This window comes from Lepidochelys olivacea (assembly GCF_965140295.1).
Source record: "Lepidochelys olivacea isolate rLepOli2 genome assembly, chromosome: 3".
Taxonomy (NCBI): Eukaryota; Metazoa; Chordata; order Testudines; family Cheloniidae; genus Lepidochelys; species Lepidochelys olivacea.
In genome coordinates, this window is record NC_140413.1 from 121,548,278 (window position 1) to 121,692,456 (window position 144,179).

The 144,179-nt window shown below is 43.3% G+C and overlaps 1 long non-coding RNA gene across 1 annotated transcript; it reads left to right on the forward strand.

Moving 5' to 3' along the window:
- Window positions 1-3,106: 3,106 nt before the first annotated feature.
- On the forward strand, window positions 3,107-78,016 carry LOC311518953. Its single transcript, XR_014711153.1, has 3 exons — window positions 3,107-3,808; window positions 75,595-75,679; window positions 77,093-78,016. It is a non-coding gene; the product is annotated as an uncharacterized lncRNA (long non-coding RNA).
- The last annotated feature ends 66,163 nt before the right edge of the window (window positions 78,017-144,179 follow it).

Genomic DNA, 144,179 nt, shown 5'->3' on the forward strand with positions numbered 1-144,179 from the left:
TTTAGGTTTATTAAAAATTTGTCGAAAAATAAGGCCCAAATATTTCTAGCCATGTGTATCCTGAATATCCCTATGTATCCCTATGGAACTTTTGCCTTCAGAGCTTTTACAACCCAAATCCCTAGATCTTTCCGGGGAAAATAAGTCAGTTGAGGTTTCCTTACTTTTGGTGAATGAATAGTAGGTCAGATGGTCCCCCCCACATTAAAAATAAGAGGCTCACTGGGAGGAAATCCCAATGAGTCCCTCTTCACAGAACACCCTCCAGCAACACCACCACCGCCACATGTCTGTCACAACCCAGAGGAGCAGGTTTGACCCTCTACACAAGGGTATGGGGCCCATTTCCATACTTGGTGGCTCCCCTATGGGCTACAGGAAGCATCTGTACACATGCCTTGTGCCTCCATATTGGCTATGGCCTCAGGTAAGGCTTCTCCCGTTATGAGAGCTCCATTTCAAAAGCAGACTGTGTAAGTATGGGGGTGTGTAGCTAGTAAGGACATACAAAGAGCACTGTCTACTGGCGAATAAGAGTCGGGTACATTCAATAAAGTTATTACCCTGCAAATGGCTCCTTAGCTGAACAGTTCTTACCATCCCTCAGCTCCCTAGTGGTGCAGTTCCACTATGCCTCCCCAAGTTCTCTGTTCTGCCTGGGTTATAACAGTAACAGATCAAAGAGATACTTATGTACTGTACAAATGTTGGGTCATTTTCAAGTTTTAATAAGGTGCTTTATGACTGCTACACACTGAAGGACCAAACCTGTTAGTCAAGAGGGCAGGAACTGTGGTGTGCAGGACCAAAATGGAGACTCGCACTGAACGGCATGGCACACCCAAAGAGAAAGGGTATTCCAGGCACAGGGCTGGTGTGGGGAAAGGTGCAAAGTCACTTATGGGACAAGAAGACTGAGCTACAGTACAGTACACCATTTTGGCAGAGTATAGGGTTCAAGATGAGGAGGCAAAAAATCTTGTTTGGAGGCCACTGGACTAGGACTCAGGAAACTTGGGTTCTATTCCTGGCTCTGCCAGACTTGCTGTGGGACTTCAGTCAACTCACTTTGGGTATGTCTATACTGCAATGTAAGGCCAGGGCCTCTCCCCCGCATCTCACCACCTGGAAAACTGGCTGGAAGAAAAAGGCTCTGAACTGGGGAGTTTGGTCCCAGGCTAGAAAGGGGTCCAGTCTGTGTACTGAAGAACCGTAAGCTGTTTGTACCATCTGTTGGAGGTGAGAAAAGCTGTTCAATTTGACTCTTGCTTAGTATAAAAGTTTAGGATTTAGAATGCATGTTTACTTTTTATTTTCTTAAGGTAACTATCTCTGACCTTTACGCCCACCACTTATAATCACTTAAAAATCTATCTTTCCATAGTTAATAAACTTATTTTAATATTTTAATCCTAATGGTGTGCTTTGGTTGAAGTGCTTGGGAAATCTCAGCTCAGCTTACAAAGGCTGGTGCATGTCCACTTTCCTATGAAGCAGGGGCAAACTAAGTAATGAGCTTACACTGGCCAGGCTTCTGACCAGTGCAAGATGGTACAGTTCTGGGGTGCAAGACGGGGGAAATAGGCTGGAGTCTCTCTATTGACAGTTCATGAGTGGCTAGAGACCATTCATATAACACAGTGGGGTGTGTCCCTGCCTGTGGATGTGCAGTGCAGTGTCTGTCAGAGGTCTGTAGCTTGACATCAGCCTCACAGTCTGAGAGGTAGCCCAGGTGATGGGACAGAGGCTCAGCGATCCCACTGTCCAGGTTGTACCCCAGGGACCTTGTCATAGTGATATACCCCTATGCTTTCCATGCCTCAGTTCCAAAAGGGATTCACAAGAGTTCCTAACAGCTTTATCAGCATTTGACTCTTAGGCTGAACCTACAAAAATCTTGTGATATGAGTCCTGTGAGGCTCTGAGTGTCCTCACCACCTATGGACTTCAATGGGAAATGAAAGACACTCAACATTTTAAGGAATTGAGCCCTTCTAAGCTGCAGCATACAGAAATAGGGTAGTATCACTTTAAATAGTTTGTGAGCCCACTAGTGGCGCTCACTGCATTCCATGATTTAGAAGCCTCCCAGAGAAATTGTGTGTATATGTACATAGGAGAAAACACAATAATTTGGACATCATTGTACTTATGTGGTTTCTACATATTACTCTGTTGTGTCAAGTGCAAATGATATCACACAGAAAACTTCAGTGTTATTTCATTTAGCAGACAAGAACTTCTAACCCAATGTGTATGAAGAAAAATATTAGCTTAGGACTCCATCATGGATGGGCAGCAACTTTCAGCCTAGCTTGTAATTCCTTGACATTTGATAATGTGAGTTAGGCAGTACCCTTTTAGATGACTTCACTCAGCTAAAATGAAAATATTTATGGAAGGATGGTTGTTGGTTTTGGTAACATAGTCCGTCTCTTGATAAAAGGAAGCTCCACTTAATGCTCCTGCCTCATTACATTCAAATAATCATGCCCCTAGATAGCCAGCAAAGTGCAAAATGGGTTCAGTATAGTAATCAGCATACAAGTCAGATACTGTGCTACAGTCTATCACTCACTTCATAGTACTGTTGACCTAAAAAGCAGATGGGAAGCCATCTCATTGAAGCAGGTATGTGCATAAAAGAGGTGTGCTGAATGAGAGATTGGAGCTTCTCCCTCGTATAAACTATGATGTTTCACAGATTGTTTGCAGTTTCTTTCATTTTCACATCTTTATGACAAACAACACATGATGAGACTTAAAGACATTCAAAATTAGTCCCACTGGGCAAGACAGATATTTAAGTGCATCATTTGCCAATGATTTGGTGAAGGAACCTTTTTTAGAGCATTGAAGGGCTAAAATCCATATGCTATTTATGTTACAACCTGAACTATAGACTGTGTCAGCTCTTTTTACAGGCCCAAAATCCAGAGTTTGGTCAAGAAGACGGAGGCCTAGCAAATAGTGAACAATATTAGCTAAGAAGCAGAACAAACAAAGGACAACCTTGCTTTTTGCTAAGATAAGCTTGGTCAACAAGAAGCCAAGTGGAAATTATAATTGCAGGCTTTATCTCAAAGTTGCAAACAGACCAAAGGAATGAAAGGGGCCCTGTTTCTTCTGTAGAAGAGGTGCCTTCTTACACACCAGCCTTGAGTTTATGGAAGAGGTCCAAATATATCAGTATGAGATATGATATCCTCCCTCTCACAGATGTGCACCTCTCCTCCAAGCCATTGCCAGTGCCTGCCTTAGAAACACAAATGAACAATTAAAAGACAATCTTTATTGCTATATACTTTTCATTTGTTCTTTTGCTTTAACTCCTAGGTGTGTACCTGTCGGACAATCAGGGAAGCTACTTCATTCCTATGGATCCCAAATCAGAATTCAACATATATATTTTATACTAACACACTCTATATATTGTTTAATGGAAAACACCTGTGTACTAATTAAGTGTCATGTGTTAACCTGAAACCATGGGCGGAGACATTATGTAACCTTTTGACCATTGGCTACTGTGCTTATCTTGTCTTGCTGCTAGACCTACCCAGGGGTGTGGGACTGCCTACCCCGTCATTTCCCTGCGCCCATGGAAAATCCATATAATCCATTGTAATCAATTGTTTGGCAGTGTCTCTGAGCCTAATAAGCGAGGTGACACTCCATCATTGCTGTACGTAATAAACCCACATGCTTGATTCTACACGGTGTCCATATTTGTTCCTTCAGATGGGGGCTCGTCCGGGATACACGCTTGTGAGCTGATTGAGGAACTGAGACTGAAATCCAAAAGGAGGTGAGTATGTTTAATTTAACAACTCATTACGCCAGGGATAGAAGTCTCTCATCCACATTCAGACACATCTTGTTCCCACTTTTTAAATTTAAGTGCAAAGAAACCTAGACATGTGTAGTATAAGCAGAGGGGTTAGTAAGGGTACCAGTTGGGAGGGGAGACATGTGCAAGAGGGTTATGTACTGTTTAAACTAAGGGGTGTGTTATGGAGGATTTGAATAAACCACCAGCAAGCGATTGGCCATGAGTTAAGCCCAGGACTGGCTGGGTATGCGAGTGGTAGGCAGTGCAAACTGGTGGTCCCATTTCCTCATTGCACGTAACATTGCAAGCCCTAGGGGAGCACCCCACCCCCCAGGCATGTGACGTACATGCCTTCAAATAGCACAAGTCTCCAATAAGGCTGGCAATTGTGTGTAACTTAACCGCGGTATTCAAAGCGGGGGAGATGTACATCCCCATCAAAGCTGGCAGTGTGGAGATTTAGACCACAGTATTCAAAAGGGGGGAAACATAAATCCCCATTAAGGCTGACATTTGTGGAGATTGAGACCACAGAAATAAGGGGGAAGATGTACATTCCCAACAAGGTCAGCAGCCAGGGTGAGTAAAATCCCATGGCATCAAAAGGAGAGGCAATAATCAGCCCTTGAGAATATTTGGAGTATAAACATGTCAAAACCCGACAAACAGCATACGGATTTTAGCCCTTCAAGCATGAAGTATGCAGAACAGCATATCAGCTTCCCACATCCTGTCCCCAAACATACTAATGTAGGTCATCCCCCCCAGATGTGGCTCAAGCCTCCTCCTTGGTACTTGCTACTTGAAGTGGCTTCTCCCTTCTCCTCACAAGGATTGGGTCCTGGGTTTCTTTCCTGTGATGCCTGGTGTTTCCACCCTAGACACAGGGGGCGCAGTCCCTTTGAAAAATGACTAATACCACTGCTGACAAGGAGTATGAAACCTAATACACAAGAAATAATAAAATGCATCAACACAAAGAAGTGACAACCAAATTATAACTATATAACAAAGGGGGACTTTACTGGGAGCAGGAAAATAGGATTTGGGGAAGGAAAGGGTTAGGGTTAACTAATAACTAATAAGTATTAATGCATCAACACATTTTCCACGTCCCAACACTTACAATTTATACCAACTGCCAGCTCCCTCCCGTGTACCTTCCCAGGCAGGTGGTACACTACACATGAATCCAGAGACAGGTGCTGTGAATGTTGGCCAGCTTAAACAAAATGGAGTCCTCTTAAAGTGTCTTCACAGATCCCGTCCTGTGGGGGGTCTTGTTTGTCTCTCAGTAGCCAGCCCCAGATTGGGTCTCTGTCTCCCTGGGCACTGGCCTCTACAAGGCTGGAGCTTCCTCTGACCCATGCACTGGATTCCCCCAGCAGTTCAAAGCCTCCCTTGGCAGGGGGAGAGTTAATCAGAGAGTCCCTAAGCTGTTCTGCTTCCCTGTCAGCTCCCTCACTCAAAACTAAACTGAGTCTTTTTGTCTCCGAGTCAGGCTGTCCCCTCCCTCTGAGGGGCTAAGCCCAGCCCAGGCTCATCAGTGGCCCAGCAAACTGCCTGTCCTTATCACCCCATGCAGAAGCCTCTCTACTGGCCTCAGCAGGGGTTTCTAGTCCATTCATCCCCACCACTGACTCCAAGCATACTGGGAAGCGGTGTGAAAGTGGGCTCTGGTAGCCATTATTGTTATAGTCCCGCTGTGACAGAGTGCTGGATATCAACAGCTCAGCTAGCCCTCTGGTCACTGCAGAACAGACCTTGTTAAGAAGAGCTGTGCCTAACTGAGGGCTGGAGGAGAGCTGGGAGGCTAATTAAGGCATTAGGCGGAGGATACAAAAGGCACAGGAAGGAAGTGAGGAAGTGGATAGAGCGAGGTTGTGATTGCTCTTCCCTCAGGAGCCGGGGGCTCCCTAAAACAATAGGAGTAAGGCTGTATAGTGTGCAAGGGTAGTGAGAACCAACACTGTAAATAAACTACACCAGGTGTTTTACCAGCATGAAGGTATCTGAGCTGTCTGTGAACTTGAGCAGAAGCAGGAGCGAGTGGGCCCTGCCACACCCCCCTCTAGGCTCAGTCCAGAGCATAGGCGCTGACTCCGTGGGTGCTCCAGCCCTAGAGCACCCAGGGAAAAAAATTAACAGGTGTTTAGCACCCACTGGCAGCCAAGCTCCCCTACTCCCACTCTCGCTACCCCCAGCGCCTCCTGCCCACCAGCAGCCCTGCCGATCAGTTCCTCCCCCTCCTTCCCAGCGCCTCCTGCCTGCCATGGATCAGCTGTGCCATGGCATGCCGGAGGTGCTGGGAGGGAGGGTAGGAGTGGGGATGGGGCACTCTCAGGTGAGGGGGTGGGAAGAGGTGGGGTGGGGCCTTGGAGGAAGGGTGGAGTGGGGGAGGGGCCAGGGGCAGAGTGTGGTGGGAAGAGGTGGGGGGTGAGGGCTTGGGGGAAGGGGTGGAATGTGGGGCGAGGCCTGAGGCTGAGCAGGGATTGAACACCCCCAGGGAAAATTGGAAGCCGGCACTTGTGGTCCAGAGTTCCAGGAGCTGGCAAACTCCAAACGGGAATCTTTCACACATTATGAAGTATGTTTTATTTAAGGTGTTATGTGTATAATGAAGGATCCTGTCGCCTGGTGCAATTACAGAAGTACAACAAATGAGAACAGTCCATGTCAGTGAAAAAGTATTTGCTACTCTACTACTCTAGTAGAAGTCAGTGGAACTATTTACAGTGTGTAAGTGGGGCCCAAGTCCATATTTAAGCATCTAAATAAGGAACTCCACCCACGTGGTGGTGTAAATCCTAGCAGAAAACCAGCTTGCTTTGATTTAGCTTATCTCTATGCTCAGAGAAAAAAGTCAAAAACTTAATTGCGTTTCTTATCAGCTAGACTAGCTGGAGTATAATGTTGGCTCCCAAGAGGGATGAACAAAAACACATTTTATTTTTTTTTCTACATGGACATACTGTCCTTTTAATTAGGAAACAAATGGTTTGCATCCTGTCAGTTATCCAATGGCAGTGCTATGCTTGTGTATTTGAAGGCAATGGAAAGCAGCCAGGAAGAATACTACAGTGAAATTAATAAATACATATATGAAATCAACTGCCATTGTTTTGAATCTGTTTTATGTTAGTTCTCCTTTCAGAGAAGATCAATTATCAGTGCTAATATTTTGAGTTGAGATGGGCCAATTTGTGAGAGACTGTTTTTTAACTCTGGATTGTGTTTAAGGATAAGGTGCAGGGATTGGATCTGAGGTTGAAACAGGCCTACTGCTCTGCATTGAAATCACATCAGATGGGGTTGTGACATCTTTAGCCCAAAATAAAAGAAATTGCACAAGGTAAGAGACAACCATTGACAGCTCATCTTAAAACTGGAGTTCTCTCCAGAGACTTCCTCCATTTGGTTTTGAAATCTCAGAGAGGCTGCTGTTCTGAGATTTCAGCTGCATCGGAGCCAGAACAGAGGCTCAGGCAACTTTTGATTTTAGATCCAACCTGAATCCAAAATTGTAGGGGTAGGGTTGGATCTGAGGATGTTAATATGACCTCCACAGACCATGAAGATGGTTTCAGAATGGAAACCCGTTTTAGTCCATCTTTAGTCTTGTGGTGTTTGCGTCGGACCAGGCATACTCTAATTTTGGCATTGCTGGCTATTCTCTGTAACCTGTATCTGTAGTGCCTGGGCTATGTGAGATGCAAGCCTTGCTCTTTCCATACCAGCTATAGTATTCTAATTCATAACAAATAGCTTGTCTGTAATAAAGTACTGCAGTAGCTCCCTCTGTTTTACCTGAGGATCACAGAAAATCGTGCACCTTTCTCTTATTTTTAATTCAAATGTTTCCAGTTTTGCAAATTGCAACTAAAATTGCTCCACCAGCAAAAGCTTTGACTCTTGAACATGTGGCTGCTTGAACCACACTATCCGTCTTGGTTGCTATACATGGGAAAACAAGGCTACACAAAATAGGTACAAATTGGGAGTTCAATCCTGGTCCTACTGAAGTCAATGGGAATTTTGCCATTGACTTCAGTGGGGCCAGGATTTCACCCAGCTAGTCCATGCAGCCTCCTTGACTTCAGTGGAAGTGCAGGAGATGTAAATTAGAACAGAATATAGCCTTTGTTTTCTGAATAGACATGTAAACTTTGTGCAAGATGCCAGGTTTGCAATATCCCATCACTGTGGGAACTGTTAACATGTTGTTTACATATATTTACAGGTCAGTTGTAAACTCTAACACTACATTTGCAGCTGGAATTACAATTGTTTGGGGTAGTGTTCAGTATCAATATTATACCAGACAACAGTTAAAATCAGGGCTGTGTGAGTTGTGTTGGATTTAGTGGGCATCTGGCCAGTTGCAAATGTAATAGCCTCTACTAACATTACTTATTTAATTTATACATCTATAAACATCTTCCCCCAATATTTACGGCTGTATGTTCCTACAAGATGTGTTTTTTAAATATTAATTAATCCCCAAGTCCATTTCACTCATAGTGCAGTTCATCCAGCCATTTGTTTTCATGAAAAGCACACAGGCAACAGGCACAAATGCTTTGTTCAATCAAACAGGCTTACCACTGTGAGAACCTTTTGTGCGCAATGACCAATGGCTCAAAACCAAGCACTTACAGATGCTCCTGATTGAGATCAAAGAAGGAAGAGAGACCAAGTCATGTGCCAGGGTCTATTAGACCTCTGTTAAACAACTTTATAATTTGGCTGTTGGAAACAAGACACAATCTGAGGAATGTAGTTCACAACACATAATCCTCTTGTTTTCAGGAAACTGCATAGACTTATAGAAAGTAGTAAATACAGCAAGCGTTCCCTCTAGTAAATTAAGGTCCAGCAAGCTTTTAGGTAGAAGTTATAAATCTTGAATTCTTCTGTACGGCATATTTGCAAACTATCTTGTATCTGAAATGATATTGTTTGGTTTTCCATTCTTCTGTGTTTACAAGTTTATAAATCTGAGATTTTAAAGAGACTGTGAATAACACGGGGCAAGGGCTGTGTGTATGTTACAGTTGGACACAGGGCCAGCAGGGGGCATTTGCACACTTAGAGAAACATGTTGGGGTTTGCACTTGTTTAAAATAGTTACAATTTTTTGCAAGTTATGATGAAGGGTCCTGTAACATGCAGCACTTTACGTCTAAAATATGCATCAGGGCCCCTGAGTAATGAAGCAGCGTTGCACTGAATTCTGTGGCAGAATTGAAACTAATGTGGCATTTAAAAATACTTACAAAACCTTCAGCCAAATTTTTCAAAAATGGGTGCTAAAATTTGGGCTCCTAAGGCCCCAGTCCTGCAAAGACATACACATGTGCTTCAGCACTCATGAGTAGTAGAAGTCAATGGAACTATTTACAGTGAGTAAGCGGGACCCAAATCCATATTTAAGTATCTAAATAAAGGACCTCCTTTTCATAAATGCTGAGTATCCCGCAACTCCTGTTGTACTCACTATGGGTCCCTCCATTGACTTCAGTGATGCAGGACTTATAGGAACATAGGACTGAGTCCAGTACCCTGCTATTGCAAGCAACCTCATCACATAATGCTGTTCATGAGCTTATCAAGCTGTATCTTAAAACCAATTAGGTTCTCTGTCCCCACTACTCCTATTGGGAGGCTGTTCCAGAACTTCACTCCTCTGATGGCTGGAAACCTTCTAGTTTCCAGGCTAAATTTATTCATGGCCAGTTTGTTCTAGGGTCAGTGGGAAGAGGGAAGAATGCTGCAGGGGTGGGATTCCCTCCTTATACAGATACAGACATGGAGAGGAGCATAAGGCCATTAATAATGCTATTGGGCAGAGGAAGCAGATAATATAATTAATTTTGTGTGCCAAATTCCATTCAAAACTCATTTCCTTTTCTCAGAACTTTCTCAAACAAATTCCTTTGGGATGAAATTTTCCATCCTTGGACTTGGCCCAGAGAGAGGTAATTTTTCCTGAATAGTTTGAGCAAAATTGCTGGAGCTGATTTTGAGTAATGCATGCATGAAAAGAAACAGTCTTCCTCCAGTGTTGCAATCAAAAGATTTACACATTCATAACTGAAAAACATTTAAGGGAAGGTAAAAGAACCATCATATTTGGCTAGTGTTGTATATTCTCATTGAGATTAAGAAATGAGCCAAGTCTGGAGAAAATAGGCTCAAAAATTTAAAATTATGAATGTTCAGAACAGGTATTTGCTAGCATGCAGGTAAATTTTTGCTCTAGCTTGTCATACAAGTTTATCATACAAGTCTGAATAGCCTCTATTTCTATCTGGTTAAGAATATGAATTCCAGACCCGTGCAACACAAATAAAATATAGTTACTCTGAGCCTTAATGAGGACTAAAGAACTAGATAGGCCAAAACCGGGACAATTGATCTGAAATCGACCCCCCCAAAAAATAACTTAAGTGGTGAGGATACATATTGAACCACAATTAGCTTTGAATTTGCAGAACCAAAATCTGATAAGGCTTGGCAAACCAAAAATCCAAACCACCCTGACTTGATCATTGTAGATATGGGACAAAACCAAAACCTTTTATCCACCCCCCTGAATTTTGGTGCTTCAGATTAATTGGAACCTGCATCCAAATCACCCTCAAGCTGGATTTTGCAAAGCATGACTGAGTTTTTGCAAAAACATGGCTGTTGGGCTATCTTAATGTTTAGGGGTGAGCTTTTGCCTTTTTCTCTATGGGCACCCTTTTCAACAGACAATACCTGCACTTTGTTCAAAGTGGAATCCTGTGATTTATCCCACTTGTAGACTGAATCACCAGCCTACAGCACCCTCTGCTTACCAACAGTGTCATCTCAGCAGGTCCCATTGGGTTTGAGCCCTGCTATAGACTTCTCTCTGGGAGCTTGTGACCAGGGTAAAAAATACAGTGACTCAGGACAGCTTTTTCAAAACAAGCTAGTTATTTAACATGAAGGAACATGAAGAGAGAAAGGGGTTCAAATAACAAAAGCTTACACACATGTTGTCTTACCTAAACTTAGCCTTTCCTTCATAGTTTAAATAGGTTCCGAGGAATCCCTTGCATTGGAGGATTTGGAGAGACAAGGTTGCACCCCCTATAGCTGCTGCTTTTCTGACCACTCCTGTCAATGTGTGTCAGAGTCCCTCATGATGCAGACAATCTTATTTAAAAGTTCCTTTGTTCAAGGATTCCCAACAAAAGACCCCCTGAGGTTTCAAGTGGAGCTTCTACACCTGGGCAAACTGGTTTATGCATCTCTCCAGGTAGAAATGAGGCAAGCTTTCAGCAGAGGATTCATTGTATCATCCATTTGAGAACCAGGCAATCGAATTCAAGTCTATGCTGAGTTTTTGGGGAGAGCTGCAGCTGGAATTAACCCTTCAGGTTCCATTGAACCAACCACACCACAATAACCAAGTCCACAGTTAACATTTATTAACATTAATACAGATCTCTCCAAAGGGTGATGTTATAATTCTCCCAGATTACTGGGTAACGGCTCGAGATAATTCTGTTGTGTTACGTTAAGAGGAATGTCGAGATATTGAACCCGGCCCCTCTTGCTGCTGACTGTACTTGACAGAAGAGTTAAATTTTGGAGAGCTTGTCATAACAATCTTTTATTTATATATGCTACTGTCTGTAGTATTTTAACCAGGGATGACCTACTGCTTGGACAAGCAAGGAAAAGTGATATGTTGCTCCCTAACCTACCCACTTGTTCCACCCAGCAGGCAGTGCTGAGTGTGGGGGTGTGACATTATTGCATTAGGTCCTATCTAGTCAGCACTTAAGTATGTGCTTACTGGTATGCACATGGGAGCCAGTGGGACCATTCCCTTGCTTAAAAGTAAGAATGTGCTTAAGTGCTTTGCTGGACCCAAGCCTTACACCCCTCCCATCCTCTAATTTAAGCACGGGGGTGACTACAGAGAGTTGCAATGATCAACAGCTGTTATACTCTACAGAGAGTATCAGCTTTATAAACAGATAATCACCTTTGGCAGGTGCAGTTGGGTGCAGTCCCTAGAATAAATGCATCTTGCCTGGTTAAGAGGATGTTGCATTGCTACTGTGCATCCAGAACCATTTGGTAGGATGCTCAGTGAAATTTTCTTTGAGAATAACATTCACCGTGGAAAACTCATTATTTCTTTGACTTCCTTTAATCCATACAGTTCTTTTGATGCTCAGAGGCACACCCCACTGTAATATCACTGCATCTCTTTGCAATAAAACTGTACATGTGATCTAACCCACTGCAGCGTTTGCCTTTGTTCACCTTCTTTTAATGAAAAGCCAAACGCGTAGGTTCACTGAGACTGAAAGGCTCTTTCAGTCTTCTATTATTTAGTAATATAATGCTAAAGGCAGAAATGAACTGCTTTTTATTTCACACAAAGCACTTTGCACTGCTACATTGCAGAAAAGCCAAAATTCATCACAGTGATCTCATTGTTGCCGATAGCACCCTTCTGGGGCCTCTCACTTGGATTGATAGCTATTATCCTACATAAATATGCAGTAGTTCAGCAAACTTAATGAATGTCTTAACATGTCTGGAAAGAATTGGGGACATGTAAAAGACACAGAGTTCATTCATTGTAAGACAGACACACAACCTGATCAGTCCGACTAAGCAAATCAAAATGACACCAGATATGTCAAAAATGCAAGGAATAATTAAAATACCTTTTGACTTTTGTTAGTAAAATGTACTGTGGACGCCCATAAAAGAAATGGATGCATTCTTATGTCCGTGCTTATTTACAGAATACCTGTTCCAATGTCCTTCAGCAAAGTGTCAAGCTGTCTGGAGAGGCTCATGACTGTTAGTGCCAACCTCAGGGCCAACTGTTACAAACCAGGGCATAAACCCCACATTGGTTGTGTTCTCTATAATTAGATTTCACCAACCAAGTATCAAGTGTGAACTGCTCTTTAGACTTTAGCAGACCTACACAGATTTGCATTAGCTGAGGATCTGGCCCTCTGTATCTAAGCCAGTGCTCTGCAGGTACAACGGAGATCATTGTATTAAATAACTACAAACATCCTAAAATAAACTTCAGCAGCTAAAAGTTTAAAGGGGAATTCAAATTTTTTTTTCCACGGTAATTCAGAACTATTTTTTGTATATCAAAGTTAAAGAAAGATAATTCCATTCTCCCAATTCACCAGTAACTGTTAGAGGTGATTCACTTGCTTACACACTGGAACAACTCACATGGTTGAGACACATTGTTGAGACACGAAGGGTTTTAATCCCACAAACAGAGGAATAAACTCAGAGAAGTAAATCTGTGTACGTCAGACTGCCATACATGAAGACGCCTTCCCTGGGGCCCATCCATAGTTGAATTACATGATATTTAATTTACATATTTGGTAAGTGGATGTGAGCATAAGTGCTAAACTCAGAAGTAAGATGTAAAGTAGAGTAACTTGGACTCCCTTATGCCTACTCAGACTTGCTTGTATTCAGACTATTGAGTTGTAAGGGAGTCAAGTTGTTATAACCTACATACAGTGAGGATAGAATAAGGTGAATGTTGTATACTGACTTAGCCTCACAGCAGAATTTGGCCCAAAGTATCTTATAGTGTCCATTTAAATTGTTGTACCTGAACTGAGGACCTGCTCCATAATGATTTGCACTTAGACAGCTCTTCTATCAGAGAACTTTAAAGCACATGGCAAACCTGAATGTAATAAGCTGTGAGGTAGATGTTATCCTCTTTTTACTAAAGAGATTGTGACGTACCTGAAGTCATACATGAAGTCTATGTCAGATCCTGGAATAGGAAAAGAAATCTCCCTCTCCACCCTCACCCCCATGGATAGTTGATACTAGTCGATGCCATATTTGGCCCAGCTGTTCATACATTAAAGGCACATCTAGTTTATCTCAATTAGTTTACATTCTCTGTCCTTTGTCTTATATTCTCTCTCCTTTTCTTTCTCCCCCTTCCTACTTTTCTCTCTTTTTTGGGAGGGGTTGGGGATTTTTTTGAAAAAATCTGAAATCTTGAAAACTGTCATGAAAATTAAAAACAAAACATAACATTCACCAAGATCTCTCATTAATAAAACATTTACGTAGCTATGAAGTGTTACTTTTATTTTTTACTTAATAAGGTTCAGTTATAAAGGGAGCCTACCCACATTTGCTCTGTTCTTAGCATGTGGCAAATTACACTAATTGATTGTATTAACAGAGCAGAGTATAAGAACCATAATGTATCATCTGACTTTAATGCTCACTCCATCTGGGTCAGTTCAGCTTTTTTAAATGAGGAGATATATGTATGAAGAAGAGGAGCAAGGGAGCAACCCTGATGGTTTCCTCAGGGTGCAGTTTTTTGACAATGCCCCATTACCTCTCACAAAAGACATTGGCCACACATATAAACTTTGGGTCAGTTTTATAAAATGTGTCCCAAATACTGTTCTGTCCAGGACATACCCCAGGACATCCCATTTAACCCAATCAAAAGCCTTTTTAGCAGCTAGTGTACTTAGTATGCTCTCGAACAGACTGAATGGAGCAAACTATCCCACTGTGTAGGAAAGATAGGAAGTTTGGCAAGAGACCACCCTGTCTTAACCAGGAGATCTGCAATGATCTGAAACTCAAAAAAAGGGTCCTACAAAAAGTGGAAACTAGATCAAATTACAAAAGGATGAATATAAACAAATAACACAAGTATGTTGGGACAAAATTAGAAAGGCCAAGGCATAAAACGAGATCAAACTAGCTGGAGACAAAGGATAACAAGAAAACATTCTACAAATACATTAGAAGCAAGAGGAAAACCAAGGACAGGGTAGGCCAGTTACTAAATGGGTGTCTAAGATTTAGAGTAATTGTTGATCTATGATTATATGAAGGATAGAGCTGACTGCTGTGCAATCAAGCACTAAGTGAGAGCTAACGTCATACTAAATGGTAACTCTCTGAAGATCCCATAAATCACAGAAATGTAGGCCTAGAAGGGATCTCAAGAAGTCATCAAATCCAACCCCCTGCACTGTGAGATGATCAAGTAAACCTACACAATCTCTGACAAGTGTTTGTCCAATCTGTTTTTAAAAACCTTCAATGATGGGGATTCCACAACCTCCCTTGGTAGATTATTCCAGGGCTTAACTACCCTTATGATTGGAAAGTTTTTTCCTAATATTTAACTTAAATTGCCCTTGCTACAGATTGAGCTCATTCCTTCTTGTCCTACCTTTAGTGGACATGGAGAACAATTGATCCCCATCCTCTTTATAACAGCCCTTAATAGATTTGAAGACTTATCTGGTCCCCCTTCACTCTTCTTTTCTGAGGACTAAATATGCCCAGGTTTTTTTTTAACATTTCCTCATAGATCAGGTTTTCTAAAATGTTTATCCTTTTTGTTGCTCCTCTTCCAATTTGTCCATATCTTTCCTAAAGTGTGGCACCCAGAATTGGACCTAGTACTCCAGCTGAGGCCTTCCCAGTGCTGACTAGAGCAGTAGTTACCTACATCTTATATATGACAGTCCTATTAATACATCTCAGAATATTCACCATTTCACAGCTGCATCACATTGTTGACTCTATTCAATTTGTAACACACTAAAACCTCCAGGTTCTTTAATCAGTATTGCCACCTACCCAGTTATTCACCATTTTGTAATTGTGCATTTGATTTTTCCTTCCTAAGTAAAGTACTTTGCACTCCTCTTTACTGAATTTCATCTTGTTTAATTCAGACCAATTCTCTAATTTATCAAGGTTGTTTTTGAATTCTAATCCTCTCCTCCAAAGTGCTTGCAACTGCTCCCAACTTGGTGTCATCTGCATATTTTTAAAGCATACTCTGAACTCCATTATCCAAGTCAGTAATAAAAATAGTGAATAGTACCAGGCCCAGGACTGACCCTGCCTTCCCAATAGGACAGTGAACCACTGATAACTACTTTCCGAGTACAATCTTTCAACCTGTTGTGCACCCAATTTATAGTAATTTAATCTACTAGGTAGCCGTAGTATGATGAACTTTGGACATTCTAGTAATAGACAGGACAGCTTCAATAGGTATTGTTCAAACAGCCCAGGGTGTTTTAAACAGATATATTATCTCAACTCTGTGTCTTAATTTTGATGAATTGCTCTAGGTATTATGGCTTTGAGAATCATTGATCTTCTCTAGGTTTAAAAATGAGTAGCAAATAGACCGCCAAAATGCAGGGATTGCTACTCATTAAATGCAGTTTATACACAATAAAGTTAGCTGACCCTTGAATTAAAAATATTGTTTCACCTTTATCTACACATTTTCATTTACTGATGAAGAATTTATTATGAAAGTGTTCACACATAGGTCTCACCAGTGGAGTCTGCTGCCCAGTGAGGCCCAACTTATACAGTATTGATGGTCACTCAGTTAATTCGTCTGTTGATAATCCTCCAAGTCAACATCCCTTTGGCAGCTTGACACATCTTTTTGTTCCTGTTGCACCCCATGGTCATGTCAACATGGAAGGTGACAAGGGTCAAGGGAAACATTCAAAAAGCATCCAAACCACTTGGCAAGAAGGTTTCACACTTAGTGATTACCATTTGTTTTTGTCTTGAAAAGACAATATGCCCTGTGCACGAACAGTGGCCTATTTTTAAACTGGCTTTTAGAGGGAATAAAAATGACAATGTCAGCAGCAGCTCTGAACTTGAAAGTTACAGTGTAGGAGGTCACTTTTCAATTAGCTTTTACACACATGCTATGGGAGCTCTCAGTAGAGTCACTATAACCTTTGTCACTCTGTTGATTCGCAATAGCATGGATTCACTTGCCATCTAGTTAGAGTTTTGTCTCACTTGGGATGAAACTTTGGCAGGAGAAATTTTGATTATAAAGTAGTTAATGCTGAAATTAACCTTGTCATACCACACAAAATAATAAATGCTCTTCTCCACTGCATATACTTGGAGATTTGGGGGCTGGGAGTGGGAGGTGACCATTTTACAGTAGCAGTGTCTCCTTACGTCAAGGTGACACTTCTATTGAGATCTACTTGGACTGTAATTGTCCAGTCAGCTAATATGATAAATCTCAGGCAGTCCGTTAAGGAGACAATATCATCACAATGTGCTTGAGGTAATGTATGTTATTGTGGGATGTTACACTAGAGAAACTTGACAACATTTTTAAGGAATAGGCCAATGAGGAGAAGCCAAGTACAATATAAATTAAATCTCTGTATAGAGGAACAATGATAACTCTATGGATTTAGTTATTAATGCAGCAGATATAGACTTCTCATAACTGGACCCAACAATACAGGGTGGCCTCTGTTCCCTTTTCCTTTATAAAGCCTTGTTTTCCAGGTGTTCCTATTTGACTGTATCACTTTAAAAAGTCCACCCAGAAGTGAATGTTGATTTGACCATTTATAAATGATGGGAGATAAAAATATTTGCTGGCCTCTTTATTTAGGAAAAACTTTTATTGGCTTCACTGGGAGTCTTGCCTGAGTGAGGGTTGAGTCTACAGGAATTAGCCACTTTGAGAGAGAGAGAGAGTGTGTGTGAGGGTAAGAACTTCAGGGGAAGTGAACCATCTGTTCCCATTGCCTAAACCCAGAGTTTCCCCCATTAGAAGCATGGAATGCTGGTGCCTGTTTTTAAGGAAAGAATGAGGTAGGAGTTTGGGAGTTTCCTTTGCCATGGGAAGATGAAGGCTGTTTGAAAACTATTTTTTAAGGCTCCTGACGGGAGTTCTGAAATGCAAGGAAATATCACATAATCATTCCTTATTTCAGATACCGTCTCTGGAAACAGAGCACACTCTGTGCTCTGAATAAGTGAGCCCAGCATTGTCTCTTTGTGAGTGGCAATATGTCTTGAGCAGCCGTAGTGGCAGAATTTGTGAAGACTAGAAAATCAAATTATAGTTTGAGAAAAGAAATCCCACAGAATCAATGCGTAGTGAGATTTCCCCACCACCACCACCACGGAACGAGGAGACATTGTCTACAGTGCACAGGAGGGGACTGTAGGTCAAAACACTATGGTGCAAGTACCTGCTTTGCCCCTGACTTGTGAGACCTGGAACAAGTCATGTCATCTCTCTAGGTTGGAGTATACGGTACTTGTCAGTAAAATGGAGATGATAATGTGGCGATGTGCACCATATAAACTGGTAATAAATAATATTTACTTCACAGGGGAGTTGTATGGCTTAAATAACTAACCCTTGTAAGACATATTAAGATCCTTAAATGAAACATAAGAACATAATGGCCATACTGGGTCAGACCAAAGGTCCATCCAGCCCAGTATCCTGTCTACCGACAGTGACCAATGCCAGGTACCTCAGAGGGAGTGAACCTAACAGGTAATGATCAAGTGATCTCTCTCCTGCCATCCATCTCCACCCTCTAACAAACAGAGGCTAGGGACACCATTCCTTACCCATCCTGGCTAATAGCCATTAATGGACTTAACCTCCATGAATTTATCCAGTTCTCTTTTAGTCCCTGTTATAGTCCTAGCCTTCATAACCTCCTCAGGCAAGGAGTTCCACAGGTTGACTGTGCGCTGAGTGAAGAAGAACTTCATTTTAAACCTGCTGTCCATTAATTTCATATATTATGGGAACAAGCAAATAAGTTTTCCTTATTCATTTTCCCCACACCACTCATGGTTTTATATACCTCTATCATATCCCCCCTTAGTCTCCTCTTTTCCAAGCTAAAAAGTCCTAGCCTCTTTAATCTCTCCCTATATGGGACCCGTTCCAAACCCCTAATCATTTTACATAGTAGCAGCCGTGTTAGTCTGTCTTCGCAAAAAGAAAAGGAAAACTTATGCTCAGATAAATTTGTTAGTCTCTAAGGTGCCACAAGTACTCCTTTTCTTTTTCCTAATCATTTTAATTGCCCTTTTCTGAACCTTTTCTAATGCCAGTATATCTTTTTTGAGATGAGCGGACCGCATCTGTACGCAGTATTCAAGATGTGGGCATACCATGGATTTATATTAGGGCAATAAGATATTCTCCATCTTACTCTCTATCCCATTTTTAATTATTCCTAACATCCTGTTTGCTTTTTTGACTGCCGCTGCACACTGTGTGGACGTCTTCAGAGAACTATCCACGATGACGCCAAGATCTCTTTCCTGGTTAGTTGTAGTTAAATTAGCCCCCATCATATGGCATGTATAATTGGGGTTATTTTTTCCCATGTGCATTACTTTACATTTAGTCACATTAAATTTCATTTGCTGTTTTGTTGCCCAATCACTTAGTTTTGTGAGATCTTTTTGAAGTTCTTCACAGTCTGCTTTGGTCTTAACTATCTTGAGCAGTTTAGTATCATCTGCAAACTTGGCCACCTCACTGTTTACCCCTTTCTCCAGATAATTTATGAATAAGTTGAATAGGATTGTTCCTAGGACTGACCCTTGGGGAACACTTCTCCATTCTGAAAATTTACCATTTATTCCTACCCTTTGTTCCCTGTCTTTTAACCAGTTTTCAGTCCATGAAAGGATCTTCCCTCTTATCCCATGACAACTTAATTTATATAAGAGCCTTTGGTGAGGGACCTTGTCAAAGGCTTTCTGGAAATCTAAGTACACTATGTCCACTGGATCCCCCTTGTCCACATGTTTGTTAACCCCTTCAAAGAACTCTAATAGATTAGTAAGACATGATTTCCCTTTACAGAAACCATGCTGACTTTTGCCCAACAATTTATGTTCTTCTATGTGTCTGACAATTTTAGTCTTTACTATTCTTTCAACTAATTTGCCCAGTACTGATGTTAGACTTACCGGTCTGTAATTGCCGGGATCACCCCTAGAACCCTTCTTAAATATTGCGTTACATAAACTATCTTCCAGTCATTGGGTACAGTAGCTAATTTAAAGGACAGGTTACAAACCATAGTTAATAGTTCCGCAATTTCACATTTGAGTTCTTTCAGAACTCTTGGGTGAATGCCATCTGGTCCCGCTGACTTGTTACTGTTAAGTTTCTCAATTAATTCCAACTCATCTAGTGACACTTCAGTCTGTGACAATTCCCAGATTTGTCACCTACAAAAGACATCTCAGGTTTGGGAATCTCCCTAACATCCTCAGCCGTGAAGACTGAAGCAAAGAATTCATTTAGTTTCTCTGCAATGACTTTATCGTTTTTAAGTGCTCCTTTTGTATCTCGATCGTCCAGGGGCCCCACTGGTTGTTTAGCAGGCTTCCTGCTTCTGATGTACTTAAAAAACATGTTGTTATTACCTTTTGAGTTTTTGGCTAGCTGTTCTTCAAACTCCTTTTTGGCTTTTCTTATTACATTTTTACATTTAATTTGGCAGTGTTTATGTTCCTTTCTATTTACCTCACTAGGATTTGACTTCCACTTTTCAAAAGATGCCCTTTTATCTCTCACTGCTTCTTTTACATGGTTGTTAAGCCACGGTGGCTCTTTTTTAGTTCTTTTACTGTGTTTTTTAACTTGGGGTATACATTTAAGTTGAGCCTCTATTATGGTGTCTTTGAAAAGTGTTCAGAATTCGGGCTGTCAAATGAAAGATACTATACGTACACTCTACATGAAAAATAATCATAAAGTCACTATAGCTAAGGGCTTGCACTAGCTGGAACTGAAGTCTGCATATTGCAATCAACTGAAAACATTTGAGACTTTTTATTCCATTATAAACAGATCTTCACCATAAGAGGTGATTAGAAGGGGGTTCCACTCTGGATCTATGAATCAGCACATCCAAGAAGCTTTACTCTGTAGAGAAGGCACAAACCCTAACATTCAACTGATTGTAAAAATCTCATGTTCCTTTAATAAAGGCAGTGCCAAAGGTTCTTCTGAATTCGCTGCTCTGTCCTAATAAATAATGTAGCAGTGGTTGTACCAGTAGGTAATAGCACCGGAAAAGGCTACCGTTAAACAGTCAAAGACTTCAGATTCCTCCAAAGGTCAGTACACAGGTGCTTAATCTTACTACACATGGGTACACAAGTTATGCACACCTTAGCAGAACAGACCTGTGTAATGGAGGAGCTATGCTCCTTTATTAATGTCTCCCACCTGCTCTCCTAAGAGGCTGTGCAGCTGTTTGAAAGCTCCGTGCTGACAGGCAGCAAGTGACGACTTTTTTCTTCAGCTGGAATTCTGCTTAACAGATCCAAAGGGTCCTTCTCTCACCTTGTGAGCAGATTTGCAATTCCTGGGTATTTATTTTTTCTTTCTGGTTTTTATAAAGGTGCTGATCCAAAAAAAACTGTCAATGAATTTTCTCATTAATTTACTTCCTCTCATGTGTACTACTGAAGTCAGTGGGGAGCCTCTCCATTGATTTCAAGGGGCTCTGGATTGGGCCCTCTAAGAGGTATGAGCTGCTATCATTCCTCTCCAATAGCTAGCTATGAAACCTTAACAATGGCCTTTGGAAGGCTGGCCCTACTGTTAGCTGGCAAATGATCATTTCAGCAGAGAGTGACCTGGCTCTCTCATATAGGGCTCAGCAGCACTGGAACATGACAAACCAACCTAGTGCACTTCAACTATTGGGGCAAGTTCTGGCCCTACCTGTTTATGGGATAGAGCCCATAAACAGCAAAGCTGCCAGTCTCTGGAGGAGCCTAAGCAAATCCTGAAGGAAGCCAACCTTTCTGAAACAGCCATGTATAGTGAATGTGGCCTCTGGAGCCTCTGTGACTTCATTCCTGTCTTGGCTGGGAAGTGGAGGATGAAATCATTGCCCTCTCAAGCACCATGCCCAAAGGTCCTTGGGATCAGGTTCCCTGGTACATGTCAGTAAGGGATTGCAGAACCCCTTACACTGTGTAACACAAAAGAGAGGACTTGGCCCTCGGTATGCAATTATTCCTGCCTGCTGCTTAAAGTAACTACAAAGCTTTTTGTTACAAAAACGCTTTAAAACTAGGGCTGTCAATTAATCATGATTAATGCATGTGATTAACTCAAAACAAATTTGCCTGTTTTTTAAATGAGCGTTAATCACACATGAGGATGCCATGCTCTGGGGGGCACCGCTGCGTGCCTCTGGGGCAGGGGTGCCCCTCCTCCTGCCATCCTGCTCCACCTCTCTCTTCTCCACCCCACCCCATCCCCATGGAGCTGCCCCTGGCCAAGCTGCTCCAGACCAGGAGCCTACTTCCTGTTTGCTGCACAGAGTGGGCAGGGGGCTGATGGCAGGGTGTCCTCCCTCACCCTGCCCATGTACCTGGATGCTGCTGAGCTGGGATCAGGGAACAGGGGAAGCCTGTTTGCTGCTGCTGGCTCAGGAGCAGGGCCAGCCTTAGGGGTCAGCAGGCTAGGCCACCACCAGGGTGCTGTGCTCAGGGAGGTGCCTCCCGCAGCAGGGGTGCCCCTCCTCCTCCTACTGCTCTGCTCTACAGCTGTCTGCAACCACCGCTGCTCCTACCCCTCTACCTTGGGCAAGCTACTCAGGACCAGGAGCCTCCTGTCTTCTGTGCAGAGTGAAGGGGCAGATCATGTTGGGGTGTCCTGTGTACCTGGTCTTGGGGTCAGGAAACAGGTCTATGCTGCCTCTGGGTCATAGTGAGAGTTGCCGGTGGCTGCTGCTGTCTGAAAAAGTATTTAGGCTGGTGAATGCTCTGTGTAAAGAGACAGTGTGTTGACACACTCACTCTGCCCAACACACACACGTCCTGTCTCACATTCCCCCAGCACACACACACTTCCCCCCCCATCCAAAAATATTTGAACAAATGGTATTCTATTATTGCTTAACAGTGTGATTTAAAACTGATTAATCGAGACTATTTTTTTAATCTCATGATTAATCATTTGATTAATCCTTATTTAAAACCCACCTACGCTCCCTGTTGCCCCTTTGGCCTAATCAGTTACCCCATATTCAGGGCCTAGCGAGGTTGTTTCCTTCAGGAGCAGGAATACATGATATAAATCTGCAATATTCTTGGTGTTTTGTTTGTTTACAAAAAATGTATACAAAGTTCTGTTTCACTGAACACCATAGAAACTCTAACAGCAGCAGGGAGTTCACATACTCAGAAATCCCCATGTCTGCCACTCCTGCAAGCTCTCTGCACAAGCAGCTCCATCTCTGTTTCCTCTCAGGGTCCTGCTTACAACTTCTTCTCCAGACTTTATGTCTCTAGTCTCCACAGCCTACAAACCCAAACTACTAGCCCTTGCATTTTCCACCAGGCCAAACCCCTCAGCCCACCTGATTTTGTCCTGCCACTTCCTGTCCTTCCATTGTTTCCAGCTGTCTTTACTATGTAGAAGGAGCCTAACTGCTCCTTCCACTGAGCCTGAAAAAGGACTTGGCACACCTATTGGCTTTAAAGGGACTTCTGTGATTGTTTTAGGATAAAAGATGCATTTGATGGCAGCCATTAGCATCTTCCAGCAGACTGGCCCCCTATTCAGTAACATCATATGGGCTGATCATACACCCCTGAGGTCAATGGAAGATTGCTACTGATCCCACGGGGCCTGATACAAAGCTTACTGAAGTCAATAGGAGTCTTTCCTTTGAATTCAGCAGGCTTTCAGTGAGCCACAAAGGGAACAAGGGTGATCACAAAAGTTAAAAATACATTTCCTGCACATTTAAAAGTGGTGGGTTGATATTTTTAAATAGAGTACTTAACTCCAAAGGCAGGATTTGCTAAGCCAATGAAGAAAGTGTTTCTCCAGATCATAGCACAAGCACCTACCTCAGTGCCAGGAGAGCCATGTACTTGTCTCTGCAGTGCTGTGAATTTCCTCTTTGATGGAAGCAAGTTTGGTGACCTAATTGCCATTATACGCATCTCTTCTCTTCCATGACTTCTTTTCTGTTGAAAAGAAAAACAAAAAAATTGGGTTTGCTTTTTCATAGTTCTCCTGAGTAAGGTTTGTTTTTAGAAGAAATTCCCTTTGCTCAGTTTCCCACATGACTGTCCCCCCTGCTCAATCTTATCTTGGAGTGACTCACAGCATGGGTCAAATGGTGAAGAGAAACTTTATGGTAACCTTTTTGTAAATACTGGGGGTTTTTGACTCTGTTTGTGCTTGCAACCAGTAGGCAATTTCCCCCTCTTTCAGCTTGAGTATGAACTCCTTCCACTATGCCGTTTTAATGAATTCTGCTGAAATGTAGATGCAGCATTTTAGCCATGCAGAGAGGTCTATTTTTGTACCCAAAGACACCTCCCGCGCCTTTTAAACTTGACCAACATCTCTAGCTATCTCCTCAGCTGCTGTAAATTTCCACAGCTCTGCTGACTACAAAAGAATGTTCACTGACATTAATGGAACCATTCCTTTTTATACCAGCTGAGGAGATAGCCCCTTGTATAGATCAGTGATGTTCTGGAGGAAGTTTGCAAGAGCCCTTTGTTAAAAATTTGCCACCAATCTGAAAATACCATGTGGGTGATTACCCGGTTCCCAATGGCATTCACCACTGGTGTGGATACTGCAAAGTCCTTCTTACTAGGGAATACTTACTCTGGGAAGCACTGGAAATACTTCTGATGAACAGTTTTATTTTATTTTTTTGTTTGCCTTGGGAATGGAGCAGGTTGCACAAAATGATAGGTATTTCCTTAGAGAGGCCACCTCCAGGCCTTCCACGAGGTTTTTACCTCCATCCTCTCTACAAATTACACAAACTGAGCACTGTACTATACCATCAATTTACTCCATATATTTTTCAGAAACAAAGTATAAACATTTGCATTTAATATACATAGGTTTGCCAAGTGGGATTGACTCCCCTTCTTGCTTATTGTTATGAGTTTTAAAAGCATTTCTGCTATAAAGAGAAAAATTAACAAGTGACCCAAACACCCATACTCTCTGTAGTCCTGACTGAGCAAACAATCCCTGTTCAGCAAAACACATGAGCATGTGCTTAACTTTAAACGGATGTTTAAATACCATTAAAGTCAATGGAACATACGATGTGTGATCAAAGTTAAGACTATGTGTCAGTGCTTTGCTCAATAGAGACCTATGAGCACACAAGCCCACTTTGGCATTACAGGCTAACGAGGAAATTTTTATAAGAGTCCTTGTTCAAATATTGAAAACACATCACTGGAACAAGGAGGTAGAGTGAGAGCAGATAAGAACCAATCATAATGGTCATAATTATTTGCTTTCATTTGCTCAGGAATCAAATAAGGATATTTACAGTTCTATTCCCCACAGTGCAGAAAAAGAAAAAATGGAATAATGGTAGAATGGAAGTTGTCTTGATTTTTAAACATGCAACAATATCCCCTCAGTGTTAGCAGCAGTGAACTTTTCCATTTCTCATTTGCTTGTGTTCAGTTTCATTCCTACGGTAGTGCAGCATGGAAAAACTGGGGTCATAAAATCCTTTTTTTCTGAACTCATTTGTTTCGCTTTTCACTCATGAAGGAAATATTTCCGTTTCTACAGTATGTTCATTTCCAGTGGCTTGTTTTCATTAACAAAAAACCTCCAAAACCCTAGAGATTCTTTTCCTGCAGGCGTAATGTCTGAATCACACTCATGAACAGTTTGCAGTACACTTCATTGCAGGATGGTACCTTATTCCAAATGGCATTAGTGTAAATTCATTGCAGACAGTTTTCTGTCTGGTCCAGTCCGGGGGAAACCAAGATGTCAATTAAAAGAAAAAAACCATCTACCTTTGTGTTCTACACACAACTGCAACCTCAACCTCCAGACCAAACTCCTGTCAGACTTCTCATTTGTAAAGAGGATACTGTACTTAGGAGTAAATCTATGGTAGTTAATTATTTATTATAAACAATATGCTTTGTTAATTTAGACTTTCTGATTCAATCTCAATCTGCCAATCTTTAAAAAAAGGAAGGAGGATCCTGGGAACTACAGGCCAGTCAGCCTCACCTCAGTCCCCAGAAAAATCATGGAGCAGGTCCTCAAAGAATCAATCCTGAAGCACTTACATGAGAGGAAAGTGATCAGGAACAGTCAGCATGGATACACCAAGGGAAGGTCATGCCTGACTAATCTAATCACCTTCTATGATGAGATTACTGGTTGTGTGGATGAAGGGAAAGCAGTGGATGTATTGTTTCTTGACTTTAGCAAAGCTTTTGACACGGTCTCCCACAGTATTCTTGTCGGCAAGTTAAGGAAGTATGGGCTGGATGAATGGACTATAAGGTGGATAGAAAGTTGGCTAGATTGTTGGGCTCAACAGGTAGTGATCAATGGCTCCATGTCTAGTTGGCAGCCGGTGTCAAGTGGAGTGCCCCAGGGGTCGGTCCTGGGGCCTGTTTTGTTCAATATCTTCATAAATGATCTGGAGGATGGTGTGGATTGCACTCTCAGCAAATTTGCGGATGATACTAAACTGGGAGGAGTGGTAGATACGCTGGAGGGGAGGGATAGGATACAGAAGGACCTAGACAAATTGGAGGATTGGGCCAAAAGCAATCTGATGAGGTTCAATAAGGATAAGTGCAGGGTCCTGCACTTAGGACGGAAGAACCCAATGCACAGCTACAAACTAGGGACTGAATGGCTAGGCAGCAGTTCTGCAGAAAAGGACCTAGGGGTGACAGTGGACGAGAAGCTGGATATGAGTCAGCAGTGTGCCCTTGTTGCCAAGAAGGCCAATGGCATTTTGGGATGTATAAGTAGGGGAATAGCGAGCAGATCGAGGGACGTGATCGTTCCCCTCTATTCGACATTGGTGAGGCCTCATCTGGAGTACTGTGTCCAGTTTTGGGCCCCAAACTACAAGAAGGATGTGGATAAATTGGAGAGAGTCCAGCAAAGGGCAACAAAAATGATTAGGGGTCTGGAACACATGACTTATGAGGAGAGGCTGAGGGAACTGGGATTGTTTAGTCTGCGGAAGAGAAGAATGAGGGGGGATTTGATAGCTGCTTTCAACTACCTGAGAGGTGGTTCCAGAGAGGATGGTTCTAGACTATTCTCAGTGGTAGAAGAGGACAGGACAAGGAGTAATGGTCTCAAGTTGCAGTGGGGGAGATTTAGGTTGGATATTAGGAAAAACTTTTTCACTAGGAGGGTGGTGAAACACTGGAATGCATTACCTAGGGAGGTGGTAGAATCTCCTTCCTTAGAAGTTTTTAAGGTCAGGCTTGACAAATCCCTGACTGGGATGATTTAATTGGGGATTGGTCCTGCTTTGAGCAGGGGGTTGTACTAGATGACCTCCTGAGGTCCCTTCCAACCCTGTTATTCTATGATTCTATGATTCAGGAAAGCATAGCTATTCTGGACAGCACTGAAGCTGGGATTTAAGTGGAAGGTTAATGATAATAAGCCTGTATTAAGTGCTTTTCATGGAGCCTCAGTTTTTTAGGGTTATTTTTTTCCTATTCCTGGGCTGTCATTTTTGAATAAAAATTGATTTTTGCAAATCTCTATATATTTATTCAAACACTTTGTGTGGACAAATTTCAAACTACTGATTCTCACAAACTGCTCACTTCAGCTATGTATTAGCATGATCATTTTTTGTATTACAAGAGCAACTAGAGTTTTCAGCAGAGATCGGAGCCCCAGTATTTTCGGCACTGTGTGAACATTTTGTAGGAAATGGGCTGTTCCCCAAAGAGCAGATACAGGTTGTTCAATTGTGCAGTCTTGCCATGTCCGTTTCAAAGGGCCTAATCAAAGATGGTCATGCTTATGGAGCACCCTGTAAAGAACCCTGCACTAGCTCCTAAGGGCCACCAGGAGTCAGGACAACAGCCAAGCAGAACATATGCAATAGGTCTCTCTGGTAGAAGAAAAGGAGAGGAAATCCGATTTTCCTGTCACCAGTTCCAAGTTGAAGTCCTGCTGTCCCTTCTCACCAGCAGTCCCATCCTCGCCCGTGTCCTTCTCTATACTCCTCAGACATGAAAGGAGCTGTGGGATTTCTCAGTGACATATGGGTCTTGAGAACATTATCCAGCTAGTTTTAAAATCTGTATTTTCCTGATTTCTTCTTCTTCCCCTTGCCCTATTTCATCTGATTTCCAGATGATTATTTATACTTTCTCCACAAATTCACCCAGTAGTTTCAATTGGATAATTTATTCTCTGAAAAATTATCTGTTTTCTAGTGCTGTTTTGTGCTGTTCAATGGATGCTATGTTCCATCCAAGAAGCTACTATTGTGGAGCGGATAAATTGCTCCTTATATATGCAGCAGTCTGTATGGCACTTTGGGCTCATTTAGAATGAAAGTTGGTGTACAAAAGGTAAATGATATTTTAGTCATGTAGAATTAATTTGGTTTGCCTTCACCTAAGCCCAGTCTGTTTACCCAAGAGAAACATCTAACATCCAGCTTCATCCCACGTATTTTTCCTCTGTGGGAGTTGTTATTTTCACTAGTTAATAATAAACATAGTGTAGAATATCCTTTAAAATGATTAGTGGCACTTCACAAAGAGACAGACATGCTGCAATTTTGTAAACAAGTTTGAGCTTCATAAAAAGCGACATCCTTCTAAGTTATTACACACCGTTAACATGTCAAATGCCTAAACAACAAACATTCCTCTCAAAAGTATTCAAAGAGCACACTGATCTACAGAGTCAATACATCTGCTGGGTAAACAGAGCTTAAGACCACACAGTGTCTTAGAAATCAAACAAATTAAAACAGTTTCTACATCATCACTCATTACAATACCCAACTAAAGTAATGTGATCTGAATGTCTAATCTGGGAGCTGAGCTTGTTTATATGATGACCTGAATGAGCACTAAGTGAAGCCTTGCAAGTATCCCTGCAGAAAGACTCAACTGGATGAGACAAACACAATCTTGGCATCAGGGAATAACATGAGCAAATTATGGCAATGTTTGCACAATAGGATCTAAATAGGTTAGTTTGACTAAATAATGTGTTGTGGTAAAAGGGCAAGGCACACAGCTGCCAGTGAGACCTTTCCCACTTCAAGTTGCAGTGGGGGAGGTTTAGATTGGATATTAGGAAAAACTTTTTCACTAAGAGGGTGGTGAAACACTGGAATGCGTTACCTAGGGAGGTGGTAGAATCTCCTTCCTTAGAGGTTTTTAAGGTCAGGCTTGACAAAGCCCTGGCTGGGATGATTTAACTGGGAATTGGTCCTGCTTTGAGCAGGGGGTTGGACTAGATGACCTTCTGGGGTCCCTTCCAACCCTGATATTCTATGATTCTATGATTCTATGATTTGATTCTATAAGTGGAAGGCATATTTCTTTAACACATTCTTCACTAATAAAAAAAACCACATAGCACAATGTAGGAGGTATTTTGTAATTCTTTTTAAACCTCCAGATCCCCTAATTTTCCCCTTGGAAGAGGTAGGGACAAAAAAAGAAAAGAAGCAAATGTGATAGATGCACATCATATCGCTTAAAGCACTTCTAGAAGCGACTCAGGGCTTGCCTCCATGGTGGAGTACTGGGACTCTGGGTGGAGGAGTGGGGGTGATTTCTAAAGCGTACTAACATGTTGTGCATTAATTGGTCTGCATAGCCCCTGCTGGTGCACACTAGAGGTCCCCTAGAGCAGTGGTTCTCAACCAGGGGTTTGCGTTCTCCTGAGGGTACGCAGAGGTCTTCCAGGAGGTACATCGACTCATCTAGATATTTGCCTAGTTTTACAACAGGCTACATAAAAATCACTAGCAAAGTCAGCACAGACTAAAATTTCATACAGACAAGGACTTGTTTACACTACTCGATATACTATACACTGAAATGTAAATACAATATTTATATTCCAATTGATTTATAATTATATGGTAAAAAGGAGAAGTAAGCAATTTTTCCATCATAGTGTGCTGTGACACTTGTATTTTTATGTCTGATTTTGTAAGCAAGTAGTTTTTAAGTGAGGTAAAATTTGGGGTACACAAAACAAATCAGACTCCTGAAAGGGATACAGTAGTCTGGAAAGGTTGAGAGCTACTGGCCTAGAGTATTTTAACATAGTTCTGTTTCAAATAGCACTATTTTAAAGTGCACCGGCAGGGTCTACCCGGACCAATTAGTGAGCAATACATTAGTGTGCTTTAGAAATCATACCTCTGTAAAGCACATTACCCCACCATGTACACAAGCTCTCAGGTATCATGGTAGTGGTTGCAGCATAAGAATCTGAAGAGAATTGAAGCCTAGATTCCAATTTCCAGTGTTACACTAATGTCAATTTTGAGTAAACTATCGACTTAAGTGGTGTTACCTCAGATTTAACCTTGTGTAATTTAGGGCTAAATCTTTATGTGTGGACATGGTAAATTGCTGGTATTGGGAATACATATAGAAATAGGGAAAAGTTTCTGTAGCTAATGTTGAGAGTTTAAGCAAGCAATCCTGCCTTCCTGGTAATGGCATGACAAATTTTTCAACGATCCGGTTGCTGAAATCCAAAAGAAAAAATGAATGCTGATGATAAACCCTAAAGGAGTTTCGACTCAAACTCGAAATGTAATTTGTATAGTGTTGGCATGTGCCTAGGTACCTATTTCTGAGCATCTTTTCCTTGTATTCCAGCTCTTCTCTGCTAACTCTAGCAGGATACGCTGCTATCAGTCCACTGCATAATGTAATAGAAAGAAAGGCTGTCCTCTGTAGTAATAAAACATTCTGCACTCACCAAATGACCGTGTATTTGGCAGCATGCAGCAGCAAAGTAATTACAGTAAATAGGAGGGGAGTGAGCTGGTGAGTATGTGTGCATCCCAGTGCACTCTCTTGGATAGAGCTGGAGTTTTTACCAGTAGCATCGACAGCAATAGCTCAAATGGGAGTGCATGTGCTCTTGTGGCCAAAGGAACTGAATGTTATCCCTTCCAGTTCTGTGAAACTCCAAGTGGCCATGGCATGTTACAGAGTGGTAAATGAGAAGCATTCGGTGACCACAACTGCATTGCATTATATTTGAGAAAAGGGAGGAGAAGCGGGTTATTATGTGCAAGAATTAAAATATTTTATTTTGAATATTCAAATCACTAAATGCCATTCAATTCAATAAATGCCATTAATATTGTCCTTTTATATAGCTCTGATATGCACCAGCTGCGGATCTGACCCATAGAGTCTAAAAGGGTGCCCAACATCCCCAGTTATATTACCCAATAGCTTTATGTGGATTCTGAAAATATTTTCTTTTGTTTTGCCCCAGAAGACATCATGTAAACATGTGAGCCGCTTATTATACAAGAATCAAATATCTCACTTGCAAAGAACAACTACTCACTCACTGAAATATGTAGAGTCTTTCTTACCTTGAAGAAAGCTGGAGAATATGCATAGCTGCAGAGCTAACAAAACGGGAATACTGCTTGTAGGCATATGACAACAGGATGTTATTTTCTGTACTCACAGCTGAGACAGGAAGGCCCTCTCCAAGAGAGAGGAAGATGTACGAGGAAGGAGAGCATTGTGGTTGAGGCACTGGACTGGAACATGGGAGATCTGCATTCAGTTTCTGGACTTCTTGTGTGACCTTAGAAAAGTCACTTAATCTCTGCTTCTCAGTTCCTCTGCTTCTCAGTTCCCCATCTGTAAAATGGGGATAACAGCACTTCCTTTCTCCTAACCATCATTTTCTTGTCTATTTAGCTTTTAAGTTGGTCAGGGCAGGGACTATCTTACTATGTGTTTACACAATGCCCAACACTATGCATCTCCCAATCTCGACTGCGACCTTTAGGCACTATTACAATACAAATCATTATTAATAAAAATAACATAGAGGGCCAGATCTTTAGCAGGCTTCAATCAGCAAATGTCAGTATGCACCAATTGAGGATCTGGCCAACAGTATTTGCAGATAAGAATAATACCAAATAAAAATGAATTTTAACAATGAGTCCTGTTATACCTGTCCACATTAAATATTTCTATACCACATATGTGGTCAGGGTAGCCATCGCACAAAGGCCTAGATGTCCCAAACCCCAGTGTAAATTGCAAACTATTATATAAACTGATTTTATACTGTATTTGTAAATGTCACTTTAGGTCTGCTCATACCAAGGATGCTGTCATTTCCCAAGTATAAATCAAAGGGGGAAAGCAAAAAGATGTTTAAAAGGATAAAGGAGGCCAAATACAACTATGGTATAACTGCAGGGAATATAATTACAGCAGGGATGAATGTGGCCCAATATATGATGATGTGGGATATTACAAAGTTTTCATTGCCACTTGTTTTAAAAGATCTATATAAAACATTCCTAGCACGACCATTCATGGGTAGAACTGAGCAACATTCAACAGCTTCCATTAACAGGTGTTTGTGTCAGCTGTTTCAGTTTCTACTCACAGGTACTCTGAACTCTCCAGTTTCACTTTGAGATTCAGGTTTGAAAGAACCCCAAAACTCAGAGCAAAGATCAGTCAAAACCCTCGGGTTGCACAGGAAACAGTGAATTTTGCAGGGTCCCTTAGAGAACAATAGATTAGTATATTATAGTATATAAATTAGTAAACTCTGTATATTAAAACAAGGCCTATCTTGTTCAAAGTATTCAGGAAGCAGAGGTGTTCTTCTGATGACCCTAGACAGTTTTGATTTTGTAACAAACCCGAAAAGCAGAGGGTTGCAAGCAGTTTCAGGCTTTATAAACCAAAAAGTTTTCTACAGCTTGGCTTATGAGCAATGCTGTCATCCCAGATACATTGCAAGGAAGTTTTTATGCACCCCACATCAGCACCTCAGAATTGACCCTGAGAGAGGTTGAGCACATGCGGTTCCCACTAATTTCTCCTCACAGGATCAAGCCCAAGCATTTTTCCTACAGCCTCTAGCGTCAATAGGCCTGACCTTGCAACACCGTCTACTGGGTGTAGTACTTACTGCTGTAAATAGTCCCATTGACCTTAACAGAACTATTCCTGCATTCATTTACTGTTAGGCACAGTGCTCATTGCTGGGATCAGGCCAAATATCCACCCTGGATTGAATTGGATGAGGAATCCCGGATTCTATCCTACTATTTTAGATATTTATATGGCCCCCCATTACCATCGTCTCTGAGCACTTCACCTTTAATATATTTATCCTCAAAAGACCCCTGTGAGGTGGGGAAGTGCTGTTATCCGCAGATAACAGATGGGGAACTAACATCCAGATCCTCAGACATATTTAGGAACCTAACTCCTATTGATTCTAGTAGGAAATAGGCACCTAATACCTTTGAGGATCTGGGCCTAAGTGACTTGCACAAGGGCTAATGGGAGGCCTGTGGCAGAGCAGAAAATTGAATATTGAAGTCCTAAATCCCAGGGAAGCACCCTACCCAGTAGGCCATTGTTCCTCTCCATTCCCAGACAATACCAAGCACTGACTCACCATTCTTATTGTAGTTTTGCACAGACCTAACTTCCCATAAAACATATACAAAAAGCATTGCAATAGTTGTTGCCCCACTTACAGAGAAAATTAAAGTAAAAATATAGGAAACGTCATAATCCTCTTACTTTTATATGAAAAAGCAAAACACACAGTAATTGAGATCTGGCTTGAGGCTATTTGTATGTTCTGTGATAGACCCAGGCCAGTTGGATACAGCAGAGTAGCAGAAGGCAATATGCTGGCCACTGGATTAATAGTTTTCTGTTCCCTGACTGACCAGAGCAGGAGCTACTCCAGGCTAATGAGAACACCTGACTCCAATTAACCTGCAAAGAGTCAGGTGAGGCCATTAAGCTAATGTGACAACCTGACACTAATTAAGGACTCTCTGATAATATAAAAGGGCTCACTCCAGTCAGACAGAAAGGAGCCAGAGGAGAGGAAGAGCAGCTAAAGGGTTAGTTAATGAAGACACCCTCAAGTCATTTGTAAGGGAGAAGCAGGAGAGCTGTGGGGAAGTGGCCCAGGGAAATGTAACAACTCTGGCAGTGAAAGGTTGGTTGCCAACAGCCTCTACCAATAGGGTCCATGGGCTGGAACCTGGAGTAGAGGGTGGGCCTGGGATCCCCACAACCCACCACTACAGAAACACTTCCTGGGAGGGGAAAACAGGCCCTAATCAAGACAGGAGGCTAAACTGTTTTGGTATAAGACTGTAGGAGCAACAGAGACTGTGGGAATTCTCTCACCAACCTCCATTGCTGGCTTATGATGAAAAGGGCTCAGTAGACTGTATCCCTGGCCCTAGAGAGAGAGAAGGGCTACGTGGAGAGTTGTAGTGAGCCTCTGAAGCTAGCATAAACCGCCTGGAAGCGAAGGACTCACGGGGACAAGGTTGGAGCTCTGCCACAGTTCCCAGAACTGAATTCTAGCTAGTGAACAGGCTTTTTCTTAAATCTGTAGCTCCATAATCTTGTAATTTTTCCCCTTATAATTCTCAATATCTTTCTAGTTTCTATATTTCTACATTTTATTAGTGGGGAAAAAACTGAGAATCAGAGACATGTAGGGCTGGAAGAGACCTTAAGAGGTCATCTAGTCTGGACCTCTGTGCTGAGGCAGGACCAAATATACCTAGACCATTCTGTCAGTCCTACATTTCTATGATTCATCCCTAACAAGTGTTTGTCTAACCTGTTCTTAAGAACCCCCAGTGATGGGGTGTCACATTCTGGGATGCACCCCAGACCAGTGAGAAATGGTTTGACTACTTGTCCTGTCACCCTGAGTGCCTTAAAATGCTGTGCTGCTGTAACTTCCTGTTGGGATGCTCACAGCCAGCATACAAGCACGTACTGAGTGTCTGTGTGATAAGCCGCCCTGGTTCAGGAACTGTGACTACAGTAACCTGCATGTTACACCACAGCCACACTCTGGTCTCCACCAGCCTTGGTTACTGCAAGCCAAATGACCCAAACACACCCTCAGTCCTAAATTTCCCTAAAGCCATATTCCCTGAAATCTCCAACCCTTTTCTTGACCACTCAGAGAAATAACGTTTGTTTGCTCCTTTACCCAGCAGCTTTCCATATTAACTGCACTTAATAATTACTTCAATTCAAACACAGCACTGAGGTGCTGGGTGGTATTGTTAATAAAAAAAACAATTTTATTAACAAAAGGACATAGCTTATGTCGTACCAAGGAAAAGTAATAGAGGTATAGATGGTTAAGATAAGCAAAGTGAAAAGATGCATCAGAAAGTCTAAAACTAAATCTAGTAAGATACAGTTGTTTAAGATGGCTCCTCTTGCCAATTATTCTTTGTCCAGCAGGGCTGACAGTCTCTCGGTCAGAACCTTCCGCGGAAATATGGAGGTGCTGGTTTCCCTTGTCTTAAGTGAAAGATGGAGTCTCTGACCCTTATATTCCCAAAAAATTGTCTTTGTTCTTCAAGATAGCAAAGCCTCTTAGGGATTCAGTCTTCTGCGTATCTCTGGGGTGTAGGAACAAAGTCAATTCTGTGTCTCTCCTGTTCTGTCTCAAGACAAATACTGCTGGTTTGCTTGATAGCTTCATTTATGGCTAATATGAAAACTGAGGTAAACCCACATTCCTGTGTCTGGGACAGACCTGATCATCATCTTTACCTACACTAGGCCATCCTCTTAAACGTGTCCTAGTGGCATTGTACAGAGGGAATTCATAACTTCACATATTGTAAAATGCATGTTATCCTTCTATTAACAACCAGCATGCTATTAGTTTTCAAATGATATCTTACAAGGAATAGTTTGTACAAATATTGCCATGGTGTGGGAGATATGAACACAGGGTTGTTTAGTGTCATACAGGGATTCCTCAACCTCCCCTGGAAGCCTATTCCACCTATTCCAGTGCTTAACTATCTTCATAGTTAGAAAGGTTTCCCTAATATCTAACAGATTTCCCATGGCAGATTTCTGAAGGTCAAAATAATGGCATCAATAGATTTAATTCACCCATTGATTTCAGAGGGTGTTGCACATGATTACACCAAGGCTGGATTTAGTCCAATCTCTCTACAGTTCCACCAATGATAAGATTACCTACCCAAGTGGATATATTGCATTATAGTTCAGAAGCACTCAGTAGATCTAGCTGAATTTTTTGAACAAAACATCATCAAAGATTTACCTGTTTTTTTTTAAAAAATTTCCATGAAAAGTTCCATGTTTTCCCCCCCCAAAAAAATCACAAACTTTACTAGCAAATGGTTTCATTTTTGATTTGTGAAAAGTGTTGAATTTCACTAGTGTCTATCATAAAAAAAAGTTGAGAACTCTGAGCAGTCGGTCAGCTTTGAAACAAAGAACACATTAAGTTGCGAAAAGAGATTTTCATTTTTTTATTTGCTCGACAAAGGGGTTTAAATGAAGGTGGGTTGATGGGCTCAATGCTGCAAACACTTATGACTAAGCCCTTTTTGTTCAACGAGCAAAACATATGCAGCATTAAGTCTCATTTTTGTGAAATTTTGCATGCATGTGGATTGGGAACATTCTTTCTTTGAACTTTACGCCCTGCATGTTGAGTTTTTCCTTGTAGTACTAAATATGTCATTAATGGGAAAAATATGAGAGCCCTAAAAGTGAACAAAGTCATACCATTAAACTCCAGGGATGCCAACAAAAGACTGTAGCCCACTGGATAAATGTCTGCACCATAGTTCCAAGGCTGTTTGTTCATATCCTGTTAGGGTTGTATTTTTGTTTAACTCTTCTCCTTGTTACCACCCCTCCTCCTCCTTCTTCTTGCACCTCTCAGCCAAGTTGCAAAAGCTTGACTAGAAGTAGAGATCAGTGAGTGAGCTCTCATTCAGACTGCTCCTTGTACAGGCTTAAACAGACCTAAACTTCAGGTCTAGTTTCACCAGGAAACATCAGCATCCAAGACATTTAACATGAGTTTTAAATTCCTCAAAACACATTCCTATCACCTCTGGAATAATGCACTGTAATTTGCCATCAGACACACAAACCAACCAGCATTTCAAAAGCTGGTCAAATGCAAATTTAGTCCATTTGAGGGGTATACTCATTTACAGAGCCACAGCTGTCTAGCCTTTGCAACAAATGTCTCCAGTTTCTATTATTATTGCAGTAGTGTTTTGAGGCCCCAATCAGTATTGGGACCCATTGTGTAGGGTGCATAAACATTGTGTATGGTGGACATTGTGTACAAACATCTAGTTAATGACAGTCCCTGTCCTGAAGAGCTTACAATCTATATGAAATAAATAATAGTTGCCCCTTTGCCACTGAGTAGCAGAATTTGGGACCTTGCAAGCCAGTTTCCTGTTTGGAGCAGAAGCCAGTGACACAGCGTTAGGTATTTTCTTAACTGTAACTTGCTTATTTACAAAACATACACAAGTCCTGCTCCTTAGAACAGAGGAGCCAACAGACAGCATACCGGCAACTCCCTGCTCAGGTCAGGCACCACTACCCTTCCCACAGAAGCAGCTGTCTTGCTTCTGACACTCTGCAGGAGCCTAACAAGTCTCACTGCTTAACATCAGTGTTGCCCCTTCATGCCCCAGTCCTGAGCTTTTCAGCTTGGAAAGCTGTAGTCCAAGACGGCTCACGGAGATCACCCAGCCTGGAAACGGGAACCTGGCATCTCCCTCATTTTGTACTGCAGAACAGCTGAACAAAAGGAACCTCAGAGCTTTCACTATCAAACCAAGGAAAGCATTTAAACCCACACAATAATGGCTCTGGCTGTGATTACTGCATGGAGACTTCCAACTCTTTTTATAGGGAGTTTTATCCCAGGTTCTTATAAATCAACAAACCCTCATAGGCAAGCCATAACAATAATAATACTGTTTGTTGCTATAGTGCCTTCCAGCTGAGCATTTAAAGTGCTTTACCAACATTACAGTTCAAAATGTAAAATGTTCAAACTTTATTCATTGTGGAATATAGGACTTAATTTTTAAATATGGACACAATACTAAGATCCATCCTTCTGAAATAAGTTAGATTAGATTGATCTTCTCTGTGTTTCCTTTGGTGACCACACTGTGCCCAAACTGGAGGTCCTGCCTACTGGAGTCATATAAAGTAGGATTTTAATAGGGAAAAGCCTGCCACCTGTAGGGAAAACCACTGGAAAAAATGTAGCATAAACAATAGATGGGCATTGCCCTGCAACATTAAGACCCATTTACCCTTCTGGAGTGGTGTAAAGGGGCCTTAGTGTAAATGAGAATCAGAGCTAAAATAGACCAACCTTTCCAAAGAACTTTTTTAATTTACCAGAATTGTTTAATTAAATGTAAGCCCTGTGGCCTAAAGCTTCAGAGGGTATGGAACTCTCTGCCCCCATCTGTTGATGAATGTGGGGGAAATGGCCTCACTGCTGCTTCATCTGCATATGCTTTCTACCCAGAATTCCTCCAGTGACACTGTGGGAGTCTGCATAACTATATGCAAGCTCAGAATTGATTGGGTAGTGGAGCCGAAGAGGGGGAAAGGTGAAGAGTTCCTAGTTTGTGGCAAAGCATGCATCTTTGGTGGCAATGACTCTGCTTGAAGGTCTTGTAGGCTGCAAGTTCTCTTCCACTAATGATCTACTGATGGAAGGACTATTTAAGAGGAGATGATTCAGACAGGGCTCTTTAACAGGATGCTATATAGAGTTGGCTGTTATCTCTGCTGCTGGGCTCTACAGCTTCAGTTGCGTGTGAAATCTGGTGAGGCTCCTTCTATCCACAAATTAAATAAAGCTGAAGTCACTCTAACTGGCTTAGGTGGTGGAGCCTCAAGACAGGACCAGAAAGCACTTCCTAAGAGACTGGAGACATGCCTACCCAAGGACTCTGCATAACTCAGCATTCTGGGAGTACAATACTGACTGACACGAAACTGTGAGTGGGGTTTAACAAAGGGGAAGTGACATAGTAAGAGGATATATGTCTGTTGGACATTCACACTGGTGACTCGGGAACCAAGTTAAAAGACAACTGCTGAAGTTACTATGGGAGAGTGTTTTATTTATTATTATAGATGGATTGTGGCTGTGGTCTCACAAGTTGATGCGGTGTTCCTTTTCCCCTAATAAAATTTTCCTAATTTCATACAGACTTAGTGCTCACAAGTGCACTCAGGTTTAGTGATCCCAGAAATTCTGGGTGGTGGCTCAAGCCAGTGGTGTTTGTTGTACAAGAACCCTTAGGTATTTGAAGAGGCCATATGTTGCTGCCAACAATAGCCGGCAGACAGGTTACATTAAAAAAAAATCCTATTCTAGTAGTGAAAGCTGGTCCGTTGGTACTAGCCTGAGACTTGAGAGAACTGAGTTCTATTCCCTGCTCTACCACAGACTTCTTGTATGGCTATGTGCAAGGCATTTCGCCTCTCTGTGCCTCAGCTCCCCCTGTGTAAAATGTTGACAACAGCACTGCCCTACCTCACTGTGGTGTTGGAAATAAATACGTTGGCACTTGTGAAGCACTCAGGTAATAGGAGCCACAAAAGTGCCTTAGGCAGATAGAAAAGTGGACTGCCATACACAATATGCTGATATTACTATGTACTACTGTGAAAGTATCAACTCACCAGTGGCATCTCCTCATGAGTAGGTGTGGCATAGCAGCTGTCTCAGCACTGGCATCTGCTGCTATTGAGTGCTCCACATCTGCAGTGGCCTGCCTTTTCCTGTGACTTGGCCCACTGGCCACATCACTTCAAAACCTCTCCCCTTCCAGGGTAGTCTATGAACACAAAGCAAGGGGAACTAACACAAATAAACTGAGCGAGTAAGGGGGTATGTCACCATCTCAGGGCATATCAGGATTTGGCCTTCAGCCAGCCCTCTCCTCAGGAGCTGAGGGTTGAAGGTCTGTTCTCTCTTCCCTGGTCTGCCAAAAAGTGAGCTGCTCTGCTTCCCTTTTAAACTCCTCCTCCAGCCTGTAGATGCCTGGCAGCTGTGGCAGAGTGGAGTTGGCTGAGCCCAGAGCAGCTCCTTAACCCCCTGTTGTGAAGGGTGGGAGGTGTATGCCCCATCACAGTGACACATTCTGTCTGTGGGTTAAATCTTCTCACCTTTTGCAGGGCCCAAATAAATGGACTTTGTGCATGGAGAGTTTTGTTGGGGTTTGATTAATGGAATCACCTCCCCCACAGGCGATGGAGCAGCCATGGTAGGCCATGAGATGAAGCAATAGCTCCAGAAGGTCACTTATATCCTCCATCCCATGTTGAGAGTTGGCCAGTGGATTGCCTGGATTCATTGGCGCACTAGTGCTGTAGATTTTAGTCCCCATCAAGCAGTACATCACCGCATGCAGATAATGCCAGCACCTCCCCTGCTCACCATCCCCACGCTTACCTGGCAAAACAACATCAAATCTGCTGTCCTTCAAATCCCATGCACCCACCAGTGGTGAGCAAGACTGAACCCAATAGGAAGTTACTGTGTCTGTTGTATGTGGATTTGGACCCCAGTATATTGTCCATGTACCAGTGTGTTGTCTCCCATCCAGAGGGATACAGAACCAGCTCAGGCAGCTCAGCAAACTATAGAGAGCAACACACAATATTTTGAAATACAAAATATCAAGAGATTTAGGTTTAAGCTTATATTACTAGCTGCTGTCTTCTTCTACACATTACACATGTGGCAGTAACTTTCGTATTATCCCAAGGTAAAAGCTGGATGAATATTGACAGAACAGAACAGCAGCATATTATTACACTTATTTTCCAGCCTGTGAGCACATACCGAGCCCAGCTACAAAATGCTATGCAGGCCTGAACAATAGGAAACACTTTATTACAGAGATCGCATTGGAAATAATACATTTATTTTTCATAAGAACACTGAGGCCCAGCCACCAATGATTTCTCAAGATTTGAATAGCTTCCCCTGGTGGATCTGGATAACATGTAGGAATCATGACATGAACTTTTGAAATTTACACCAATGCTAATAATGCAAAACTGATGGCTCCATCACTTTCCACCCCAAAAGGTCCCTGTAGAGTGAGAAAGGAAGAATCAACCACACCAGGATGCTAGGGAAGACCTGCAATGCTCTAGGAACCATCTCCCCTCCTTTAACATTTGTTGTGGCTCCTGTGTTTTCCCCAGAAAGTAATATGTTGCAGCAGTTCCAAAGGAATAACACAGAAAACCAGGATTTCTCTTGAAGATCCACAGTCTTACCTACAAAACTGTAAAGTATTTCATCAGTAGCCCAATTCACTGTTATATTCTGTGCCTGCATTTCCTTCTCAGCCATGGGAGAGTGCCAAGACATTTGTGTATCAGTTGAAACATCTCAGGCCAGATTCACTTTCAGGTCTGTGCTGGCTTCTAATGGCTGACCCAGATGCACTGCCCCAGTGGGAGACCACTGGGCGTAAAGACTGTGGTAGCCAAAAGAAGCTGCAACCTCTGTTTCCCCAGAGGGTTCATGTGTGGTCTGTTCTACCCCAAAAATGAGTGGCACTGGCTAGGGGAGCGTGGCTAGGACATCTGGGGAAAGATGGCATCTCGTGCATCCCTGGTGCAACATCCACCAGTGGGGCTTTAGTGGAGCCTTTACCTGAAAGGAAAGCTGCTTTCCCTAGAAGAACTCCTGAGGGAGCCTAGCAGTGGGTTGTGAGAGGAAGATAAAGGGTAGTGACATGTTCTTAGGGGCAGGGAGGTTGAGATGGAAAGGAGAGAGGGCAGGGGAGGAGGCTAAAAAGCACAATGGGCAGGGACAGTGATGACATGGGGCTGGGGATTTGCAGTGAAAGGAGATGGGCAGAGTTAAGGGGGACTGGCAAACAATGGCAATAGCGCAAATGAGAAAAAAAAATCCAACATCTACGTTTCCGAGCTGAGTGAATGATGAGGCCAGCCAGGCCCTCCCCTCCCACCCAGCTGCTGCTGCTCCTGCTGTTCCCTTCATGGAGAAGGAGATGAAAGGCCTCTGGCATATCCTTTGGGTTGGAAAGCTGTGATTTACTGCCTGTGGCATCTGCTGTAGTGATGCTGGGTGGAAGGAGCCCTAAATGCATGGATGTTTTCTGGTTCATCTCTGCAAGCTTCTTCCAACTATTGATGGTTCCCATGTGGAGGAGGCAGGGAGGCAGGCCCCTGGGCTCAGTGCCCTGAACAACCCCTGTGCAGCAGAAAGGTGCGTATACCCCTTGCACTCTCGGCTGTAGCTGACGCTGGCTGCTCACGGCTTGCATTAGAAGTGGGATAGTGTTCTGGACCAATGACTTAGATGCTGTTGCATTTTTTTTTTTAAAGGTAGGTCCCTCCAATTCTTAGCTGGAATAGTGTGTGGTTCTGGAGCAGAGCCCTGCTGTTCTGTTGACCTAAATGAATGCTCTGTGTTACTGTCCAGACACACGCAGCACCGAAGGCTTAGACGCACTAAGTGCACTTTATACACAAGTCCCATCAAGAAGCACCTGTCCAGTTATAGGCTGGACACTCCCTCTACATTTCTGTGTTGAAAATAATGGGACTTCATCAAATGAGAGCCCTGGGAATATGCTGGAGGCTGGAATGTGGCCATGACAGTGTTAATGTTTTGTTTATTCCTGATCGCGACTCTGTCTTTGGAAGAAGCCAAATGTGTTAAAGAAGGGCTATTGTTACCATTCATAGTTAGTGTTTGGTGCTTTAAAAACAAGCCCATAAGCCATCCCCTCAGTGCTCCGGATGCTCTGGCAGCCCAGCTCCTCCTCCTCCTGCAGAGGAAAACACACAAGAACAACACTCTCATTCATCCTGGGCTCCATTTCCTGCCTTGTGCATCCTCCCTGAAGATGCCCTGACTTCCCTGCATGACAAATGAGTCCTTGCCAGAAGAGTAAAGTCTTTCCCTCTATAGGGCTGTGAAAAGCTTAGACGTTGACTCCCCCAACCAAGCATGGTTGGCCTACTTTCAGCATGAACCCAAAACTTACTGAAGTTCAGCAAATCTCAGGGAAAACGTGCATTTTCCCTTCCATCCCAGGAAACCCCTCTTTGGTTAGATTGGCACCAGGGAGTATTCAAGCCCCTCCCCTCTCATGCTACATTCAAGGGGCAGCTGACTAGCTACCTTCCACATCTTCAGCTGGAGGCTTGATAGCTTGTTCCTATCATCTTCACTCTTTGGAGCAAGCAAGGTAAGGCTACTCTTTCCCCCCACCCCAATCTAAAGGCAATATTTTCAGGGCACTGCCCAGCCTACCCAGCACCCATTCATCAGCAGAAGTGAAGCTGGGAAATGGTCTCTTGCTCTAAGGGCCTATTCACCTCATTCTGGGCTTGAGGCATCCAGAATGTACCACACTAGAAGGGACTCTCCAGCCTGGAGAACAAACATGTAACAATATTTACATCTGCACAGAAAGGCAGTATTGCCAGGACAGCGGCCCAGAAGTCTTCAAGCTTCTGCTGCATATTTTCATATCCAAATCCAAGTCAAGAGGAAGTTGCTTTCAAACCAGTCACTTTCATCAAGAACGTACTCCTGCTGCTATGGATCTTTACATCTAGGGGCTTTGTCTTGCCACCATTGGAGTTCATGGCAAAGTTCCTGTTGACTTCAATGGTGCAGAATCGTACCCTCTGTGTAAATGCAAAGGCACTATGATTGGCACTGTTTGGTTCATTGTGCTGAACAGAAAATTAGCTCTAAAGCAACCTTTTCCCTTTGCAAAGTGAAGGAGAACCAGCTTCTTTGACAGGATCAGTTGCTTTTCCAAACCTCATCTAAATTTCTGAGTCTAGAAAGGTGGACTGGAAATCTTGCAAGATCAGGAACTGCCTGCTCTCAGTGAGGCCAGAAGTGACACTATAGCCTTGTGACAGAGGGAAGTGTCATTTTCCCCTCCTACTTTTACAGATGAGGAAATGAGGGCACAGAGATGTTAAGTGATTTGTACAAGGTTACACCTCAAGTCAAGGACAGATGTGAGACTAGAACCCACAACCCCAGTTCCCAGTCATGTGTCTTAAATACTAGACGTTACTTTGCTCTCATTTTTATATATTTTTTGGTTTAAATTAGGGTAGGTACTAGGTGTCCACTCAAATTTGTGCACAATCCCATTTCTGGGAGTGGAAATGCAGATAGAGTCAGTGGCACAATCAGTCACTCTACACATTGTTTCCTGCCTGTATTTATTTGCAGTTTGAGGATTTATTACTGCACTTACTCATAAATGGGAATTTCTGAAGAAAATAAAGCTGAATGTGCACTGATCTTTTCTTGTGCCTCATATTAACACAGTATCAGAAAATAATTGTTTTTCTTTTCTGTCTGTTTCTTTTTCTCTAGTCCATAAATTAGCTCGGTTGAGACCAAATTATATTATGCCTCTTCTTTATACCATAGCCCTAAAGGGCAACATTGGAACATGAAACGGACATTCAAACTATTTTCACACCCAAATTTCAACTCTTTGGCTCTCTCTCTCTCTCTCTCACACACACACACACACACACATACACATGCATAAGGATTTAGTATGCCTTTTTCTGCTGTTGATATGGAGTTCGATTGCCTCCTGTTTCTCAGCAAGAGAAAGCTACTTATCTTAGGAGAGTTAGATCATGGAGTTTACAGTAATACATCCAGATGGAGTTTTGAAACAAGTCTTCACCATCTACCAATAGGACTTTCTTGGACTTCAGCATCTACCCGTAATAAAGCATTTTTAGATTGCATAAATCACAGGCCAGTAAGCCAATGTTAGAAAAGCAAAAATGGTGGAACTAAAAATTCCTTTACTGAAAAAAATGTACGAAAACATAACCCAAAATAGATCTAGCTTCTGCATCTCCAATAACACAACAGACAACTCTATCTCGAGTATATCCAGAATCCTGTCCTATTTTAACTCAGATGACATGCATGACAGTGACATGTTCACTTCTAACATTCATTACAATGAAAATGCCTTTCCAAACTTAACAGTTAAACCTCTAAGGGTACGTCTAAACAGCTTTTAGGAGCAAATCGCCCAGCCCAGATTGACAAACCATGGGTTAGTGGGGCTCATGATAGAACTCTCAAAATAGCCGTATGGACAGTGCTTTGAAGTTGCAGCTCAGACTCTGAAGCCTAGACAGCAGGATGGGCTTGAGAGACTGAGCTCTAGCCTGAGCTGAGACTTTAAAAACAGCTGTATAGATAGCTGTCATAAATATAAAGGGAAAGGTAACCACCTTTCTGTATACAGAACTATAAAATCCCTCCTGGCCAGAGGCAAAACTCTTTCACCTGTAAAGGGTTAAGAAGCTAAGATAACCTTGCTGGCACCTGACCAAAATGACCAATGAGGAGACAAGATACTTTCAAAGCTGGAGGGGGGGGCGGGAACAAAGGGTCTGTCTGTCTGTCTGTGTGATGCTTTTGCCGGGACCAAGTCAGGAATGCTCTTCAGAACTTCTGTTAAGTTAGTAAGTAATCTAGCTAGAAATGCGTTAGATTTTCTTTTGTTTAAATGGCTGGTAAATAAGCTCTGCTGAATGGAATGTATATTCCTGTTTTTGTGTCTTTTTGTAACGTAAGGTTTTGCCTAGAGGGATTCTCTATGTTTTGAATCTGATTACTCTGTAAGGTATTTACCATCCTGATTTTTACAGAGGTGATTCTTTTACTTTTTCTTTAATTAAAATTCTTCTTTTAAGATCCTGATTGCTTTTTCATTGTTCTTAGGATCCAAGGCTTCGGGTCTGTGTTCACCTATGCAAATTGGTGAGGACTTTTATCAAGCCTTTCCCAGGAAAGGGGGTGTAGGGTTTGGGAGGATATTTTGGGGGGAAGACATCTCCAAGTGGGCTCTTTCCCTGTTCTTTGTTTAACACGCTTGGTGGTGGCAGCATAGGGTTCAAGGACAAGGCAAAGTCTGTACCTTGAGGAACTTTTTAACCTAAGCTGATAAGAATAAACTTAGGGGGTCTTTCATGCAGGTCCCCACATCTGTACCCTAGAGTTCAGAGTGGGGAAGGAACCTTGACAATAGCACTTTGGAGTATTTGCATGAGCCCCACTAGCCAGCGTCCGTCAACCTGGCCTGGGAGGCTCAGTTCAAAATGCTTTGTAGACATACCTTAAGTGCCGTATATCCCACTCTCTCAGAGACACCACTTTTATGGATAGCAGCAGAGCAGAGAGGGAACATTTCAGAGCTTTTATTACTGCAGTGTAACTGTTCATGCTGTGCTGTACATCCAGAAGCAACAAGAAGTTAAGAAGCAAAATCTCATATCTTGAGTTTGGAGGCCAAAAATTACTTCACATTCTTGGGAGTAAACTCATCACCAGATGCACATATGAGTAGATCCATGTGTAAAAACAAAGCACACAAAAAATTCCAAACTAGTGAAGGGTGGTCACACAGTCAAAACACCCATTTTTCCTGAGGGTTCCTGCAGGACCTACTAAAATACCCAGGGGATGCAGATTACCCAGCCTGCTTAGTACGATTGTGCTTTGGACTGTGTTTATACACAAATTCATCCCAACATAAGATTTTTCCTCTGTAATGAATATTGAGGTTGATTCATATTCTTTTTCAAGAAGAAGTATAAATAATAATCAGGCAGGGAGAGGGTTTTTCCCCTGATAAACTGTCTAGCTGCACAGCCAGAGAAACTATGTGAGCATCAGGCATGGTATAGCCAAGGCGAGATCAGGGTTGAACAGAACAAATTAATGAAAGAACTTTGTGGCACTTTCATCCTGCCATTCCTCCCTCTGCCCATACACCTTCCTGCCATGCAAACAACAGAATGTGGTGCAGGAAAGCGATAGGGCATGGGGAACTAGTGGAGTCTAGGACCTGTGAGAGAACTTGGCCCAGTTACGCAGACCCCCCAGCCATTGATGCATCTTTGTACTTCTTCTGGCCTCCTTCCCAGCTATGGCAGCATGGCTGGCTCATGGCCACACTGCTATTGGCTCCCAGCCAGTGCCTGCACTCTGTGATCTCTTCCTTGGGGGAGGTCATGAAGGGGGACTTACTACTGCTTGAGGCACCATTAGCTTTAGTAACTTTTACTAGGTGACTGATACTAGGCACTTCCTTTCCTCCCCCAGTCCAAACTTCTTAATCTGTATAGCCATCTAGCCATGCTCGTCATTTGGGGAGGGGATATTGGTGGCTATAAGAATGCTAAGGCAAGGAGATAGCTTCTCATGTAGCCACCGTTTCCCCTTTGTGAAAGTTTTGCTCTCCTGTGTACCCTACAGTAGCCTCAAAGAGGCCTCCAAGATTATCAGAAGAATATCATTACCACCATGGCCTTCTCAGTGAGCTCTAGCTGAAGTTATAGAATCCACTGAGCCATCAGGCATAAAGCTCATATGAGGGGCTGTATCTAGGGGGTATGCATTTAGGGGTGATACTTTTTCATGTTGATGTCTAAACTGGTATGACTGGCCCATCGTGGACTTCAATCAAACAAAACTAACACCATCCAATGCTATTAGGGCGGCTGTGTTGGCAGCTTTTGCTCCTGTAATCAAACTGGAAATCCATGTCCAGGTCCTGTCTGTAGTGCTGATATTCCATTACCTACACTCCTTTGCTGAACTCACAAATGGACTCTGGGAGGAAACCTCCTAGGCCATATCCCACTCTAGGTTCTTTAACACCAACATTCCCAAACGAAAAGAGCCATCCTTGAACTGATGGGGTTAAAAGGGTAGAATAAGGTTACCTGACTTTTTGTGGAATTATTGCAGCAGTTAGGAAGAGTCACCATTGGTTTACAGAGAATTCAGTACTCGGCTGTTGACTTTCACTGGCACAGGGAGATGCGGGCAGGAGAGTACACTGCAGTTTAAAATGTTAAGACAAAGCCCCTCTTAAAAATGGAAAGAAATAAAATTAATTTTAAAAAGTTTTCAATGTCCTCTCTTACATACTTTCTTTCCCCTTTGCCAAAGAGGTTGGGGTGAAGGCTGGGAAAGGGGTGGGGAAATAGATTCCTAGCCCCAAACACATTAATTCCTTTTCTTCTCTAAAAGAATAAAAATTCAACCACATCCATTTTACAAAATCCCATTCCTCATACTGTTTATATTGCTATCAGTACTTTTATTATTATTTTATTGTAATGGGTTATTTTTAGACTTGGAAGGATTCAATTTTTATTGGTAAATGTCTATTTCACCATACACACACACACTGACGAACAAATATTTCTGTTGATAATAATTGACATTTAAAGATAGGAAAGTGAGAAAAAGTAAAGTAAGAAAAAAGAAAAGGAGTACTTGTGGCACCTTAGCGACTAACCAATTTATTTGAGCATAAGCTTTCGTGAGCTACAGCTCTGAAATGAACTGTAGCTCACGAAAGCTTATGCTCAAATAAATTGGTTAGTCTCTAAGGTGCCACAAGTACTCCTTTTCTTTTTGCGAATGCAAACTAACACGGCTGTTACTCTGAAACCTAAAGTCAGAAAAGTGCCACTTGACAGCCTAGTAGAGTTTGATTTAAGGATATTTACTAAGTATATTTTGACATATGATGTTGACAGTTTGCGTTTTGTTGGTTATAAAGCTTTAACTTTTTTGAATCTCAACATCTACTCTCATTAAATAATTGTCTGACTCACCTTATTGCCTGACTCCTCCCACATAATTTCATACAACTGTGAAAATTTAAATAGATAAAAATAGAAAAAAATGCTTAATAAACATTGATATTATCCCTTCAAATTACGCAAAAATAAAAATCAAATTCTGCCAAACCTAGTTATTTTTACCTGCTGCTACAATGAGAGATAAAATACTCAGGGCCAATCTTTGGCAAGGTTATGGTAAATTAGGTATGAGGAAATGACACTATTTTAGATGGTTACTCTATGATCAATAACGGGACCACAGGATTTACATCAGTTCAACTGAGAGCAGTATTTGTCCCTCGGTATTTTATTACTATATCATTGATGGATTGCACTGCAGCATCCTCTTAAGACTGAACATTCAACAGAAATATTGGCCCTTCATTGGTTCCACGTTACCTAGTATATATGGAACAACACTGGATAAAATAATGGTGTATTATATCCAATGTTATGGGCATGCTGAACAGTACCAAAGTAGTTAACCTTTTTTGTGATTTATTAATTCATATTGTCTTATTGCTTTGAATTTGCACTTCTTTGGCAGTCAGAACACTAGCCATAAATGAGAATACAGTAACTTATTACAACTACTTTAAGATTTTGTGTTTGTTTCTAACAGAGTTGGGTCCAAACTGCAACATTCAAGTCCAGGGTTTTGAACGGAGCCGCCCTCAGTTTTCTAACATGACATTCAGCCCCTTCTCATGCCTTTTTCACTGTGCCTTTGTAAACGTGACAAAAAACATTACAAAAACTACCCTTTAAAAATCATGATGTTTGCAGCTGAGTGGGTGCTTGGTGATGTGATTATGTGTTGTCACTTATTGAGCTGGGCAAAAAAAAAACTTCATCCAAATTTTTTCACAAAATGATCACTCCATAGGAAACCTGCACAACACCTTCAAAAGACAAGTCTGGGAGCTTAAATTCATAACTCTGCTAGACACCAAAAATCATAGACTCAATAAAGACACTGATTTTATTTCTCATTAAAACAATCTGTAACCCAATAACTCTTCTTTGTCCTTGACTGCAGAGCTCATAATTGCCACTTCATTTTGAATGGTTTCTTGCAACGTGTGTTAATGCCTTACGCTTAACAATTTGTTCCATCTTATATTTAACTATGACACTTGGAGGGCTTGTCTTCACATTCAATGCTGCAGTTGTGCCTCTGTAGAGCATTAAGTGAAGATGGTACTATGCTGATAGGAGAGCTTCTCCTGTCAGCATAGTTAATGCACCTCTACAAGTGGTGGTCACTATATTGATGGGAGAAGCTCTCCTGTCGACATAGTGCTGTCTACACAGGTTGGTATAACTATGTTGCTCAGAAGTGTGAATTTTTCCGCACCTTTGAGTGATAGCAGTTATACTGGTTTAATTTTGTAGTGTAGACCTGGCCTCAGTACTTTTCCAGACCTGAAGAAGAGCTCTTTGGAGAACATAAGAATGGCCATATTGGGTCAGACGAAAGGTCCATCTAGCCCAGTATCCTCTCTTCCAACAGTGGCCAATGCCGGGTGCCCCAGAGGGAATGAACAACAGGTAATCATCAAGCGGTCCATCTCCTGTCGCCCATTCCCAGCTTCTGACAAACAGAGACTAGGGACACCATCCCTGCCCATCCTGGCTAATAGCCATTGATGGACCTATCCTCCATGAACTTATCTAGCTCTTATTTGAACCCTGTTATAGTCTTGGCCTTCACAACATCCTCTGACAACGAGTTCCACAGATTGACTGTGCACTGTGTGAAAAAATACTTCCTTTTGTTTTTTTTAAACTTGCTGCTTATTAATTTCATTTGGTGACCCCTAGTTCTTGTGTTAGGAGAAGGAGTAAATAACACTTCCTTATTCACTTTCTCCACACCAGTCATGATCTTATAGACCTCTATCTTATCCGCCACCCCTTAGTTGTCTCTTTTCCAAGCTGAAAAGCTCCAGTCTTATTAATCTCTCCTCATATGGAAGCCATTCCATACCCCTAGTCATTTTTGTTGCCCTTTTCTGAATCTTTTCCAATTCCAATATATCTTTTTTGAGATGGGGTGACCACATCTGCACACAGTATTCAAGATGTAGGCATATCATGGATTTATACAGGGGCAATATGATATTTTCTGTCTTATTATCTATCCCTTTCTTAATGATGCACAACATGCTCTTCGCTTTTTTAACTGCCATTGGACATTGAGTGGATGTTTTCAGAGAATCATCCACAACTACTCCAAGATCTCTTTCTTGAGTGGTAACAGCTAATTTAGACCCCATCATTTTATATGTATAGTTGGGATTATGTTTTCCAATGTGCATTACTTTGCATTTATCAACATTAAATTTCATCTGCCATTTTGTTGCCCAGTCACCCAGTTTTGTGAGATCCTTTTGTAGCTCTTCGCAGTCTGCCTGGGACTTAATTATCTTGAGTAGTTTTGTATCATCTGCAAATTTTTCACCTCGCTGTTTACCCCTTTTTCCAGATCATTTATGAATATGTTGATTAGGACTGGGCCCAGTATAGACCCCTGGGGGACACCACTATTAACTTCTCTCCATTCTGAAAACTGACCATTTGATTCCTACCCTTTGTTTCCTATCTTTTAACCAGTTACCAATGCATAAGAGGACCTTCCCTCTTATCCCATGACAGCTTACTTTGCTTACGAGCCTTTGGTGAGGGACCTTGTCAAAGGCTTTCTGAAAATCTAAGCACACTATATCCACTTGATCCCCAGGGTCTACGTGCTTGTTGACCCCCTCAAAGAATTCTAGTAGATTGGTGAGGCATGATTTCCCTTTACAAAAAACATGTTGACTATTCCCCAACAAATTATGTTCATCTATGTGTCTGAGAATTTTTTCTTTACTGTAGATTCAACCAATTTGCCCGGTACTGAAGTCAGGCTTACCAGCCTGTAATTGCCAGGATCACAAAAAATTGTGTCACATTAGCAATCCCCCAGTCATTTGGTACAGAAGCTGATTTAAATGATAGGTTACAAACTACAGTTAGTAGTTCTGAAATTTCACATTTGAGTTTCTTCAGAACTCTTGGGTGACTACCATCTGGTCTTGGTGCCTTATTACTGTTTAGTTTATCAGTTTGTTCCAAAACCTCCTCTAATGACACCTCAACATGGGACAGTTCCTCAGATTTGTCACCTAAACAGAATGGCTGAGGTTTGGGAATCTCCCTCACATCCTCAGCCATGAAGACCAGTGCAAATAATTCATTTAGTTTCTCCACAATGGTCATATCATCTTTAAGTGCTCCTTTCGCATCTCGATCGTCCAGTGGCCCCAGTGGTTGTTTAGCAGGCTTCCTGCATCTGATGTACTTAAAGAAAAAAAATTTTGCTACTACTGTTTGAGTCTTTGGCTAGTTGTTCTTCAAATTCTTTTTTCGTCTTCCTAATTATATTTTTACACTTCAGTTGCCAGAGTTTATGCTCCTTTCTATTTTTCTCACTAGGATTTAACTTCCACTTTTTAAAGGATACCTTTTTGTCTCTCACTACTTCTTTTACTTTGTTGCTTAGCCACGGTGGCACTTTTTTGGTTCTCTTACTATGTTTTTTAATTTGGTGTATACATTTAAGTTGAGCCTCTATTATGGTGTCTTTAAAAAGTTTCCATGCAGTTTGCAGAGATTTCACTTTTGGCACTATACCTTTTAATTTCTGTTTAACTTCCTCATTTTTGTGTAGTCCCCCTTTGTGAAATTGAATGCTACAGTGTTGGGCTGCTGTGGTGTTTTTTCCCCGCCAGAGGAAAAATTTAATTATCTTATGTTAAGTTTAATTATATTATGGACACTATTACCTAACAGTCCAGCTATAATCACCTCTTGGACCAGATCCTGTTCTCCACTTAGGACTAAATCAAGAATTGCCTCTCCTCTTGTGGGTTCCAGGACTAGCTGCTCCAAGAAGCAGTCATTTAAGGTGTCAAGAAACTTTATCTCTGCATCCCGTCCTGAGGTGACATGTACGCAGTCAAAAGCTTGACTCTCTCACCAACAAAAGCTGGTCCAGTAAAAGATATTACCTTGCCCAATTTGTCTCTCTCATACCCTGGAACCAACACAGCTACAACACCACTGTGATTTAGAAACACAGACACAAAAAAGACAGGGGACGTTGCTGTAATTAGCTGGAAAAATGGAACCAGATGCTGAGCTCACTTATAGCAGTGTAAGTGCGTTAATCCACATTTACACCAGTGTGACTGAACTCTGAGTTGGAGCACCATTAGGTTATTTTAACTTATGGCAGGGCTGGAGCAGATGTGGCCTGTGATTCAGGGAGCATTAACCAGCTCCCTGATGAGAAGATCTCAGTTCAGTAGAGAATCATGTCCAATAACAGAGAACAGGAGTTAAGAAGAAAGGTCACTTGATGTGGCTGACCCTTCTTTGGTTGTGTTACATTAAAAGTAATCTGATAATTATCTTATTTTGCCATATAGTTTGGACATAGTTTCAGAGAGAGAAGAATGGGTTCTCTCTCAATCAACTGTAATTGTCATATACTTGTTAGCCTTGGGATCACTAACGCAAAAAGGACCATTATAAACATCCTTGGCAAAAGGAAACAGTTTCATGGTGTATGTATATGTGGACATATTACTGAACCCATATGGTTCAGTACAAGCTTTCAGCGATGCCTTTGGAGGGAATGAAGTGCATCTTCCATGTGGAATTGTTAAATGTCATGTGGTTAGGATTATGTATTCCTAGTCTCAGAACAGTTTCTGCATGCGTGACCATTTAAAATAAATACTGTACATCCTCTTATACAGATTGTCCCAAAAACTAGATGATATTTCAAAGAAATGAAGCTGACTGTGTTTGATTTAGCACTCTGGGTCTACCTTAGGGTTATGGCACTTCCAACTGTTTCTACGTACATTTTGTGTGCGTACCGTGTAGTGCTAGTGTGCCCAGGTCTTGCCTGTTGCTAAATGTCTGATGTGAGAACATAAATTGTAGCTCCTTCCTGAATATGAATTAAAGGATCCTTTTCCTATCCCTTTATGAATCTCTTATTTGCTCTGGTAACTTTGCACTTACATTTGTTGCTCTCAGGTTGTTCCTTAATTCTTACCCACAAAAACTGTTTATTAGGGATTCAAGAAGGAAACTTATGAGAGAAAGCAAAAACTAGGATTATTTTAAATGGTCAGAAAAGTGATAGAGGGGTCCTGATTGTGGTAGTTAAGATTCTGATGGGTACAGTGAAAATAGAACAGGCCTACCTTTTATGAACTGTTTCATAGCATGAGGACTAGGGCTGTGTAGAGAAAGGTAATTCCATCTCAATATTTCAAAATCTGGTTTCATTCTGATTTGGAACAAAAACCAAAATGTCCAAATTCTCCAGTCTGTCTGGTAGGGTGCCCCAGAGCCATGGAGACTGGAAGCCTGAGCTACCAATGAGCCACGAGCCTGGAAACTTGGGAGCCAGTGCCCCCAGCTTCCTGTCATCTTGCATGATGAGCTGCAGAGGAGCTGGGAGCCCAGAAGCTCCAGCTGAGCCAGGGAGCCTCGGCACTCGGGAGTCCGGGTGGCCAGGCTCCCGGCTCCCCATCAGTTGCCTGGTGAGCTGTAGAGGAGCTGGGAGCCTTCCATCTCTAGCAGAGCCAGGGCCTCAGACCTTGGGAGCTGGGGCTTCCAGGTTCTCAGCTCCCATCAGCCCACCAGGGAGGCTGGGCTGATGAGGAAATGGGTGGGCGAATTCATGTCAACTTCATGAATAGTTTGGGGTTGACTGAAACTGCATTTTTCAAAGAATAAACTATTCACCCAGAACATTTCTAAACAGGACGTTGAGGCGTAGTTGAAACAGTTACTGAAGCCTCATAGAACAAACACTTACAGTAATTAAAATAACACCCCATTATAAGCTGGGTGGAAAAAGAAACCAGGACATGAGCAGATTTGCACATTACAATGGACATCTCACTCCGGCTTGTCTATACTTACAGTGCTGCAGCTGTACCACTGTAGTGCTTACTGAAGATGCTGCCTGAGCTGGTGGGAGACCTTCTTCCATCACTGTAGTTAAGCCACTTCCCTGAGAGGAGGGAGTAGCTAGGTCGACAGGAGAAGCCCTCGTGTGGATATAGCACTGTAGGCAGTATAATTCTGTCCCTCGGGGTGTGGATTTTCCCTGCCCCTGAGTGACGTAGTTATACGGACATAAATTCCTAGTGTAGACCAAGCCTACATGCCTAAATTGCATGCACCTATCTCATCTACTCAATGGAAATAATCATCTGTCTTTGAGACATCCCACGTAAGAGAGACAAAGACTGTTTTCCTTCACACTGATTTTTTCCCTAGTGCTGGTATAGCACAATCTCTGCTCTCACGGGCGGCATGTGAACCCCCCATCTGGGGTGGCCAGCCCCCTACCCCGCCCCGTCCGCTCGAACCCCTGCCCCCACTCCACCACCACCCTCCACTCTCGCCAAAGGAGCCCCGGCCTGTCTGTCCGAGCTGCTCCGGCTGGCTGGCCGGCCTCCCCCAGCCTCCATTATGCATCGTCTATGTCTGCTTCATTCGTTTGTTAAAAACAGTACAAGGGAGATATTTGAAATACTGTAATAAGCCATGGCTCAGATCCATGGATGCTACTTTGCCCATCATTGCCAATACCACTGTTTGCCTTTAGCTAGAAGATTAGTAACTACAGCATGAACAATGAACACACTTCATATCACACCCAGTTCGTTGCAGCCATTTCACATTGAATAGAAAAACAAATTCTTCACTCTAACAGAGCAGCTTCCCCGGTCAGGGGGATTGTGTAAGCCATGCCCGCTTGATGAGGTACTCTGTTGCCCTCTAGTGATGGCTAGGCCAGAGAGAGGTTGAAGAGCCTGTTACAGCCTTGGCTAAAAGAAGTTGGTCTTTTAGCTCAGTCAGTAGAGGCTTAGAGGTCCCAGGTTTGATTCCTGCTGCTGACAGCTTGTGCAGGGTTATCAGTGCTACATACTTTAAGCCTGAAAGGGTGCATATCAGTCAGCAACAGGCATTATTTGAGAACTTTAGAGATGAGCAAGTCTCAAGTTGAAAAAGCATTAGTAATTTCTAGGGCCGTCAAGCAATTAAAAAAATTAATCACAAATTAATTGAACGATTAATCATGCTGTTAAACAATAGAATACCATTTATTTAAATATTTTTAACGTTTATATTTAAATATTTCTACATTTTCAAATATATTGATTTCTACTACTACACAGAATACAAAGTGAACAGTGCTCACTTTATATTATTTTTGTTTACATATATTTGCACTGTAAAAAACAGAAGAAATTGTATTTTTCAATTCACCTAATACAATCATAGAATCATAGAGTATCAGGGTTGGAAGGGACATCAGAAGGTCATCTAGTACAACCCCCTGCTCAAAGCAGGACCAAACCCAAACTAAATCATCCCAGCCAGGGCTTTGTCAAGCCTGACCTTAAAAACTTCTAAGGAAGGACATTCCACCACAACCCTAGGTAACGCATTCCAGTGTTTCACCACCCTCCTAATGAAAAAGTTTTTCCTAATATCCAACCTAAACCTCCCCCACTGCAACTTGAGACCATTACTCCTTGTTCTGTCATCAGCAACCACTGAGAACAGTCTAGAGCTATCCTCTTTGGAACCCCCTTTCAGGTAGTTGAAAGCAGCTATCAAATCCCCCCTCATTCTTCTCTTCCACAGACTAAACAATCCCAGTTCCCTCAGCCTCTCCTCATAACTCATGTGTTCCAGTCCCCTAATCATTTTTGTTGCCCTCTGCTGGACTCTTTCCAATTTTTCCACATCATTCTTGTAGTGTGGGCCTCAAAACTGGACACAGTAGTCCAGATGAGGCCTCACCAATGTCGAATAGAGGGGAACGAACACGTCCCGCGATCTGCTGGCAATGTTCCTACTTCTGCATCCCAAAATGCCATTGGCCTTCTTGGCAACAACGGCACACTGTTGACTTATATCCAGCTTCTCGTCCACTGTAACCCCTAGGTCCTTTTCGGCAGAACTGCTGCCTCGCCATTCGGTCCCCAGTCTGTAGCAGTGCATGGGATTCTTCCGTCCTAAGTGCAGGACTCTGCACTTGTCCTTGTTGAATCTCATCAGATTTCTTTTAGCCCAATCCTCTAATTTGTCCAGGTCCCTCTGTATCCTATCCCTACCCTCCAGCATATCTACCTCTCCTCCCAGTTAAGTGTCATCTGCAAACTTCCTGAGGGTGCAATCCATACCATCCTCCAGTTCATTTATGAAGATATTGAACAAAACAGGCCCGAGGACCGACCCTTGGGGAACTCCACTTGACACCGGCTGCCAACTAGACATGGAGCTATTGATCACTACCCATTGAGCCCAACAATCTAGCCAACATTCTATCCACCTTATAGTCCATTCATCCAGCGCATACTTTTTTAACTTGCTGACAAGAATACTGTGGGAGACCATGTCAAAAGCTTTGCTAAAGTCAAGGAACAACACGTCCACTGCTTTCCCCTCATCCACAGAGCCAGTTATCTTGTCATAGAAGGCAGTTAGATTAGTCAGGCATGACTTGCCCTTGGTGAATCCATGCTGACTGTTCCTGATCACTTTCCTCTCCTCTAAGTGCTTCAGAATTGATTCCTTGAGGACCTGCTCCATGGTTTTTCCAGAGACTGAGGTGAGGCTGACTGGCCTGTAGTTCCCAGGATCCTCCTTCTTCCCTTTTTTAAAGATGGGCACTACATTAGCCTTTTTCCAGTCATCTGGGACTTCCCCCGATCGCCATGAGTTTTCAAAGATAATGGCCAATGGCTCTGCAGTCACATCCGCCAACTCCTTTAGCACTCTCGGATGCAGCGCATCCGGCCCCATGGACTTGTGCTCGTCCAGCTTTTCTAAATAGTCCTGAACCACTTCTTTCTCCACAGAGGGCTGGTCACCTCCTCCCCATGCTGTGCTGCCCAGTGCAGTAGTCTGAGAGCTGACCTTGTTCGTGAAGACAGGGGCAAAAAAAGCATTGAGTACATTCGCTTTTTCCACATCCTCTGTCACTAGGTTGCCTCCCTCATTCAGTAAGGGGCCCACACTTCCCTTGACCTTCTTCTTGTTGCTAACATACCTGAAGAAACCCTTCTTGTTACTCTTAACATCTCTTGCTAGCTGCAACTCCAGGTGTGATTTGGCCTTCCTGATTTCACTCCTGCATGCCCGAGCACTATTTTTATACTCTTCCCTGGTCATCTATCCAATCTTCCACTTCTTGTAAGCTTCATTTTTGTGTTTAAGATCAGCAAGGATTTCACTGTGGAGCCAAGTTGGTCGCCTGCCATATTTACTATTCTTTCTGCACATCGAGATGGTTTGTCCCTGTAACCTCAATAAGGATTCTTTAAAATAAAGCCAGCTCTCCTGGACTCCTTTCCCCCTCATGTTATTCTCCCAGGGGATCCTGCCCATCAGTTCCCTGAGGGAGTCAAAGTCTGCTTTTCTGAAGTCCAGGGTCCGTATTCTGCTGCTCTCCTTTCTTCCCTGTGTCAGGATCCTGAACTCGACCATCTCATGGTCACTGCCTCCCAGGTTCCCATCCACTTTTGCTTCCCTTACTAATTCTTCCCTGTTTGTGAGCAGCAGGTCAAGAAGAGCTCTGCCCCTAGTTGGTTCCTCCAGCACTTGCACTAGGAAATTGTCGCCTACACTTTCCAAAAACTTCCTTGATTTTCTGTGCACCGCCATATTGCTCTCCCAACAGATCTCAGGGTGATTGAAGTCTCCCATGAGAACCAGGGCCTGCGATCTAGTAACTTCCATGAGTTGCTGGAAGAAAGCCTCGTCCACCTCATCCCCCTGGTCCGGTGGTCTATAGCAGACTCCCACCACGACATCAACCTTGTTGCTCACACTTCTAAACTTAATCCAGAGACTCTCAGGTTTTTCTGCAGTTTCATACTTGAGCTCTGAGCAGTCATACTGCTCCCTTACATACAATGCAACTCCCCCACCTTTTCTGCCCTGCCTGTCCTTCCTGAACAGTTTATATCCATCCATGACAGTACTCCAGTCATGTGAGTTATCCCACCAAGTCTCTGTTATTCCAATCACATCATAATTCCTTGACTGTGCCAGGACTTCCAGTTCTCTCTGTTTGTTTCCCAGGCTTCTTGCATTTGTGTATAGGCACTTGAGATAACTCGCTGATCGACCCTCTTTCTCAGTATGAGGCAGGAGCCCTGCCCTCTCGCGTGCTCCTGCTCGTGCTTCCTCCCGGTATCCCACTTCCCCACTTACCTCAGGGCTTTGGTCTCCTTCCCCCGGTGAACCTAGTTTAAAGCCCTCCTCACTAGGTTAGCCAGCCTGCTTGCGAAGATGCTCTTCCCTCTCTTCGTAAGGTGGAGCCCGTCTCTACCCAGCACTCCTCCTTCTTGAAACACCATCCCATGGTCAAAGAATCCAAAGTCTTCTCTCCGACACCACCTGCGTAGCCATTCGTTGACTTCCATGATTCGATGGTCTCTACCCAGGCCTTTTCCCTCCACGGGGAGGATGGACGAGAATACCACTTGCGCCTCAAACTCCTTTATCCTTCTTCCCAGAGCCACGTAGTCTGCGATCTGCTCAAGGTCATTCTTGGCAGTATCATTGGTGCCCATGTGGAGAAGCAGGAAGGGGTAGCGATCCGAAGGCTTGATGAGTCTCGGCAGTCTCTCCGTCACATTGTGAATCCTAGCTCCTAGCAAGCAGCAGACTTCTCGGTTTTCCCAGTCGGGACGGCAGGTAGATGACTCAGTTCCCCTGAGGAGAGAGTCCCCGACCACCACCACCCACCTCCTTCTCTTGGGAGAGGTGGTCGTGGAACCACCAACCCTAGGACAGTGCATCTCATGCCTTCCAATTGGTGGAGTCTCCTTCTGTTCCCTTCCCTCAGATGTATCATCTAGTCCACCCTCCGCATTAGTACCTGTGGAGAGAACATGAAAACGGTTACTTACCTGTATCTGCATTGCTGGTACATGGACACTCCCCTTTCTTCTTCTGGAGGTCACATGCTGCCAAATTTCTTCACCGTCCTCCTGTCCCCGCAGTGCAGCCTGCTCTGAATCTTCAGAACATTGTGTCCATAGAAGCATATCCTCACGTCTGTCCAGAAAATCTTCAGTTTCTCTTGTGCAACGCAGGGTCAATACCTGTTGCTCCAGATCTTGAACTTTCTTTTCCAATATGGAGACCAGCTTGCACTTTGTACAGACAAAGTCGCTTCTGTCCTGTGGAAGAAAGACAAACATAGCACATCCAGCGCAGGTCACAACAGCTGAACGCTCCCCATCCATATTACCTTCCTTTTACAAGCTTCCTCAGGAGTTGCAGTAACTACTCAGAGAAGCCGGCAAGATGTAAGCCTCAGTGGGCTCTTCCCAGCCAAACTCCCTCTGTTGGCCTCTCTGCTGTTCGCAGTAATACAAGTACTGTTGTGCAATCTCTTTGTCATGAAAGTTGAACTTACAAATGTAGAATTATGTACAAAAAACTGCATTCAGAAATAGAACAATGTAAAACTTTTGAGCCTACAAGTCCACTCAGTCCTACTTCTTGTTCAGCCAATCACTCAGACAAACAAGTTTGGTTATAATTTGCAGGAGATAATGTTACCCGCTTCTTGTTTACAATGTCACCTGAAAGTGAGAATTGGCATTCACATGCCACTGTTGTAGCTGGCGTCGTAAGCTATTCACGTGCCTGATGCGCTAAAGACTCATATGTCCCTTCAAGCTTCAACCACCATTCCAGAGGCTATACGTCCATTCTAATGATGGGTTCTGCTTGATAATGATCCAAAGCAGACCAGACTGAGGCATGTTCGTTTTCATCATCTGAGTCAGATGCCACCAGCAGAAAGTTGATTTTCTTTTCTGGGTCGTTTGGGTTCTGTAGTTTCCGCATCAGAGTGTTGCTCTTTTAAGACTTCTGAAAGCATGTTACACACCTTGTCCCTCAGATTTTGGAAGGTACTTCAGATTCTTAAACCTTGGGTCAAGTCCTCTAACTATTTTTAGAAATTTCACATCGGTACCTTCTTTGCATTTTGTCAAATCTGGTGTGAAAATGTTCTTAAAACAAACATGTGCTGGGTCATCATCCGAGACAGCTACAACATGAAATATATGGCAGAATGAGGGGTAAAACAGAGCAGGAGACAACCAATTCTCCCCCAAGGAGTTCAGTCACAAATTTAATTAGCACATTATTTTTTTATGCATCATCCGCATGCAAGCATGTCCTCTGGAATGCTGGCCGAAGCATGAAGGGGCATGCAAATGGTTAGCATATCTGGCATGTAAATACCTTGCAATACCAGCTACAAAAGTGCCATGCAAACGCCTGTTCTCACTTTCAGGTGACATTGTAAATAAGAAGCAGGCAGCAGTATCTCCCATAAATGTAAACAAACTTGTTTGTCTTAGCGATTGGCTAAACAAGAAGTAGGACTGAGTGGACTTGTAGGCGCTGAAGTTTTGAGTGCAGTTATGTAAAAAAAAAATCTACATTTGTAAGTTACACTTTCATGATAAAGAGATTGCACTACAGTACTTGTATGAGGTGAATTGAAAAATACTATTTCTTTTGTTTATCAATTTTACAGTGCAAATATTTGTAATCAAAAATAATAAGATCAAGTGAGCACTGTGCACTTTGTATTCTGTGTTGTAAAAGAAATCAATATATTTGAAAACATTAAAAATATTTAATAAATTTCAATTTGTAGTCTATTGTTTAACAGTGCAAAATTAATCGTGACTAATTTTTTTTAGTTAATTGCATGAGTTAACTATAGCCATAGTAATTTCCCATAAGAGTCAGCTAGTTTTGTTGTGAACATGACACTAGTGGTTAAGAGTTAGACTGAACTGTCACATGGGGGCAGGGGAAACCCAACCAAAATACCCTCAGACTGGTGGGAGTGGTCTGGGGCCTCTATAAGGAAGAGCCACCTCATTCCAAAGGGGATAGAGGGAGATTTCTGCTTCTAGAAGGGTACTGTTGTTGTTTTCTGAAGAATGGCCTGGTGAAAGCTGGGTGGGTGGAGACTGGCCAGTAAACCAGGAAGGCTAGAATGGGGCCCAGGAGCAGGGCCGACTCTTGGAAAGGAAAGTACTGACCAAGGGAGAATTTGGGCACATACTGGGCCTGCCTCCCTTTAACAACTTGAACTTTGGGTTCCTGGAAGGAAAAGGACTCTAATGGCACTTGAGAAACATGGAGCATGCAGATCTTATAGAATCTGGGACTAAAAATAGAATGGGTGTAAAATTGTGGTACAATAAATACCAATGCACCTGCATTTTCAGAACTGCTGCATTCTCTGGCTTCCTTTTGTCCCTTACCATCAATTCTGGGGAGGTCAAGTCATCTTGGCCCCACAAGGCGATAACCTCTTGACAATATTCTATCACAGGTCTGGTGCCCCCATACATCCTGCAGTGGAATGTGCACAGCTGGCAGCAGTAAAAGCCTATGTGACTGACATGGGGACCATGACCTAAGGAGACACAAATATGTCCAATGGTGGAGAAATTTCACAGAGCCTCCATCCCCTGCACAGTTACTTAAGTAACTGCCTGAAACTCCTGGCCACCTAAGCAAACATTTGTGAAAGGCTCATTCACCCCATACCTGAAACTTGCCAGCTATTTGGCAAAAACAAACCATCTGGACTGACATCTGGAAAACAAAACCATCTGTATTATCTTAACACTGATGACACAAAGGCAGTTTGTGAGGCATCTTCTGGGAGACATAAAAGGAGTTCTTTTATTATTCTAGAATAAGCCTTTTTTCTTTTTTAAATTCACCTCTTTTCCCATTCCACCTTGCATGAATTCCAGCTGCTTGATTAACGATGCCCCAAAGCAAGTTGCTACGTGAATAAAATGCATAAAGAGGATTTATGAAGTGGTCAGGTGTCTAACATTGCCTGAAAATGTCTACAGAATGCTCTGTGTCATATTTTACTGAGTCGTTAACATTTTTGAATTTGGTTTTCAAATCAGAGTGAGATTTAAGAGACCAACAGACTGCTGTTGGATTTAACATTCAGAATACTCACTAAAGCCCACTTTTTAAAAGAAATTACCTTGTTACCAGAAGATACTTAATATAGAAATAGTAGCCCTTATAGCCTGGCTAAATTCAAACTCAGGCACTTGTATTCTGCCTTCCTAACTCATGTTCCCTGTGTGACTTCAGTTTGGGTACATTCATAGAATCATAGAATATCAGGGTTGGAAGGGACCTCAGGAGGTCATCTAGCCCAACCCCCTGCTCAAAGCAGGACCAATACCCAATTAAATCATCCCAGCCAGGGCTTTGTCAAGCCTGACCTTAAAAACCTCTAAGGAAGGAGAAAAGGAGTACTTGTGGCACCTTAGAGACTAACCCATTTATTTGAGCATAAGCTTTCCGATGCATCCGATGAAGTGAGCTGTAGCTCACGAAAGCTTATGCTCAAATAAATGGGTTAGTCTCTAAGGTGCCACAAGTACTCCTTTTCTTTTTGCAAATACAGACTAACACGGCTGCTACTCTGAAACCAGTCTAAGGAAGGAGATTCCACTACCTCCCTCAGTAACCCATTTGAGTGCTTCACACCCTCCTAGTGAAAAAGGTTTTCCTAATATCCAAGCTAAACCTCCCCCACTGCAACTTGAGATCATTACTCCTCGTTCTGTCACCTGCTACCACTGAGAACAGTCTAGATCCATCCTCTTTGGAACCCCCTTTCAGGTAGTTGAAAGCAGCTATCAAATCCCCCCTCACTCTTCTCTTCTGCAGACTAAATAATCCCAGTTCCCTCAGCCTTTCATAAATCATGTGCTCCAGCCCCCTAATCATTTTTGTTGCCCTCTCTTTCAGTCCGAAAACACACCATTGGGCAGTGCTGCTGGTACCAATCAGCCGCCACCCTACCCCACACCTGTGGTGGGTGTAAAATAGGGTTGCGTGTAGTTACACCATGTTTCAATGGAGTTACAGCAGCATAAAGCTGGTGTAGCAGCACAGAGAATTTGGCCCTCTGTCTGTAAAACACATTGGTGTGAAAAGGGGCCCTGCTAACTTTACAAATCCTCAGCTTCTTGGGAAATTTCTACCACGCATCTTTTCATGTCAGTGCTGAGTGTAATGAAAATTGCTGTAAACAAGATAAAGAGCGCATCAAGGAAAGGTGTCACTGCAGCTGCAGGCTAGGGCTATATTTCAATGTCCTCCAGCCCCTGGCCTCGCAACAACTCTTCTTCACCTTGGCTGTTCTGCTCCTTGTTCTCACTCCCCTTCAGAAAAGGAGCGCAGTGGTTCCACAGCTCTGCTCCTTTCTCCCCTCCTTTTAAAGGGGAAGCAGGATATGTGCTGTTCTGCGCCTGTCTCCTCCCCCAAAGCTGCAGTGATGCTTAAGCGGCCCTTTCCTATTGTGGAAACACCTGCCAACCACAGCTGGTCATGATTTTTTGGACAAACTGTTTTTTGGGTTTTTTTGTTTCGCCAAAAATACTGATTTGGTCAAAACCAAAACTGTTCACAAAACAGGGCCAGTTGCAGTGAATAAATCTCCAGACTAAAAAAATTCTTTGGGGGGAAGGAGAGGGACAGGGGGAGAGTGTCAGAATGGGGGAAATGCCTTGTTTCAAAATTTTCAAAACAAAATTTCTGTATTTTCTGAGTCAGTGATTTTTAGTTTGAAAGTGTTAGTAAATTTAAACTTCACAAAAGGTTAAAGATGGTCAAAATCAAAATGAAACTCTTCAAAAATGAGTCAAAGCAAAAATGTTTTGACTGATTCAAAACAAAAAAAAATTGGAATTTTTGGTGAGCAAAAAATGAAGTTTTTACTATTCATCCCAGTTCAGGATTTTTTCAATGTATCAGTATTTTCATGGCACAAGAAATCAATTTCCCACCCAGTTCTACCAGCAAAGCCTCAGCCACTCTGCTGCTATCTTTCCTTTTCCCTCCAGGTGAGGGGTCCATGGTTTCCTAGCACCAATGTTACAAAGCTATGATTCCTAAAGGATCTCTGTGTTTTTGTTTGTGAGCAGCATAACAAACGTTAGGATTTACTTCCAGTTAATGTGATGGGGTAGTTGGAGCATCTAAGGATTTGATTCTGATATTACAATGGTGTACATCAGGAGTAATCCCACTGAAGTCAATGAAAAGCCAGTGTGACTTCAGAACTAGCCCTTAAGAATGTGCATGTCTAATATCTTAATCATAGAGCTAGACGGGACCTCGAGAGGTCATCTAGTCCAATCCCCTGCACTCCTGGCAGGACAATATTTATGTCATTGAGTTCTGAGGCTGTGAAGGTGCCACTCTACCCTTCCCATCACCTACCCCTGACTCAGAGTTACCAACTTTGGTTGGACGAATTCCTGGAGGTTTCATCACATGACATTATCTTTAATTAAAGATGAATCTATAATTCCTGGAGACTCCAGGACCATCCTACAAAACAGCTCTCAGAGTTTGAAACTGCTGACATCACTAGGGCCTCCACGGCTCTGAAGGCACTGCCCATAACACTACTTGCTGTGGGGAGAGGCACATAGCCCTAAAATCCTGGCTTTATGGAGTTTGGGAGCAGGAAACACTTGGCTAGTCAGCCCCATCCTCCTTCCACTGCTGAGAGCTGCCTCTGCTTGATCCATCCATTGTGGAGGACACCGAGGCCTTCTTGAAGGGATGCTCCCAATTAGGAAATCCCCTGGTAGGTTCCAGCCCACAAGATGCTCTTGGGCAAGAGTAGGAAGGGCTGCTGCATTAAACAAATGAGAGGTCCTTTACAGCAATCATTGAAAAGCCCGTGATTCTAGTAAGACATTCACTAGCCTCTGGAAGCTGGGGCTGTTTATAAAAAGAAATACATCACAGTTCTCAATGTCTGCTGAGAGATGCTTGGAGGGGGACCTCATCTCAACACAGCGCTGACATAATCTAAAGTACAACAGATGCTCTGTCTCAAGCTTAGTGTAAACAAGGGGAAATTATTTATGTCCCTCTATTAACGCTGGCAATAACTGGAACTGTAGGCAGGAGTGAGAGCTGTGTGACGTGTTTACAAGATGTATCCAGATAACAAAATCTCCACCGTTACATTTTGTACAGTGCACCCAGCTCCAGCTGTGTCTATTTTTTTCCTCCAGTGCATAACATGGAATTGAGTGAGTTCAGTAAAAAACAGCCCCATAATCTGTACAATTCACAAGGAACTACAAACTCAACCCCTGCCCACTAAGCATCCTTTCGCCAGGGTTTGCGCTATACAGATGTATGTCTTTAGAGTTGCTTAATAGCCTGTAAACACCCTATGTATGGAGTCTATTAAGGAAATGTAAGAGATCCATACCTCACCCTGGATGGAACAAAAGGAGGAGACGCCTAAATAAAATAATGCCTATAATCCATAACACTTAACGTGTTTGTTTTGGCGTGTCTGACATTTGATTGAAAAGGAGCAATTTTATGTATATAAAAATAAGACTATATGTCCTCTCCAGCTTGTGAAAATTCACTGCTTTTGAAGGGGTGTCTGGTGGCAGAAAACCAGGTGCTAGTTTATGCCAAGGTTCCCCAGGCCTCATTTGGATACTGACAAACACACAGCTGCAATCAGTCTGGTTCACCTGTGTGTTAGTATTGGTAAAATAGGTATTAGAGTTATAAAAATGTACTTAGTGTTTAGGCTTTTACCGAATGCTTGTAAATTACTGCGTGCATTAATCTCGCTTACATCTGTATCCCATCTTGCAAGGGAATATTTGAGCATTTGCATTGTAAGCCTCTGTAACTATGTAAATCACCAGACATAAAAGAAGCATTAACGAATGTGGAATACTCGTTATGTGCTGCCAGACAAAGAAGGCCCATCAACACCAGATGAATTATGTGGAACATCAGAAAGGCAAGGATTACTGAGCATAATCAAATGATTCCCAGTGCTTAGCCTGGGTTAGCCCTAACGGACATATAGAGCTTGCTTATCATAGAAGCTTCTACTACTTTTTGAAACTTAAGACTGGAACTCCTTTCTGTGTATATACGTCTACCTTTAGCTTTGTAAATAACTCATTTCCTTTTCCTATAAAATAAATCTTTAGATAGTTTATTATAGGATTGGCTACAGGTGTTGTCTTTGGTTTGAAATCTTAGGTGCAGTTGGCCTCTGGTAAGTGACTAGTCCTTTGGGACTGGAAGTAACCTCAACACTGCTGAGATCTTTGGTATAAGGGACCATCTATCACAAAGGCACGCTTGCCTCAGTGGCAAGACAGATTGGAGTACCCATATGAGGACTGTCTGTGACTCCATGTTAAGGCTGTTATAGTGTGTGAGGCATTTATATTTGATGATTGGTTGGTGAAACTTAAGTATAGAAGTCACACCCAATTTGGGGTTTGTGCCCTGTTTCCTAACAGTCTGCCCTGAAGTTGTACCTAGGCTCTGGTGGCATGGCAGGACAGCTTGACAGGATGTATTACCCTCTCCATGGTACAGAACAGAGATGGACAGACCGAACAAATTACAGTTCCTAAGATACATAGAAGTTGCTATCTAAACAACCCATGGCTTTGGAAATGTTTGTGGGGAGGGGAATTTGGATTTGCCTGCCATGGGGAAATGGCATTTCAGATCTCAGCCTTTGCCAAAAGGCAATGTAAATCTACATGAAATTTGGCAACCAAAAAATTCAGCAACTGAGAATAGCTCTTCATCAGGTCTGGTTACTGTATTTCTTGCATTACAGCTGTAGCAATACCAAAATGAAGGCAAAATAGCTCTTTAAGATCTCTAGCATTTACTGAACATCTTGTGTTTTTAAATTTCCTATTAGAGCAGTAACAGCATTTTTACATATTTACATGGATACCTTGAACTTCATAGCTGTGCTTAAGCTGAACTTCCCTGCCACTTGGAACGTCCCTGAAGCAGCAATACACGAGTCAGATTCCCCTGCATGTATGTCCCAGAGGGTGCAGTTTAGGAGTGACAGCCCCAATGACGTGCACTTTGCTCCCAGCAACTTTGCTCCCATAGTTTTGCTCTCAGGGACACAGCTTCCACAAGTGAGAGAAAATGGCTGCTTGGGGCAGGCTGAATAACCAAATGACTGGACAGATCTCCCCATATTATTAATACCCATGTTTATTACAGTTGTGCCCGAGGGCCAACCAAGAGCTGGGCCCCAGAGTGCTAGGCACTGTACAAGCAGTAGTAGATGGTCCCTGCCCCCAAAAGCATACAATCTAAATATACAAGAGTGGGGGGAGGGGTAGAACACACAAACAGAGTGAACAATATGATGGCAGCAAACGGCAGATTAGTCCCATGATATATTTCTGGGAAACGTTTTAGTTAGGAGGGAATCAGCTAAATGGAAAGAGAAGGGAAGGGGAAGGGGGATGAAGGAAGCAGGGAAGAAGAGGTGAAGAGGGGCAGGTGTGGCATGAAGCAGAGGGGAAGAGACAGAGGGAAGGGAAAGGTTGGAGCAAACAGCCAGCCAATCAGCACAGGACATAGAAAGTCCAGTCAGAACTGTAGAAAGTTCTCTGTATATCCAAAGATCCCTGGTTTGGCTGCTTCTGCTCCTACCAGCTGGAGTCTCTGGCTGGCTCCTCTCTGCAGCTTTCTCCTGAGTCCACAAGGGTGGGGAGACACCACTTGGGTCCTAGTGCCTCCAATGTCAGGGGTCTCCACTGCACAGTTTTTGGTTGGGGGAATTGTCCTGGAGGAAAGAGTGGTCCTGCCTGGGCCCCATTGTACCCCTTCCCTCCCCACCATCCCAGTTCATACTCAAAATCTCTCAAAGTTTTCTGCGGTAGGGAAGGCCAAACCCTAGTTTAAACCTAAACCAACATCTATTTCAAAGATGGTTGTGGCACTAAAGAATTCATAAAAATGCTTATGAATATTTTTTCCTAGTGAAGTCCTAATTCCCATTGACTTCACTGGGCTTTGGATCAGGCCTGGTATGTCTAGCTTTATTATTTATTATTATGTGTATTGCCATAGCACCTAGGAGCCCTAGTCATGGACCAAGGTCCCTCTGTGCTAGTTGCTGTACAAACACAGAAAAAAAGACAGTCCCTACCCCAAACAGCTCACGATCTAAATCAGCATTTACATTACACTGTTTCCCACATGACTTTGTCAGTTAGTGTTTTGCATTATGAGATAATTTTCCCAAGTATCAAAATGTTTAAGGGCCAATTTCTGCCATTAGATACATGTACACAGTTCCCCGTGACTTCAGTGTGGGTTGTGCATACAAATCTGAGGGCCAAATTTACCCATAGGTACCTTATAAATGAATACATACTAAAAACAATTAGATACTACCAAAAGAAAAATCCCCACTAAAAAACATGAGGTAATTTTCATTCGTAGAATTTTAATCTAAGGTAATAGAAGTGTATCTGTGTCATGTCCTTGTTGACCCTATTGATAGGGAAGTGTGCTGTTGCACGCATTCAGTATCATTGTCTATGTGATTATGAGTATTTCCACTCTAGTTGGCTCACTCTTTCTTTGTGAGTAAACGAGGAACCTGCTTGCTGTATTGTGTATGGAGCAGAGACAGGGTACGTTAACTAGTTCACTTTTTCTGGGACAACGCGTGATCTGGCTATTTCCACATCCTTTTTGGCTCAGTCACCTTCCTCTTCCCCCCCCCCCCCCGTTAACATTTAACATTTTATGTTATGTTTCAAAAGTTTTCCTTGGAACACATTCCAGTATCAAGCTGCCAGTGAAAATAATGGAAAATAGGGAGCAGGGAGGGGGAAATCAACTTCGGACATGTTGTGGGCATATTCAAATTTGGGGGGGAGGAGCTTTTGATAAATTATCTGTTTTCTTGAAAAGTTACACAGATCCACTGATGTACCTCTAGTTGAATGATCAGTGTCTAACAGAACCATGATCTTACTATATTGTGAATTACATCTTGGAGGTGATTAAGTGGAAGTCAGAGGCATACCTTTCCTTTGAAGGACAGAAAACTACTTTGGATTTGGCCAGCTTCTGAAGGCTCATCTTTTCCAAATGAAGCCCTTCCATAGATTCAGAAATCATAATGGACCATTATGACCATCTAGTCTGACCTCCTGTATAACTCTTGAAGCATGTGCTCAAGTACTTTGTTGAACAGAGATGAAATTCAGCACTTGTTTAATGATAAGCACAAGCTTAAGTTGCTTTGCTGAACTGGGGCCTAAATCAGGAGTAACTCCACTGAAGTAAATAGAGGTATAGCAGTATAAGAGCAGCAGAGAGCAGACTCAGCCCCAAGCTCTGGACTGATTATTTATTTGCCTGGATTACAGGAGTTCTAGTGTGAATTCTCCTTATTCCTTCTATAGACTTTTCTTATATCACAATCATGTATATTCATGGCAACCTAACAAGTGCAACTGGTCTGCAGTAGGCTGCCTGATTGGCTATGCCTCCTGGCTGGTTAGAAGAGTCAGACTGGCTCTTAAGCCCAGCAGCATTTCAGCTGCTACTCAAAGCATTCAGCCATGGTTGGGTAGCTTCAGTGTTTAAAAAAATCCGTGTAAGAAAAGCCGACCCATTTTTATGAGATTAAAATGAGCTGTCCCAACCTGGCAAAGCTAGAGTCCAGACTTATAAAAGCCTAAGGATGAGATTGAGTTTGGGAGGAAAGCGACTGAGCTATCAAAAAGCAGCAGAAGGCTCAAGAAGGGTAAATACAGAGAAGAGGCTCATAGGCTTAGCCTAGAGATGGTCAAGGGGGACCTTGAATATTTAGATGTATGACTCATGCCTAAAAGGATATTGAAACCACGAAGAATCATCCGATAGAAGGAGTAAATTGTCTGTCTGCCTCTCTCCCTCCCCCAGCAAAAAAATCTGCAGTGAGGTTTTCTTCACATTTAAATTAAGACACCAGCTTGCAAGCTGGAAGTGGGAGGAACAGGTGGTTTCTCATTTATAATAGTATATTTTAAAAGAAGGACCACAAGGCACTTGTAACTGGGTGGCAGGGTTCTACTGATGCCTCAACTTGTTAGCAAGTGCTAGAGCTCTGTAGGGAGCTGAAAGGTAATAGCAGCTGACCCACTCAGTGCAAGGTGTGGCTCATTAGTCTCCACCCTGAGTAAATGTAAGAGGAAGGGCTAATCCTCAAGCAAAGAAAGACCGTTAGGGTCTGGCACAGGTATATCCAAATCAAAGGAATGCTAGAAGCAGCCCAGCCAAGGGAAAAGGCTTAGGGTGGAGTTGCTATTGTTTTAGATTTGCCCTTTTTGTTCATAAAACCAAAATCACAGGAGAGGGTGAATTTTGGGGAATGTCTGTCCTGCAGCTGTGGCTGGCCCGTGTCAACTGACTCAGACTCACGGGGCTGTAAAATAGTGGTGTAGATGCTTGGGCTGGAGCCTGGACTCTGTGGCCCTCCCCTCTTGTGGGGTCCCAGAGCTTGGGCCTGAGCCCAAATGTCTACACAGAATGTTTTACAGCCCCCACAACACAAGTCAGCTGACGTGGGCGAGCCTCAGGTATTTAATTGCAGTGTAGACATAGACCAATGTATAATTAGCTAATCCCCCAGTGTAATTACTCAAATCACACAGTGTAATCGGGCCTATTCCCTGGACCAGATCCTCAGCAGGGATAAATCGATGTAGCTGCCTTGACCTCAGTAAAGCGATGCCAATGTACTCCAGCTCATGATCTCACCCGCTGTCTGAAATCTCTTACCACAGCATGGAAAATTGTCCACAATCTCATTAAACTGAAGGCATAAATGTCTATCACCCACCATTGTAGCCTTTCAAGGGGCCTGTTTTCCAGCCCCTTTAGGCATGTCCAGTTTGTCCTGGTGCACGAACAAGATGAATGAACCCACATAACCCAAAAAGTGATATTTTCCCCTCTGCTTCCTCCCCAGCATTACTGTGTGATGTCTTGGACACGTTCCAAGAAATCATTTATTGTCAAAAGACAATAAGAAAAATTTTTAAACCAAACTTTTTTCCCAAATGTTTTTTGGCATCCTTCCAACATTCTACCTTTGTGCAGAGGGCATTCATCATCAGCTAACAACTGATGATCCTTGCTTAAGACTGAGATCCTTGCTTAAACACAAACTGCAGCTTTGATTTGCAAGTCTGTGTAATCATTAAACAAACATCTCACATCCTTTGGAGGGCAGCTTTGTTGTTATTAACTAGAATAAACCTTCTAATCTGTCATTAGCAAGTTGGAACATTCGCCACTGTAAAAGTCTGGGATTCTTTCTGAAAACAAGTACTGTACATGAAGGGATTATTGAGCACATCAGCAGAGGTGGCCTCCCAAGGAACAGTTACATTGAAAATCCCCAAATTACTGTAGTAGAAGTTATAGATCAAATCCACGGAAAATTAACTTTCTAATGATGGATACAACAATCAGCTCCTAACATGCCAACCAGAGTTTGCAGTTAACTATTAATACACACTAGGAGGAAGAGACCATATCTAAAGAAGCTGTGAGAATAGACTGACCGAAATATGACACATTTATTTAAAGGAAATATGTATCAGAGTGAATCAGTTGATAGTCACTATGTGCTGAGGAGGTGGAACAGCAGCAGAAGCTCTAACGACAGAGACATTGTGCAGAGAAAATCTGATCCAAAACCCACTGAAGCCAATGAGAGTCTTTCCAGTCACTTAAACAGGCTTTGGATCAGGTTCTTACTTATTGCTCCAGCACTTATGTCTTAGTATTAGTGCATCTCCTTAATTCAGTACCTTACAGCTGCTTTCCTTCTGCTCGCAGAATACACTGATTCAGAGACAGACCCATACCTGCCGATAGTGGGGGGAAGAGGGACGTCAGCAGCTTCAACAGATGTTACTGAGCATGCTTAATTAGTGAGAGTATGCTCAGTATAAGCCAAGCAGCAACTCTGGGAAGGCACACGTGCCCCTCCCTACTTATTACCTCTGATTCTATCCATCTCAAAGCTATGTCAAGATGTTTTGATACAGATTGGACATAGGATACCTCCTCTTTCATTAAGCTGACTTAAGCTACAGACCTCATGCTCCTACCTAAACTAGTGGAAATTCAGCCACTGACTTCAGTGGAAAAAGGTTGAGGCCTTATGCTTGCTTACCTTTCCTTTTACATAAGATGAACTTCTACTCCACTACGATTATTTCTTTGACAACTCAGTGAGAAATTCACACAGTTGAATGGTGGTGGTTTACTAGTCTATTCTTCCAAACAAGTGATATCACATCCACAGTAACACCAGTTTAAGCAGTGTTGGTTTGGGGGTTTTGGACAGTGGATTTTTCTTTTGTTTTAATGGTTAATTCTGGTCCAAGGTGCCACAATGTCAACCTTGAAGGATGAAGTTCTTTGTTTATCCCCCTGACAGACAAGAAAGGGCAGCAGTAGTGTAATCTTCCCCACCGCTGGTCCAGCAATGTGGCTCAAATTACTTGTAGGGACAGCCTCTAATGGGGAGGGGATAGATCAATCTCTATGCCAGTTGAAAGCTTGGAATCAAGTTGCAGTTGAGCTATGGACATCTGTACACTAGAAATAGGACTAATCACTCATTTTGGCTACTAAATAAGCATCAGATGGCAGTAGCTTTTGGCTTTCCCAACCAATCTGTATTAAATTTGAAGTAGCTGCCTGTGTGTGGAAAGACATTGTTTTTAGTCCCTGAAGAATCTAGCCTTGCATTTCATATTGCTTGGGACTGGCATTTTACTCTGAGTGCATATGAGGGTGTTGTTCCCATATACATTTACTAGTACTAGTAGTGTGTTTCTGGCAGATTTCTATTTCCTACAAACAATTAAACAGATGATTGAGAAAAACAGAAAAGATGAACTTACAAGGCTATTGTAGCCATTAAAGCCAAAGATTTCCCCAAAAAATGTTGGTCTGTGAGGACCCATTTACCTGGGAAACACTAGTTCGACAAGCACACTTTCCCACTGCTGTATGTTGCAATTGCAAAATGCCAAAACAGATGTTTTCTGTTATATATATTCAGTTCCAAAGTTTTATTCTACGTTGATGACAGATAAATAATCCTTGCGAAGCTGTCTAGGGTCAATACACATTATATTTGCAATTGCAGGTGAAAATATTTCAGGCCATTCATGCAAAAGTAAAACTTTTGAACCACATTTTCTAAATGGCTGGGATAGATTTTCTACCCTGTATAACCTCCGTGCCATCATTTTCTGTTTGATACATTTCTTACATTAGATAATCCTAGGAGAGGCCTCCGCCCTCTAGCCTTCTATGTCAAAGCTCCTTTTAACAAGTGAACACAGTGCTTTGTGTTTAGCAGACAAACAAATCATAAACAGTGAGGGGCATGAGCTTCAAAGTTCTCTATCCAGATATGAGCTTTTTCAAAGTCAGCAGTTGGTTGGCTCTAAGGCTTTTGTCCAGTCTCTTATTATGGAGAGGCGCTAACCTCTCTGTAGTTAAGATTGCAACCAGCTTTTCTTATCAAGATCTTTCTGACTCCCATCTCTCTCCACTTTGGCCTGAGAATTGCCACACTTACTCTGAAGATGAAGGAGAATGAAGAAAAATCAGAAAAATCTGCAGAAAAATCTGTTTGAGATTCACAGCTCATTGGAAAACCAATGTACCCTGCTTTGAAATTTATGACCTTTCAGTTTCATGTATGTGTGTGCATGGGACTGATAGAGCAGAGGAAAAAATTGAAGGAGAAGGAATCCTGAGGACTCTGAATGGACACAGAGAGCAGCTCCCAGGGAAATAAAGATAAAAAGAAATATAAATAGTTATTTATACATTAAATAGTATTTGATTGTGAGGGTCTGCTTAAATATAACTGCAATCATCATTTAATGCTAGATCCATTTGATCTCCAGGTTCCTGTCCAATGCTTGGACATCTCTCTCCCCACTCAGGACAATCAGGACTGGATTCAGGGTGCAGGTTCCTTAATGTTCTAGCATACAAATTAGAACAGAAACGTACCTTCTTTTGTCGGTTTTATACAGACATATCAAACATGCCCCCTTTCCTCCCAGTATTCCAATCCTCATCTTCTACAATGTGTATTCCCCGAGTTCTAGCCATAATATGATACCTTTCTCCCCCAGTAGGGAACACCACAGCACAGTCACCTGCTGGTCACTATCTCCAGGAAGAAGAAACACAGCATTATGCAATATTGAATGACAAAATGTCCCTAAGCATCTTGCATAGAGTGAATACAAATTGGCTAAAAAGGAAATAAATCCCAGAGGAGGCACAAAGCAACAAATACTGAGTTTATTAAAGTCTGTCTTTTTTCTAAGTTTCCAAAAATTTCAAAAATGTCCAGGAAAATGTACTTGGACAGACTGCATTTGTTCCAGTGGATAACAAGCCGCCTGAAACACCACAAAATAGCACAGGATATAGGCTCTCCATCCCAAGAAAAACAAACAGCTGGTTGACAAAGAAATCATAAAACTAACTCCATACAGTGCTCCAATTGATTTTTTTTAAAGCTTATTTGTTAATGGGGCCGGGGGGAGCCAAACTGCATACCAGATTACTCATTGCTGGCATCAAAACATGTCACTGTTTGCAAACCTACCGTATGTTGGAAGGAGACATTTATTGAACTAAAACAAAAAAAGTTAAACTGCCCTGGACAAAGATTTCTTCAGTATATTCATACAGAACTAGGTGATAGCCTCGGTTCTAGTTTGGATTTTGTCACAGATTAAATGAGTTTGGTAGTGCTCAGCCAATATCATTGGCTTGTGGACATGGACTAATTATTCACAGGTTTGGTTTAAGAACAAATCCAACCTGATTTCGGACACACCTAATTGCAGATCAGGAATTAGGTACATTGACAGAATTGTGTGGAAAGATGTTTATAGAGGATTAGTTTAAAGTATCCTTGGATCTTCTCAGTGTTATCATGCCCTTATTTTCTCCAGATTTTCCTAAGAATATAGGGCCAGGTCCTCAGTCTCAGGTCTGGCTGCCTTGTGCTTCACATAGGGGGCATGTAGGTGGCAGATAGGGTGGAAAGGGGGTGTGCAATGGGTGAGAGGGAAACTCTCATTCTGTATAATGAAAAAGGATAAGCAGAAGTAGGAGGGGAGAAAAAAAGAGAAGGCAGGCACAGCTGTTGCTGCAGGTCTTTTTGAAACAGGATCTGCATGTTTTGTTAATATAATAAATCAAAATTATGTCTGTACTGATACATCCAGAAAAACATCACCTCCTGCAGAACAGCTTAATGTCCATGCCTGCTACCAAGTGCAGAAGAATGAGGATATTACAGCACTGGAGCAGGTAAAAAAGCATGGGGTGGGTGGGGTGACCACCTTTTCAAAAGCCCTGCCCCCGCTCCTCCTCTTCCCCTAAACTCTCACCCCTGCTCCTCCTCTTCCTCCCAAGGCCCCACCCCCTTGCCAGGCCAGAAGATGGAGCCAGACCATGGTAAGCTGTACCCAGGGAGCCTGGGTCACCGTGGGGAGCCCTGGACCGGGGCCCAGGGTGCCTGAGAGCATCCCCCAGCCTGTGTCCCCAATCCCCGGGGCATGCATGTGGAGGGTCCCCCACCCCCTTTGGGATAGGTGGTCACTCTATGGGTGAAGAGAAATGTTTAAGTCATTTTCCTTCCACAGGTTTAAAAAAGGAATGGGTTTTTTGGTTATTCAAAATCTTTCATGAAGTGTTTATATACAATTTTTTATTTTGAAAATGGAAAAGCAAAAAAGCAACCAAACAAAAAAATTCTTTGCCTCCCTTCCCCCTTCACCCCCCCCCCCCCACCGGAAGCAGAATGGAAAAAGGAAAAGGAGGGAGGGCAAGAAAAAGCAGACGCAAAGGTAAAAATAGGGAAAAAATGAACTGAAATTGCAAAAAAACAGAACAGCTTACATTGTCATCTTCCTGTTTCAATGAAAGAACACATTTTTCTGAAAATTTTCCATATGAAAAACAGGCCGCTTTTCAATTTGAAAAAATTTCTGCCAGGTCTGTGTAGTATTCTCTAAAGAGGTGGCCTAAGAAACCCATATATTAATGACTAGTTTATTATGTACTTTGATTTCTCCCTCTATAAAAATTATACACCATTTTAAGGGGGGCTTTGATTTTCCTACTCACTAAAAAAAAAGTAATTTCCAGTGTGTAGCTTGGGGACTGGATGAAAGCTAATGTGCCTAAACCCCATCGCTAAAAAGGTGCCTTTCCTCATTTATTCAAAAATATTGAACCCTGAACGTTTCTCTGCCACGTGTTCAAGCAAAAAAGCAGCTGAGGCCTCGAACATGTTTTTCTTTCTTTTCACAGTATCGTATTTTCCACCTTGAAAGGAAAAAAAAATGCATCCCCTTGGACACACTTCCACAAAGGGGAGGGATACTAATTAGGGTTGCCAGGGAGCTGTTGTAATAACGGGACCTACACATTTACCCAATGAGCTCAACTGTTAAAAGTAAATGAAAGTTCATAAAATGTCACAATAACCTAAAATAACAAATGTGGATGGGAAAGGATATGAAAGGGAGAGAAAATGACAAACAGAAAGGCCTACTAATGTAACCCAAGAACTGTTGAGATCATACCTGATAAACAAGAGAAACTGAGGACTGAAAATTAATAAACTAAAATTTGTATTGTCAGCTATTAGGCCTAATTGGTTGACAAAATAATGAGGGGATGCCTTATTCCACTCATTACTCCTTTTGGGTTCTTCAGAAAGATTTTGGAAAGGAAAAAGGGGCTACTGGAGCAAGCTTCATCATCATGTTTACCACACCCACCATCTCCCTGAGCCTATGATATCCAGATCCTGAAAGATGTCCCGACCAAACCGGGCCAGAGAGAGGGAGTCAGACGACGCCACTACTTCCACCAGTTCTGACTGAATCCCAAACACCACCTGGGATGTAAGACTTTGTCTCCTCCCTCCAGCCCCACCACGTGTTCTTCTCCTTCCCCACTTTATTTCTTCCCTTTCCTATCCCTCTCCTTTTTCCTTCTGTCTAATAAGAGCCTGGTTGAGCTGGGCAAGACTGTATATTTGCAACAGTCTATGATCAGAAAGAGGCAACTAAAAACAATGCCCTAACAGCCCAATGCAGGTGTAAGCTTGCTAGGTCTCAAAGTGGCTGGTAAGACCTTGTGCTGTGCCTGTGTTTCTTGAGTAGTGAGGTTGCAAGTGAGAGTCAACAACAGACAGAAGCTGTATCTACCTGTGTTGTTCTTTTTGCTTCCTTTTATGCATGTTTGTCTTGTCTTATCTTCTTAGCAAACTGGATCAGACTTTAACAACATCAACGGCTCCAGCCCTCGTCAACTAACTTCTTTCTTCCTCCAGAAGGACAGTTACCATTTTTAATACCATCCAAAAGGCTGTCAAACAAGGGCTTTTTCCTTCTGTAATCTTTCTCCAGCCAGGGTGCTGGAACAAGTTGGATAGTAGGGGTGCTGAGAGCCATTGAACCAAACTGTAAACCCTGGAAACCACTTCAAGACAGGGGGTGCAGTAGCACCCCCAGTTTCAGCACCTATGCCTCCAGCTAAGGGGAACATGGGGTGTTGTTAAAATGAAAGCTTTATTTAGTATTTTACATTTCAAATGCTTTAACTGTTTTTTCTTTTCTGTATCTTTAATAAAAGGTGGTGTTGTTTTTTTAAATGACGTGTTTGCAATGATACTAAGCAGGCTAAGGTCTCTGTATACCAAACCCCAAACCTTGTTTACCACGGTTTAATGTGGACAATGACTGGGTCATGTTAACACCTTTAGCCCATATATTCTATCTAAATTAATACTACAGAGCAAGCTCTGTTTTTGGGAGAGCACTGGCCATATGAGGGATTTCTTTGTATCCCTGTTTACATTAGTAATCAATGTAAAAGAGCCTACTTAGCAACCCCTCATCAGTGTGAGACTCACAGCACCCTCTTAAGGAACATACTGCCGTACAGTTGCTTCTGTCTTGTGCTTTAATAAGGGAAACTATGACTTACTATACATTACACAGATGTATTTTTTTGTGTTTTTATAAGTCTGAAGTTGTTTTAAAGGTACATATTTATTTAATGTTAATGATCCCATTTTTCCCCTTCTACTCAAAAACACTTTCATCCTTTCATTTCCTCATAAAAACCTAGTATGCTAAGAGTATATTAAAAGTATATTACATTATTTATGACTTGTTTCCCCTCTCCATTTTCTTTTTTAAGAAGCTGATACATTTTGAAAGGGCTGAGATAAAACTGGGGGAAAGAAGGCAGGCAAAGTTCAAAGGGCAGTAAGGGAACAACACAGAGTCTCGGAGATGAAGATATCTTGTGCGCTAAACAAGCCCAATCATGATAACTTGCCCCATCCCTATGGCCCTGCTTCAAGAAAAGAACTTAAGCACGGGGCTGAGCTAAAGCCCCAGTGTTTAGTACAGCTGAATTTGGGAGTTACTTGGTACAGATGTGAGTAGAGTCTTTTTGTCCCAGGTAAATGCCTTATTTACCAGTGGCATTCCTACCTAGTTTGAAAATTGGGCTGGCCAGGCTATGCTGAAAATGGAATGAGTGAAAATTAGGCACAGTGGGGAAAGAGCACAGAAGCCAGCTGCCTCTCTACAGGCTGCCTCCCATGTCCAAACTGGGACAGTAAACAACAGAGACTGAACGCTGCTCTCAGCTGAAACCCAAGTAGTCCCACTGACTCCAGTGGGTTCTTCTCTGAGAGTTTGGAAGTAAACAAGCAGTCGGGAAAGAGAGTAGCCATATGGAAGATGGAACATATAGGCTTCTAATGGGATGTATTATCCCCCGGGACCAAACTGCTGTCTTCCAAAACAAAACTGACAGGCAATGTTCTATTGATTTAGGCAGAGGAACTCAAAGCCATCTTCATACAGGAGCGGGGTTTTGTTTTTAATAGATTCCAAGACCAGAAGTGACCATTGTGACCATCTACTCTTTTCTCATGTAGACTGTAGGACTACCTCAAAATTTTCCCATATCTTTTAGCATCCAATCTTGATTTAAAAATAGTCAGTGATGGAGAATCCCCCGTGTAAGTTGTTCCAGTGGTTAATTACAAGAGTTTTCAGCCTCATATGGTAGCATCTGAACCTCCAGACAAATTGCACAAATAGCTTCTCAACATGGGATTTTTTTCCCCACCAAAGCCAATTGATCCAAAACAGGTGGCATTTTAAAGAGATGAATGATCCCACACAGGGTGAGTGGAAGCTTCAGTCACTGACACATCATCTTTTATATTATAAATGAGAGAGGGGATGCTGTATAAGTATATATCCAATACCCTGAAGGCATTTAACTCCCACACAACAGGTATGTTCATCAACTTTTAGTCAATGGTGGGCGCATTAGCCTCATTCGAGAAAGCCATGAATTAGAATGCATAAGGCCTCCAATTTTTCAAAGTTTATTTTAAACACATAAAACTCCATGTGATTGATGATGGGAATTAAACTCATGATAGACTAGCCATTGGATGACATAAAAATCAACAAATTGCTACATAGCGTCACTTAATCTCATAGCCTCCTGTCTCCCTAGCTTCCCATATGGAATCATAAGGATGGATGGCCTCAGCTAGAGATGATAAACTTAGGGTAGAAAGGAGAGATGAGACTGAATGGCCTACCCTTACACTTCTCTCTCGTATGCAATAATCAGAGCAATACTAGTGGTGATTACTGCCACCTCTACAGAAACAAGAAGAAACCGTCTATTTTTTAAAAGTTCTAACCCAAGACAAATTGCTGGTAACAGCCCTCATTCAATCTACCAAAGGCTTTCTTGGTAAACAGAGACGCCACCAGACAGCTGTGGTACCTAGGAGAGACCAAACCCTGAAGCAAATATCTAATTTTAACACTTCTGTACGGTGCACAACAGGGAGACACAGTGCACGTTTTCTTTGCATGTCTCCTTGAAGATGCAAAGAGAATTTCTGTTTTGCAGGAAGCCAATGTAAACTCTTTTTTTTAAGTGTCAGCTTTCACCCTAAGGCTTATTTCAGCAAATGGAGTCCTGCATTTTTGCAAATTTCAGCTTACAAAACTGTTAGCCAGTTACCTACAGCATATCTCCACTTAACCCTAACATCCACTCTGATGTTATCAGAGAAGATGACATGCTCATTTTTGCTTAGCAAAGGGAAACAATTCGAACAAACAGTGGTGCTCTCTGACTGAAAATTAATTTCCAGGGCTGGGATGGTTCAGCAAATTCATTTTGGTACAATATGGGCTGTGTTAGATTCCATTAGCGCTCTGTTTATTTCCAGGAGCACCAAGTGCTTTGGAATAAACTTGCTAACCCAGATGTCATCACACATGCTCTAAAAATGTGGATTTAGGAGTCTGAAAAAGAGTAAAAATCCTTATTTCTGTACCATTATGCTAAACCAGGGATTCTCTCTCTCTCTCTTCCCTCCTTGGATACCATGGGGCCAAGGAAAGTCGTACAATTGCATGAAGAAATGAATTGGCTGAATAGAATAATACAGCTGGGGAAGGATGTGGTAATGGAGATGGTCTCTGAATGCTGTCTAAAATGCAGAGCTTCTTTTATGTCTACTTGGCCCAAAGCTGAAGTCGAAGACTGAGAGCCAAAGTTCTCAATCATTCTGAGAGCTACAGGAGATAGTCAGTGTTGTGCCAAGTTAAATGCATTTATTCTTTCTTGCCAATTATTTTAGTTTATTGTTCATTTATTGTGTGCTGTTATGATTAACTAACATGTTATGTCATATATACTCATTGAGTTAAATTGTAGGCTTCTAGAAGTATAAGATTGATCAGTATTGAGAGGGAATCATGTTTTAGATATCTAAGTAAGAAAGGCCGAAACATGAAAAGGTCTGTAAGATTTTAACTTAGCCGTAGGCCAAAGAAATGCTTGACAAAAGTAAGTGACCAAAGAATAACTCTGTGCCAGAAGATTACAGGAAAAGATGTATCAATGGGTAATATTGCGAAAAATTAGCCAGAAGATAAATTTTAAATCACAGAAATGCTGCAAAGGAACATCCATTTCCAACATGTCTTAACCACAGGATACAGGTTGTGCATCAATGCTAATGAGAAAAACAAAACCTACACAACCCATAGGTATTGGGTGCCTTATGTTTCTAGGGGATATTGGACCAATAAGGAAAAAGAGGGTTGACACTTTTATGGACATGCGCAGAATGTAGGTATAGACAGAATTACATTATGAAAAGGGGATGGGTGCCCAAAATTTGGAAAATTGAGCTTCCTATGGGAAACTCCAGCAGGAACCATCCCTCTACTCGTGGTCAATCCATGAGTGACCCATCAGACCTTAACACTATCTAGGAGGATGTGAGTATAACTATATTTGTAACTTGTGCATAGGTCTTTACCTAAGCATATAGAAATTCTATAATCATAACTTTAATTGCAACTTTAACAAAACTTGTAAAACAGACTAGACCTTGTACTTGTGAATGTATGTGTGGTCACTACCCTTGGTCTTTATGTGTTCCTAGAGACTCTAAATCTGAAGCAAGTAGAAGAGGTGACTTTTACTCTGTTAAGCTTGAAACTGGAGCCACCAGAGCTGAACCCATGGTGGTGTAAGACCACAATACAAAATTCACTTTAAATAAAATAAAAGGCTAAATCTTTCTTCTTTAAGAATATTTTAAACTTTACCTGAGCTTCTTCTGACCCACCAAACCCATGCAGGCTATGGCATGACATGGCTATAACTCTGGGTGTGTCTATACTTAGAGCTGGAGCTATAAATTCCTGACCAAGGAGACATACCTGCACCAGCTGTGATCAAGATAGCATGCTAAAAATAGAATATAGCTAGGACGTACCTATACGAGATGCTAGGTGTGTAACTGGGTGGCTAGGCCCTCCGGACACATGTTCTGCCATGATTGCACTCTATTTTTAGCATGCTAGCTCAATCAGAGCTAGTGCAGGTATGTCTCCTTGAGTTGCAATTTACACCTCCAGTTTGAAGTGCTGACACACTCTCAGAGTATAGTTTTAACTGCACATTATTTCACCCCAAAATACTGTATCATTACACACAATGTGGCAGCTCTGAAGAAACATCCCACACCAAATGAGATGCCAGGTTCCAAAATTCAGCTCCTTTCTCATAAAATTCACAGATCTGTTGCTGCATTCTCCCTCTAGTTGATCCCCCTTGAAGGGGATGAGTGAAATCGTCAAATTAAGCAGCTGCATGCCTTAATTTTTCTAAGGCCCTGATGCAAAGTCCATTGTAGACTCTGGGAGTCTTTCCATTGAGTTATTATGGGCAGAGCTGGTAGCACTGCCTATAGTTAGGTTGCCTGACCCTTTCCATTATATGACCCCTGTTTTCAGTTGCTTATAACTCTGCCAAAATTTAATCACTGGGGCTGAAAATTCCCATATTGGGTGCCTGCCTCAGGCTGACCTTTTTTTAAAAGTTTCAGTAAAAATGGTTTTGCCATCTCCAAGAACAAGATTGATGGGGAAATACATTGTTTTGACATGTTGAAAGGGTCTTACAACCTTTTCATTGAGCAGCTCTAGCACTTCCAAGGTTGGAGCTTGGACTTTAAATTCAGCAGGGGAGTGGCCTGGTGTCTTCTTGCTATTCCTGGGGTGTGGGGGGAGGAAACACTTCCAATTTGGCTAAGTCATAAGTCGTCTGTTTGCATGTTAAGTAGAGACATGTTGGAGTCTGGCAACTAAATTCTCCAAAGATTCCATCTTTACTCAGCATGCTCCATCCCAGGCTACAGAGATTGAGAAGTACCTTTCCTGCTGCTGCAGGCCAGAACTGAGAGCAGAGAGATGGTCTTTCCTGTGCTTTCAGTGTTCACCTTGCTATCATCCAGGCAGATGGAGGAGGAAGCTACCTGACTGGAATGTAGAGGGAACAAGAGCCAGAAGGGAGGAACGGTGGGGTGGTGGTTTAGGGCAAAGAATATGGGTGGGGTAGGGATTGGTAGCTGGGAGTCTGGGATTGGTTGGGCAAGGAGACTTGGACTGGGAGCCAGTGTGGTGGGAAAAGGTAGGGAGTAGGTCTGAGGGCCATGAGAAAGGGAGACTGACTAGGAGCTTGGGTAAGGGGAAGACTGGGACTCAGAAGGGCACCTTGGAGAGGACGACTGGGCCAAGCTGGCAAGGAGACCAGAGCTAAAACAGGCAAGAAGCTGGGGGCAAGGAGACAGGGAGATTGGGATGAGGAGCTGGGGTGTGGTATCATATATCATATCAAAGGCAACTTTTATTCTGGCATTTCCTAACTTTTGAGTGCTTGACTTTCCAACCTTAATGTTTTTAATGTTACTCCTGATGGAATTCTGCATGCCTGTGGGGGCACAGAATTCTTATGGTCTACATATTTCTGTGCCCCCTGTGCAGAAAAATTCAAAAGAAATCTGTGGGGGACAGGCACCGCTTCCCTGGCAGCATGTCTGTTCCAGCGCCCCTGGAGCAGCCGTCAGAGACGCAAATCACTGCAGGGTGGATTGGGCATGCGTGCCTGTGTGGGAGATGTTGATCATCATCAGGGGCGTGTGTGAATGCCAACAAGCAAGAGAGACTCTGTCCCTCTCGCTTGCTATTGTGGTATGCCTGGCGTGGAGGAGTTGTTGAGGTAAAAATCTTGTTTTGGTATGTTTCTCCTCTAGTGTCCATCTTGTTTTACTAAACAACAAGTAGGACTCCATGTTGGATGCCCTCCTTCACAGAGAGCTTCCCGCCCCTCCCCCCCAACTGCCTTTTTTAAAATTAGAGCGGGAAAGGCAGGGAGTGGTCAGAACACGTGACTGCGTAGTCTGCCTAGCAACAGCAGACTATACAGGTGACAGCCTCACTGCTGCTCAGGGCTGTCCATCCTAGTGACAGTCAGTGTCTCCTACATTACCAGCCTGTGGAAGGAGTCCAGCTAGGCCAGGATTGTAGTGTAAGATCCTAGGTTACCTCTGTGTCCTACACTGCATGCATTCGTTTCTGTCTCCACCTGCGAGTCCACATACTACCACTCAGGATGACGCACAGGAGATGGAAGACAGAAGAAAGAAGAGGACAAGCCACTTACCTGCTGATCAGCGCATCCTGTCCAGCGTTCCAGTGTGTTCCGGTGTTCCTGAGCTCCAGCGTTTCCTATCTTCCTTGGTTCCCTCCAGGATTCCAGAACCATCCTCGTCATGTGGTGGGATTTCTTCTGTGGGACAGTTGGGGTCCATACCTTGCACAGTCGGGGTTTGTGCCTAAAACAAAGAGAGAGATGGAACTGTACTTTCCTTTTATTGTCTTTTGGTTATCCCAGTGTATCAGGTTTGTAGGCTCCGGACTTCAAGTCCATTTCTGATACTGATAACAACTGAGCCATTTGTTATTACACGTGCTTTGTTATTATTTGTGCTTATGTTATTTAGCTTTATAATGAGGGTTCTGCTTTTAAGACCATGTTGGTCTAATAAACCTTGTTGTATTTGCACCTGACCCTGTTGGTTTCATTCTTAACTCCCCCGGTGATAGATACGGAATGGGGAAGGGTCAGCAGATTAACCCATCTTCTGAGCAGCCTCAGAAGGCAAACACCTTATAATCTGTTTTGAGCTAGCAATGTAGATCTTTTTATTATGCACATGGCAGGCTCTGTCCCTGAGGCAGAATTGTAGCAGCCTGCATGCCTAGTAACATCGTGCTAAAAGAGCCAAGGAAGCTGCAGAGCAGGATGTGGAGAAGAAGAAACTAACTGTTCTCCCAGGAACTGTCAATAAAAGAGTGTAGAAATGTAAAAAATAAAAAAAATTGTTAATGTTGCTGTTGATAGTTAATTGATCTCATTTGCTGAGGCAGAAATGTAGCAGCCTGCCTGCCTAGTAATGTGCGTGACAAGTGACATCCTGTGATGGAGGTCACTCCCTCCACCATCTCTTGCACAACCCATGGACTGCAGACCCCAATCACTGTGATGCTTGGCCCTCCCAGCTCATCGGCTCCCGCCATGCCCCTCACCCCTAGTCACAGGGGCTTTTATACATGTACAGACTCATATTTAAATGGCAAGACAGCCAAAAAAAAAAAAACCACCATTGTTAATGTTCCTATTGTTAGTTAACCCAATTCCCCCCGGAGCATAAAACCTGTAACAGTTTTAAGGCTCCTACATTGCCAGAGTGATTTAAAGGAGCTTTATAAATGACAGTAAGGGAATCCTCATCTAGGAAGTTCTGTGTGCTTTTTCACTTTTTTCCTGTGCCAAAGTAGCACAATGGGGTTGGATTACAGCTCAGGATTTATTTTACTTACCCATTAAAAAAAAGACTTTGAGGGTAAATAAAACATTTACCAAGCAGCCAATAAATGTCAGGACATTCAGAACCAAGCACTTCCCAAAGTACCCAGCCAGGTCCAGATGAAGTTATCAAAGGGCAAAGGGATATATGTTCTTTTGCACGATGTGAATGGCCTTCACATTATGCATCAAAAATGGCTACACCAGCTTCTTGTGTTCGAGAATTCCCTACAAAACTGCATGCAGATAGGGACAAATTATTTTGTACATCCTGCAACGTTGTTCTCAATCCATAATTGTGGATCATTTTGTATTAAAAAAAACACGTTACTTTGACCAATAAAATATGCAGAATTTTGCAGAATTTTAAATTATTGTGTGCAGAATTTAATTTTTTGGTGCAGAATTCCCCCAGGAGTATAATGATTAAGGAATATACATATAATTTCATATGTATAGTGCAGAATACCTAATGAAGTGATGATAGAACAGTTCTATCAGCAAGAGTTTGGCCTGGACAGATTCTTCATAGCTGGCATCTTTGTAAAACAGGTCATCTCAAGTGAGCACCCTTAGCAAGTCAATGTCAGAGCCAGAAATAAAACCCTTCCATTGCCTTACCTTACTCACTAGATCACACTCCTTCTCAAGACCACCTTTTATTGGTCAACCCCACCCACACGATGTCATGCAAGACCCTCTCCTCTTACGAATAAGACTAAGGCTCTTACAGCTTCCAAGCTGATATACCTTTCTGGTGGGATTTCATTCCATGACATTACCATTCACCCAATACACAAAAAGAGACACATAATCAAGGATTTATTTAGCAATGAAATGGTCACCGTAGCATAAAAGAGGCCGGGGGGGGGGAGGAGTGTAAATGCAACATGATCTTAGCGGCCCCCTTGGGAACACTGTCAGAATTAGACCTCTTATTTTCAGATGACATATTACATTTCTCCAAACACAAAGAGCTTTTTTTAAAGCCATGTCTTTGGAAGACATTACTGCTCATACTAATTCTGATAATGAAAGACACATCGTCAACTTGGCATTTAACGTGCAGTGGATGCTGAGAGATTCACTATTTCATGAACCTTTGGCTCAGCCTGACTTCCAGCTGCCTTTGGAAAAATTATGTCATGCTTTTGGACGAAAAGGGACAGCACACGATCTGCAGGCAGGGAAAATGGAATGCTGCTAGGACTGGGAGCGCTATCGGATACAGGCTGGGTCGCTGTGCAAGGGTTGTATCACAGTGCAACAAGTGAGCATAGGAGCAGAAGGAGTCTTCCTGGAAATAAAATCCCTGATCCCCAGAACTCTGCTCAGTGCAGTTGGGAGGAGGCAGAAAGAGCAGCCGTGGAGATGGGGAGGACACAGAGAACTTTAAGCACTTTTAAAGGTGCTCTACTGACACTGGCTGGTAATGGCCCCCCGAGGGATGATTCTACGAGCCGAGGACTGCCTGAGTGCAGCAGTGTGCTAAGCCATGCCCCACAACACTCCCAGTGCTCCTCTTATACCAGGGGATCTATGCTGACTCTACACTAGCCCGAGGTTTCCCCACACTGGGGACTCCTCGGCTATGCAGGGCCGCTCTACAGTCACCAAAGCTGCCCAAAGGGACCCTAGAAGGAGCCAGAGTCTTCCCCAAAGAATCTTCCAACTGCCCTTTCACATCCATATATTGCAGTTCTTGGGCACACATCCCAATAGTGCCTATGCATCCCCACAGACTAGAAAACAACATGCTCAAAATAAAAGCAAACAAGGAAAAGCAAAGCAAGCCCAAATTGCGATGCCAGCAAATGGACAATGCCTTTGAGCTGTTCATTTGCTTGAACCACATGGCTAGTCTGCTCCCTTTGACATGTATGTGCCTCTCTGCTTACAAAACCATCTTGCATTCCCAAGTCTTCTGCGTTGCACCTGCCAAGCATCACCTGCACACCCAATGCTTCTTCACTTAGAATGGCCATGGGCTTGTCCACACTCCCCAGTCCTAGGTGAGTGAGCGTTACAGGTGGGAGAAGAGACTCTAAAATGAGGGGAGGAGATTTCCTAGTAAATAGATTCAAAATGTGGATGGGGTTGTTTGGGGTAGAAGAGTGAATGGACTGATGCTTTTGCATATGACAATTAGATTAGGTGGATGAGTTAATTTTGAAGTTGGAGCTGATGGGAAGATGCAGGGATAAAGGGTGGAGAGAAAGAATGAGAGGTGGGAAGGGGGGAACAGGGGAACTGAAAGGATGGTGTAGAAAAGAGAAATGGTGAGCGTGAAGAAGAACAGAAGGAGGGAGAAATTGACAGACAAGTGAAATTAAGGGGAAAGAGAGGAAGAAAGAAGAGAAGAAATACAAGATTGTGAAAGGGAAATTACAAGAAGTTAGGGACGGAGGTAGCAAATGGAGCGTAATGAAAGAAAGGAGGAGGATCAAATTTGAAAGAAGGAAAGAGGGAACAACAATTGGAAATGGATGGAGAGATAGGAAATACAAGAGATACACTAACCTGTACTTTTAAATAGAGAGAAACCTGGATACCAAAATTTTAAGATCAAATACATAATGTTAAGTAACACGTTACACCTGCCAGGGTTTGAACTGACAGGGGTGTGAGTGCAGCTGGATTTCTCTACATTGGGTGGAGTTCATCCCGCTCCTACTGACACGATTTAGCAGTTTGATTATTGCTGGCTTTTATTCCTGACACCTCACGATAACCAGGAAAGATCAAACCCTGTGAAATGCGTCAGATTGCACCACATAGCATATGTTTTGGAGGGGGGAAATTTCCTGGAAGAATACTGCCTAATCCCCTCCAAGGGCTTTATGCCTCCTCTGCAAAGCACACCGTAGTCTGTGGCCTGCTTATACCTACTGTCCCAGTCCAGCCCTAAGCCAAAGCCTCATATGTTTCAATTAGCTCTGAGGTGGCCTGGGAAGCAGCACAATTACAAAATTAATATGTACAGAAAGTGCAGAACACCAGTTTTACTGACACATGTTTGGAGTTACAGTGCCACAGAATACAATCTGATCACAAGAAACAGTAGCGGAATTAGCTGGTCACCCATCTGGAGCCAAAGAAACCCTCTCCTGGTTGGATAGCTCAGTGGAAAGCACTTCAAAATGGGAGCATTATGCAAGGCCTCAGTGTGTCATAAACAAAAATTTTCATTCAACCGAGTGTCACAACTTCCTTAGCGTTCAGCTCTTATTAAAAATGTCAGTGTCAACTGTGACAATCCGCCACACCCCAACAATACTCATTATAAACTGCAATATTGTGGACCATTATTGCCCACGCTGAAGAATATTATGGAACTATCATAGTGGCTCTACACTTGATGCTGAATAGCATTTTCCATTTAAAATAGGGTTTGAACCCCTTAAGTAAACATGGCACCTCACACTGATCTTTCTGCAAGTGATACTATGTCAGTAATAAGAAACAGAAACTGGGATTTTCAAAATCATTGTCAGAATCCAACCAAGCCCTACTTTTAAAAACAAAATGGGATTTTTTTTAAAAAATTGGTTCTTCTGGAAATTTTTGAAAGTAGATGTATGCTTTTTTCCTATCTACTGATGGTATGTGGTCCCCAGCAGTATGATATCTGAGCATCTCACAAACATTACAACACCTCTGTGAAGTAAGAAAATAATAACCCCATTTGGGGATGGGGAATTGAGACAGAGAGAGATCAGGGCCCTGATTCGGGAACATATATCCATTCAGGATACCTCTTAAACTTAACTCCCACAGAAGTCAACAGTCCCTATTCAGTCAATGAGATTTAGAATCATAGAATATCAGGGTTGGAAGGGACCTCAGGAGGTCATCTATTCCAACCCCCTGCTCAAAGCAGGACCAATCCCCAACTAAACCATCCCAGCCAGGGCTTTGTCAAGCCTGACCTTAAAAATATCTAAGGAAGGAGATTCCATCACCTCCCTAGGTAACCCATTCCAGTGTTTCACCACCCTCCTAGTGAAAAAGTTTTTCCTAATATCCAACCTAAACCTCCCCCACTGCAACTTGAGACCATTACTCCTTGTTCTGTCATCTGCTACTACTGAGAACAGTCTAGAGCCATCTTCTTTGGAACCCCCTTTCAGGTAGTTGAAAGCAGCTATCAAATCCCCCCTCATTCTTCTCTTCCGCAGACCAAACAATCCCAGTTCCCTCAGCCTCTCCTCATAACTCATGTGTTCCAGTCCCCTAATCATTTTTGTTGCCCTCTGCTGGACTCTTTCCAATTTTTCCACATCCTTCTTGTAGTGAGGGGCCCAAAACTGGAAACAGTACTCCAGATGAGGCCTCACCAATGTTGAATAGAGGGGAACGATCACGTCCCTCGATCTGCTGCCCCTACATATACATCCCAAAATGCCATTGGCCTTCTTGGCAACAAGGGCACACTGTTGACTCATATCCAGCTTCTTGTCCACTGTAACCCCTAGGTCCTTTTCTGCAGAACTGCTGCCGAGCCATTCAGTCCCCAGTCTGTAGCAGTGCATGGGATTCTTCCGTCCTAAGTGCAGTACTCTGCACTTGTCCTTGTTGAACCTCATCAGATTTCTTTTGGCCCAATCCTCTAATTTGTCTAGATCCCTCTGTATCCTATCCCTACCCTCCAGCGTATCTACCTCTCTTCCCAGCTTAGTGTCATCTGCAAACTTCCTGAGAGTGCAATCCACACCATCCTCCAGATCATTTATGAAGATATTGAACAAAACTGCCCCGAGGACCAACCCTTCGGGCACTCCACTTGATACCGGCTGCCAACTAGAAATGGAGCCATTGATCACTACCTGTTGAGCCCAACAATCTAGCCAACTTTCTATCCACCTTATAGTCCATTCATCAGCCCATACTTCTTTAACTTGCTGGCAAGAATCCTGTGGGAGACCCATGTCAAAAGCTTTGCTAAAGTCAAGGAACAACATGTCCACCGCTTTCCCCTCATCCACAGAGCCAGTTATCTCGTCATAGAAGGCAATTAGATTAGTCAGGCATGACTTGCCCTTGGTGAATCCATGCTGACTGTTCCTGATCACTTTCCTCTCCTCTAAGTGCTTCAGAATTGATTCCTTGAGGACCTGCTCCATGGTTTTTCCAGGGACTGAGGTGAGGCTGACTGGGCTGTAGTTCCCAGGATCCTCCTTCTTCCCTTTTTTAAAGATGGGCACTACATTAGCCTTTTTCCAGTCGTCCGGGACTTCCCCCGATCGCCATGAGTTTTCAAAGATAATGGCCAATGGCTCTGCAATCACATCCGCCAACTCCTTTAGCACTCTCGGATGCAGCGCATCCGGCCCCATGGACTTGTGCTCGTCCAGCTTTTCTAAATAGTTCTGAACCACTTCTTTCTCCACAGAGGGCTGGTCACCTCCTCCCCATGCTGTGCTGCCCAGTGCAGTAGTCTGGGAGCTGACCTTGTTCGTGAAGACAAAGGCAAAAAAAGCATTGAGTACATTCGCTTTTTCCACATCCTCTGTCACAAGGTTGACTCCCTCATTCATTAAGGGACCCACACTTCCCTTGACCTTCTTCTTGTTGCTAACATATCTGAAGAAACCCTTCTTGTTACTCTTAACATCTCTTGCTAGCTGCAACTCCAGCTGTGATTTGGCCTTCCTGATTTCACTCCTGCATCCCCGAGCAATATTTTTATACTCTTCCCTGGTCATCTGTCCAATCTTCCACTTCTTGTAAGCTTCTTTTTTGTGTTTAAGATCACCAAGGATTTCACTGTGAAGCCAAGCTGGTCGCCTGCCATATTTACTATTCTTTCTACACATCGGGATGGTTTGTCCCTGTAACCTCAATAAGGATTCTTTAAAATACAGCCAGCTCTCCTGGACTCCTTTCCCCCTCATGTTATTCTCCCAGGGGATCCTGCCCATCAGTTCCCTGAGGGAGTCAAAGTCTGCTTTTCTGAAGTCCAGGGTCCGTATTCTGCTGCTCTCCTTTCTTCCCTGTGTCAGGATCCTGAACTCGACCATCTCATGGTCACTGCCTCCCAGGTTCCCATCCACTTTTGCTTCCCTTACTAATTCTTCCCTGTTTGTGAGCAGCAGGTCAAGAAGAGCTCTGCCCCTAGTTGGTTCCTCCAGCACTTGCACCAGGAAATTGTCCCCTACCCTTTCCAAAAACTTCCTGGACTGTCTGTGCACCGCCATATTGCTCTCCTAGCAGATATCAGGGTGATTGAAGTCTCCCATGAGAACCAGGGCCTGCGATCTAGTAACTTCCGTGAGTTGCCGAAAGAAAGCCTCATCCACCTCATCCCCCTGGTCCAGTAGTCTATAGCAGACTCCCACCACGACATCACCCTTGTTGCTCACACTTCTAATCTTAATCCAGAGACACTCAGGTTTTTCTGCAGTTTCATACTTGAGCTCTGAGCAGTCATACTGCTCCCTTACATACAATGCAACTCCCCTACCTTTTCTGCCCTGCCTGTCCTTCCTGAACAGCTTATATCCATCCATGACAGTACTCCAGTCATGTGAGTTATCCCACCAAGTCTCTGTTATTCCAATCACATCATAATTCCTTGACTGTGCCAGGACTTCCAGTTCTCCCTGTTTGTTTCCCAGGCTTCTTGCATTTGTGTATAGGCACTTGAGATAACTCGCTGATCGTCCCTCTTTCTCAGTATGAGGCAGGAGCCCTGCCCTCCCGCGCGCTCCTGCTTATGCTTCCTCCCGGTATCCGACTTCCCCACTTACCTCAGGGCTTTGGTCTCCTTCCCCTGGTGAACCTAGTTTAAAGCCCTCCTCACTAGGTTAGCCAGCCTGCTTACGAAGATGCTCTTCCCTCCCTTCGTTAGGTGGAGCCTCTCTGCCTAGCACTCCTCCTTCTTGAAACACCATCCCATGGTCAAAGAATCCAAAGCCTTCTCTCCGACACCACCTGCGTAGCCATTCATTGACTTCCATGATTCAATGGTCTCTACCCAGGCCTTTTCCCTCCACGGGGAGGATGGACAAGAACACCACTTGCGCCTCAAACTCCTTTATCCTTCTTCCCAGAGCCACGTAGTCCGCAGTGATCTGCTCAAGGTCATTCTTGGCAGTATCATTGGTGCCCACATGGAGAAGCAGGAAGGGGCAGTGATCCGAGGGCTTGATGAGTCTCAACAGTCTCTCCGTCACATCGTGAATCCTAGCTCCTGGCAAGCAGCAGACTTATCGGTTTTCCCGGTCAGGGAGGCAGATAGATGACTCAGTCCCCCTGAGAAGAGAGTCCCCGACCACCACCACCCGCCTCCTTCTCTTGGGAGCGGTGGTCGTGGACCCCCAACCCTAGGACAGTGCATCTCATGCCTTCCAATCGGCGGAGTCTCCTTCTGTTCCCTTCCCTCAGATTTCAGAGTAGCAGCCATGTTAGTCTGATTTCACAAAAAGAAAAGGAGCACTTGTGGCACCTTAGAGACTAACCAATTTATTTGAGCATAAGCTTTTATTTGAGCTACAGCTCACTAACCAATTTATTTGAGCATAAGCTTTCATGAGCTACACCTCACTTCATCGGAGGAAGTGAGCTGTAGCTCACGAAAGCTTATGCTCAAATAAATTGGTTAGTCTCTAAGGTGCCACAAGTACTCCTTTTCTTCTTCCCTCAGATGTATCATCTTGTCCACTCTCCGCATTTAAGGACCTGCTGAACAAAGATGGACTTACACACCTACTTAAGTGCTTTTTTGAATTGGGGCCTAGGTGAGCTGCTCAAGGTCACAAGGGAATTCTGTGACAGAGTCAAGAAGTGCACTGAGATTTCTCAAGTCCCAATTCGGTGTCTTAACCACAAGCCCATCCTTTCTCCCCAGTAATCAGTGAGGATACTCAGCATCTCACAGATCATACTAAGCACATTGCAGATGAGGTCCAAAGTGTCCAGCAAATCAAGACAAGACACAAGGGTATATTAAATATATATTATATATTGTTTTGGAGCTATTGGATGTGTCAAAACCTCTTGAAAATGCTTGATGATCACCTCAATTTAAATACATTGGGTGATGAAACCAACAGTCCTTTCGTGCTTCTCTAACGTATAGATCTATTTTCTGCAAGGTCATATGATTTTAACCAACTCCAAAGGTCCTTTAGACAAGCAAGGAATTTACAGAGAATGTGCCCACATGTTCATTGCACATTATGCAAGCTGTTTTCAATAGTTTAATTACTGCATGCTTGGCACTTCAGAGAAAGGACTTGAGGGACTGAGTCACTCAAGAAACTGCTGTGGGCACTCAAAAATGGTGGACATCTGGACTTGGAGTTTCATCAGGGCCCTGAAACGTAAGAGTTTTCCTGAACCATGTGATGGGCCTGATCCTTCAGAGCCAAAATTCCAGGGGTTTGGGGCCAAGCAGATTGACATCCATGGGAATTTTGCCTGAATAAGAACCACAGAGTCACATGAACCACTATCATAAATGTGTGTGGGGGGGTTCCTAGCCATCTAGGATTTGCCCTCCCAAATTAGATCATTGGTCCACATGTAGTAGATACCCACACCAGATTTCATTTCCCCTGATTTCCCACCTCCTAGAGCAGTGGCTCTCAAGCTATCTGATGTGGGGGACCGGCAATACTTTTACCCAGTGTGCACACAGACTGGCAGCCGATGGCTCACGACCGCCACCAGTCCACGGACCACCACTTTGAGTAGCACAGTCCTAGAGGACCGGTTCCACACATCCCTTCCACAAATCCCAAGATCTATCATTCTCGGGTACTGATCTCCCGCAACCTGCGTTACCTTCCACTCATTCTTCTTTCCCCAGAATGATCTTTGGGAAGCTGGCTGATGGTGCTACTCTTCTTCTTCACCAGAGTCCCTTATGAGGTGCTTTCTGATAGGGTTCCTTCTCCTTGGCAGCAGGATCTCCAAGTGTAGAGCCCAGGCAGGACTGAACGTTAGTGATTTCACATGCTCAGGTTTGAAAGGTTAGCTCATCCAAGTTTGCTGAATACCCCAATCACAGGAGGTGTCTTGAAAATGCAGCAGTCTGAGAACACACATGGGATTCAAACCTGCAAGGTGCTACAGAGCACTCTGCCCACTAGTAAAGCACTAGCATGTATGCTAAACTTTAATCTTATGAGTAGTCCCACTGAAGCCAATAAGACTATTTGCATACTTAAGGGTATGCATGAGTTTTGGTGCTTTGCAGAACTGGGGCCAGAGTGCTTCATATCTTGCAGGATCAAGCCCAACACAATCAGCTGTTTTGCTCACATATAAACTAAACACTTAATTGAAAAATAAAGAGTTGGTGCCAGATCCGCAGCTGGTGTAAATCAAGTCAATGGAGCTAGGCTGATTTACAATAGCTGAGAACCTGACCCTCTGTTTCTAATCTTCAAACCACTTTGAAACACACTAGATATTACAATAGAATGTAACTATATCCTCCTTCCAAAGAGTCATTCTTCGCATATTGCCGTGTGCTGCAAGCCACATCTCCCATAACTTTTTCCTTGTGATTCTCATTGGCTTTCATTTCTTCCCTTTTACTATCTCTTCAGAGCTGTTAGAAATGGGGCTGCTCTCCCTGTTACCCTTCCCAGTCATGCCCATGCCAGTGTTATTCAACCACTGTCCCAGCTAAGCAGGGGGGAGTGAACAGTGTGAATGATAATCCCACTTTTCCCTCCCTTTTGTGTCATCTGTTGAAAAACAAATTGGTACCAAAGCACCTCTGTTCAGAGACCTGAGTGCAGTCATTCACCAACACATGCCCTTGCTGGTGAAAACCTCATGCAAACAGCTGTTCTTGTGATATTTTCTGTGAATTGCTCTGAGAACTGCTTGGTTCTGTAATGTTTTGAATAACGATCAGTGAGCAGGAAAAGCATCTCAGAAGCAAGAGGAAATGCAGCAGACAGAGAAATAGTATGATAAGGGGCAAAAGGGAGGATGGAATAAAATAAAAGCAAAAAGAAAGGAGTAAAAGAAAGGTGGAGAAGAGAAGAGACAAGAAGAGAAGGATACAGAAGCAGAAAGATAGGCCAGAAAGTGTAAAGCAAGAAGAAACCAATAGGAGAAGGAGATAATGGAAAAATAATAGCAGTCTATACTGGGAAAATGTATCAGGGTAGAAAACATGTTAACCAATGTCTTGATGTTAAACTAACATGGTGTTTCCCTTACTGGGGGACAAGGACAGCCTTTTGTCAAAATGAGTTAGCTGGTCATGGTTAACCCAAGAGTCTCACAAGGCTACAGGGAAAACGGAAACTAAAGATGGAATGTCAAATGAAAGTTTAAAAAAAAGAATGAAATAAAGTGGATAGAATAAAGAGAAAAGGAAGCTGGGGCCACTGGCCTAGAAAAGAACAAATGTGGATGAGGACTTAAGGAAGACTAACATCAACATGTGCTGGAACAAGAGAAAGAGAAGATGATTAGCAAATGAGTGAGTAGTGGAACCAGGAACACAACAGAGATGATGGAAAAGCAGACTGACTCTGGTCTATAAAGACAGAGATACAGATTATATTATATATACCCTGTGACACACAGGGATATCTTGAAGCAGTGCAATATTGACATTGACATCGGGGTGTCATCAGCAACAGACCGATCACACTTGTGAGCAACAGTCAACAATGGGATTACTCAATTCAAGATTAATCGTTGATGGATTTTGAGGCACTGAGGCTGTCTCATAAACAGGCCCAGATTCAGCAGGCACAGACTCTAATCTCTCTATCAAGCTGCATATGCACTCAATGAGGAAAGGACTGCCATGTGCACATCAGTCTTTTCAGCCACAGCCGTACTCACAAAACATAATGTCATCATCAGTGTCATCTTCAGTCACAAAGGACAACAACATTTTGTTTGCTGTATTTACATCCTCCTCCTTGATCAAAAGCAGTCCCTCACAAAATGGCAGGTCATGTGGACTCTATTTTCAGTCATATTCTTTAGTTCTCAGTATTAATCCTTGTCATTAAAGTCCATTTTTTATCAATTTAGCTAATACTTAAAAGAAAACAAAGCCAACAAGGTAAATGTTAAATCAGAGAAAACCAGAGCGCAGCCTGCTCTATCTTCAAACTACACAGATGCAGACAGACAAATTCTGCCCCAACCTACACCCACTAACATCAGTGGGTCGTTAAATCAACGGAGCTGGGCCTACTCACGTCAGTGGTGAATCTGAGCTTGTAAATGCTATAAATTCTTCTGAATTCCATGCTTCCTAGACTGCAGCAATCCACCTCCTAGGGAATGAGTCCCCCTCACAGATTTAATGGTCCTCTGCTGCTCTTGGAGAAGTTTCCTCTCTGATCCTTTTGGGGTTGTGCTCTGAGGCCTTTGACCTGACTTGTAACTAACTTTTGGGAAATCTGATTGGGCCACAGCCCGGTTGATCATTCATGTGCCACAGAAGGGTTTTTCAGTACTGTAACACGTGCCATGGTCTCATTCCCAGAGAATTTACTGGGGTGGCTTAATTCATTCAGCTCACCCCTGGGGGCAGAGGCACACAGTGCACAGCCCCAGTTTTGTACCTGGTATTAGGGCTCCTGTTGTTAAGTATAATTCTATGGGTTGGAAGGGCCCCAAACACACATGCCCTTTGTTTGTGAGATTTCCGCTCCTTGTGTTTAGAGAAATTGGTTATGAAGAGTCCAGAGACAAATTAAAACAGCTGCTCTACGGAAAGAGATTTCACGTATGAGTAGGAAATCGGGACACCAAGGATGGGATTTTCAGAAGTGTCTAAGTGATGTAGGAGCACTAGTCCTATTGATTTCCAACAGGATGTGGGCTCCAAAGTCACTTAGGCACTGTTGAAAATCACAGCCCACATTTACACCCAGGAACACTTCCCTGCAGGAGACATTGGGCAACACACCCAGCAAGGGAATCAAGAAACAAATATTATAGGCCAGATTCTGACCTTAGTTACCCTAATGTACATCCAGCCTAACTTCATTGATTTCAATTCTTGGTTTACATCACTGTAACTGAGCTCAGAATCTAACCAGACACACCTACACATCCAATTAATAGTCATTTGTTAATTGTTGATTCCCAACTTGAAAACATGCTCTGTGAAGAAAATCTTCAGCTGGTGTAAATACTCATAGCTCTATTAATTTCAAGATAGGATTCATTGAAATCATTGACGCTATGACAATTGACACCAGCAGAGAATCTATCCATTTGTGTAGACAATACCTATGGAAGTCAGCAGAAATGCTCTCTTAATTAAGTGGATGAGCTAATATCTTTTATTGGACCAACTTCTGTTGATGAGAGGGAGAAGCTTTCAAGTTTACCCAGAGCTCTTCAGGTCTTTTGTCCTATGACTGCAGAGGTGTTAATGGGCCATTCTACCATAAATGGTCCCTTAAAATATGTGGTAACTATTTATGATAAACAATCTGTTCCACCTTGCATTTAGCTGTGATGCTCAGAGTATCTTTCCCAGATCTGAAGAGCTCAGTGTGGCTTGAAAGCTTGTCTCTCTCACCAACAGAAGTTGATCCACTAAAAGATATTACCTCACCCACTTTGTCTCTAATATCCTGGAACCAACACAGCTACAATGACATAGCATACTCATTATTAAGTGTTACTCAGCATATGTAAGCATTGCAAAACATACTTGTGAGGGCATTCTGCCCCAAAAAGTAAAAAATTCTGTGCACAATATTTTAAAATTCTGCAAAATTCTGCAGATTTTATTTGTCAAATAAATGTGGAGGCTCCAGCATAGCACTGGGGAGCACAGGCCACTGGCTGCACAGAGGTAGGAGGTCACTGTGCAGCTCCCCTCTCCTGGGACATGGGACTCAGCAGTGAGGCTGCACTCAGCGCAAGGACCAGGCCTGCCCCAGAAACACCCCAGAGCCCTGCCTGATGCACCAGGTGGGGGGCAGGCAGGCTCAGCACGGCCGGATTCAAGTGTGGAGGGGCTTAGTGTGGGGGGACTCCAGGTATGGGTTGAGAGGGTTCTTGGTGGGATAATCTGGGCGTGGGCAGCTCAGTGGGTGATCTGGGTGTGGAGGGATCTGGATGCACAGGGGCTTGGTGGAGGGTTCTGGGTGCAACGGTAATGGGACTCTGCAGGGGTTCAAGGTGAAGGTGGTTGGGGCTCAGCGGGGGGGTCTGAGTGTGTGGGGCTCATGGCGGGGTCCAGATTCTGGGGGAGTGGGGCTCAGTGGGGTTGGGATCCAGGTGCATATGGTTGGGGCTCTGTAGGGTGGGGATCCAGGTGCGGGTGGCTCATTGGGGTGAAGGGGCAGTGGGGCTTGTTCGGAGAGTTCTGGGTGCAGGAGGGTGAGGCTCGGCAGGAGGGTGTGGGTATGAGGGGGTCTGGATGCATAGGGGTTGGGCGAATGGGGGAGCAGCTCCCTATACAGTGATCCCTCCCCCTGCAGTTGAGAAGCAATGGGTGCAGGAAGAGCGCAATGGCGGGGAGTTTGCAGAGCTTCCTACAGCTGGGGGAGAAACCTGGGGGTTGGTGTGACCTGGCTCCAGATGCCATACAGGGAAAGAGGAAGTCCTGTCCTCCCCAGTCCAGCTGGGACTAGCAGCTGAGCCTGGCACTGGGTAGGAGCCACCAGCCGTGTCTTCCCCAGTCCCGCCCCTGTGCCACAGTGATTTACCTCTCTGCCAGCTGCCCTGGGCACCTGAAACATACTACTGGGGAGGGTTGAATGACTGCTTTTGTGGCTCCCTTTGCTTCTCCATCAGAAAGTCATTTTTCTGTGGGGAAACAAAGAAATCTGTGGGGAACATAAATTCTGTGCGTGCACAGTGGCACAGAATTCCCCCAGGAGTAAAAACTGGACCCTTTGTGGTTTCTGAAAATGAAATGATGGGACTCAAAAGTGCCAGAACAGGAGGGGCCAAGGTCCCATGGCCCTCCCAATTTTTGAAAGTGAACAGGCCTGGCCCATCCACTTTTCGCCCTGGGCCCAACCCCCTGCCCCTCCTCTTCCCCGCCAAGGCCCCTCCTCCTGGCTAGGCCAGAAGCTGGAGCCTGGCCCAGGTAAGAGTAGCCTGGGAAGCCTGGGCAAGTGGAGGGGCCCAGGGTTTCCAGCCCAACTCCAGCTTCCAGGTTGGCCAGGGGTGGGACCTCAGAGGAAGAAGAAGGGTAGGGGTGGGGCCATAGAGTGGGCAGGACCTCATGGCCTCCCTATTTTTATGAAGAATCTGTGGCCCCTGATGGGACCCTGCAAGGATGGAAGGTCCCAGGGCTTGGGCTCCAGCCGAAGCCTGAACATCTACACCACAATTTTAGCCTCACAGCCTGAGCACCATGAGCCTGAGTCAGCTGACCCAGACCAACCATGGGGTTTTTATCCGTATGTAGAGAAAGCCAGAGTGTCACTGCTAAATACAAGGTGGAACATATTGTGTAGCATAAGGAGTTAAGCACTTATTCTAAGAGACCATTCAAGGTGAACAGTACCATGAACACCTCTGCAGTAATAGGACAAACAAGGGGTGATTAGTGGTTTACAGATTGTTGTAATAAGTCACGACTCTAGTGTCTTTATTAAGACCAAGATTTTTAGTGTCTAGTAAAGTTATTAATTTAAGCTCCCAGGCTTGTCTTTTGAAAGTGGTGTTCAGATTTCCTTTGAGGACACGGACTGAGAGGTCAGATATGGAGTGATCAATTAGTGAAAAGTGTTTGCCCATGAGTGATAGAGTGTTTTTCTCTTTTATCATTTTTATGTGTGAGTTCATTAGAGAGTGTAGTGATTGTTATTGGAGCATTTAGTGCACTGGATGAGGTACACCACCTGTGATAGGCATGAGTAGGACCTACAGATCTTGAAAGGTGTGTTATGGGGGGTATTGATCATCGTAGAAGTGGAGATATGGCTGCAGGTTTTGCATCTATTATTCTGGCAGGGTCTGGTGCTGCTTTATATTGGCATGTCCTCGTCTGTGGGGAGCTTGCTTCTGATGATGAGCTTAGTGAGGTTGGGGGATATTTCAGGGTCAGAAAAGGGAGTTTAGGAAAGATTTTTTTCAGGATGTGGTCCCCATCCACTATGGGTTGTTTAAGAGTTCCATTGTGGGGTGGGAGGTGACAACTAGGGATGTATGGTCTGAGAGGTTTTTTTTCCAGTATTGAAGTATGTTCTCTCGGGGCATTTGAGTGGCCATTCCATGACGTGATCTACTTCATTTTAAAAACTTATTGGCCTAAAACTACACCAAAATATCTATTTAAATCTTCCCAAACAAACAAAAAAACCCTTCCTACAACAATAACATGCCAATATTATGATACAGATTTAACTTGACTAAATAAAAGCATCCACTAGTTAAATACACTACCTTATTAAATATACTATTTCAAGCACTTTGTGGTAACTGGGATAACTTTTGTTTTAGAGCAGTAAGAAAACCATTTAAGGGAGGGTCAGGAACTTTTTACCTGGAGCATTGTGCAGGAGGTCAGACGAGATTATCATAATGATCCCTTCTGACCTTAAAGTCTATGAGTCTATGTGCTATAATTATTACTGATTCATATCATGAAAGGAAGCAGCATAATAGCAGTATGTATGTTTTCATGCAGTCCTAGTGGATAATCATCTCACTTTTCTTTGATTTATCTCCTTTGTGTGTGGATGTATACACACACACACATCTTCATCTACTTCTTCCAGCACACACATATATATGAATACACACACACACATAGGAAAAAGGATGGATAGATAGATAGATAGATTTTTCCGATATTTTACACATAAATAAATGATTTAGCAATTCAAATTCATTTGTAAATGGGTCTTTTAAGAAATTTAGCATCTAGTGTCAGACCTTTTTAGTTCTGAATGATAACCAACTAACACAAATGCTTCAAAATTCCTTTATAGTTTACATTCACTGAAATCTTTTGCATAGACTACATTTGAAGATTTTATTTTTTCCCATTATTCCTCATAACTAAAAGTTTCCTCTTCATCAGAAAACGATGAACAATATTCTCCTACAGGATATTCCATGAAGCCCTGCCCATTTTCAAATGGCTATCATCTTCTAATGTTCTCAGTGGGAGTGAACTCAAAGTGCCCTCAGAGAAGAAGATGGCCCCTAAGAGCATACTGGGAAATGTTCCAAAAATCTGAGGAGGATGACAGACCACACCTTTGATGGTTTAGAACAGTGATACTCAGACCTCAGTGGTTCAGGATCCAAATTAGCAATCAACATTTCCCAAAAGAGCCACAGTAGGGTGAATTCATTGTTTTGTTTACTATTTTATATAGTTGGTTATTCTGACCAAATATTATTATTTTATCAACTACAATTGGTTAATTACATAGTAAGAGATCCTGATTGGTTAATAACTTAGACTGGTTAATGATTAAATCACACAGTATTTTAATATCACATGCTGCAAAGAGCCACAAGAGCCACATTAAAGAGCCACTTGCAGCTCCTGAGCCTCAGTCTGAGTATCACTGGTATATCTTTTCCCTCCTCTGCTGATGAGATGGAACCTGATTTATGGATGATTTGTGACAAATGAAGCAAGAGAAAAGGCAGCTAGTGTGCTGGTGGCAGGCATCCCATGCACAGGCAGAGCAATTGCAGCATAAAGACTTTATCTTATTCTGTCGCTGTGTAGAAGGCCAAAAAAAGTTATTTTCCTCCACTGTAGCACCCACAAAACCTCAAACAGCAGATTTGATCCAGGTGGTACATAGTCTGGCTAATGTCTCCATTCGGTAGGCGGTCTGAGCCCCGCCCACTGCAAGGTCATTTCTTCTGATTTTGTGAAGAAAATTGATCAGATATTGGGCAAATTGCCTGCTTCCATGGTGGCCAAGCAAGGTGTTGGGAAGATAAAGGCCTCACCTTCTCTGTTAGTGTGTCACCCAGTGTGGTCACTGAAGTACTGTAGGAACCTAATACTTAGAGACAAACTCAAACCAGTCTCTTGGGGCTGAAAACCTCTGCAATTTTGGATTAGCTCAAATCCAAACACAACAGTTGGAATCTGCCTCTAGGATGGGTCAAACCAGTCCTTAAGATTTTTACTTCCCCAGTATTTCGGGGGGGTTCTGTTCTGAATCCAAACATTTCCTCCTGTGTTTATTCCAGCAGCACTGCAGCACTGTGTTAATGAGAATCTGAAACTGAAACTGACTGGAAACAAATGTGAAACTGACTAGTCTATTTTCAATGTCCAAGTCAAGAAAAATGCAAAAAGTGAGCCCACAGCATGACTTGTGAAAAGTAAGTTACAAATTTAAAAAAGGTTTGAGTTTTAGTTATCCAATATTTGTTAGTTACACAGGTACAGAAGTTGTTTTGTTTTGTAAAAAAAAAACAGAAACATCTTTTTAATACTAGTAAGAGCTGTATGTTTGTGGTAGAGCTGAGCACAAAGACTGGAATCAAAATATATTTGAGATATTAGGGCCAATATGAGATCTAAATGCAGATTAATATAGTCTCTAACATCTGAGTACATGGAGTATGCTGTTCTCTCTTCAAAGGCAACAGCTTTTCCCTTTACCCTGTCTGACTCTTAAAAAGGACAGCAGTCACACTGGGATATATTGCCTTGAAGCACAGATGAAATCACTTCATGACAAATATGTAATGTATTGCCATGTGCTGTTATTCTGATCTCAATGGCTAACTTCACTCTATATAAGCAAGATCCTAGCCAAATTGCTTAGTTACCAAGTGTGTCTGAATTTGTATTTACAAACTAAACCTATTCCTTCCCTCTTTTAATTAAGAATAAATCCTTTTAATTTATTGGACTAACATTGTACTTGCTGGCCAAGGGTTACACAAGGAAATCTCCCTTCCATTCAGTCAGCAGACTTAATGACTCCACTTTTTCAAGAAGCACTATTTCCAACCACTGTCCACCATGACTCGGTTCACCGGTAGGTCCTTAGAAAATTCTCCATCCCACCTTCGTTAGAATCATCTTCTACAGCTACATAACTCATTCCATGACAGCATGTAGTATTCCCGTAAGAAAGCCACTCATTCTTTGACAGTTGGCCACTAGAAAGTGCTGAGTGTCTTCTCCCTTCTTGTAAAATGAGGATACCAATACCTGAAGTTCCTTACCCCTCAGGTGTATAATGACGATAACTCTATTAATGTTTGTGAGGGAGTCAAATACTATAATGAAGAGCATAAGAGCCTATAAATAAATAAAAGAAAAGGCTTCAAGAAGGACTTGGAGGGCTTCCTAGGAAAAGAAACTTAAGATATAGGACAAACAGACCCAGCACAACATAGGTACTCAAAAGATTCAAAGGTCTGAGAGGAAATTAAGCTTTTTGCAGATCTGACTTTCCTTGGAACTGATGGGCTCTTTCATTCTGAAAACTCGGAGTTCCTTGAAAGAAATGGCACAGACCAATCAAGCAGGAGAGTAGAGCTGACTGGTCAGTACTATGACGTTTTATTTAGAAGCACTACTTCCTAAGTTGGCTGTTTAGAGAACAATAGTGCACACTACTGGCAGCCCTAATCAACTGGGATTGTTACAGGTGAGGTCGGGCTTTTGCGGCATACCCCCAAATACTAATACTGGGTTCAGCCCTTCTCAACATTTGACTTGGGTGAAGTTTGTTTATTTATTGTAAGATCTTTTTGTATCTTTCCCCGAAGGTCTTTCAAGGCTCACATTTGGGAGAAGATGAAATGGATAAGTTTAACCCTGGTGTAACTCCACTGACTCAAAGACACTATGATACCCACCCTCTTACACAAGGACTGAATTTGGCCCATAGTCTTATTTTTTTCCACTATACAGCTTGCGAGACTGTGACATTGCTTTTAGTAACTCAGATTTTCTCACAGGCCTTTGGATGAAATTCTAGCCCCCTTAAAGTCACTTGCAAAACTCCCATTGACTCCAATAGGGCCAGGATTTTACCCTATACCTTTTCCCCCCTACTAACTTCATAGAGTGCTGGTGGAAAATCTCTGAACATATTTACTCTGCAATATAGTACTAATATATATTCAATCCAAAATTCCTTTTATCCCACACTGTCCTACAGGTGCCTTCACCCACCCACCCTCACCTTTCTGCTACTGTGATTCATTAGCAACAGAAAGAATGAGGAGTCCTTGTGGCACCTTAGAGACTAACAAATTTATTTGGGCATAAGCTTTCGTGGGCTAAAGCCACCCATGAGAGCTTATGCCCAAATAAATTTGTTAGTCTCTAAGGTGCCACAGGGACTCCTCATTCTTTTTGCTGATACAGACTAACACAACTACCACCAGGGCTGGCCTTACCATGAGGCGAACTGAGGCGGCCGCCTCAGGTGCCAGATTGGTGCCTAGGATCCAGAGTGTAGAAAATTGTGTCTGCTGTTGGTGCATATGTATTCTCTCTGCTCTAGATGCACGGAGATGGTGGAGTGCTGTGCTGGAGGAAGGAGGGCACAAGAGACATAACAGGCAGGCTGGAGAAAAGGTGAGAGGGAATAACAGAAAGCAGCAGGAGCTGCAGGGAGAGAGAGGAGGAAGAGCCTTTTATGTACCGCTCTATCACCCCTAGGAGCCTGGATTGATTAACAACAGCTTCCCAGGGAGCTTCCTGTTTCCTGCTGCTTCCCTGAACCCACTTGAGGAGAACAGGCAGTCAACTGAAGTAGTAGGAGCCCGTTAGGCCCTTAAGACACTGATACCTTCCCTCACTCAGGCCCTGCTACCAGCCTGCTTATTTGTCCCCTTCAATTGAGTGTTGCGAGCCACTATAGCTGGCACAGAACAGCAGTCATGAGTGAAAGAAGAAAACACCCCTCTGGGGCAGCATTCAGAACAAGAAAGAAAGCAAAGGAAGCTTTTCTATCTAAGCAGGAAGGAGCTCTCCTGAGATACAGAGACACAAATGTTCACGGTGAGCCTTCCGGCCCCAGTGAGGATTTGAGTGGTGAGGAGATGCCTGATCTTCCAGTTAGTCAGAGTGCTGGTGACCTGGCAGCTACTGCAGCATCCATATCTCCAACTCAAATGGATGTAACCATGCACATTCCTGAAGAAAAGTGTAGATCAGAGAAGAGTGTGGTGGAGGCGCAAGAAACAGCTGCTGCTGAGTTTAGTTCCTTAAGTCTAGATGAGCAGTAGCCTGAGGGACTTCCTTGTACTGCATGGGCCACAGCAAGTGAAAAACTTCATTTTCCCCAAAGACAATGAAAATAGAAGTTTCCATCCAGCACATTACTGGTGTGAAATCCCGAATGGTGACAAAGTGGAGAGGCCATGCCTTATGTACTCAAAAACCCAGAATGCTGCATACTGTTTTTGTTGCAAACTCTTCCAGTCTAATGTTCTAGCCACATTGGGTTCTACAGGAACAAAGGACTGGAAAAATCGGGCTAGAAATCTGGCATGCCATGAGAAGGCAGCAAATCACCAGAGAGCATTCCATAGGTGGAAAGAGCTTGAGATGACACTAAGGTTAAAGGCCACCATAGATGATCAGCATCAAGAGAAGATTGCATCAGTCTCTCTTTACTGGCAAAATGTTCTGAAAAGGCTCATTGCCATTGTGGGAATGCTTGCTACCCAAAACCTAGCACTGTGTGGCACTTCAGATCAGCTGTATGTGCCAAACAATGGAAACTTCCTTAAAATTGTGGAGCTGATGGCTGAGTTTGATGCTGTCCTCCAGGAGCATCTAAGAAGAGTCACCACCCAAGAAATGTACACACACCACTACCTTGGAAAAACAATTCAAAATGAGATCATACAGTTACTGGCAACAAAAGTCAAATAGAAGATTGTGACAGATCTGAAGTCAGCAAGATATTACTCTGTTATTCTGGACTGCACACCTGACATCAGCCATACGGAACAAATGACTTTAATGGTGCGTTTTGTAACAAGAGGACCTAGTGAAATGTCCCTGCAATGGTGACTGTCAGAGAGCATTTTCTAGAATGTATTGACATTGATGATACTACAGGAGCTGGTATGACAAATGTGCTTCTTAAAAAGCTGGAAGATATGGGAATTGCGATAGCTGACATGAGAGGTCAGGGCTACTATTCTGGTGCCAACATGAGAGGAAAGAACAGAGGAGTGCGGACATGGATCCGAGAGTTAAACCCTTGAGCTTTTTTTGTCCCTTGCAGTTCTCATTCATTGAACTTGGTGGTCAGTAATGCAGCATCAGCTTCTAGTGAGGCTGCTGAATTTTTTAATGTAATTCAAAGCATCTATGTATTTTTCTCTGCATCAACTCATCAATGGCAAATTTTGAAAAACATCTGGGAACATCCTCTCTGATACTGAAACCACTGAGTGCCACATGATGGGAAAGTCGAGTGGAGGCCATAAAGCCTATCAAACACCAAATTGGGAAAATAGATGATGCCATAGTTGCCATTATGGAGGATAATGCTATGACAGGAACTGTTCGTGGGAGAACAGTGGCAGAGGGAAATGGAATCACCAGAAACATACGTAACTTCAAATTTCTGTGTGGCTTAGTGTTGTGGCATGACAAACTGTTTGAACTAAATGTTGTAAGCAAGAGACTCCAAGGTGTTGAACTTGATATATCCAGTGATGAGCTGCCAGAAGCTGAAGAACCGGTTCCTTCAGTCACTCTGGGTCTTCAGCAGCACTGAAGAACCTGCCACCGAAGTGCCGCCGAAGGCCTGGAGTGCCACCAGGTGAGTAAAAATTCTCAGGGGAGCCTCCCCAGCTGAGAGCTCAGGGGGGACGGACAGGACGGTCCTGCACCGGAGTTTGCCCACCCCTTTAACAACCGGTTCTAAACTGGCTTCAAAATTTGACAACCGGTTCATGCTAACCGGTACGAACTGGCTCTAGCTCACCACTGGATATATCTGGAACAATTGAACAACTGGACAAAGCAAAGTCATACCTACAGTCTTACCAGTCAGATGAGGGATTTCAAAACGTTCTGAAGAGTGCACAGAAGTTGGCAGAGGAACTTCACACTGAAGCTATTTTCCCACCCATTCAAGAATACAAGAGTCACCAAAGAAGATGACATTTTGATTACAAGGCATGGGATAATCCCATAAGAGACCCCAAACAACAATTCAAAGTTGAATTTTTTAACCAGATGCTAGATTGTGCAATACAGTCAGTTGAAGAATGTTTCATGCAGCTCAAGGAACACAGCAGTATATCTGGGATGTTGTATGATATTCCAAAACTCCCCACTATACCTGAAGACCTACACCAGCAATGCAGGGCACTAGAGACAGTGTTGACACATGATGACATGCGCGATATTGATGCAAGTGATTTAGGTGATGAACTGAAAGCCCTTTTGAGATACATTTCAGCAGGATCAACTACAAAGGCAGTTCTGGAATATATGTGCACAAATAAGATGACCACCCTCTTTCCAAATGCTTTTGTTGCTCTGCGCATACTTCTAAAACTTTCTGTAACAGTTGCCAGTGGAGAACACAGATTCTCCAAGCTGAAGTTAATAAAAACACATCTATGCTCCACAATGATACAAGAGAGGCTGATCAGCCTTGCAACCATCTCAATAGAGCATGAGCTGGCCCATACTGTGGACCTTCAGGAAGCAGTTCAAATCTTTGCAACCAAGAAGGCATGGAAAGCACTTTGATTATTCAAACAGATAAAAATGCTAGTGTTTACTATGCAGACAAGAAAAGTTACATTTGCTGTTCAGACGTTTGAAAGTTAAGTAAAAAGAAAAGGAGTACTTGTGGTACCTTAGAGACAAACAAATTTATTAGAGCATAAACTTTCGTGAGCTGCTGTAGCTCACAAAAGCTTATGCTCTAATAAATTGGTTAGTCTCTAAGGTGCCACAAGTACTCCTTTTCTTTTTACGGATACAGACTAACACGGCTGCTACTCTGAAACCTGAAAGTTAAGTGTTACTTAAAATTTTTGAACAAGGCATTTTAAGTTGTTAGTTCTCCTTTATTGTGGTACGTAGCAGACCAGTACCATGAGAGGAGTAGAACAGGAAGAAGGCAGAACTGAGACCTTTGAAATGAGGGGACATGGGGGTGTCATTTGAGCTCCCCGCCTCAAGTGCCAAAATGTTGTGGGCTGGCCCTGGCTACCACTCTGAAATCTATTAGCAACTGATCATAGAATCATAGAATCATAGAATATCAGGGTTGGAAGGGACCCCAGAAGGTCATCTAGTCCAACCCCCTGCTCGAAGCAGGACCAATTCCCAGTTAAATCATCCCAGCCAGGGCTTTGTCAAGCCTGACCTTAAAAACCTCTAAGGAAGGAGATTCTACCACCTCCCTAGGTAACGCATTCCAGTGTTTCACCACCCTCTTACTGAAAAAGTTTTTCCTAATATCCAATCTAAACCTCCCCCACTGCAACTTGAGACCATTACTCCTCGTTCTGTCATCTGCTACCATTGAGAACAGTCTAGAGCCATCCTCTTTGGAACCCCCTTTCAGGTAGTTGAAAGCAGCTATCAAATCCCCCCTCATTCTTCTCTTCTGCAGGCTAAACAATCCCAGCTCCCTCAGCCTCTCCTCATAACTCATGTGTTCCAGACCCCTAATCATTTTTGTTGCCCTTCGCTGGACTCTCTCCAATTTATCCACATCCTTCTTGAAGTGTGGGGCCCAAAACTGGACACAGTACTCCAGATGAGGCCTCACCAATGTCGAATAGAGGGGAACGATCACGTCCCTCGATCTGCTCGCTATGCCCCTACTTATACATCCCAAAATGCCATTGGCCTTCTTGGCAACAAGGGCACACTGCTGACTCATATCCAGCTTTTCGTCCACTGTCACCCCTAGGTCCTTTTCCGCAGAACTGCTGCCTAGCCATTCGGTCCCTAGTCTGTAGCTGTGCATAGGGTTCTTCCGTCCTAAGTGCAGGACCCTGCACTTATCCTTATTGAACCTCGTCAGATTTCTTTTGGCCCAATCCTCCAATTTGTCTAGGTCCTTCTGTATCCTATCCCTAGGATCTAATGAACCAGCCATATTACTGACACTGAAAACAGTTCTACATGGTTTGGAATTTGCCGTTTTGTTACTTTGAGCTGGCCATTATATTTCTTTATTATTCATCCCATATTTCAAAGGGCGTTGTCCCCTATATGACCTGAAGTAACTTAAAAGATACCGTATGTTTGATGATTTTATAGAAGAAAAACATACATATGATGTAGATAAGGAGACACGGAAATCATTGTGGGGACCTTTTCTTTTAAAGTCTCATCCTTAAGGTGTATGTTGTAATATTGTTGCCTGATTATTGCCAGGCATTTTATTCTGCTGAGAACACTTTATAAGATGAACTGTGGTCACATCAGATAAGGAAAAAAAACAATAGCTTAACTTAAACATTATAAATTCTGTATCTGCTGTGGTTTATGCCAGAGTCAGCTCCCTTCTGTTTGTTTGAATACCCTACAAATACAACCCAATTAGAGATAGTGAGCTCAGTTCCTGCACTGGATGTAGGACTATAGCAGGGGTGGAGGGAGATGGCATTAAACCACCTTTTCACTTCCTTAATTCTGGGCAGTGCTGTAGGCCTGCCTGGTTCCTGGCAAAAAGCTGGCACAATCTCAAGGCTGTTGTAAATTGTGCCGGCTTCTAATACCCACTCTGTGGACTGTTATGCTGGCACAGAATTGCTAAAGCACAGTCTGCTCCAGCCTTGCTCCTTCTCCCTCCTGAGTCTGACGCAGCCCCTGTTCTGGGACAGGAGGCAGAGGATGGTGCACAGCATAGCGAAGTGACACCCGCTCTATGGGGGTAAGAGAACTCCCCTCTAATGGGGATAGTCTACAGGGGCCACTTTTATGCTGCTGGAGTGACATGAAAGAGCAGCAATGTATGACTGAATCTGGCCCAAACTGTCTGTCAGGAATACAACTGAAGCAATTTAAAGGGGCAAGGATAATTGTGAAAGTGGCTTTATGAGATCAAATACAGTGCATCTGTTTAGTGAGTGACCTGTTACTTTAATGGGATGTTCAGACTTTCTAAAATGGTCCAGCTGCAAAATATTTAGCTATAATTGTCCTGTTATTCTCAGTTACAATTACTTGTACTCAGTTCTCTTACCCTGAGGCACAGGGAGTAGCACCTTACTCAGTAAGTGGTTCCATTGAATTAAGTGGCACGACTCACAAAGTGAAGTACTGCTTGGTGTGAGTAATGGTATCATGGTGTGTTCCAGAATAATCCAGCAGCCATAATGCACAGCAGCTTGCAGGGTATGATAGAGGGCCATGAAGAGGGCTCCTTGGTGTTATAATAATACACATAAATAATAAATAATAATAATAATAAAATACTCATTGAGCCCATGGCTCCTCACCTTAGTGCCAATGATGATGGTGGTTTTGTGATGTGGGCATGACCCCTGGGGAACTGCACTGATACCATTTCCTTCCACACTGCTCACCAAAACCAGCCATCAGGTCTGGTGAGGACTTTCAGTGAAGAATGCTCCTATTTTGAAATTTTTTTCTTATGGGAAATGCAATTGCACTAGGAAATAAACTGTAAAAGCTAAATAGGAACACGTACAACACTTTGCAAAGGACTTCTGACCTTGGAATTAGATCATTTTGTAAATAATGATACATAATGTGGCCAAAACATTTGCATTGTTATGTCTCTCTCTTTACGTAAAAAAGTATTAGCAGAGGTCTGAATGACTAAACTAGATAAAAATCAGTCATTTGTATATGTTATTCTGTTTAGAAATACACATGACTTCTCTTACTTATTCTGACCAGATCAATTAATCTTCTGTGCAGATGAAAAGTTGCATTTAAACACCAGCATTATTTTAAGAAGCCAGTAAAAGTCAGTGTGAGCAAGAATTAAAAACCTCAAATCAATAACTGAGTGGAGCTTTGTTTTTACCAAATGAAGTCAGATGTAAGTTGCTATATGCAACTGTCTCCAGAGACTAAGGCATGGCCTACACTTAAAAAAATTAGATCAATCTAGCTACAACACCCAGGGCTGTGAAAAATTTCACACCCTGAGAGCCGTGGTTAGGGCAACATAACCTCAGGTCTAGACAGCCCCATGTTGATGGAAGAATGCCATAGCAGTGCCACTGTAGTGTAAACATACCCTCATGCTATTGCATTTCTTTAATTTAATTCTTCTCCAAGGGTCTTTTTTGAAGCTTGCTGAGGGTGAAACTCTCCCCTATGCAGTAGGCCAGCCCAAGGCCTATGTGATACTTACATCTCACTTAAGCCTGTGTTGAGGGCCTAAATGGGACTTATGTGATGCATAGGTCTTGTGCTAGCTCACTGCACATGGTTGAATGTCATCCTGACAGAGGCATGTTTGCAGTGGTCTACACACATCCCGGGGAGCTAGGTATTCCAGAGTTCTGATCCTAGCTCTGTCATGGAGTCCCTTTGTGACATTAAGCAAGTTGCTTACCTGGGCAGTGAACCCAGCAGTCCTTTGTCTTACCCCCAGAGTCACACCACAGGGCTATTTCTGATACAAGAAGAAAGCAAGTCAAACTTGTACTGAATGTGGCAAAGGTGAGGTCTAAAGTGCATTGGTATTACTTTTTCTAAGGTCTTGTCACCATGTACCACCACTCCACTTTGGACTTCATCTGATAATTTCTACAACTAGATCTCTTGGGCCCCAGATACATTTCATATACTGTGTGTTAGATTAAGAACAAAAATCCATCATGTGCTCCCATGAATAAATACACATTTCGTCCAAGCTGCAAGGGTACTGTATTCACCACACTTCATACAGTCTTCATTTGTTAAAAGACTTTTTAATATTGTTTTTATGTTCTAAAATCCACAGAGCCATTCTTGGCCAGTTACCCAAGTCCCATTTTCATTTTTTAGGGTTGTTTTCTACAGCCGAATGGGATTTGCCAGAAAAGCATACTTGAACTCAAGAGTATTTTTCTCCCACCTGAAAAACACTGCTCCAAGAACTAAGGAACAAAACTGCTTGCATAGAACCCTCCAGCTACAGCAAAGAAAATTGATCTCGTCCTCACTACAGCTCCATTGCACATTAGCTTCCAACTCCACCCAAGCCAGCTGTCTTTTTCAAACAAACACCAACCTTGTGGCTTTGGATTTGGCTGTAGCAGAAAGCAATTTGCACAAATGGCATGCTTGGAAGAATCAGCAGGAGAGGCTGCCCGCACAAGAGTAGATTGGGAGAAAGCAGGTCGACTGCATTTCAGGGACCATAAGGAAGGGAGCAGGAAGGATTCAGTAGAGACCAGTGATGTCTGGAAATGGGCTGCAAAAGCAATGTGAGCCCATTTCAAGCAGTGAGTAAAGATCATAATGTGCCTGGTTTAAAACAGCATAGATAGTTCCCTGACCACAATAGTCAATAAAAATCAGTCTGGGAATTTTTTTAAGGAAATGCTTTGAGTTTCAGCTTATCATGTGCAAGGGGAAAGAAACAGAAGAAGTGGGTTTATGACTCCTTGTGTGTTATTATCTTGGCAACACACACAGACCTCTACATCAGCACTATTCTGAGTGGTTCACTGCTACAGACAAAATAGCAAAGACCAGTAACCAAGAGTATATGGCTGGTGTCAATGGAAGAACTGGCTTCTTCCAAAATTTCTGTAAAGGTTAAATGGGTAAAAAAAAATATTTCCTTTTATTCAGAACAAATAAAGGGCAGAAACAAAACATTTTTATTCTAGCTATTTCTAGAAAATATTCCAGATAATACTTAGTCCTGCCTCAGTGGGACTGGGGACTGGACTAGATGACCTACTGAAGTCCCTTCCACTCCTGCCTTGCTATGATTCTATGATTTCCAGCACTATGTGGAAAAACAGAAGCTGGAGTAAGCACTATCCATAGGAGAACTAGTGGATTTCCCATACAAGTAGCAACGGCAGTCAGCACTGTGGGTTCTGATAAAGAAACCAGTACTAGGGAATTAACTTTCTCTGAGGGGGCAAAGCTGGTTTCCATTTTCATCAAGCCTGAACAAGTACAACTGACCAATGATATTGCAGAATTTTGGGGCACCAGCACAGGCTCTCTCTGGGGGTTCCTGTTAGCTTTTCCATTGACACTCTGCCTCACAGTGAGCAGCACAAGTGATTAGCTTTTATTCTTTATTTCAGAATTGTCCTTAGTCTAGCTCATTCACTTTGGCCTTCCTCTCCACGTGTTTTAGGAAATGGCTGAAAATACAAAGAAAGGCAAGAGGAAAACCTCTTGTGGCAAGACTGTGCAGCCTGGTCTAATGAGGGTTCCTAACATTTTGTGTCACATCTTTCAGCCATGGTCCATGTCTGCAACCTTAACAAAAGCCAGAGGGGAACAAATCTCTATAGCCAGACAGCTTCCCTTTTTACTAATGGTGTAGATAAGGGTTGATTTAATCCAGGGCTCAGCAACCTTCGGCATGCGGCCCATCAGGGTAATCCGCTGGTGGGCTGCAAGACATTTTTTTTTAAGTTGACCATCCGCAGGCATGGCTTCCCACAGCTCCCAGTGGCTGTGGTTCACCGATCCCAGCCAATGGGAGCTGCAGGAAGCAGCAGCGAGCACGTCCCTGTGGCCTGCCACTTCCCACAGCTCCCATTGGCCAGGAACGGCGAACCACAGTGACTGGCAGCTGCGGGGGGCGTGCCTCCAGATGGTCAATGCAAACAAAATATCTCACGGACCGCCAGTGGATTACCCTGATGGGCCATGTGCCAAAGATCCCCTACCCCTGATTTAAATTATAAAATACCCTCTCAGTAATATCTCATGGTATGGTTTTACTGCACAGTTAACCTGGGCTTTAGTCCAATTCCCACAATCATCCACATAGAAAACCTTCCAACCTGGGTTCTGTAAGCCCAGGCTAGCTTGCCCAGTTGGGGGTATAGGTTAGAACCAAGGCTCTAACTCAGATTGGAACTCACCCACTTTGCAGTGAAGACTCAGGATGAATCATTCAAGTACTGATAATCCTTCAATGCCCTTCACACAATTCCCCTAAACAGCAGACAAAAACAGCAGACAAATTCTCCCACAATTGACTGGGAAAGAATCTTAGAGTGTCTGAGTACAAAGAACCAGCACATATGGGCAAGTGCAGAAACAGTAAGGCCCTATAACACAGGACTTTGCTGTGGGGAGTCTCACACCCAAGATCGGCACTTGGATTAGCCTACCACTCAGGTTAATAGGTCAGTGATATACTCTGACATTTTCCCTGACAATTGGGTTAAATTAAGTTCCTGTCTAAATTCTTGAAGGCATCAGCCCTCCATCCTGCAAGCAACAAAGAAGACCATTTATAGGTACACAGCCACTATATGTCTTCCAAATGCAGTTTGAAGGCCCTCATTGGGATTAATGCTCCTGTGAGGCAGATTTAAGGGTGTTAGGTGCAAGTCTATCCCAGAAATGTTTTGATGGTATAGGTACTGTAAGATAGCTGTACCAGCAAATCCTCTGAGTGAAAATGCAGCCTATACAGGCAACAATTTTGTTTTGCCAGTATAGCTTATATTGGTTCTCTGAGCAAAATAAACTATTTTGGCAAAAGTGCTCTATGCCAGTATAAGTGTGTCTACACTAGGGCTTTTGTCAGTACAGAAATGTCACAAAAAAAGCACGGCTCACCCAGCATTATTATACTGGCAAACGTTTCTAGTGTAGAATTAGCCTCAGGGTTGGATTTTCAAAAACACTCAGCATTGGCCTAACTCTGCTCCCACACAAATCAGTTCATATGGACTTCAGTGGCAACAGAGTTACACCGGGGCTGAGTGTACATGAAAACCCCACCCTTAAAATCCCCCACTCTGTTGGTTTTCAACTTCAGGACCATGGACAGTCATCATGGCTATGGGTCTGAGGCAGAGCTCCCCAACTGACAAGGAAGGATTGCCTCAACAGTTGGGCTTGCTCTGCCTGGCCCAAACCATATCACACAGGCCAAAACTGTTGGTTTGAAGGGCCGGTAAGAAAGGTTGCCTTATATAAATAGGAGGTTGAAAGCTGTTTGGTCTCATGAATATGTCAAAGGAGAAAGCTTAGAGAGTTACAGGTTGGTGCTGAGACTCCTGTTGACTCTGAAGACCATGAGTGGTGGAAGGAAAAAGAGATGAGACAATCAAGATGGGTAACGTTTTTCAACCTCTCTGATTATGATTAAGCCATCATACCCTGTACCCTGTAGCTGAGCACAGTAGATTCCCCCAAGTTCTTTCCATAGTAGCTCTGCTTCTCTAGCTGCTGCTTTTATTATTTCTGTAGTGCCATAGGCGTACCTGTCAATTTACATACAAATAAAAAAGACAAGTCCCTGCCTCAAGGCACTTAAATTCTAAATTAGACCTGTCAGGTCAAAGACGAACAAGAGATGAGGGAGCCCTGAGAAGGACCCATGTGGAAAAATAAAATTGAATACCCAGCCAAGCACATTGTCCAGGTCTGCCAGTAGAAGGAATGCTGCAGTGGGAGTTCATTCAACTCCCTGTGGGCACCTTACTCAAAAGTGAATAAATATGATGTCAATCTAGGTCTTGAAATGTACTAGTCACAATTCAGTCTATGTTTTGCAATGGTGGTCACTTTGGATAAGATAGTCTCTGCCCAGAATTTACAATCTGTTACCACGGGTGTGTTTCCAGTGGAGTTGGAGATGTAATTTCCAGCTCAGGTAAAACTACGTGTGCTAGCAGTGATTGAACTAGTACACTAAAAATGACACTGTGGCTGTGTGAGCAGCAGGACGGGTTAGCCGCCTCGAGTACGATCCTGTCTGGAACCCTAGGCAGATACTCAGAGCAGCTCACCAGTCCTGCCACTCCAGCTATACTTCGATTTTTAATGCACTAGCTTAATCAGAGCTAGAGAAGGTATTTCTCCTCAGGCTGGAAATTACACCTCCAGCTCCAGCACAGGCATACTAAATATGTCCCTGATACTCAGAAACTATGTTCTCACGTATTTTTCTATTTAGCCACTTTAATAACCATGCATGACCTGTGTGGCTTCAGGTTGGGTTTGGCTTTTTTTTAGGTTTTGCAAATAATGAACGGTGAACTTTATTCATTATATGCTGTTTCCACTTTGTGTATGTATTTATATATGTTTTGTTATGTTACATGCTTATAATTTATATACGAAGAATAAAAACAAAGTTAAAAAGACATACCCTACGTGTTTGCACAATGCCGAGACAAGGGGGGCACCAATCTCAATTGGGACCTCTACGGGCAACAAGACAAATAAGCACAGAAATATAGGGCTGGTAGGGACCTTGAGAGGTCATTTAGTCTGGCTCCCTGTGCTGAGGAAGGACAAAGTAAGCCTAGACCAACCCTCAGGGGGAGGAGCATGCACCTATCTGAGGGGAAAATCTGGAGCTTTGTGTATGACATTATGTAAAATATCTCCACAGAGGGATGAAAATGAGGTGTGTTGTCAGACTCACAATTAATCATAGAATCATAGAATATCAGGGTTGGAAGGGACCCCAGAAGGTCATCTAGTCCAACCCCCTGCTCAAAGCAGGACCAATTCCCAGTTAAATCATCCCAGCCAGGGCTTTGTCAAGCCTGACCTTAAAAACCTCGAAGGAAGACCTCACCTTTGAGGCCTCACCAATGTCGAATAGAGGGGGACGATCACGTCCCTCGATCTGCTCGCTATGCCCCTACTTATACATCCCAAAATGCCATTGGCCTTCTTGGCAACAAGGGCACACTGCTGACTCATATCCAGCTTCTCGTCCACTGTCACCCCTAGGTCCTTTTCCGCAGAACTGCTGCCTAGCCATTGTCTTTAAAAAACTGGGCCCCATTCCATTTCTATTTTAAACAGCCCTCTGCCAACCAAGGAGGAAGTGCCCCTCAAGGGTCTCAAGGAAACACCTCAAGGAGATCTGCTAAATCCTCTGCCTGATTAATTTACCATAGAAGCTTTCTCAAGGAAATACCAAGACTCCCAAACCTTCCTACTATACAGAGCATATATTGCTCCCAATCGATATGCTAAGTGCCCTCAGAATGCACTGAATAAAAGATATTACATGGCTCCTGCTTCCTTGTGGTTTGGAAATGTCCCAAGATATATAGATTCTGGCTTGTGGTAAATACTTAAATAACTCAGATAATTGAATTCCTTGAATGGTATATCTGCCATAGGCCTCTTTGTAGGACTAGATCAAGGTCTAAGCGTCTGTGAGGAACAGCTACTAAAACTTACCCCTCACAGAGAACATATCTTCAAAGTGCTCAATAAAATTTCAATAAATAATCATGGAAACTACTGTTTGGTGCTAGGCCCACCCCACTCACAACTAATACTTAGCTGCAGTTACACAAACAAATCCTACCTTCTGGACTGTATTACCTTCAAGGTCCTGGACAAAGAACTTGGATGACATGAGACATCTTTATTCCTTGTCTCTTACCCCATTCGCTGGTGCAAGTCTGTCACCTCCTCTAGTGAGGCTGCATAATGTGTGGGAAGAAAGTGAGCAGACCCTTTTCCCTACCCCTTGTGAAGCCCACACAAGGCCCAGCCAGAATAGTTGTGTTAGGAGGAGTGCAGTGGAGTGCAGTGGTTGCCACTGAGTTACTTCCCCCTGGGAAAAATTCAGTGAAGCAGGGATAGGAAGGGCCAGGGTATAGGCAGAGCTATTGCTACACCTCCCATACAGTAGTCAGCTATGGAGAAGAGAACGAGGGGGTGGGGTCAGCAGAGGAATTGCTGCACCCCTTAAAGGGATGCCATAAAATATTCTTCTCCTCAGTGCAAGGAGAGAGTTTGGGAGCTGCAGCTCCATACTGCCCCGGACACTGGCCTATGCCTTTAAGGTACAATTTGACTCTGTATGCATTATATTCTTTAAGAACTGAGGATTGTGACATAGACATGTTATACAGTCATAATGATCACTTCACATTGGGGGGGGATGCCATGACACACACGTTTATGTGATCCCTGTACATCTGTGTGCCGGTTGTTTGTCAGACCTAGAACATCCACGGAGGTTTGATTATTTCTTTACACTTTATTGCTCGCATTTATAAAAGAAAATCCTATCCATAATAGGAGACAAAACACATTCTATTGCTCTGACAACTGCACTAACTGGGTGCAGAAAAAAAGAGAGATAGTATAGTCAAAACTTACTTTTCAACAGCAAACTTTTAGCCTAGAGGGACTGGATGGTTTCAGAGCCATTTGCTACTAGATGTGAAGCCAGGCTATACTGTTAGTGAAAATGTGAGGACTTCCTGGTGGCCTGTGGGAAATAAGTTGGGTGGTCCCAGTCCTGGTATATGGGAGTCCACATCATTGGTTGAACACTTGTTGGCAGTCTGAAGAGACTAAGGAAAGGACTGAGCAGGTATGGAAACTGAATTACCCTCTTTTTGTTAGATGTTAGGCCCTTCTAGTCAGGTTTCAAGTATGTTCAAGACAAGTTTTGTGAGGTATGCTGTACACATCTGTTTGGTGCACACAGGAATTTCATTCCAGGGCTCTGAACGCTGCGCTATATTCATTATAAAAAAAGATTTGAATGTAATTTATTCCTCAGCTCTGTCCCCATCTTAAAGAAAAAAACATTTGGAAATTCTTATGGCTCCACCTAGTTTTTTTCTCTGTGTCTGGGCTAGTGTGTTGGAAGATACCAAATGAATAGAACCATTGCATTCCTTTCACTAGCCGTGTAACAGTTTCAAACCAAACCTTTGCTTGGATTCTGTATCTGTTACCTGCATGCCATCATACTCTTCCATCACTAACATTTTAGAATTCCATAGTATTGCCATCATTAATGTTGGCGTACAGCTGACCTTGTGAATGTTCTGAAGGGCCCATTACAAGGCACAGAACATCAGTTAATGCACAAAGGATCATTCCATGTGAGTATTTCATACAGTCCTGAGATCATTACTTATTAAAGCATTGACAGCGTGCTTGACCGAGTACAAAATACAGAGAAAGAGGCTCTCTCTTCCCTTAGGAACTTATAAACGAACAGACAAAGCAATTGCAGTGCAAAACACCCTATGTTGCTAGAGATAGAACTGTCATAGTTTACAGCATTGCAAGTATTAAAGAACGTGTTTGTTAATGGGAGCTGGTGTGCCAGCACTTCTGCCAAGCTTAGCATTAACTAGACTAAAGAGGAAGTATGTTTTGGGAGGGATTTGAATCCCAACTTGCATCCCAGGGACAGGAGAGAGTTACAGGAGTGATGTGGCGATTTGTATTATGAGTCCTGATCTAGCGTCATAGGAGCGGGGTGAGGTCTACCTTACCTTACACCACTAACTGTAAAAAAGAGTGAAAGTTAGATTCTTTGTTCTGAAAAAGAAATTAAGGTGTGTGTAGATAGATAAAGAGACAGACAGAAAACTGTGTGAAAGGAATAAAGATTGGATTATATCAATTCCATTTAAAAAATGACTATGTTAATGTGTAGGAGAAGGAAAGTGAAAGTCTCTCATTGACTACAGGTTGGAAAGGGGCCGGTGGGGGGGGGGAAGAAGATTGAAGTTAGGGAAAGAAAAAAAGATAGAAAAAGCATTTTGTCCAAACTTTAACAAAAAGGACAGTCACCGGAGCCAACGGCAGTAATCTATAGGTCCCTATGAGAGTTGCTTTTTCCACTGCTGCAGGGCCATGTTAATGTCGGCTAACTAATATATCCAGTTGTATACAGTGCACTGGATCTCCTGTGGTGCTGTAAGAGACATCTTTATCAGTCAGGTGGGTGTAACTCAAGCACCCAAGTACTGAGATTCGGTGAAGTGTGTAAACCCAAGCTGCCTCTGCTGTGGAAAGAGACTAAATGGCACTTTGGGTGGGGTCTAAGCATGCAGTGCAAGCCAGAAAAGGGACATGTGCCCTCTAAATAAATATACTAATCCTGTACCTTAGTTTGTTTTTGAGAGCAAAGACTCTAATTTTCATTCCTTTTTACAGTTTTCCATTAGCTTTGCCTGAATCTGCCTTCCCCCATCCCATCAAAAAAGCAGTATTCAAAGGTTAATAGACCCTCTTCAGAATGACTATATTGTTCCCTCTCTTTAAAATGCAGGAAAATCTGATGCTCACAATAATGACTTATTTGAAAAACCATTCCACTCACCTACATTTATGACTAATTCTGTAACAGACTGTAAGATCATCAATGTGAGATATACGAGTCCAAATTCTTCTCTTGCTTACACTTTGGCATTTCACCTCCCTTTACAACCCATTCACTCCCGCCCACTGGATTCCTTCTAACATTATTAAAGGACAAAAAGGAAAAGGAAAAAATATTGCCCAAGTCACCACCCTTCTGTTCCCCTGGAGCTGGCAGTAGCCAATGGGAATTATTTGCATATACTCGAGGCACAGTGAGCATGTTAGGTGCTAGATGTACCTACACTACGTGGCGGAGGCAGTACTTAGGCCTGCTTGGTGAAGGTGTGTTTATGATATGAAGACGTGTGTGGATTATTTTGCCATGTCTGACAGAGTTGCAATTATGATATGAGGAGATCTATGTTTTGCACCCTCTGACAGGTGGGAGCAAAGGAAAGAGCTGCATGGGTATCTCAGGATCCAGGATGCTTTTTTTCAATCCACATTTGTGTACATTATATATTTAGCAGGGCATAGGGTGTTATTGCAAAGGGTACTGTCAGTAGCGAGCTGGGATATGAGAGTAGTCTAAGCACTTATTATCTGCATGCACTCCAGGTAAAGTGAATGTGGTCTGTGTCAGGTGCAGTTGTACTGAATGGTGGAGACATAGAACCTCAGTAGAACAGTAGAACCTCAGAGTTACGGACACCAGAGTTATGAACAGACTGGTCAACCACACACCCCTTTGGAACCGGAAGTACACAATCAGGCAGCAGCGGAGACCCAAAAAAAAGCTAATACCGTACAGTACTGTGTTAAATGTAAACTATTTTTAAAAAAGGGAAAGCAGCATTTTTCTTCTGCACTGTAAGGTTTCAAAACTATATTAAGTCAATGTTCAGTTGTAAACTTTTGAAAGAACAACCGTAACCTTTTATTCAGAGTTACGAACAAACCTCCGTTCCTGAGGTGTTTATAATTCTGCTTGGTAGAGGTATGTTTCTGAGATCGGTGGATTACCCTGGAATTACTGCCATTACTCCCACCACCACCACCCATAACCGACTTACCAGCAGCGCTTGGAGCGAAGGCAAACGATGTTACAAGGAAATGGTGTTCCTGCACGTTTCAGAATGGTTTTGGCAGAGCCAATGAGACACATACTGACAGTTTTATGTTTCAGAGTAAGATCCTCTGAGCCCTGTCCAACAGACATGCCCCATCTCCGAGAAACAGTTAGGTATTAGAGTGCATGGGCTGATGGGTTCTGTAATGTTTCTATGCCATACAGGACATATTTTCTGGTCAGTCATGAACCCTCTAATTTCCTAATTCATGTTCTTCCAACACTTATTAATCACTTTCATATGGTCACTGTAGCATTTATTCAGATGCTCAGCCAAATCAGAGAAAATTATCACAGCTCTTGGACACAAATCTCTGATGTGGTCCAAATCTGCTCTCATACATTGTGTGAGGTACACACCAGGACTAAGGCCCAGCTCATGTCCGCCTGAGTGAATCCTCACCATGTCCACTAGATCACAATTTCTTAAGTCACCAGTTAGACACTGTACAGTGGATAAAACACGATGCCAACGCAGGCCACCTCTCTCCAACCAGGTCAGTCTGTCGTCAACAATCCCTATGTCATGGGGTACTTCTTGGTCTCTTGCAACCTTTTGCAACCTTGTGAATCCAGAATCCACACACTGGCAGCACATGTATTTCTTTTCTCTCAGTGGTCAAGGTACCTGCACTGTCTGTTCCAAACCTCCAGGCTATGTGTCTTTGGAAACACCAAATTAATTTGCACCAAGATCAGGAAGTAGTCACACCACCTGTCCTCATTTCCTGCCTCCTCTGCAGCTGCAAGCCCTCTCCTTTGCCTGTCCCCACATCCCACCCCCTAGCCCAAGTCCCCTGTTTCTGGTTCCTCCCCATCCAATACAACCAAAAAATGATTCCATTAGCTGCTGGCTATTCTGCTGTGTTCACAGTAGACCACCACATAAAATAAACATGTTGTAGTATAAAAGAAACAACTTGTAGAAACCAACAGGAGCTATTAAATCTTAATTGCACAGATGTACAAAGGTTCAGACTAGAAACATCAGTGGCAGGGTGTTCACCAAGAGCAGTGACGTCAGCACATTCCCTCAAGCTACCCAGGCTAGCATAAAGTAGCTGCACAGAAACAATCTCATGGCTACATTCATATGCCAAAAATATGTTTGCTTGACTTCCTACCTAAGTGCGGGCATTGGGGGGTAGTGGGAACACAAACACATCATATCATAGCTTTCTGCTCAAGGTAGTATACATCTCATTTCCTTGTGAGTTCCTATGACATGACACTTCAGATGATATTTCGTTATGGATGGAAATAAGGTAAGAAATAAACTGTGCAAAAAGATGGCCATGCTGAGTTGGACAGTAACCTCTTGTGTAGCACCCAAAAAAAGGCAGGCCAAGGTGGAATTTAAGCCACTGAAGCTGGAATTCTCATTATTTTCACTGGATCATTTTCAAGAATATCTGGGTTAGGTGGAACTATTCTCAGCTGGCTGGGTTGCAGGTTGTCTGGTTAGGAGGCACAGGGACTCCAAGATGAATCACCTGTCTGTGTACTGTTTTTGTCTTCAAGGGCTCAGCATGAGGCTATGGTTTGGCTGCAGGCCTTTATGCATTCTGGGAAATTACTGTTTATTATCAGAAAAAGATTATAGTAAAAGGAAATCAAAGCTAGTTCAAAATGTGGCTGCCTACTTATGAAGTGATGAGTCACCCATAGCATATCACACGGGTTCTCTGTGGTCGCACTGGCTGCCCATAAGTTTCTGGATGGAACTCAAGGTGTTGGATTTAACCTAAAAAGCCTTAAGTGGTTTGAGACTTGGTTACTAGCAAGACCACTTCTCCTTCTGTGCAGCACTGTCATATTTGGGATCATTGGACTGGAAGCTGGAGTCTCCTTGGTTTAAATGGGATGCGGGAGGGGACATACTCTCCATGCAGGTCCCTTGACTTTAGAAGTTGCTTCCCCCCCTTGGTTCACTAGATTCCAGACACACTGCAAAGCCTGACTTTTTGTACAGGCATTTGGGAGCATATGGATGGATGGGTTATGGCCAGCTCTCTACACATGCTCATGTCTTGTTTCCACTGCTTCTAACCTTGCGCCGGAGTTCATGTCTGAAAATTTAGCTTTTCCCAGGGCCAGAGCCCCTCCATGCAGGCTGCTCCATGTTATAGGTGCTGCTTTGTGGTCCTTTTAGTCCCACTCTGCTGTGTTATGGACCCTCCTAGACCAACTCTTGCCATCATGCTTGCTATGCAGAGTGCTGGGTAATAACATGAGAGAACTCCATTCTCTGAACTAGATCTGGTGGGAAAAGGGAACTTTCCTCCTGCAAAAAATTTGACTTTGGGGGAGGGGAAAAAACCAACATCCCAAGTCAGGACAAAAGGTAAAAAATTCATAACATTTTACAGGAGGAAAAATCATGAAAAAATCCATGTTGGAGGAATCAAAATAGAATTTTTCTGGCTTGCTCCTTGGGCAGCTAGCTGGCTCCCTGATTCTCCATGCAGCTGCCTCCCCAGGCTGTCCAAGCCTTTTTTCTTGCATTCTCTCCTGGTTTCCTGGGAGAAGGAAGCTGGGCTGAGAGACAGAAGGTCTCCCCTCACGCTGCCTTTCCGCCTCACTTAGGTGGCACCGCTATCCCAAGAAAAAGGGCATGGTGCAGGGGCACAATGGATAACATCTCTGACTACAGATTGAACCTGGGCCTCCAGCATGGCAAGCAAGAATTCTCCTGCTGAACCACCAATGCCCTTCTCAGACTTTTCCTTAACAACGGCAACTAGGCCATGTGCTTTCCGCCAATGGCTTTAGCCAACGCCAGCCAGGTCCTTCTGCCTCTTTCTGGGGCCTGCTGTGGCCTTCATGGCAGCCAAAGGGGGCCTCTCCAGTGTGGCACCAGCAGGCAGGTGGCCCTCTGTTTCTGTAGTGTAGCAATTATCACATTCACCTCACACACAAAAGATCCACAGTTTAAAGCCAGGCAGAAACAGCCCTGCTCTTGCTCCTGACAAGGCTGAGAAAGGCAGGCTTTGACAAGGTGCGCAGGCATTCTCCAGCCACTTGCTGCCCAGCCATGGAATTGCATCTTCCCAGTTCCTTGCCTTTGCCCACCACTGTCTTTCTTCTTGCATTCTCTCCTCTGGTCTTCTGGGAGAGGAAAGCAGGGTTGAGAGAGAAGGTCTCCCCACATGCTGCCTTTCTGCCTCACTTAGGCAGCACGGCTGCCATGGGAGAAAGGTCCAGACACAGGGGCCAGTGGTACAATGGAGAATGCATCTACCTATGGATCAAGAGATTGCAGGTTTGCCTCCTGCCTGGCTTGTGGTGTGAGCCTGGGCCCCCACAGATTGAGCTCCCTTTAAACCTCTTTCAAGCAAAGACAAGCTCATCGCACTCTTCAAGGGGCCACTAAAGGAAAGGACCACACAGGTGAAGCTCCCACCAATGAGACATATGGGGGGTGAAGGCACAACAGCACTCTTCTCAGCAAGCTGCTCCTTGCCACTGCTCCTCAAAAAGAAAGGAAGGGGCAAAGAGCAAACAAGAGGTTCCCTCAAGCAGCTCAGCACAGAAAATACACCTTGATGCTCAGCTTACAAGCCAGCCACACCCACAGCAAGCTTCTGTTTTGGGAAGGAATCAAACCTGGGCCTCCGACATGTCAGATGAGAATTCTACCACTGAACCACCAATGCCCTACTCAGCCTTTTCCTCAGTGAGTGCAACCTGACCATGCCCAGGGAGCCTGCTGCCCAAAGAGCCAGGGAGCCTCGGAGGCAGCTGCCCAGGGTGCTGTGGAACCTGGGCGCTCTAGAAGCCCTGGCACTCAAGCTCCCTGCCAAGCAGGCTACCAAGGATCTGGGAGCCCAGGAAGCCCACCAGGCTCCCTTAACTCCCTGCCTGGTTTCCATCACAAGTTTTGACAGAATCAGCACACTCCCACAAAACATTTCGGCTGTGTCACAACAGCATTTTCTGACGGAAAATGGTCCCTTTGGGAATTTTTGATCAGCTCTTTCTTCAATCAGCTATTTACAGAACTGCTCCAACTGCAGTTGGCCAAATTCCAAAATCTGGTGTCCCCTCCAAATATTTCCCTCCCGCAACCCAAGATCCTCCCTCCAGGTTCCATGGAGGTTGCTAAAGAGAATTTAATGTGACAACTCAGTTAAAATGCTAATGGTGATGTAAGCAGGGTCTGAATGAGCTCTTCCCTGACATCTAGTGATGCACTGGGGGAAAAGGCATGAGGAGCAGTCCATGGTGCATAGACACACCTACTCTGCCTAGGTGCGCAGCATGATGGAGCTGCTTTGCCAAAACGATCAATTTTTTCTGGTTTTGGGTTACAAATCACTCTAGTATTTGAATGCGGGGTAATGAAAGTTGTTATCCTTATTGTACGAGTATCGGGCAGCAGAACTGTGCTTTGCAGGCCCTCATTGAAGGGGACACCTTAAACTGAACTTCACTAGCTAGGCAGGGGCTAGGGATGCCAAATCCTAGTGAAGATGGGAGTGGGTGAGGACAGGTGTTCCTACCCGATGGTGTGTGGACTCTGCCCAAAGAGTCCTAGACACCATTTGACCTGCTCCCTCCAGTATTTAATGACAGAGCTGATTGGACTCAATTGAGAGTCCTTGTTTCCCGTTGGAGATTCCTAGAGCTGACATCACTGCTGAGCATGTCTAGGAGCTAAGGTTTAGACCTTGTGAGGGGATAGTGAAAGACAACACAGAGCCTTCCCTGGCTGTGAGGTTCCCCACTCTCTGCTGAAATCACTGAGAGCTGGGTTAAGGGGCAGAACTTCAGAGCGTGGCATTGTGGGAGCAGCAACCTCTGTGACTAGTGGCAGCAGAGAAGCAGCAACAACAGTGGCCAGCAGCAGCAGAGAAACAGCAGCAGCTGGGAACCAGTTGCAGAGGCAGCATCCGAAGCATTGCTCAATGCCTCCTCTTCCCCCAGGGTGGGAGGTGAACTCTGTGAGGGCCCCTCTGAAGTCTGAGTCTTGGCTAACCAAGGACAGCCAGCTGTGAGTGGGGTGCAGCAGGGGGAGAGGGGAGTGATGAGTTAAAGGGAAAACCGTTGGACTTTCGTGCCACCAGGTGGGAAACTGAGGCAGAGGACACTGCCCGCACTGTGTGTCCAGGTTTGCTTATGGTCACATGTTTGTCAGTATGATAGTGGTATTTTCCCAAACTAATGCTTGGTTCCCTTTCACTTTTAATAAAAGTTCTCATTTGTTATACACAGACTCAGTGCTTGCAAGTGGGGAAGTATTGCCTCTTAGAGGCGCCCAGGTTTTCACAGATTACTGGGTTGGAGTGTGAGCTGGTTCTGTTTTGTATGTTTAAGAGGAACCCCTAGATATTGAACCTGGCCCTTGTTGCTGCCGTCTCCATCTGGCAGAAGGGTTTCAGTTAAAAGTTTTGTACTGGACATCGTTATTTGATAATCTGTAAAGCACCAAGAGTGTGAGATGGATGGTGTAAAATATAAAATAAAATAAAAAAATGAATATACTGCATAGAACAAGCCTGCACTGGTAGTGATGGGCAAGTTAACATCTTAGAGCTTTTCCATCACTAATGCCATTGAAATCTGTAAAGGCAGTCACCAGATGTGCTGTTCACCAATCTGTAGGCAGCATGGAGTATTCATATAACTGTAGCAGCCTCTAGCAACGTGTTAAAATGGCTCAGTGCTGTGGATATCCACAGGGCTTTACAGTAGCAAAATACACATAAGACCAGTTCCCTGGCCTGAAGAGTTTACAGCCAAACACTTGTTAGAATCCATCATGAGCTTTTCACTGCAATTTGCCCCTGTACAGAGGGCCAGCAGAAGGCCCTATTTTAATCTCTGCTAATTCCTATTTCAAAGATTTAAGCAGTGCCTAAGTCTTGACTGGGGGGGTCTCTGCACAGGGGTGAATTTCACCCTGAAAAAGCAACCTGGTAAAGAACTCAAAATATTCCAATGGCAAAATAAACCGAAACAACAGGAAAAGGAGGGACAAAGGCAACTAAAAATGAAACACAGAGAAAAACATTAAAAAGCCATTGAATTACTATGACTGCCACATGTAAAATGTCCCTAGCAATCGTCTGTCGGACATCTCAGCCACCCCCACCACCCTCCTGGCATCAGTCGAAGCCAAGTGAAGTCAGGTGAATTTCTGTTCACTTCAGTGGGCTTTGGATCAGATCCATAACATAACCAAACTAAAAATGAGTTGCACAATAGTCAGCCATCCCCAGATAGTGCCTGTATAAATTCAAAGGAGACCCATTTTATATATGTTGTTGTCTCCTTTACCAACACCACCTCCCCTTAAAGACTGTGAGGTGTTCAGACAGACACTATGGTAATGAGAACCATGTAAGTATGATGATTACTTAAAGATTAATGACCTGGAGGATGGCGTGGATTGCACCCTCAGCAAGTTTGCAGATGACACTAAACTGGGAGGAGAGGTAGATATGCTGGAGGATAAGGATAGGATACAGAGGGACCTAGATAAATTAGAGGATTGGGCCAAAAGAAATCAGATGAGTTTCAACAAGGACAAGTGCAGAGTCCTACATTTAGGACAGAAGAATCCAATGCACTGCTACCAACTAGGGACCGAATGGCTAGGCTGCAGTTCTGCAGAAAAGGACCTAGGGGTTACAGTGGACAAGAAGCTGGATATGAGTCAACAGTGTGCCCTTGTTGCCAAGAAGGCCAATGGCATTCTGGGCTGTATAAGTAGGGGCATTTCCAGCAGATCGAGGGACGTGTTCGTTCCCCTCTATTCGACATTGGTGAGGACTCATCTGGAGTACTGTGTCCAGTTTCGGACCCCACACTACAAGAAGGATGTGAAAAAATTGGAAAGCATCCAGCGGAGGGCAACAAAAATGATTAGGGGGCTGGAGCACATGACTTATGAGGAGAGGCTGAGGGAACTGGGATTGTTTAGTCTGCAGAAGAGAAGAATGAGGGGGGATTTGATAGCTGCTTTCAACTACCTGAATGGGGGTTCCAAGGAGGATGGATCTAGACTGTTCTCAGTGATAGCAGATGACAGAACAAGGAGTAATGGTCTCAAGTTGCAGTGGGGGAGATTTAGGTTGGATATTAGGAAAAACTTTTTCACTAGAACGGTGGTGAAGCACTGGAATGGGTTACCTAGGGAGGTGGTGGAATCTCCTTCCTTTGAGGTTTTTAAGGTCAGGCTTGACAAAGCCCTGGCTGGGATGATTTAGTTGGGGATTGATCCTGCTTTGAGCAGGGGCTTGGACTAGATGACCTCCTAAGGTCCCTTCCAACCTGATATTCTATGATTCCGTGATTAGACAGATAGTGTAATAGTTGCCTGAATCTCTGGATGTATCTTTGTTCTTTCCCCATCTACGTTCCCTAAGAAAGGAATAGTGGAGGTTAGTGTAAACAGACCTTTGAGAGTAGGGTTATTGTGTTATAATTTGAAATATGTTAGAGGGTCACCCTGTCCAAAAAGGACCAAGCAAGATTTAGTAATGGTCCATCACAGTGGCAGTATAATTTACCTAGCAGGTAATTTACTCCTTGTTAAATGGTTATTTAATGGTAGCCAAGATAAAACAATTGATTGGCAAAAATGTAACATAATGGGGATTTTATTTAAACCAGAACAAATGGAACTGGATTCCATCTGCTCAGGGTTTAGCTGATCGCCATATTTGGGGTCGGGAAGGAATTTTCCTCCAGGGCAGATTGGAAGAGGCCCTGGAGGTTTTTTTGCCTTTCTCTGTAGCATGGGGCATGGGTCACTTGCTGGAGGATTCTCTGCTCCTTGAAGTCTTTAAACCACAATTTGAGGACTTCAATAGCTCAGACATAGGTGAGAGGTTTTTCGCAGGAGTGGGTGGGTGAGATTCTGTGGCCTGCGTTGTGCAGGAGGTCGGACTAGATGATCATAATGGTCCCTTCTGACCTTAGTATCTATGAAAAAACATTAAATCAATAAAGAATATATAATAATAAAAATTAACAGTTCAAATATATATATACACACACAAACATACACACACAAACATACACACACACTATAATTTACTGCTAGTGTACTTAATTAAATTTAACCCGCTAAATAAATAAATATATCAATATGCACAGGCAATTATCTTGTAAGTTATTACTTATTAATACTTATTAATTTATTATTATTATTTCAAGGTTCCCCTTTCTCCAGATCTCTCAGTGAGTGCTGTCTAACCCCCAAGTCAATCTTTGAGTCTCAAGCAACTCTTGTGATTTTCTGAAGGGATGGACTCAACTCCAGTGGTGCTTGCTTGCAGGGATGAACATTAGGCCAGACCCCTGGGATCTGAAGGACCCTCTGGCTCTCCGAGACCACAGGAATCAATGACGGGAGACAACCTGAACCAATGATCAGGAACAAACATATGCTTAGGAACACATCATCAAACATGAATTAACTTGACTAACCAACCTTAAACTGCAGGGACCCTCTTCTGCACATCTGTCTGTTATAAGAACAGAAGAACAACCAAAGGTCCATCTAGCCCAGTATCCTGTCTTCTGACAATGCCAATGCCAGGTGCCCCAGAGGGAGTGAACAGAACTGGTAATCATCAAGTGATCCATCCCGTCACCCATTCCCAGCTTCTGGCAAACAGAGGCTAGGGACACCATCCCTGCCCATCCTGGCTAATAGCCATTGATGGACCTATCCTCCATGAACTTATCTAGTTCCTTTTTGAACCGTTATCGTCTTGGTTCAGACTCTAGCAACAAGTTCCATGGGTTGACTGTGCATTGTGTGAAGAAATACTTCCTTTTGTTTGTTTTAAACCTGCTGCCTATTAATTTCATTTGGTGACCCCTAGTTCTTATGTTAGGAGAAGGAGTAAATAACACTTCCTTATTTACTTTCTCCACACCAGTCATGATTTTACAGACCTCAATCATATCCCCCTTTAGTAGTCTCTTTTCCAAGCTGAAAAGTCCCAGTCTTATTATCTCTCCTCATATGGCAGCCATTCCATACCCCTAATCATTTTTGTTACCCTTTTCTGAATCTTTTCCAATTCCAATATATCTTTTTTGAGATGGGGCGACCACATCTGCACGCAGTATTTAAGGTGTGGGCGTACCATGGATTTATATAGAGGCAATACGGTATTTTCTGTCTTATTATCTATCCCTTTCTTAATGATGCCCAACATGCTGTTCGCTTTTTTGACTGCCGCTGCACACTGAGTGGATGTTTTCAGAGAACTATCCACGACTCCAAAATCTCTTTCTTGAGTGGTAACAGCTAATTTAGACCCCATCATTTTATATGTATAGTTGGGATTATGTTTTCCAATGTGCATTACTTTGCATTTATCAACATTAAATTTCATCTGCCATTTTGTTGCCCAGTCACCCAGTTTTGTGAGATCCTTTTGTAGCTCTTCGCAGTCTGCCTGGGACTTAACTATCTTGAGTAGTTTTGTATCATCTACAAATTTTGCCACCTCATTGTTTACCCCTTTTTCCAGATTGTTTATGAATATGTTGAATAGGACTGGGCCCAGTACAGACTCCTGGGGGACACCACTATTTACCTCTCTTCATTCTGAAAAATGACCATTTATTCCTACCCTTTGTTTCCTATCTTTTAACCAGTTACAAATCCATGAGAGAACCTTCCCTCTTATCCCATGACAGCTTACTTTGCTGAAGAGCCTTTGGTGAGGGACCTTGTCAAGGACTTTCTGAAAATCTAAGTACACTGTATCCACTGGATCCCGCTGGTCCACATGCTTGTTGACCCCCTCAAAGAATTCTAGTAGATTGGTGAGGCATGATTTCCCTTTACAAAAACCTGCTCAACCTCAGTCTCTCCACTTGCTCTTGGTTTCTTTTAGTCCCTGTTTCCCTCTGTCCCTCTGGCTGCCCTTTCCATTCCTCTCTGCCCTCTCCATCCTGTCTTCTGCCCTCACCCTTTCCCTCTACATCCCTCTCGCTGCCCTTTCTCCCTTCTGCTGCCTATCTGTTTGCTTGCAGACTTTCTGTTTCTCTCTGCCCCCCCTTCTCAGGCATCCCACTGCTTGCCTCAGCCCTCCACTGTCCCCCACTTCTCCTCCAGAAGTCACTTCCCCTACCTCTGAAGAGTGGCTACCTCTCTTCAGAAAGAATGGCTACCTCTTCCCCATAGAAAAATGGCAGCACATTCACCCTGAACCCCCCTCCCATACAGGCTCGAGTTCCTTTACCATATTTACATTAGGGAAATTGTAAATAAACACATTTTATAGGCAATTTCTTCCATATTAATGGGTACAAAATGCCTGAACTCGTGTGTGCCTTTGGCTCTTAATGTGTGATATAGCTGATCACAATGACAATAACAAGTCATTTCTATACTGATCATCACCATATGTGCACTATCCCGGGGGGCTGATGGGGGAAGATGGAGGACTTAATGAGTCTCAAAATCCCTCTCAGCCACAGATCAACTTTTCAGCTGAAAAAACACATTGGACCAACATTTCATTACATCTGCTCAATTTTGATAAGAGTGCCCTGTGCAATTGTTCTTCATATTACTACAAGTTATAACATTTGCTCTGATCCCAAGTCATGCGAACCAGATGCTTCAGAACATGTTATACGGGACATAAAACACTCCTACATACCATATGCTTAAAAGGGGAATGAACTGGATGGTTTTTATGGCCATTTAGATTTTCTTAGACCATTTCTGTAAGATTTCTCCAATATTTTTCATCTCTTCCTCGCCACCAGTTAAGGTCATATACTAATGGTCCCTCGTCATTGAGAAAGTGGACTCAGACATAACTGACAGCTCCAAGTGACCCTGCTGGTCTTTCATCCAGCTTGTCACTGTATACTGCTACTTGGTGTGTTTACTTCAGCCCTGCCCTATGGTCTTAGCTCTATAAACCTTCCAGCCCTCATCTTACTTCACCCCATTTATGCAGGCAGATGGTCACTAGTTACATCCTATCTATCTAACTAGGTTCCTACACTGCATCCATCACCGTGGTTTCTGAGCACAGAGAACAGTATGCTCCTATATATTATGGAAGGAATGTCCTAGTATTTTGTAATTTTTGATGGGAACTTAACATGTTCCCTGTTTCCACTTCTGTCCACAATCAGTACCAGGTCAGTCTATAGGAAGCTCAGGTGAAGAAAAAGTATATCTAATTATGGACATTACCAATTGTTTAGCAAAAAGAAGTTGATGTGGTCAGAGAAATGATTTACAAAACTGAAATATTGTTTCTAGATGTACAAATGTGGTCACTGAGCTGCCCGGGTGTTCATCTCACCTACTCCTTTGTTATTGTTTTGCAGGCTACAGACAAGTTGATCATGGGTCCATCAGTTTCTGAGTTCTCTCATGAAACTAAGAATACTGGCTTCTCACATGCATTATTTCAGTCTTCAATGCTTGAGTTTATGCATTATAATCGTCATAAGTATGCAGCCTTCTGTTCTGCCATCTAGTTTATTATGAATCACCCCAGTTTACATCATGCCTTTTCTTTTCTGATTGCATCTTGGACAGCAGCTATTAGTAAGCTAATGTCTGGCTAATGTATTGTCCCTTACATAAAAATATTCAGATTTAGCCCAGTTATTTCACCTGCTGTCTTCAGTTCATATTTTTACATGATTCCATTTTCTTCCTCCACAGGGATATTGTGCAATTAAAAACCTTTTAGTGGTTTGTTTGTTTTAAATTTTGGGGTGTGTCTATTTCACAATTTCCAAAGCATTTCAATGAATCTTTCTTCATGACTACCAGCTACATTAACATGCTTCAGTCACTGGTAGTCTTTTGTGGTTTGGGAGTGATTTGGCTTTTCTTTTCTAGGTGTAGTCGACCACTTTTACTACTGGGGAGCCAATGGGTGACCTGACTTACACAAAAATGTCATCTTCATTGTTACTTTATCCCTTATTCCTCCCCTTTGTTTAGCTACTGCCACATCTTGTCATAATCCTAGACTGTGAGCTCATGGGGGAAAGTTCAGTCTTTATTTTACTTGTTTGTATAGTGCCCAGTGTGGTGTTCATTATGAAAAGATAGAGACACTAGGAGGCATGCAGCAGGGAAATATAAGCCTGTGGAAACAGGAAATAAAGTCAATCTTGTGTTCACTTCCACCCACTGGCAGATTTAACAGTCAGCAAGGTCCATAAATGCTGACCAGGCCCGACCTGGTCCAGGGGCCCCATCTCTCTCTCCCATCTGCTCAAAGATGAGCCCTAGAGCAGGATTTTATTGTCAGCCCCCATTTGCCCCACATTCAAATAAACTCTCACTTCCCCCACACTCGTCCCTGCTCTCCAACCCCGCTCTGGTCCCCCGTTGTCCCCCTCTCCACCCAGCTCCACGCCATGCCACCTGCTCCCCCTGAACCAGGCCATGCACCCGTGCTGCTGCTTCTAGCGCCATCACCGCTGCTCCTGCCACATCCATGAACCACCACTTCTGTCATGAACCACCACTTCTGCCGCCACCAGAGCTAGAGCCAGAGACCTCTGGGAAGAGCGGCAGGCTGGTTCCTGCTGCCCACATTTGAATTTGCTCGGGCAGTGGGAGGGGAGGAGAAGCCTCTGACCAAAATGGAGGATCTGCCATCAGTGGTCCCACTAATCAGAATTCACGGCAGAACCACCATTTTAGAGGCTCCCTCCCCAGGCATATTTGAATGTGGGCAGTGGGGACCGCTGCATTGTTCTTCCTAGAAGTTCCAGCAGGCTGCAAACAATGGTGCACACCCAAGCAGCCCTGAGCCTGCAGGGCCCCTCTAAGTGCATGGGCCCCTCAGCAGCTGCACCTAGAGAGGCTACTCATCTGGTTTTGAACCATTCAGTCCTCTTTTTGGATGGCTTGGCCCGTCCCCCTGTCTGGTACTGAGCAAAACCAGACATGGGTTTGTCTGGTGTCAGACGGGGAATACCATTTTGTACAGCATGCCGCTCCACCCTCACCGGTGTGACCTCGCATGGACTGTGCGTGCAGTCACACCGGTGGGGGCAGGATGGCATGCTCCTCAAAACGGCACCCTCTGTGCAGCGTGAGAGGTCACATGAGTGGGGGCAAGCACATGCTGCTCCTGGAAATACTGAAATGTCTGGTATTCCACAAATGGCCACCCTAGCTGCACCTGCTATTTCTCTGCCACTGCTATCTGCCGCCCACCCCCACCCCCCCCGGCCCACATCAGCCTCTGCTTGTTCATGAGAGGAGGAAACAACACATGCAGTCACATGTGGCAGCTCTACAATTCACAAAGAGTCATAGTATCAATGCTATGCGTTGATAAATAAACATCTGAAAATATTAGGAAATATCAAGAAGCACTAAAAATATTGCTTGACACCAGTGTTCCCTCTAAGCTGCATGGCCGCCCAGCCACCGAAGAGTCATTGCTCCTGCCCTCTGCCTTGGAGCCCCTGGCCAGCTGCTCCTGCTTCCTGAAGTCAGGGTGTCCCCCTCCCCTTGCCTCCCTCCCACCCATGTACCCCATCTCCACAGAGAGGGGGAAGGCAATAGGGCTCGGAAGCAGGACACAGCTGCTGGCAGCTGCTGCGATCTGAAGGAGCCTTCTTTGTGAGTGCCTCCCTTCTTAAAGGTTTCAGAGTAGCAGCCGTGTTAGTCTGTACTCGCAAAAAGAAAAGGAGGACTTGTGGCACCTTAGAGACTAACACATTTATTTGAGCATGAGCTTTCGTGAGCTACAGCTCACTTCATCGGATGCATTCAGTGGCATCTTAAAGACATAGTGCATGGTCTGCATACATTTCCCCAGCAGCCAGCACACACACACTCTGTCTTTGTGTGTCTCTCACTCTCACACACACACACACACACACACACACACACACTGTCTCTCCCCCTCTCCTCACCCATGTACCCCATCTCTGCAGAGTGGGGGAGGGAGGAAAGGGCTCAAAAGCAGGATGGAGCTGCTGGCAGCTGCTGAGGTCTGCTCGAGCCTTCAGACTGGTGGGTGAGTGCCTCTCTGCTTAAAGAGATAAGGCGTGGTCTCTCATACACTGCCCCAGCAGCCAGCACACACACACTCTGTCTCTGTCTCACACACACACGCACATACACATAATGTCTCTGTGTCTGTTACATATACACACTGTCTCTGTCTCACACACACACTCAGTCTCTTTCACACTCACCTCCCAACACATACTTGAGTTATTATTGTTATTACTTCTTGGTACTTCCTGCAATGCACATATATTCTCTGTCATTTTATTCTTTCAAAGTGCTGTTATTTTAATTTTTTGACTGGTCTATGCATTTCATAATTTTATTTCTCTCTTATGCTTAAATTTAATTCTCTGAGTAGTGAGTTCTAAAATGCCTATACTGTCGTGGCTGGAATAATTATCCCTATGGTAACTTTTTAAGAATATAGATTACATCTAGGTTTTTTTTTCTGCTTGTGGCACACATCCGTACATTACTTCGATATCGGTGCACAGATCAAAATTATTCTGCACATGAATGGAAAAAATTAGAGGGAACATTGCTTGACACAATCAAAAATTTAGCTAATTTAGGTCTCCTCTTCCATGGTCACTGTGAAGTGTTGAAAAGCAACAATTGTGGTATTTACTTGAGCATCATTAAACTACTTGCCACACTTAGTGCAACTTTTGCCCTATATATCAATGACACCGTGAGAATCAAATATTTGAGCAAGACAATTACTCATGAATATAAGTTTTTGGAATCAGAAACTGGGAGATACATATGTAATAGAGGCAAAGAAGCTAAGTTTCTTTAATGTCGTTTCTCATGCAACCACGGATATTAGCCATGTTGCTCAAATAGCTATTTTGCTTTGCTTTGTTTTGTTAATATTGATCATCTCGAAGGAAAAGTTGATCTAAAAGAGCATTTTTGAAGCTTTGTGGCTGTAACTGAGATAGATGCTGCATCCTTGGATGACCAGTTAACTAATGTTTTATTTTCCAAGTATAGTTTAGACCCCAAATACAAGTCTGGACAGAGATATGATGGGGCCAGTGTTATGGCTGGAGCTCATGGAGTGTTGTAAGCAAAAATGAGAGAATATCTTTCAGGCAAGGAAAAAGAAGTCTATGCACCATACAGCCATTGCCCACCACATCAAATTAACCTAGTTTTGCTCCATGCTACTGAAGTCCTGACCTGTAGGCTTTTCTTTGTAACTCTGGAGGAAATATATAAATATTTCACAGACTCTAACCTTCAATGGGAAAAACTAAAGGCTATGTCTAAAAATAATCTTTATCTTCAAATACTTGCTCAAGAAAGTACAGTTTTGCAAAGAGAAGCGGAACTTGATGATACACTTCAGAACCCTGAAGAAGTTGACAGAATTGATACAACAGATGAAATTGAACAGGCTTCTGAAGAATGAAAGAGACCTTTACATGTAAAGGCACTCTGTGAGACTAGATGGGCAGCTTGAATGAAAGCCACTCAGGCAATGATTGAAAATTTCCAGAGTATAACTGAATGCCTAGAAGATGAAACTGTCGCTGAACGCATGAGTAGTGAGAACATATGGCGAGCAAAAAGCAACCTGTTTTCGTTGGATTGGATGTTTTACCTCAATTTGTTATGGTAGTATAAGTTCTTACTTAGCATGGATGTAGCCTAAGCACTTGGCTACACTTGCAAGTTAGAGCGCATTAAAGCAGCCCCAGGCACCCTAACTCCTGAGGTGTCCACACTGGCAATGCCTGGACTCTGCAGCTGGAGCGCTCCTGGTAATCCACCTCCAGGAGCAGCATAAAGCTTGCTGTGCCCCAGCTGAAATGCCTGGGCATCAGTGTGGACGAGGTGTTGCATTACAGCTCTGTGATTGGCCTCCGGAAACGTCCCACAATCCCCTGAAGTCAAGTGGCCACTCTTCTCTTTATTCTGAAATTGGTTGCAGGCATGCGGATATCCCCTTTCAAAGCTCCGTTTCTGACAGCCAGCTGCTCATCTGCTGCGGGACACAAAGCAACCATTAGCGTGGAATGCTGCTGCTGCCGAGGCAGGTGTTTGTGCATGTGTGTGTGAGAGAGAGAGAGGCAGGGGGGCAGGGGTGAGGGCTGATGTCAGGGTTTCCCCCTGCCACTGTCTGAATTTACAAGACAGCATGCTGACACACTCTCTGCCCCCAAAACACACTGTCTCTCCCCCCACATACACACAACACACTCCTTGTCACACTCCCATCACACTCCACCCCCTCCCCATTTGAAAAGCACATTACAGCCACTTGCACACTGGGATAGCCACCACAATGCACTGCTCTTTCTGGCGTTGCAAGAGCTGCTAATGTGGCCACACCAGTGCGCTTGCAGCTGACAGTGTAAACACATGGCAGCGCTTTCCCTGCTGCGGTTTCCGAGAGCTGGTTTAATTCCCGGTGCTCTACATCTGCAAGTGTAGCCATAGCCTCAGAAATCCTTCACTCAAAGAAAATTGACCCGTTACAGGTCCTTCAGACACTTGAAAGCACAGTGAATGAGCTCAGCAATCTCAGATCTGAAGAAAATTATGAGGAAATTGTAAAAGAATCTCAGAGCATGTGGGAAGCAATGGATTTTGAAAACATAAACTATCCAGGAAGTGACATGCACGTCACAGGGATGATGACTTTGCACATGATTCTGTGTTAGAAGCAGAGGATAACCATTGAAGGAAACATTTTAAGGTCTTAGATAAGATGATCAGGGAACAAAAATCTCAATGTGAGTCATTTCAAGAGGTAGCTACTCTACTGAGTTTTTGCATGCCAAACAACTTCAAAATATAATGTTAGAAGAGTCAAAGGAGGAAGTTCTTAAACTCATGGGAAAATACTCATTTTCTTTAGACTTGGTTCATGAGATTATGTCTTTCAAGATGTACTGTTTTACAAAGAACACAGAGGTGTTCAGTTTGTCATTTGGCATCCAGAGCTACTTTAATTTCACAGTGTCTAGTTCTCTTGATGATGTTTTACCAAAAATGGAAAATGTTGTATCAATTCTCTTTCACCATACCAACTGGAGTGGCTAGTGCTGAATGCACAGTGAGCAGGTTAAAGACGTGTCAAAGCCTACATGCATTCAATACTATTGCAGACTCAGCTAAGTGACCTAGCTCTCCTTGCAATTGAGAAAGACAAGACGGAAAGGTTCAAGCTGGACAGCGTCACAGAACGCTTTGCCAAGGAAAAGTGTCTTCGTGGTGGGAGGTTCCAATAAATGGAAATACTCAAGCCAACACACTTTGAGTGAGATTCCACTTTAGTTTAGGCCTGTGATTTATGCTTTATGTTTGGGGTTTCTTTTTAAGTTTTAAAAAGCTAAAGGTCACATGACCATTGGGCCCCATGCTGCATGTTTGCCAGCCATGTTCTGACCTTTGAATCTGCCCGCATGGTGTCCTGAGTCTCTGTAAATTCCACACCCAGCACAATGGGATCCTATCCTGGACTGGAACTTGTAGGTGCTACCACAGTACAAATCATAAATAATGACAGTAATAATAATTACCAGGAGAAGCAACACTACATAGTCTATTCACAGCAGCACTTCCAAGGAAGTTCTTCCTCAAAGTAGGGTCTGGTCTTTCATTGGCTTCCCAGAATATGGGCATGTCTTAGTATTCAGCTGATTCTCAGAGGTGATTCTCTGGCAGATGATACCTCCCAGAGATATAATCTCTCCCAGGCTCCTCCTGGGGTGATGTGGCCCTGGACCCTGCTCATAAATGGCAACAGCAATTTGCATGACAATAGCAGTTCCACTCTCTCTAGGTCTGAGCACCTAGTCAGAGGAGAAGCTGCTGAAGGATTTCTTCCAGAAAGCATTTGGCTCAAGGACTGACTAGTTTCATTTCTCGGTTTGATAAAGACCACATAACTGCTACCAAACTCTAAATGGGCTGATGCCTCAAATACTTGTGGCTGGAGTATTAAAAGGCTTGGTAAATTGGAGACCCACTAATTACATAGCTAGCAATGATAACGTTAAGAGTAATGCAATCACATGCTCCAAGAAATAAGATGGTTTCCTGCAGGAGTCAAGAAGGAATTCCCCCTACCACTCCCTCAATATTTAGCATCACACAATTGGTTAGGTGCATTATGGAGAGTTTTCCCCTTCTCCTGAAGCATCAGGTCGAGCTCTGCCAGAGGCGGAATCACAGGATGTGTGGATCAATGGTCGGATTGGGACGACATAGTGAATCACATGTGCCTACAATTCCAGAACTTCAAGAGAAAAATGTCACTCCTGACCAGAGCTGCTATGAGTCATTGGAACTCTTTGTTTTGGACCAATGTAATATGGTCATACAATTATAAAACATTAACTTGGATATTTCAGAAACAATCTTTCAGGAGACTGGAGTGGTATTCTGGTACTTCGCTGTGGTTCCCCTCACCACATGCTAGTGCATGCTTAATTTGCAACTGTGGATGTTAGATTCTTGTCAGCAGAATCACTTTGATTTACCAAAACATCCCTCTCAGTGTTTCCATCTTCCCTAGCACAGCCACATTGCAATGGACAGTGTTTGCAGAAGGTATAGGTGAGGAAACTGAGATAAAGGACAGGCCCAAAGTCACATAGATCGTAGGTGGAAGAATCAAGAATAGAAGACAGACCTCCTTAGTCTTAACATGGCTCACTAAATAAGATACTGAGCTATTTGCTTTTGCTAGGCCTGTCTATTGTCCGAGACTTTTTTTGACAGAATGAGTAATGTGTGAGCAGGATGAGACGAGGGGAGCGGTAGTCTGTATGCAGTCTTAACATCACCAGTTAAAGTGATCTTCTTTAGAATCCTTTACTGAGGGTGTTACTCTTTATCCCTTACAGAGCAGCAGTTATTATTAAACCATTTTCTCTCTCCCATATAAAGTTATTTAAGGATGAGCATGCTAAGATCTTGGCTTAGTCCACAATATTAATAAAGACATAGGGCATGTCTTCAATACCCGCTGGATCAGCACGCAGCGATCAATCCAGCGGGGATCGATTTATCATGTCTAGTCTAGATGAGATAAAATTAACCCCGAGCGCTCTCCCATCGACTCCTGTACTCCATCTCCACGAGAGGCGCAGGCGGAGTCGACAGGGGAGCGGCAGCAGTCAACTCACCACGGTGAAGACACCAAGGTAAATCAATCTAAGTACATCGACTTCAGCTACATTATTCATGTAGCTGAAGTTGCCTAACTTAGATCAATTTCCCCCCCCCATGCCCCTCCGTGTAGACCAGGGCATAGACTGTTGCTTTTTCAGCCTGCAGTATGAGGTTACTGGCTGGCTTTTTCTCCTTCAGCAGAGAACAATTACATATTTAGAGGATCCACCTGAATTGTAAATATGCCACAAATGCTCTTCATCATTACCATAGCATGCTCCTGAACACACATTTGTCCAGAGAGTTTTCTTTAACTGAACAAACAGAAATGTCTGGAAAGGTTTTGCCTTTGCCGCCTAGTGAAGGCGGCTTCCTGAGATGCTGCAAGAGACTGGGCGGCCATGCATTCTGGACTGCCATGTCTTCAAAAGAGGCTGATGATAAATGTTAAGGGCTCTCTGCAAGGGACAAGAGCCCTGGCTGAGCCAAGCCTGGCTTGCTATTTCAGATGACTCTAACTGCGCACAATCCCGCCAGAGATAAAAGTGGAAAAACATCTTAGAAAGAATTACTTCTTGTTCAAAGATCTCAGTCCTACTGTTCCCATTTAATGTGTTATCTTTGAGTCATGCTAATGTGGCTGTTGCCTGTTTCTGCAAACCACTGTCAGGCCGGCTTGGTGGGAGATCACAGAAAGCTAACGCTTTGAACTTAGAATCTGAGCAGAGACTGCAAAACTCTTTTTTCTGAATCAGTACTATGACCTCAGTTTTTCTTTTTTAAAAATATCCATCTCCTGTAGCTAATGCAATTGAGGTAGAATTTTTTTTTCATACGGATAGCCCTTTCGGAGCCAAAGGAGGGTTTGTGGTTGATAACAGTGAAATATTCCAAATACGTATTTTATTCATGGTTAATTCAGTACAATATGGTCCTATCTTGTGTGGCATTCCATCTGTGACTTTTAGTCCCCATGTGGAACTTGGAGTTCCAAACCTTAAATCAAGACTCCTTTTAAATGTGATAATGGAAACAAAATGTCCCCAAGAAAGTCTCATCAATGAGATATTTGCAGATACTATGTTGAGGAACTAAGTTACCGTGGCAATCACTGCAGTATAAATGCCTAAACAGATAGTGAGATGGAGAGATAGAAAATACTATCTTAAAACAAGTTGCCAAGTCCAGACAGACATACTGTTAAGTATCACCCCATAAAAAGTCTGGCAAAATTAAATAAAGCCCATTATAATAGTTTCTGTGCAGGCAATAAATATACATAGATATAAAGAACATGTTGAGGTTTAACAACTGTGTAATAAATACATCTCTACTATATGAATTTAGATCTCAGTTTATGTGCAAACTATCTTTTGATAAAAAATATAATAATTGTTCAATTAGATCTAAAGATATGTCTCATTACAAGAGTTGTATGGTGACTCATAACTCTGTATCATTATGGAATTGGCATGGAGTTAATATAAAATGTTTTATTTGATCTAAATGTAAATTAATTACCTCATACGTGGATGAAAGCGTAAACAAGTATCTTCTCCAAAATGTTCTGACAATTTCTATACATTAAAAAAGATCCATACACATTGCAGTGTACCAAGAATAAAACTAATAAAACACACAAAGCTGAAAGGAGCTAAGCTTAATGTTTATAACTGTCTTCAGGAATCTGCCCAGCTTCAACCCCAACTGCCCAAACCACAGGACAATGTTCCTCAAACCACATGACAAAATCCTGAACTGCAAAACTGAAAATCTGGTGATCCACCTGGGACTTCCACACTGGGCAGGCATAACAATTGTCACTCCAAACGAAGAGCATAGGAATGGTTGATGCTGCCTCAGTCATACACCTTCATCTCCCCAGCATCACGTCCTCCAACAGATCTGCACTCTGAGGTACGTTTTACTCCTGGGGGAATTCTGTGCCACTGCATGTGCACAGAATTCATGTCCCCTGCAGATTTCTTTGCTTCCCTGCAGAAAAATTACTTTCTGACAGGGAAGCAAAGGGAAGCTGCAAGAGAAGTCATGTACCATTCCCTAACTGTGCAGGTACATTGTTTCAGGTACCCGGAGCAGCCGGCAGAGCATAACTCACCTCAGGGCTAGGGACACCTCAGCCAGTGGCTCTTACCCTGAGCCAGGATCAGCTGCTAGTCCCAGCTGGGCTGGAGGCAGGAGAGGATGGGACTTCCTCTTCTAGGGTGACCAGATGTCCCAATTTTATATTGACAGTCCCGATTTTTGGGTCTTTTTCTTATATAGACTCCTATTACCCCCCACCCCCGTCCCAATTTTTCACATTTGGTGTCTGGTCACCTTATCCTCTTCCCCTGCAAGGAGTGGCTGGGGCTGTGTCAGACCCACTGTCAGAAATCTTCCCCAGCTGCAGGAAGCTCAGCATCCTCCTCTGCTTCCTGCCCCCATCGCTCCTCAGCTGCGCGGGGAGGGGTCACTGTACATGGAGCTGCTCCCCCACCTACCCAACCCCTATGCATCCAGATCTCCCATACCCAGACACACCCCCAAGCCTTACCCTATAAACCCAGAACCCCCCTAGCCCTCCATACCCGAACCCCACCCCGAACCCCACCCCACTGAACCTAAACCACTGCACCCAGAGCCCCCTGCACCCAGAGCCCCTGCTTATGGACCCCCTCACCTCTGCACCCAGACCACCCCCCACTGAGCTCCCTGCACTCAAACCCCCATCCTGATTAGCCCCGCCCCCCTGCACCACCATGAGCCCCCACATTCAGACCCCCACACCACTGATCCCCAATTAGCTGCACCCAGACCACCACACTACCAAGCCCCACTCCCCCCACAACCCAGACACCACCCACCCCCACTCCGGCTGAGCCCCAACCACTTTCACCTGGAAGCCCCTGCACAGTCCCCTTGCCTCTGCACATGAACCCCCCCCCCATGAGCCTCTGTGCATACAGATCCCCCCACACCTAGACCCCCCACTGAGCTGCCTTCACCCAGATTGTCCCACACCTGGATCTCCCCACACTGAGCCCCTCCACACTTGGATCCTACCTGGTTGAGCCTGCCTGCCCCACACCTGGCGCACCTTGCACGGAGGGGCAGGGCCCAAGAGTGTTTCTGGGGCAGGCCCAGGCCTTGTGCTGTGTCAGGGTTGGAT